This window comes from Carettochelys insculpta, chromosome 11, assembly GCF_033958435.1.
Source record: "Carettochelys insculpta isolate YL-2023 chromosome 11, ASM3395843v1, whole genome shotgun sequence".
Classification (NCBI taxonomy): Eukaryota; Metazoa; Chordata; order Testudines; family Carettochelyidae; genus Carettochelys; species Carettochelys insculpta.
The window spans coordinates 12,386,533-12,529,455 of record NC_134147.1 but is presented as its reverse complement, the minus strand read 5'-3'; the positions used below and the strand labels follow the sequence as shown (position 1 = coordinate 12,529,455).

Here is a 142,923-nt window from a genome sequence, read left to right as displayed (position 1 = left end):
CATGTAGACTCAACTATTGGGACAGAGTGAGCCCAGGGGAGAGAGTACAAAAGGGAGAAAGCAGAGCTGTTTTGAGCTGGCAATCAGACAGAGTGGGAGCAGCTGGGAAGGAGGCTGCCCTAAATCAATTGGAGCCAGCTGGTCCCACTTAAGACTGCCTTTTAAAAACCCTTCCCCAGTAGGGCAGGGGGAGAGTGTAGGCTGTGAGTAGAGAGAGGCAAGGAGAGTTTTAGGAGCAGCAGAGGAGGAAGGGAACTGCAGCAGTGAGAGTCTACTGCCCTTCTTTTCCCCCCGCCCCCACATCTAGGTGACCCTGAGAAATGATTGGAAAGAACTGATCACCCAGGCTATGTCCACACTAGCCAAAAACGTCAAAAGGCCATTTTGAAGTTTACTAATGAAGCGCTGAAATACATATTCAGCGCTTCATTGGCATGTGGGCAGCCGTGGCACTTCGAAATTGATGCGGCTTGTCCAGACGGGGCTCTTTTGCAAAAGGACCCCACCTACTTTGAAGTCCCCTTATTCCCATCTGCTCAATTTTGAACTGCCGCAGCCACCCGCAGGCTAATGAAGTGCTGAATATGTATTTCAGCGCTTCATTAGTAAACTTCAAAATGGCCATTTGCATGGCAATTTCAAAGTTTTTGGCTAGTGTAGACACGGCCCTAGTATAGCTGGTCAAATAAGGGGGATGTGGTGGTGCTGCTGCTGCTGCTGCCTGGAAGAGGTACCAGAGGGGACTGTCTGGGAAAGCAGCCCAGGGAGAAGAGCTGCAGGGTAAAGGGAGTCATTCCTCACCAGCAGTAGCCACACAGCGTCCCCGGGCTGGAGCCTAGAATGAGTGGGTGGGGCCTGGATTCCCCTGACCACCATCCCCTCTCCCAACAAGGACAAGGGTGTATTTGCCATGCAGACAGTGTACTGAATAGAGGCCTGGAGCCTAGGAATGAGATTAGCTGTACCATTATATATATATATATACACACCTCCTACGTACGTATGTATGTATGTACATGTGTGTGTATTATATACACAAATACTATGCATTTGTATTTCAAATCTGGAATCTAAATGTAGTCGTAGCCTTTATATATAAAGCTAAAGAGTGACCAAATTACATACAAGAGTGAAATTACAGAGATGTATTTAGTCTGCATTCACAAGTGCACATTTTAGCTTTGTAATGATTAATTACAAAAAATGCTTGTTCTATCTTAGAAGCACTTGATTATCAAAATTCAGAGTCAAGTCTTAGGGAAAATGGTGCCCTGGGCAAACTTGCATTTTGGCGCCCTTAACTCCTCACCCCTGCCCCCAATTTCCCTTGGAAGCTGCTCAGTCCCTTGATCCTCTGAGTAAAGAGCTATTAGTTCTCCCACTTACAAAGGGAGCTTTTTGTCAAAGTCCTTCTTGGCCAAGCCCTTCCTTTACAAGCTACATGGGGAATAGATTATTTTACCTTAAATTGGGGTGGGGAACCTAAGGCCTGGGGGGGCTGGATGCAGCCTTTGGCTTGCCTAGATCTCCCCACCCGCCAGAGACTCAGGACTCCCCCCCACTTCTTCCCCACGCCCCCCAGCATTGAGGAGACCATGCTGGAGCACCAACCTTTTGCCATCTCCTTATGGGGCTGGAGCACACAAAATCTACTAGCTTGGGCCCTCCAAGACTCTGTGTGAGAAAGTAGCTGATTTCACAATATACAACAGTCTGGAAATATTTCCATCAGTAATATCTAAATTATCTACAGATAGGGAAAGCAAGAAAAATGCAGCTTGAGAACATGTTAGTTAAAATTCAATGATATAAACTTCTGAACTGAGTTTGTAATAAATAGACAAGTGAATGAATAGTTAAACCAACAAATCATGTCTGGTATTAGGATATTGACATGTGATATAGTGGGTTTCGCTGTTTTGTTGTCATATTGGTGCCTGGATGAGAGCCACAAAGTGAGTGAAGAAATATCTTTAATTGGACCAAATATGGCTGGTGAGAGAAACACCCTTTGGAACTCATCAGAGTTCTTCTCCAAGTCTGTGAAGTTCAAAAGAGCTAATATCTCACCAACTGAAGCAATTTCAAAATAAAAAAGATATTACCTCACCCACCTTGTCTCTGCTTTAACAGCTTTAAAGCTTCAACTCTTTGCATCTCAACTTCATCTGTCATTAAAAAGTTAACAGATCTCCCTACATAATTTCCCGCGAGTTTGAAATTTATAAAAAGACAAACAGCTTAAAACATATCACACAAAGTTATAAAAAATAAAAAGTGCATTCCACAAAGCCTTTTTATGCACCAAAACAGCAGGGATGGGGCAGAGCCTATATTTCCACTAAATTCTTCTGAGTTTAAGTACCTCATTGAAACTGCAAGTCACAATGGTCACATACATATCTCACAGAACTGGAAGGAACCTTGAGATATCATTGAGTCCACTCCCTTGCCCTCTGGGCAGGTTCAGGCACAATCACCAATCACACCTCATCCTTCCAGAGAATTAAGGTTTGCAGGTTAAGATGGGAGCAAAGAAAAATCCTTATTCCCAATCTTCATGCAAGAATAACAATGTGCTCAAAAATGTCTCAGGTCCAGGGCTTTAACAAGGCCCCTGACCCAAGAAATTTCAGCATATGGATAAATACAATGTGTAGTGAGAACATAAACAAAACCTGAGAGTGTAGCTAGGTCATCAAGAATTGAATGAAAGCTAAATGCGCTTCAGCCATCCAGCCAGGCATCACCCACTGGGAGTAATTTCCCTAGGGGACTCCTGGGGGAGCTGATTTCAGTAACAGTTATCTCTTCTGCACTCACCCACCTGCCTTGCACTGAGGAAGCAGCAGCCCCCACATCCACACCAAAAAAATGAGTAAAACTTCTAAGCCAGCCAGGGAAGCAGGAAGACAGAGGATCACTTGCTGATAGGGGAGGGGCACAATTAAAAGGTTCCCACCTCAAAAACTGAAGTGTCACACCCCACTCTCCAGTTTGTAGCCCAGTTCCCAAGGGGGGCTTAGGAGGAAAAGGGGTTGCAGGTGGACCCAGACCTGCTCCACACAAAAACACACCCAAATAGTAGGGTCGCTCCAAATCCCAGCCAGCCAGCAGACAGAGGGAAGCCACATACACTAACACCCTCAAACCCAGGAACCAGAATAGAGAATACACATGCAGTTCTTCAAGCCCCAGAAACCTCAGCTGCCCACTCCGAGACTCTTCCAGCACAGCCTCCCCCCACCCACTTCCCATATGGCTTCTACAGGGGGCCCTCTGTCCCAGGGAGAATGGGGGGCCCCTACCCTGCCCTGCCCACCCACCTTGCTGCTTCTCCCACAAGAGCAGAGGAATTACCTGAGACAAAGTAATTGCTGCTGTCCTCCCTGCCATTGGCTGAAACGCTGGATTTCCCTTCCTTGCTAGCTGTCTGGCTTACAGGTAAAGTCACATGAGACTCTACATATGCATCCCTCCCCCGCCTGCCCCCCCAGCAACAACTTTGTCTGTTCAGATTCTGTTTTTGAATGTAAAGGTGTTGATGCAGCTATTAAAAGGCTATTTAAAAGGTTCTTTTTTGGCAGGGTCATTGTGCTTGTTGTTTTTGGTTTTTTTTAATTGTCACTGCGTGATGACTGGATAATTTGCATATACAGCTGTGCTTAAGCAATTTGGAATAGTGGCTTGCACAGCTGCTAGTGTGGTGATGAAAGTAGTGAGTAACTGAATACTTTTAGAAATGGTAGATGAGTAAAAAGTACAGTACTTTCTAAAAAAAATACCTAAGTGAGAGTACAAGTTTCATGAAAATAAATTACCTGAATAAAGTACAAATCCTGAAAAAAGTTACTTGGATAGTGTAACTAAGTACTTCTACTCTGTTATTTTTCACCTTGGCCACTGGGAACTCTGATGATGGATTCCTAGGACCTCTGGCCCTGACCCCTTGCTGCTGTAGGTTGCCCACCTCCTTGCAGCGTGCAGCTAACGCTTCCTCTCTAGCTCTCTCATCCAGGAGCATCCATGGTCTTGACAGACGACAGATGTTGCCAGGCGAGAGAGCACCAGTTTTTGGAGATACAACCTGTATTTATAAATGACCTCGGGAAAATAATAAACAGTGAGGTGGCAAAATCTGCTGATGTTACTAAGCTGCTTAAAATAGTTGAAAACAAAGTAGACTGTGAAGAGCTTCAAAACTATCTCAGAAAACCTAGTGATTGGGCAAAATAATGTCAAATGAAATTTAATGTTGATAAATGTAAAGTAATGCACATGGGAAAAATAATCCCAACTATGAACAGAAAATGATGGGGATTAATTTAGTTACAACTACTTGAGAGAGATATTGGAATAATTGAGGATACCACTCTGAAAATATCCTCGCAGTGTGTAGCAGCAGTCAGAAAAGCAAACAATTCTAGAAATCATTAAAAAAGGTAAGGAGAGTAAGACAGAAAATCTTATTGCTTCTATATAAATCCATGGTACACACACTATCTTGAATCCTGCATACAGATGTGGTCATCTCATCTAAAAAAAGTTATTAGGCATTGGAATAGGTTCAGAAAAGGGCAACAAAAGTGATTAGGGATTTGGAACAGATGCCATATGAAGAAAGATTAAAAACACTGGGTCTTTTCATCTTAGAAAAAAGGAGACTAAGGGGGATATGATAGAGGTCATAAATCATGACTGGTGTATAAAAAGTGAATAAGGAAAAGCTCTTTACTTGATCCCATAACACAAGAACTAGGGGTCACCAAATGAAATTAATGGGTAGCAGGTTTAAAACTAAGTAAAGGAATTTTTTATGCATGCAGTGCGTAGTAGGCATGTGGAACTCCTTGCTAGGGGATGTTGTGAAGACCAAGATTTTAACAGGGTTCTAAAAAGAACTAGATAAATTCATGGAGGTACCCGTAGCCTGTCTGTCAGAGGCTAGAAATTGATGACAGGAGAGGGATCACTTGGACTATCTGTTCTGTTCAGACACGATACTGGGTTAGATGGACCTTTGGTCTGACCACATGTAGCCTCTCTCATGTACCTCCTGGCTGGATATGTTGGTGGAGACCCCATTTCCACTCCTGCTCTTCCCAGACCTTCTCATGCACGTCACAGTCACCTGCACCTCGGGAGATCAATCTTGGCTGGGGCTTCTGGGCTCTTCTGTAATAAATTAATGTGATTGTAGTAAAACAAAAGAGATTTCATAGATGAGGGCATAATTTGGCTTACAGACAAGTATTACTGGAGAAGATGTTGTGTAAGACAAATAGCATTTGACTGACAGAGTTCACAGGGCCGGCAATTAAAGAGTTTGTTTACATGTAAAAAAAACCCAAATGTGCTGTAGAATCAGATCTAATAAACACAGAAACCTATAATACAGGTTGAATCGCTCTAGTTCAGCACTCTCATTTGTGGCAACATCTGATATCCAGCACGATTGTCATAAGACAGATGTCCACTTACCATAGGTATGGCCAAGTTTCCCAGGATCCCACAAAATTTGTTTACAGCTTCCAGTCCTGGGTCTCAGTGTTCTGTGCTGTTATTAAGCTCTAATTTACCACAAATATCTTTAAAAGTCCAGCAAGCTGTGTAAGTGCTAGTAATGTTGCTAGACAGTATTGATTGGCCGCCTGCAGTTTGGCAAATTCTCTGATTCTGCACCAGTCAGGTCACGGGAAAGCCCCACTAGTGCGGTTTAACCTGTACTCGTTGCACAGCCTTGTTTTAAGCGGAACTCTCGATGCAGTTGTTGGACTCTGAGGAACTATTCTGGTGCGAAGGGTTTCGCAGGCTGCTATCGGGAAGTCTGGATAACAAAGGTAACGTGCATCCATTGTCGTTTGGGGAGGGGGTGCGAAGAATGTTTTGACTAGCCTCTGACAGCCCCACAGGACAGCCCTGCAGCCGGAGCCAGGCGGAACACTAGAGCAGCGCCACACGCTCCTGACTGGGGAAAGCTGACGAGTCATAACCACCGCAGAACCCCGCCCCACAGCACAGCTAAAGCAGACCAACTGCGCATGCGTCATCGACTAGCCCAGCGGACGTGTCATTGCACTTGCGCCGACAACGCGCGCGTGCGCAAAAGAATGAGCGCGGAGGCAGAGCCGGAAGTATTACCTGCGGCCTTAGCCTGCAAGAGCACAGGACTTGGCGGCCGGAGGGGAAGTTCCGTTTCCGGGTTGACTCATCTCTCCGTAGCCCGCTTATTGCTTAATGCGGCTTCCTTAATCTTCTTCCGGGGCAGCGTCGGCTCGTGCCGATCTGTGCTCTGTTTCCCCGAGGCCTCACTTCGTGCTGTCCGCGCGTGGCAGGCGGCCGCGGAAGGAGGTGCCGCTTGAGGGGCTTGTGAGGCAGCGAGGATCATGGTGAGTGATCCGCTGCGACGTTAGCAGCGCGAGCCCCGCTGGGTGCTTCCCTGACCCGTCCCTGCCTGCGTCCCCCACCTAGTGATGGCTTTGCGCGCTCTCCTCCGGCTTCCCTGTGTGGTTGCGGACCCGGCGCACGCCCGGGTCCCTCGTAGCTGGCCTGCGTGCAGTGGTTAGTGTTGCCAAAAAGGGCTGCCCGTCAGAATTAGTTCCTGGTTTGGTATTATGACTTACTAGCACGCCAGACGTTGCTGCCTTTCAAAATCAGCTGCCAGTGCATGTTGAGCTAATCCACATAGGAGGCCATAGGTAGAGCTATTTTTGAGGCTGGGGTTCACCTCTCAGATTTGACTCCCTGACAACCTCTCCTTGGTCGCGAAGACAATCCTGTACAGTGCCCCACCTTCATGCACTCTATACCTGCACATACAGGGAAACCAGAACTTACAAATACTTGCTTGTTGGTACAGCACCACAACCACCCACACCATCTCCAGACACTCAATACCACCAGCATCTATATATACACATGCACACCCTACCTTTATATACGTACACCCAACTCCTTTCACACAGCACTGTCAGCACCTCCACACGCACCGTTGGCCCTACACACCACACCACCTCCCACGTTACTATCTCTGCCCTACACCCAGTGCTGTCAGCATACCCACCCACCTCCTGCCCTTCCCCATTTACTTTGCAGCCCCACCACCACCTGCTGCAAGCATCTACTAGGGGCAGAGCCCCAGTTGTGGCAGGAGAGAAGGGGTATACCATGTGCAGCCTGCCCAGCCCCCTCCCACTGCTAGCAAGCCTGGGGGGAACCAGACACAGCCCCCATCCCCAGCCAGCATAAGCAATGTGGTGTTATTGTGATTATTTATCCCTAGAGATTTTTAAGTCCTGGCTTGACAAGGTCCTGGCTGGGATGACTTAGTTGGGGTTGATCCTGCTTGAAGCAGGGGGCTGGACTAGATGACCTTCGGAGGTCCCTTCTAGCCCTAGGATTCTATGACATGACCCTAGCTGAGTAACTCTGGTCACCGTGAGTAGCTGTGTGCAGCAACACTAGCTCAAGCCAGGTGGGAGATCAGAAGAGCCTACAGGCTGTACTCAAACAAAATCTGTGTCCTGAAAGGGAGAAATTGGATAGTTCAGAAGAGCGTTAACAGCAGTTGTTACAAGTAACTTCCTGATGGCTAATTGGCAAATTCTCTGTTTTTTTTGAAGAAATATCTCCATTGTAATTGACATTATCTAACAATGGGCAGTCCTCTTGGAACCTTAGCCGTGCGACCCTCTCTGCTGTACCTGAGTACAGCCTGCAGGTGCCTCTGCTCCCTCTGTTTTCCTGCCTGGTGTCCACTGGCCACAGCTGTTTGGCTGCAAGTTATGCCAGTTATTCAAGTATGCCAGTTGATCAAATAGACATGGCTAGATTTTTAAAAAGCAGCAGTAGATGGTGCCTAAAGTATACTTCTGGGAGCTGTCTAAAAGTAACAAGATGACCTGTGGCAACTTACAGACTAACAGATATTTTGGAGCATAAGCTTTCATGGGCAAAGACCCACTCATTCAGATGCATCTGATGAAGCGGGTCTTTATCCATGAAAGCTTATGCTCCAAAATATCTTTTGGTTTATAAGGTGCCACAGGACTTCTTGTTTTTGAAGATGTAGACTAGCACAGCTACCTCTCTGTTACTTGTTTAAAAGTGCCCCCACCAATGTTCCTGATTGTGTTTTCCATGCATGTGTAGAATAAATTTTGTTATGGCCACCATATTATACTCTCCTGTGCACCACCATTGAAAACACATGATGTCATCTGTCAGTGGATGTGGGAGGTATACCAATGAGCTGCACAGCACCTGAAGCTTTCCTGGGCATCTGCCATAGTTCTCAGCTTTTAGGGAACTCTGGCCCTCACCCTCCCAAACTGAGACCCCACACTCCCATCCCACTCATTCAGTCTCCCAGACTAGAGGTGGGTTTGGTTGCAAAATAATAAAACTAATAAAATTAACATTTGTGCTAGGCCGACAGACCTGGCTCATCAGAACAAAGAATTAAATTAAAGCTGAAACCTTATGCACTAAAGCCCTGAGCTGTACAATGTGAGCTCACAGCCATCTGGCTCTCAGCCAAGGCTATAGACCAGAGACTTCACTCGACTTTGTATGTGGTCTCAGTGTTGTACAGGAGCAGAACTCCCATAGAATGGGTTACAAGGAGGGGAATGCAGTGCAGGGAGTCCTGGGGAGAGCTCAAACAGCGTGAACTCCTAAGAGACTTTTGAGCCTAGGTGAGAACCGATAACAGCTCCCAGCACTGAGGAAGTCTGGGGCTGGCTGGGAGGGACAAGGCTTTAGTGCAGCTGTAGCTTTAAGAGCCAACAGTAAGCTTGCACAGGAGACCTATGTGTAACGGAGAAGGGAAATAACCCCCACCTGTGTCCCCACCATCTGGGCTGTGCACACCCAGCAGGGCCTCACACCCCAGGCACTGCTGCCCCCTTTGAGCTCTTTGTGGGGTGGGGGTGGGAACTGCAAAAAAGCCCACCCTCCCAGGAGCTGCCAGTGGCTTCCTTCAGCTCCTGTCCCAACCCCCCAACAACTGATTTCTCCCCTCCAGCCCCTGCTTGGCTGCACCCTGCAGGGCACTGACCCCCAGTTTGGTTCATTTCTCCCCCCTGGTCACACCCCACCTCTCGCCCTGCTGCACAGTGCCCCGGGACACTTTGTAATGTGTATAAAGATAGGGCTGCAAGATCTGAAGCCCAGTAAGGGCAGCAGCTACAGCTGCGCTTACTTGAGCATGCCCGGTACACCTGAGGTTACAAAATCTGACGTGTAGCCTTCTTTGGCATTGTTATTAAAGGTCAGTTCTGGCTTCCCCAGGGTCCCTCAGCAGATCCTGCTGGGCTCCCTTCTTGGCCACCTGGGCTTTGATGCCCCACCCCATGGCTGCCCAGACTCCTGGCTCTGTAGCCAGCCCTGGAGCTGGACTAGAGATGTTCAACTTTCACTCCAGCTATGGTCCCACGCCCTTGGCCAGGCACTCTGCAAAGGTTCTTCCCTGGCAGTGTGGACTTTATATAGGCTCTGTCCCTTCTAATGGGCCCAGTGGGTGTTCATTGCCTTCCCTTTGCCATCACCTCCCACAGTTCATGCTTGAGCATCCCAGAAAGTCCACTTTATTCACTGTCTCTGAGAACAAAGTAAGTTTGCATTGGTTCTCTGCCTGTCCCTCTGTAGTGGTTCCCTAGTCTTATACCTCATATCACCGTTTTTCAACCGGTTTTTTTTTTTAAAGTACCACTTTAAAAAAAAAATTGCGAGTACTCCCAGACTTGTCTGCATACCAGAGGTTGAGAAACATGGTCCTAAAGTAATCTGAGGTCTTGGAAACAAGAGCTATTCAACCTTTCTAGATTTCTGTATCCTTTTCAAGAGTCAGATTTGTTTTGTATACCACCAAGTTACACCTCATTTAAAAACTACTTCCTTACAAAAACATGCAAAAATAACACAGCGGACTACTACTGAAAACTTGCTGATTTTCTGCCATCTTATCAAATAAATGAATTAGAGTAGAAATATTGTACCGTAAACCCTCATGATATGTGCAATCAATTTGAGAGTGTCTCAGGTTAACATGACTGCCTCCCCTGACAGGATCAGGAAACCGCTCCTGACAGCAGCTGCAAGTCAGGCAGCCCTCCCTGACAGGAGCAGGGAAACCTGTCCTGTTCCTCTTGGGCAGCAGCTGCTGCTGTCAGACTGCCATCCCTGACAGGAGCGGTTTCCTGGTCTCCAGAGTGTTGGGGAAGCTGGGAATAAGGCAACTGCCTGGCTCCCAGATCCACTCCTCTTGCAGAGCCAGGAAACTGAGCAGGGCAGCAGTCCTGGTTAGTTTCCTGGCTCCAAGGAGCAGAGGGGAGCTGGGAGCCAGGTTGTTCCTGGTTCCTGGCTCCCTTCCACTGGCTGGAGCCAGGAAACTGAACAAGGCTGCTGCCCTGCTCAGTTTCCCCTCTTTGCAAGCAGAGGGGAGCTGGGATCCTGGTTGTTGCCTGATTCCTGGATCCCGCAAGCAACAGGGAGATGGGAACCAAGCTGCCCCTGGTTCCTGGCTCACTGTCACTCTGGAAGCCAGGAAACTGACCAGTCCTGCTGGGCTGGTTAGTTTCCCAGCTCCTGCAAGCTTAGAAGAGCTGGGAACCAAGCTGCAGCCTGGTCCCTGGCTCTCCTTGACTTGCACAAAAATTAGTTTCCCATGATTTGCAGAAACACAACCCACACGTAGCTCTAGGGTTTACTGTACTTAACATTTCAGTGTAAGGCATAGGAAGCAGTAGAAACAAGTCATTGAATGAACTTTTAGAGTGCACTGACTTCACTAGTATTTTTATGTAGCCTGTTGTAAAACTATAGGCAAATATCTAGATGAGCTGATGTACCACCTGGGAGACGTGGGTGTACTGCCAGAGGTACATGTACCCCTGGTTGCAAACATTCCCCTAGATTGTAACATCTGTGGGACAGACACGTTTTTTTCATTGTGTACAGTCCAGTAATATACTAGGGCTGACAAGCAATTAAAAATTATGATTAATGATGCTGTTAAATACATGGTTTTCTATTACTGTTTAACTGTTTTGGATGTTTTCTACAGTTTCAAATATTTGATTTCAGTTATAACAGGATATGAGGTGTACAGTGTTTTTTTGTTACACATATTTGCACTGTAAACAACGAAGTATTTTTCAATTCCCCTCATGAGTGCTGAAGTGCAACCTCTTTATCACAAAAGTTGAATTTAGAAGTATGGAATTATGGAAAAAGAAAAAACAAATTCAAAAATAAAACAATATAAAATTTTAGAGCTAGTCCTACCTCATTTACAGCCAAGTGCTCTGACACATATGTTTGTTTACATCTGAAAGAAATAACACAGCCTGCTTCTTGTTTACAATGTCATCTGGGGGGGGGGGGAAGGGAAGGGATTTGTGTGGTTCTTCTATAGCCAGCATCACAAATTATGTGTCACATGGGCTAAAGATGTGTATGTCCCTTCACACGTTGGCCACTGTTCCAGAGGACATACTTCTATGATGATGATGGGTTTCGTTAGATAACAGTCCAAAGCAGTTAATGCATGTTAATTTTCATCAGCGAGTCAAATGCTATCATGTGGGGGTTGAGTTTTTTTCCTTTTTGGTGGTTCAGGTGTCTGCATCAGAGTGTTGTGCTTTTGAAATTTCTGAAAGCACGCTTCACACTTCATTCCCCTCAGATTTTGGAAGTCGTTTCAGATTCTTACCCCTTAGGTTGAGTGCTATAGCTAGCTGTAGAAATTTTATATTTGTACCACCTTTGCATTTTCTCAGATCTGCAGTGAACGTGTTCTTAAAATGAACAATGTCCTGGACAATCACCTGAGACTATTATAGCATAAATATGTGATGGACGGCAGGAAAACAACTGGAAAAATACAGTTCTACCCCAAAGGAATTCAGTAATAAAAAATGTGTGCGTTAAAGTTAACAAGTGTCATCAGCCTGAGAACATGGCCCATGGATTGATGGCCCCTAACTGTAAAGAGTCATAGGAATGCTTAGCATACCTGGCAGTAAATACAAGCCCTGAGCCTCCCAGCCATGCTCCACACCGCAGGCCCCCCTGCTTCCCCATCCCTTCTGCTCCCAGCTCTCCCGCCACACACCAGGGACTCGAGGTTAGAGTGGGAACAATACACAGAACTGTTGGGGAATAAATGTATTTGAACAAACAAAACAGATCGTGTCAAACTATATACAGTGCATGGGGGAGTGCTCCACGGACGCAGGGTCGGGGGGCTGGGATGGGAGAAGGTTCAGTTGCCCAACAGCGTGTAGGGCTCAGAGCCGCAGCAGCTGCTCTGCCCCTACCGCCCCGAGTCTGGGGCCCTCTGTGAGGCTGTGATGGGGCCAGGGCTGCAGAGAGGTAGGGGTGGGATGGGAGTGCTGTGGGCTCAGCCTCTGCAGGGTGTGTGGGGGGGCCACTGGGGCTGGGCCTGGTGCACCTGCCTGGGCCTGGTGCGCCTGCCCCAGCCAGAAGCTGCCAAGCCAGCTCAGTGCGGGTGGCCAGGGACAGGTCCACCATGTGGTGGGTGCCTTTGGGGGGAGGCTGGCTGCTGTCTGGGCTGGTGAGGGGGCAGGAGGTTGGGCGAGGCAGGCAGTGAAGGCCTGGGTCACAGTGTCCAGGCTGCTGGCCAGCAGCACCCACACCTCCCGCTCCATTGCCACCAGTTTCGGAGCGTGTCAGTCATTTCCTGCACGACTGCCTGGTTGGCGGCCATCTCCTTGTCCCTCCAACTCTGTCCCCGTGTGGCCTGGCCACAGGAGGATGCAGGCCAGGGTGATGGGGCGGCCTCCTTGCGGTTGTGGCCCACTCTGATGGGCTGTGGCGGCTGCCCGACGACTGACCTGTGGAAACAGAAGGGGATGGGGGACAGCCCATGAGTGCTGAGTCCCAACCCCAAGGGGCTGGGGCCCCTGCTCTGTTGACCTCACCCCACTCCCCTGCCACCTGGTGGCCTGTGAGCCCCGTGGGATCCCAGGTTCCCAGGGCTTCCTGCCTGGTTGGGGTTGGGCCGTGCGTGCTTCCCCGTGCATCCCCATGTGAGTGGGCTGCAGGGCTGTTCTGAGGAGGGGAGGTTGGAGCCTGTGCCCAGGCTTTGTAACATCCTGCTCACCCCGTACTTACCAGCTGCAACCTCCTGGAGCTTGAGCGAGGCTGCTGTCCCAGAGGGGAGGGCAATGATGAGAGTCCCGTCGCTGGAGCCCTCGTCATCACCCTCAGTCTGGGTAGGCTGGCCCCTGCATGGGCGCCACTTGTCATTGGTGTCTGCTGGGAGGATGAGCTGGTGGTGTCCAGGAGGTGCTCCGTGGCAGCTGCCTCCCTCGGCCCCAGGAGCCTGTGCAGCTCCCTGTAGTGGGGGCAGTACACAGGCCATGCCCCTGACCAGCTGGCAGCATCACGGGGTTAGCAGTATGCCTGTCTCAGTTCTTTTACTTTGATCCAGACGCTGCTGCCGGTGCAGTCAGAGTGGCCTTGGTCAGCAAGCCCACTGGCAAGCCTGTTATAGGCCTCCGTACTGCACTGGTGGGCACTGGTTTGCCAAAGGACGTCCTTCTCCCCCAACAGAGCGAGGAGGTCCTTCAGTTCCGCCTTGGTCCAGGAGGGTCCCCTCCTGGCATGCCCCTTGCCCAGGCACTATGAGCCCTCAGACTCAGCATCTGGGGCCCCTGGTGGTGCAGGGGGTCCTGCCGTGCTACCATCGGAGCTGGATGGTACTGGTGCTAGCTGGAGCCTTGAGCAGGGACAGTCCAAATGGGAGCTCATACTGCCCCTGCTTGTGGCACGCTCTCACTTTCCTGCCTGGGAGCTGCCTCCTGTCAGGTGGCCGTCAGGGACCATAGAGCCCTGCCTGGGCTGGGCAGACTGTTACTTCGAAGTAGTGAGTGCAGAACGTCTATGCACCCCCTACTTCAAAGTTAAACTTCGAAGTAGGGGACTGCTCCCGGGAATGGAGTAGTGACTTCAAAGTTAGCCTCCCTTACTTCAAAGTTAACTTTGAGGTAAGGAAAAGTATGTGTAGACACTTTGCAGGCTACTTCAAAGTAGCCCCTTACTTCCAAGTTATTTTGTAGTGTAGACGCAGCCTTAGTGACTCATTAAACATAAAGTAGGACTGAGTGGATTTGTTGGCACTAAGGTGTTACATTATTTTGGTTTTGAATGTAGTTATGTAACAAAAATTACGTTTGTAAATTGCACTTTTTAAGACGAAGATATCACACTACAGTGCCTGTGTGATGATGGATTGAAAAATTCTATTTTTTTCATCATTTTCACAGTGCAAATGTTTGTAATCAAAATAATATAAAATATAAATTCTGAACAACATTCTGTGTTGTAATATAAACAAACTTCCAAAATCTTGGCACTCAAATTTTTCACTATGCAATAAAAATTGCAGTTCCTTGTGATTAGTTTGAGTTAATTGCATAAGCTAACTGTCATTAATCAACAGGCTTATAATGTACATAAAAGTAAGGTCTTGGATGGGAGATTAGGGTATATTTTAGTTTGAGATTTTGAATTAAGCTGGAAAATTTGTTTCTGTTTTTCACTGTTTGCCTATTTACTAGTGCTAGTCTCAATCTGGCTCAAAGGTGACTGACTTTAAAGTATTAAGCTATCTTCTTTTGTTTTGTTTTTGTCCCTTTAGGCTCGAAATGCAGAAAAGGCTATGTAAGTACAGCTCTGAGACTGATTGTGTTGTTGTTGAAAACGTCTCTCACAGTGCACTTCCTGTTGGTATTTGTTGCGCACCACCACAGTAAATGAACACTTAGAAACAGGGGCGGAGGGCCATGATTGCCTACGCTAATCAGCCTGGCATGAATGAGATGTGTTATTTAGCTGTTGAGCTTTTTCAGCATGTATAGCTCTTCCAGCTTTTGCATACAGTCAAAATCAAGTACTAGTTTTTATTTCAAAGTTCTGGCATAGAAGTTAGCAAACCCTGACATGCAGTAGGAGCTCAGCTCCAACCCTTCTCCCCGCCATGCAGTAGGGAAGCAGAGAGGGCCAGGCAAGCCCTGCGCATGAGCTGGGCTGTGCACCTGTGCCACTGCCTCACTCCTGCCCTGCCCCCCTCCCATCTGTCCATCCCCTGACTGCCCTCCCTGGATTGTGACTTACCTGGGCTGCGGGTCACCTTTCCAATGGGAGGCACTGGGCACAGAGGGACTCTGATAGAGGGGCACGTGCAGCCACACCTGGACACTGAGCCTGCAGCTCCCCTCCCCACACACACACACACCCTGCCTCGTCCATGGGGAGCCAACTGGGCACTGAACCCCCCAGTGCCTGTGTGAAGGACAGGGCAGGGGGTGCTGGGAAGCAAGGGACCTAGGAGGGGCTGGCACAGCCCCTTCCCTCATCCCCCACCCCCAACAGGTGGGGTTTGGAGGTGTCTCACATATCACCTGCACTTGGACCATACATAGAGGTCAAAAATGTCAGTGTCTCTAAATTAGATATTAGACTCAGGTGTGGTAGTGCTTCTAGTGGTCCTTACTGTAAGAGCCATGCTGTCCTTTTGGTAGCGTGGAGATGAACACACAAGATTAGTATTAAGTATTCAGGAGGTGAACCCTTACTTACATTATTGCGGCACCTACGCCACTTGTCTGTCAAATTGTCTTCAGCACTGTAAGCATGAATTTATTACAGAATTGCAAACCCCCTTCGGAGACAAATGCCAACATAGATCCAATGTGGTGTCTCAATTTGATGAACAGCACCTTTTTTTCTGTCTTTGGGGTTTTTAATTTACAGGGGAAATTAGCATAGAAGTAGACTGGAGATGCACTGCCATGCAACCAAAGCTTGGATCAGTCCCTCATTTCTGCAATAGGAGCACTGCAATATTGTCTTATTTATGCCCCCTAGCCTTAGGAGTTGTGTCATCTGTCTCAAGCTACTCTGCTCTTTTTATTAGAGGAACACCAGTCTGAAGCAGCCTTGGCTAGAGTTAGGGATGCTGTAACTTTGTTCCCGGGGGCAATGGAGGGATGGGTTTTTGAAGAAAATGTTTTGACATACCTGTTTTTTTTTTTTTTTTTTAAATAAACAAGCTGTATTTATTAATCAGCCACAGAACTCTACCTGAGCTGTTGTGAGAGAAATATTATTGAAGTGTTTCTTTAAAATTAAAAATCTCCCTGTTTCCCTGCCCCTCCAGCTGGCTGTGGGTATTTATAATACTATATTGTGCAACATTCATGGCTGGGTGACTGCACTAGTAACTCATGTTGACCACTTTCTCTGATGATTTCTTCAATGTTGGAATGGAAACAATAGCTAGCATTTTCTTTTTTAAAAACCAGTATATAACACAGATGTATCCATGCAGAACACAACCAGCTAGGTACTTTGAAAGCCTTGGTTTTAGAAGGCCACTATTGTTGGAATGAAGAGATTTACAAGCAAACTAATTTCCTTTTTTTCCTTTCAGGACAGCCTTGGCGAGATTTCGCCAGGCTCAGCTTGAGGAGGGAAAAGTTAAGGTAGGCTGGAGGGAAAAATACGTCTTTTGTGTTTTTAAAAGAATCAGCAACAAATTAGTCCTTGCCTCTTGGCGCGCAATGCAAAGCTGCATGCAGTTCTGCTTCAACAGCTGTGAGCAGAAGGTCTGTGATACATGTAACTGCTGCATGAGGGCTATTTGGTGGTTATCAGGGAAGGAGCTTACACTGGAAGGTACGTTGCCAAGCAGTACGCAGCAAAACCCACAAGTGACAGTTACAGCTGGGGAACAGCCGAAAAAACTGCTGGAGATGTATACAGCGGACCCTACTTAAAACAGCTTCTAAAACTGCAGATAATCTGTATGGCCAAAGCAAAGTTGGCATTTCCCAATGGTAGCAATATGCTTTGTATTGGAAGAATGGTAAGGATAAAAGCAAGGTAATTGAGCAAGCAATTCTAAAAATATGAATGTAACGATAGAGATTTCCTTCTGCTAGATGGGTATATAATCATTAATTGTCCTTCGGTTTGATCATAGGCTTTCTTTGGCTTCTTTCCCAGTCAGCTCAAGAAAGCTAGAAAAAGCCTTTTCATAATCTTTGCACTTTCCTGGTATTGTACTACCAAAGTAGTAAGCATTCTGCTTGCAGAACTATTTCAAACTCGGGGCTTGCACATGATACAGCATGTTGTGCCATTATTCAGCCACGTGGTGTCTTGTATCATATCTATGTTTAAATTCAACATTGGAGCTTAAGAGAAACTTTTAACTCCCAAATCAAGTTAGCTTAGCATATGACTTTGAAAAAAAAATTGATATCAGTGGCTTTATGTTGTGTAAAACCACTGGCTAAAATGTTGGATCCTGAAACTAAAAAAGAACCTATAATCTAAGTCCTGTTTCATAACTGAGCCATGCATTGACTCCAGTGGAGCTCTGTTTTGGTGCAGGAGTCCACCATCTTCAGATGAATTGGCAGATCAGGGCAATAAAAGGTTTTGGCTCAATTTTTATTTCTCAAAATAAGGAAAAGTTTCTTGTTCATAGTAATTTTTGTCAAGAGGATGCACACAACCTACTAAAGGGGTTTGTCCTCAGGTTGTAATTTTGCATCTTTTCCCCCAAGAACTGACACATGTATAAACTCCTAAAAGGACAATATAAAATAATGCAGTAGGAAACAGTGATATTGCAGATAAAACTTAGAACAAGGGTTCTTCGAGGGGTTTCCCAGAGGATGCCCTGTTGTGTTTAAGGAGGTGAGGGACACATGCCAGTTGGGCAACAGTTCCAAACATAAGGGGAGACAAAAAACGTGAAATTATGGCCTGGAAGGAGTGTGAGAAGTGGGAGTAGGAGGAGCTGCAGGGGCATGTGTGTAAGTAGGGAGACTTGAAAGTGAGGAATACTATGAACATATGTATGGAATAACAGAAGTCAGTGGAAGGATGTAAATGAAGGTGGTAAAATGGCTAGTGGCAGGAAAGAAAAATGATTTTTGCAGAAGGGTGAAAGGTCGAAGAGTTAGAAGTTGCAGTTATGTAGAAAACCAGAGGATGGACTTGGAATATTAACACCAATGATAGAAAGGAGAGCGTAAACTGTGGAGATATAGGGAGACACAATAGAATCTGCCGGCAGATTAGGTATGGGCAGAGAAGTCAAAAATGGTGATGCACTTGAATCACAGTGCCTGGAGCATTGCTGGTAATGGAAAATGGAGAGAGGGAGGTTCGGAGAGTGGAGGGAAAGGGTTTTTGTATATGCTGGCTTCAAAGTGGGTGGCTGAGTCCAATAAAATTTCTTTCTTCAGAGCTACAATACAAAATCTTTGAAAATGAGATGGGAAGAGAGAAAACTTGAGTAAGGAGGAACGAGTGGCTAATTTGCTTGGGACTAATCCAGTAACAACCAGGCCATTTTACACTGGAAATATAACATATCAGTTGCTTTGGGAACATTTCAAGCTTTAATATTGAGTGGTTGGAAGCTTTACAATATACATGTATTTCTCTCAAACAGGAGAGAAGACCTTTTCTCGCATCAGAATGTAATGAGTTGCCTAAAGCTGAGAAATGGAGACGTCAGGTATGCATTGCCCTATATAGGCAGTGACCATCTGGGTTTTCTAATTATTTTTCAGTACATCCTCTACAGAATCGAATTATGGAAATATGCATAATTTTAGCAAAGTATTGGTACAATTTACGCTGAATTAAGTATAGTATTTTTTTACTACTAGAATTATTCTGCTTAGCTTTTGTGTAAACAGTTAAATTAAGGATTTACTGAGGTGTGAGCTAAAATATTGAGTCATATTTTCACCTTAACGACCAGATATTTAAAGAGTATGATGCAGGTTATTCTTAAGACTAAAGGTGCAAATGCCAGTACAAGAGGAAATCATGGGCGATGCATTTCCCAGGATGAATAATTCTTTAGTTGTTCGTTCATTGTAAATAGTGTTTGTGCCCAAGTTAGACTTTGATTAATATCTCATTGATATTTCGAAGTACGAGTTCTCTTAAGCATGTAGAATGCTTTAACAGTTGAAATTAACTTGACTTCTGATTCATTAAGAAACTAATTTATGCCTAATTGTTTTATTGAAATAGATTATTGGAGAGATTTCCAAGAAAGTAGCACAGATTCAAAATGGTGAGCATCTTTTAATTGCAGTTGATTTGTATGAAATTTCAGTTCCAATGTCACTTAACTCACTGTTGCAGTGTTCCTGCCTATAAAATCATATTGGATGCTGTTTGTAAGCTGTGGATCAGTGTGAAAATAGCACTGCTGGACAGAGGCCTTATTGATTATTTTAATGCTCAATATCTGACACTAGAGCTACAAGGAACTTCACTTCTTCAGCAGTGCACAGCACTTGTTTCTAGCTATAATGGTTTGATGTTACAATTGCATCATTGTGGCTGTTAGCTTACTTCCTTGCTCACATCAGTTCTGACCTGATTAGTGAATGCCTTTTTTAAGGCTATCTATAGCAAGACCTAACTTTTTATTTTTTTAATGTTTTGCTTAAGTCTTATTTTTCAAAAATACTGGAAAAAAGAATACATTTAAAAATCAGAAATTAAAAATCTTCATTGCCACTGGGAATTACCGACACAATGGCCATTTTGAAGTTTACTAATGAAGCGCTAAAATACATACTCAGCGCCTCATTGGAATGAGGGCGGCCACGGTACTTCGAAATTGATGCGGCTCGATGCCGCACAGGTCATCCAGATGGGGCTCCTTTTTGAAAGGACCCTGGCAACTTCGAAGTCCCCTTATTCCTATGAGCAGATAGGAATAAGGGGACTTCAAAGTTGCCAGGGTCCTTTTGAAAAGGAGCCCCGTCTGGACAAGCTGCGCCAATTTCAAAGTGCCGCAGCCGCCCTCATTCTAATGAGGCACTGAATATGTATTTCAGCGCTTCATTAGTAAACTTCGAAATGGCTATTTGCATGGCCATTTCGATGTTTTTTGGCTAGTGTGGACGTAGCCAAGGAAGCCTGAGAGGCAGTGACAGCTGTCAGGAACCTTTCCTGTTTATGCTTTTAGGAGGAGCCTAGTCAGGGGAGAAAAGCCCAATTTTGATCCATTTAACGGTGCTGTTGAAGATTGTCTCAAGGTTTCATTCATTTAGTTTTGCGAAACGATGTTTAGGTATCAGTACTCATCTACAAATATTAAAAGAAATGAAGTTAAATGATGCCTGTAATATATACAATTTATGACCTGCCAGGACTAAAATTGTATAGGCAGGTTTCGGAATAACACGAGGTTTAGGAATAACCTGCTCTGAGTGCTGATCATGGGCAAGCGAGCAGACAGTTTTGATACCTTTTTTAAGATATTGCTTCCTGTAAGAAAAAATAAAAAACACAGGTCAATGCCTCCCCCACTTCTTTTTCTTTGAGGAGGGGCTCTTATAAAAACTCAGTCTTTTTCAGAGGACAAGTCAATCTGCTGCATTTATTAAAACACTAAACCAGTATTAAAATCAGTATACACAGTAAACTCTGAGTGCACAATTTTGAGTTGCGTGTAATTTGTGTGGTAAGGCTAACCTCGTTCCTGGGCTCCTGGCCTCTGTTCAGTCCACTAACCCCACAACCAGGACGCTGTTGTCCTTCATGAGACATGGGGGTGGGGGTGGTGATCCTGGGGGAACCTGGGCCTCAAGCACTCATTCCGGGACCCTGTGTGGCTGACACTGGTGGGGAGGAGCTCCCCTCACCGCGGACACTGCAGCTCTTTTCCCTGGACCACTTCCCCAGACAATCTCCCCACCCCCGCCCCCACAACCTGTGTGTGGCTCTGGCTCAGTGTCCCTGCCCTGGTTCAAACCCTCCCCCCCACGGTTCAGGCTCGACTCCATCCCCCCACATTTCCTGAACTGTAACCCACCCCAGGCTTAACCCCCCTGCCCTCCTCCCATGGGCCCAACCCACTGCCAGGGTTAACCCTCCCCAGCCCCAGGACTTACCTTTCAGAAGGAGTTCCAGGTGCTCCTGCTGCTTCCCTGGCTACAGAATGTGCTTTCTGCCAGGGAAAAAAGTCCCGTCCCCCGCCCCCGACTTATGCAAAATTTGGGTTATGCAAGGGTGCGTGTGAACACAATCCTTAACGGAATTCGAGGGACTACTGTACGTATACATATTGTCTCACACACACCCACATGAAATGTTCTGTAGTTGGTGTTGTAGTTACTAGTCTTTATGGTTGCTTGAGTCAGTCTAGGGGCCAGGCAGAATGAACACGAGTGAGATCTGGGCCTCTTTTGGACATGCACTTAAGCTCCATTGCTGCAGAAGAAATTCAAAAAGTCGATTTTTACGATGTTACTGTCTTCACTATGAATACCATTAGTTCGATTCTTATGGAGTTCTAAGCTCAACATTCTTGCATCAATCATCCAATGTGGCATAGTGCCAAGTTTGAATTTAAAAGGTCAAATTAATGCTAGTGTGGAAACAGTGTTTCTTTAAACTGATTTTATTGGCCTCCAGAGGTGTCCCACAGGTATTCCACAACTCCCCACAGGTGTCCATTCTGGCCACTTTCACCTCCGCTGCTCTCCAGGTGCGCATGAAGCCTGGGAATTTTAATTTATTTTCTTTCTGATCAGTGTAAACAGCGGACCTCAGGAGCCATCGAATCTAGCCATCGTACCATCATGAGTACTCGGTGGTCTTCTGATCTGAGTTCTGTGGGTCACAAGAGAGCTCCAGCATGGAGAACATAAGAATGGCCATGCTGGGTCAGACCAAAGGTCCATCCAGCCCAGTAGCCTGTCTGCCAACAGTGGTCAGTGTCAGGCGCCCCAGAGGGGGTGAACTGAAGACAATGATCAAGCAATTTGTCACCTGCCATCCATCTCCAGCCCCTGACAATCGGAGGCCAGGGATCCCATTCCTACCCTTGGCTAATAGCCATTTATTGATCTAACCTCCATGAATTTATCTAGCTCTTTCTTAAATTCTGTTATAGTCCTAGCCTTCATAGTCTCCTGTGGCTAGGAGTCCAACAGGTTAATTATGTGCTGAGTGAAGAAGAACTTTCTTGTATTAGTTTTAAACCTGCAATCCTGGATCTCATTTTTACTTGGGAAGAGGAATCAGTATTGAGCAGACTGCAAGTCAGCAAGCAAAATGTGGACATTTACGGGAAGATTTGCAGGGTATGATCACAAAAGGCTACTGCCAGGAAGCTCAGCAATGCATGGTGAAAGTAAAGGAGCTCTGGGAGAACTATCATAAAGTCTGAGAAGCCAACAGGTGATCTGGGTCATCTTCCAAGACGTGTTGGTACATCAGCAGCTAGATGCCATTCTTGGGAAGGACCCAAGTGTGGTCCCTGATTTTAACTGGGACTCTTCAGGAGGCCGTATTCTAGATCCGGTGGGAGCTAAGACGGGGAGTAGAAGGTGGAGGCCAATGAAGAAGAGTATGCCAGCAGTCATCAGCAGGCCCCAGTGAAGCTGATCCTGCCAGGCCAGACCTCTTCCATGATCCTTGACATAGAGCCAGTCCCTTCATCATTGACACCTGAAGCTTCTGGGGTCCAGCAATGGTGCAGAGGGCTCTTCTGGTATTTTTTTAGAATGCTGCAAGCAGGTTGTGGCTGGATTTAAGTACAGGTTTATTTCTGTGGAGCACATTTTTTAAACTGCTACAAGTGGGTTGCAGCAGGCATGGTGGATCTATGCCCCTTAGAACAGCTTGTTAATATTTCTGGAGGTGGAGTGCTTATCCTTTTTGGAGATCTCCATAAAGGTCTCAGCCAGATAGTCTTTTATTTTTCACACAAGTTTTTTGGTGAGGCCTGACTTATTGCAGTTTCCACAATAGCACACCTTACCACGCAGGCACCTGGTAAGTAATCTGGTATCATGGTGCCACACAGCATACTGACAAATTTTCCAGCACGGTGTTCACTCAGCATGAGCATATTTTCTTTTTCGCTCCTTGTTATTCTTAGGAGAAGCAGCTTGGGAATTTTGGTTAAAGTTTTTTTGCACTGCTCCTTGGCCATTTACATTTCCCTGGAGTTTTCTTCCACAATTTGCAGTTGCCAGTGATGACACCCTCGCCCAGCATGCGGCTGGTGGAAGGGTCTGCAAACTAAATAGTGAGAAGAGCCATTTTTTTCAAATTCAGTTACAAAATTGGTACACAGTGCATGTGAATACAAGAAAGTCCTTAATAAATAACATCAACCCATGCCTTTTGTAACCCCTGTTTTAAGAACAGCGCACACATAGATTTATACCAGTTTAGACCGTTATTGCCACCACTGGATTGAAGAGTAAGTGAGGAAAAGGGAAACGCTGCACCTGGGGATAGGTCTTTAGGCAGGAAGGAGCAGTGTTTGCATCAACCCTCCATACCCCTCCCGTTGCCAGACTCTACCCCACTCTGCTCCCAAACCCACCCCTCACATCTCCAGGCCTTACCTGCCTCAGCCCCCAAATTCACTCCCATCCCCAGGATTAACCCCTCTCAGCCCCAAACTGGCCGCTGGGATTAACCCCTCCATGGCAGTGGCTTTATTTATTTTTAGTATGTTAGATATCATGCTGAAGCCAGACAGCAGAGCCCCTTGGGGAGTGAAAACCTCTAACCCCAGGTCCTGCTGCAGCTAGTGGGGTGAGGAGCCCCTCTCCAGGTGGAAGGGTCACAGTGCACAGGGGGGTGGAGCCAGCTTCCCTGGGCTGTGCTGAGGGCACAGGGTACAAAGAATTCATGCAGCCTGCCTGAAAACAGCCCCTTGCCTGAGTTACAGCTGGGAAGGGTCAAAACACAACTGGCTCCAGCCCTCCTAACACAGTCAATGGGGACAGGAGTGCTCAGGTGGTGAGGAGCCTACGCCAGGCAGTGTGACATGCGCTCAGCAGAAAGAAGGCTGGTAGAGGTGTTCTGGCAAGGGTGAGACGAGCCACGTCTATTAGAGGGATGTGGCTGCTCGGGTAGTGAGGTGAGTCGGGGCTCACTACAGCTCCCTGCCCTGCTGCTGCTGAAGTAATGGAACCATATTTAATTAGTTTACCAGCTGGATCCCTCCTGGCAGCCATTAAAACAATTACGTTTAATTTGTCTGTTTCAGTGGCAGCAGGGCAGGGAGCTGCAAGAAGAGTCAGCAGCATCAACATCTGGAGCAGCAAATGCTCTGGAGCTGTTGGTTGCCAATCCCTGGGCTGGTGGGATCGACACCCCCCTGCACATCATGCGACTGCTGAGCTGTGCGTACCCTGCTCCCAGACACCAGCATGTCCAACACAGGCTTTTCCTGCTTTTAATGTCCAGTTTACAGGGCTTTGTTTCACACACACCCTTCCCTTCCCCTCTCCTCCCCTCCCCGCATCTGCAAACTGCTAAGATCTTACCATGGCCACAATGAAATGATCTGGATAAGTAATAGCTTCTGTTCTGCAGAGATTGATTCATTGTCTTCCTTAAGACACCAAAAGTGGCTTTGGAAAAAACCAGTTGCAGTGGTTGTCAAATGGAGACCCGTTCATTCTATGGTTAAACGCTTTGTGTCAAATTTAAAAGTTGTATCTAAATTTTAACCTTCATTGTCTTCAGTAGGCAGTGTCAGTGAGGAAGGTAAAGTTGCTACAATGAGGAGAAAAAAAAAAAGATCTAAACAAGACCTTATTCTGTAGTGGCTGGAGAAGGCTGACAGGAAGAGAGCAAGAGCCACTGCTAACCAAAAGTGGACACAGAAGTGGCGACAGAGTGTCCTACAGCGTTTCCAAAGAATGCTTGAGTACAGGACAGAGGATTTGGCAGAGCTCCTGACAACTGTCAGGGAGCAAATCGAGATCCTGTGTTCCATATTGGAGCGGGAGTGGGACATTCACCACAGGACTAATTATGTGGACTTAACACCCTATTGCCTGGCCTCCCCTCGATATAGTTTGGCCCCCCTCTCATCGGGGTCCTCAGACACGGTGGGGTGGGGGAGGGAGGGCAAGGGCAGTCTCCTGCTCCACCTCCATGACTTCTCTTTCTCTGTAAAAAGTGGTTCCACCACACGACAGCACTTTTTTCCTACCCCTTAAACCTTTCCTCTAAGTAAAATATTCTTTTTGTAAAAACCACAGTCTTGTTTCTTGGTTCCCATGGGGTGGGGTGCAGTTGGAGGTACTTTCATAAAGGTCAAGCAGACATCATTGTGGAGTGTGGGGTGGTATCACAATAGTTAAATGAAGCATAATCGTGTGTGTATCTGTTCATTCATAAAGCTGTTTTTTAAAGTCTCCTTGATTGCTGATGTTTCTGCATGTGTGAATGGCCTCTTGTCCAGCTGTGCATATCCCTACTCATGGCATCTGCCTCTGCAACCCAGGCTGGCATGAAATTATCCCTCTTTGATTTGCAAATGTTATGGAGAATACAGCACGATTCAACCATGGTGACGATGTTGGTTTTGGAAAGGTCCAAATGGGTCAAAAGGCATGTGAATGTGGCTTTTTAAATGGTCAAAGGCACATTCCACCACCATTCTGCATTTACTCAGCCTGTAGTTGAAGTGCACCTTGCTGTCGTCCAGGGTGCCTGTGTAAGGCTTTATGAGCCAAGGAAACAGAGGGTAAGCAGGATCGGCCAGTATCACTGTGGGCATCTCCACACTGTTAGTCTTGATTCTTTCCCTCCCCCCCCCCCCCCCCCCGGTCTGGGAACAAGAACCCATCCAGGAGCTTTCTATACAGAGCCGAATTTTTAAAAATGTGCACATCATGCACCTTTCCTGACCATCACACGTTGATGTCAAGTGACCTTTGTGATCCATCAATTCCTGCAGCACCATGCAGGATTACCCCTTGTGGTTTATGTATTGTGAGGCCAGGTGGTCCAGGGCTATGATGGCAATGTGCATTCTATTTATTGCTTCATCACAGTTATGAAACCCCATGGCAGCAAAACTGTCTAGTATGTGCTGGACATTTCCAAAAGTCATGGTCTTCTGCGTCAGATGGTGCCAGATTGCATTGGCTACATACATTACCGTGGCCCCCACAATAGATCTGCCCACGCCAAATTGGTTTCCCACAGACCAGTAGCTGTTGGATGGTGCAGACTTCCACAGAGCAATTGCTACTCGCTTATGAACTGTCAAAGCAGGTCACATTCTGGTCTCACTGGGCTTCAGGGTGGGAGACAGCAAATCACAAAGTTCCATGAAAGGGGCCTTGTGCATGTGGAAGCTCTGCAGCTGCTGCTGGTCATCCCAGACCTCCAAAACGATGTGGTCCCACCAGTGTGTGCTGGTTTCACATCTCCAGATATGGTGCTCCACTGTAAGCAATGCATCCAAGACAACCAGCAGCTCTGCATTCTTGGTCTCCAGTTCTTCAAAATCATCAGAATCATTCCCTTCCTCTTCATCCATCTTATCCTCCCACTGCCTGTGTCTAAGTAAATACTGCACAACATTATGGGAAGTGGTCATAACACAGTGTAATGGCTGTAAGCTGTTGAGGACACATGCTAATGCCAGTGTGAGCCGGGGCAGGCTTTGGTAGTGGCATGAAATGACTTGGCCTATCCATTTATTTTCAAATGGAGATCCGGGGTGGATGATGTCAAACAACCACAAGCATTTTTGGCACATTTTTATTCCCATGAGCCATTGGTGCAAAGCCCATAATGCAACAGGCACTGTGGGATGGGTACCCACAATGCATTTCTCATGCAGTTGAACGTAGGTAAGGCAATGGAGACATGCTAAGTCGACTTTCTGAACATTTGTGAAAACTCAACTTTGATTTTTATAAGATCTAGCTTTAAAAAGTCATCTTAACTAAATTCAACTTCATTTCATCGTGTAGATATAGCCACAGATTCTTAACTAGGGACTTTATTGTGTCATGTTTGGATCCTGAATCACAAACTCTTTACTGTTCTTCAGCAGAGTTTTATTTTCATAGCTATTCTGCATCATATTTTCTCATATCTTGTTCTTGATTTAAGGCAGGTGTCATTTGCACTTCAGGATCATCAGTCTGCACTCTTTGGCCCTCATAGTCTCAGAATGATGATCTGGCACTTTTGCTTCTACAGTCTCTCTTTTGTAATTTGTTGGTGTCTTCTCTTTCTCCACACATACCCTGTTCACACACAGAACATGTACCTCATTCACATACATGTGATTTCAAAAGCAAACTTCTGCCAAAATAATTCTTTCAAGGCAGAATGTGGGTTAAAGCAATTTTCAGTGTTATTAAACAATGTATACATTTACAATAAGACAATTTCATCAAATAAACCTATACTAAAATTATTTCATTGTAAACTAAGTAAAACAATTTTACCATGCAGGACAGTGTGCTCAATTTATGTCTTTTCAGCTCTCAAACAGATAGTTATGTATGAAGTAAAGCCTCTGGTTAGAGCAAGGAAAGTGGTGGGTTTCCAACAGAAGTTTGGGATCAGGGGAACAGGGAGAAATGAGTCTTTTCAGAATGGTTAATATCAGAACTTATGGATGTGTGTGTGTGTGTGTTTTATCTTGAAGCCGGTTTAGGTGAATTCAGAATTCGAGACTTGAATGATGAAATTAACAAACTCCTAAGAGAGAAGGGACACTGGGAAGTTCGTATAAAGGAATTGGGAGGTCCTGATTATGCAGTAAGTATAAAACAATTGTATTGGCAAACCATGTCCCTGCTGTGAACTATAAATGGCTAGCAAAGTGAAAGCTTACGGGGGTGGAATAGCTTATTGATTAAGCATTGCTAAACCCAGGGTTGTGAGTTCAGCCCTTGGGGAGGTGCATTTAGGGATCAGGGCAAATAGATTTAAAAAAAAATGGTGCTTGGTCCTGCCAAAAGGGCAGTACACTGGACTTGATGACCTCCCAAGGTCCCTTCCAGTTCTATGAGATGTGTATCTCCAGTACTAGAAAACTGAATCTGTTGCACATTGGTTGATAAGAATTTAGTGCATAAAACAGATCTGTTGAACACATTTGGTTACTTCCTCCTTGTGTCTAGTATTTTAGAGTTGACAAATCTTGTTTAATCTTTAAGCATGCTGAATGGCATGCTATATCAAATAGTGATGTCCTATCTTTCTCTTCTTCTCCAGGTACTGAAAATAACTATTTGTTTACTTTCTTTCAGCATTAGGGCCTTATTAAGATAAGGTTATTGGTACTTTTTGTTCAGAATCAGAAAAGATGCACAACCCCCGCTGTCCTTCATTACATGTCAGTTGGTGTGTAAATGTGTTTAGCAGAGAGTAAATGCCCTGACTGTTCATAAAAAAACATGGCTTTTGACACTCTGACACAAAACATCTCATGATGAAAAATCAAATGTAATTTCTGCCGATTTTATCAGCTCCTTTTATTGAAACTTAGGCTGTGTCTACAATACGAGATAAAATCAAATTTAAAGGAGTTAGCGTGTTACTAAAAGTCACTATTTTCACTGTAAATACCATTAGCTCAATTTAGTAAGCCATAATACCTGTAACAAAATGTTGATATTACTGGATGGGCATAGCAAATTTCTAATAAAGGCTAGCGTGGAAGCGCCATGTCTTTAATTCGAATTTGTTAGCCTCCAGAAGTCTCCCATATGTATCCCACAAAGCTGCACTGCGATCCTTCATGTATGGCTGCTTCCTTCTCTGCTGCCCTCCATCCAGGTGTGCAGGAAGGACGTCACAGGAATCCTGACAATTTTTGATCGAATTAGAATTTGAATTTGAATTCAGCAGCACCCAGGCCTGCAAATATAAAGGGCACCCATAATGGAAAAATTCCTTTGCACATCACATCGCATCAGTAGCAATCGCATTAGTAGCCGTGTCCTGCAATCATGAGCACTCAGGGTAGTGGTCTGCCTAGTGGTTCTCAGGCTTGCAAGAGAGCCCCACCATGGACCTATCAGGAGATTCTGGATCTTGCAATTTGAGGAGACTAATTCATGGTTAAGAGACTTGAAGTGACCAAGAGAAACGCAGCAATCTATGAGCCTATTTTGCGTGAGGTGACCGCCAGAGGTTACTCTCAGGACTCTTCTGCTGTGCCATGTGAAGATGAAAGAACTCTGGCAGGCCTATCAAAGAGTCGGGGAAGCCAACCAGTGGTTGGGGCAGCTCCACAGACCAGCCACTATTATGAACAGCTGCACATGCTTATGCACATGCAACCCCACCATGGAGCCCAGTCTTAATGATGACACTTGTGGAGGTTCTGGTCTGGAGTCCAGGGTGAGCCAAGAAGAGCTAGGTGCCTCAGAGGAAGGGTGTGACGGAGAGGAGGAAGGGGGCAATGAGCAGGGGATTGAGGAATTTCTTCCCGACAGCCCCGAACTCTTCACCATAGACCTGGAACCAGTCCCCTCCACGCTGGTCCCCTCTACACTGGAGCCCCCTGAAGCAAGCAGTTTGGGTGAGCATTTATTCTGCATGCTAGAAGTGGGTTGTGGTTGGGTATAGGTATAGGTTTGGGTGTGGGTGCAGGTTTGCTATGGATCCGTGTTCCTCAGAACAGTGTGTTAATGTTTCATGGGATGGAGTGCTTCTCTTTATTGGATATCTCCTTGAGGGCCTCTTCTAGGCACTCTTGTATTTTTGGACGAGGTTTTTGGTTAGGCCTAACTTCTTGCAGCTTCCATGGTAGCAGACTGTGCCACACCAGACAACCAGATAGTGATGTGTCATGGCGCCACACAGCATTTTAGTATATTTTCCAGACTTGTGGTCACACAGGATGAGCAGGTCGTCTTTGTCCATATCTTATAGTCTTAGGAGAGTGATGTCTTCTTTGGCAACCTACAGAAGCATGGGAATTTGTATCCAATTTGCTGCTTGTGCTCCCTGCCCTCTTATGTTTCCCTGGAGCAGCTGGTGGGCGCTCTGTTCCCTGCCTGCCTCCCACACGTGTTGCAGGCTTTGCAGGGCTTCTTCCCTCCCATGTCTGTTTCCACCCAGCATTTCTTTTTACTTTACAGGGATCTGCCCCACAAGGCATCCCTGTGGCTGTAATCAAGCCCTTCCCCACTATCCCCTGTGCTCCTTGTTCGTTGGGGAGGATTGCTCCAGGAGCGGCTGAAAAATTTTTTTCCCCTGCCCCAGGACACTTGATGGCTTCCCCTGCTTTGCAGCCCTCCCCTTCCCCCAAAAAGCAGACAATTGCTTATAGCTTATCCTGTCCACGAAGAAATGTGCTGGCTGAGTGATGGTAAATGATGTATTGTGATAGTACACACAGAGACCCATTCATTCCATTTGAAAGCACATGGTGTGAATTATATCTTAATTTTGATTTTCGCTTTCCAGCTGTCATGCCTAACGTGGGAGATGGGTTTGAGAAAAAGGTGCAAGCGGGATCTCATCCTGCAGCTCATGAAGCAGAGTGAATCAGAAAACAGTAAGATGACAAAGGATGCTACTCAGTGATGTCATAGTATGGCTCAGTGGCGTTAGAGTTAAGCTGAGTTGCAGCAGAGAATGCTTGATTTCCAGCGACAGCAAGCAGCAAAACAAAGTGAGGCCGAGGCAAAACTCGTAATGGCAGTGACTGAGTAAATGGAGGTTCTGCGCTCCCTGCTGCAGCTGCAGAGGGATTCCCAGCACAGTACTGCAGGAGCCAATATCTGCTGGCCAGAGTCCCCTGAAGAGAGGTCACCCACCCCTTGTCGTCGTGATCCCTGAACACGGGGAGGGAAGGCAAGGATAGCCTGCCGCTCTAGTCCCAAGGGCCACTGCAAAAGGCTATTCAAACACTCTTGACAACGCTTCTTTTGCCTGCTATCTAACCCTCTTCTCCCCCCAAAATAAAATCATTCTTTTGAGCTCAGTGTGATTTTGGGGAGTGCATGAGTGGTAGGGAACATAAATCGTTGTGGGGAACCAGGTGGGTTGGAGGAGGGCTCAAGGCACAGCTGCCCACTGCTGTGCCACGGTCTGCAGCGGGGACACAGCTAACAGAACTGGTTGGGGGTGGACAGGGCTGATAGCACAGCTGCCTGCTGCTACATCAACATCCACAGAGGACGTATGGCTCAGGGAACCTGGGCAGCTTTGGTGGAGGGCTGAAGGCACAGCTGCCCACAATATGCATTCTATTTGCTGTACCTTAACTCCTTCCCACCAAGTAAACACGTTCATTCATTGAGATATGGTTTGATTTATTGGTGGTATGTCAGAGCATGTGTGTTACAGATCATTCATGAAGCTGTTTTAAAGCGTTCCTTATTGCTGGTGTCTCAGCGTGGTTATTGATGAATGATTGAGTAAGTGACTGCGAGTAAGACCTGCCTATGGCCTCAGCTTTGGAATTCCAGATGGACGGAAAATTCTCTCGTCTGGATTCACAAATTGTAATACAGAATGATGCATGCTGTAATCAGGGTGGGGACATTACCTTCAGAAAGGTCCAAACGGGTCAGTAAGCATCTGAACCTCGCTTCTAAATGGCCAGAGGCACATTCCACCACCATTCTGCACCTGCTGAGTCTGTGATTGAAGTTTTGCTTGCTGGGGTCCAAGGCTCCTGCATAGGACTTCATGAGGCAAGGGAGCAGAGGGTAAACAGGGTTGTCCGATATTACAATAGGCATCTCCATATTGCCAGTTGGGATTTTTTGGTCTGGGGGGAAAAAGTCCCATTCAGGAGCTTTCTGTACAGCCCAGAATTTTGGAAGGTGAGTGCATCATGAAGCCTCCCTGACCATCCAGAGTTGATATCAGTGAAATGACATTTGTGATCTACCAACCACTGCAAAACCATGGAGAAATATTCCTTTCTGTTTATATACTGAGAGGCCATCAAGGTGAGGGACCAGGATGGAGTGGGTGTGCCATCTATTACCACACTGAAGTTAGGAAATCCCTGGTCAGCAAAGCCATCCACTATTGCCTGTACATCTCCCAGGGTTACGGTCTTCTTGAGGCGATGCCAACAGATTGCATAGGCCACTTGCATCACCATGGCCCGTACAGTAGGTCTGCCCACCCCAAATTGATTTGCTACCGAGTGGTAGCTGTCAGGCACTACAGACTTCCTCAGAACAATTGCCACTCACTTCTAAACCGTAAAAGCTGATCTCACCTTGTGTTACTGCGCTTCAAGGTGGGGGCCAGTACATCAAAAAGTTGCATAAAAGTGAACATGTGCATGCCAAAGTTCTGCAGCCACAGCTCGTTGTCCCAGGACTCCAAAATGATGTGGTCCCACCAGCATGTGCTGGTCTCATGAGTCCAAAACCACCACTCCAGTGTCAGCAATGTATCCAGGGCAGCTAGACCAGTTGTGGGATTTCCTCTTCAAAACCCGCATCATCATCATTACGATACAGAACCACCATTGAGCTTTTTAATTGAAAGCAAAATTGTGTGACAGCCAGTGTGGTTGGTAGAACGATGTGCGCTATGAGTTGAAGCATTTGGGGATCCATGCTTGCACTGGCAGAGAAAATGCTGCAGGAAATGGTGCAATCTCCAGTTCTTTTTCATGCAGTTGCTGGGTGCTCAGAATTCTGGGACAGTGCTTTGGCTTTTGGGATTCAAACATGAAACACCCACAAGGAGCTGGAGCTAAGGCACTGGGGGATATGTACGCACAGTGCACAACTCTTGCTGTCAAACATGCCAAGGGTAATGGGGACGCAGAAACTCAACACAGAAAAAACAATGGATTGAATTTCAGGAAGGTTTGTGGACACTTAAATTTGAATTCATAAGAATGACGTTAAAAATCAAATGTATTAAAAACTGAATTTATCATGTAGTGTAGATGCAGTCGAAGTCTGGTAAGAATCACATAGGATGCCAGATACTCAATTTCTGTATTGGGATTTAATCCCGTCTTGTCCCTATGCTCTAAAATCCAGCATGTGGAGTGACAAGGTGAGTCTAGTGTGGATCAGAGTACTCTATAGTTTGCACAGACCTTTAACTGCTTGGTACTCAGTAAAACAGATTTTTTTGTGGGGGGTGGGGGGAAGACTGTCTGAGTGGGCTGCTACTTCTGAATCATCTGACATGGGTAAAGAGCTGGTTTTTAGCCTAATAAGCCATAGCATGGTTAAAGCTAATTAATATAGGAAAAGAAACATGGCAGTGAACAGGAGCAATGATTTGTATCTACTTTATTTTTAAAGAGAGTTGGTCCTAAAATGCTAGATCATGAAGGAAAGGAAGTTCCAGGAAACCGTGGTTACAAATACTTTGGAGCTGCCAAAGATTTACCAGGTGTCAGAGAGCTCTTTGAAAAGGAACGTAAGTAACTTAAGTTACTTTTCAGAGTTATTTGTTGTTTCTGTGTTGATCGGTGGCTACTATCAATGTAAATTTCCCATACTTCAAAATTGTTACATTTTCAGACAGGATAACATCAGGGTAATTTCTCTCATATGTCTCCCGTCATACAAAATGTGTCACGTAAAATGTAGGGTGAATCCTAGGGGATGAAGAGAGTCTCTTAATGCACACGTTAGACAAGCGGTCAGTCCAGTCCAACATTCAACACAGCATAACTAAGTTGTCATCCATTAAAAGCTCTTTGCCAGACTGAGAAGAAACCCATATATGTAAGTGTCTATTCTATCACAGCCATGATTATCTTAACTGGAATTATATAAAATAGTTTTTCTGCACTCACAGAGTTCAGAAGTTTTGGATTAATTCAGTGACCATTTCAAACATGGACAGAAAGATAAATGAGAAAATTGCCTGCCTTCTCTTCTCCTCCCTTCCTTTTTTTGCTTTCATGCTCTAACTTGTGTATTTTAGTCTGAAGTGGGGCACGTTACCTTTCAAGGACAAGGTGGCGTGCTTTTAAGAGCACAGTTTTAACTAAGGGTTAGTTTTATGGGACACTGTCCCTTTTAAGTATTCTACCCTTTTTTAATCCTCTGTTCCAAGTTTCATATTGACTGAATATTCATGAAAAGTTGCTTTGTGCATTCACTATAATGCTTAAGGAAGCCAATGGTGTAGTCAAAGAAAAAGGTAAATATGCTATAGAAAAGGGTTATTCATGATTTGGATTTTATCTATTGTGTGAACTAGATAAGCCATTGAACATGGCAGTCTATGTAGGGCTTCTGATTAATAGTCATCTGTCTCATTCATTTTTAAGAGAGATTTTCTCAATCAATATTGACCCTTTGGTTGGTACTTTTGATATGGTCTTATGCATAAATGCCGCATAATATGGTCAAGAGGCACTTGGACATAAAAGCTGAAAAGTTGAATGGTTTTACACTTCTTTCTTGAAAACCATTGGTCCAGAATCCCATTGGATATGTCTGTGCTATGATAAAAACATTGACAACTGGCCTGTGTTAGCTGGCTTGGGCTCTCAGTGCTCAAACAGTAGAGCTATAGTGTAGAAGTCTTTTGTGCAGGTAGGTCACAAGCTCTGGGATTCTCCCCCATGCAAGGTCCCAGAGCCTCCATGCCAGGCCAAGCCTGAGCCTCTGCACTGCAGTTTTATTGCCCCACAGCCTAAGCCTGTGCATCTGAGGCAGCTGACATGGGCCAGTTGTAGTTTCATTGCAGTGTAGACATAGCCGTGGTTGTGTGGGATTTCCTTGTCAACTTTTAGACATTGTCATCCCTTGCTGAAGTACGGCTTGTACAAGACACAGAAAAACTCCTTTCCAGAACTACTGGCTGGCGTCAACCTAAAGAAAACTGCCAAAGTGAAAACTGGTGGGAATGTGAATTGTTAGGATGATGATCAGAGAAAAGACTAAATGCAGCTTAGGGAAGAATATAGCAGCTATTTGAATATTAGTGACACTGTAATACTACAGTATTACGATAAAACTGTAATACTACTATAACACTGTAGTATTAGTTATACTGTTTGTGGTGGTAATTTTATGTTACTGCCTTGGTAGACCAATGATACAAGGTTGATGCAATCTTTGAGAGCAGGACCAGCTGGTGAGGTTGGTAGAATTTTTTTTGGGCGTGGTTGGTTGAGAGTGTGATGATCACTTGTTCCTTCAGCCCTCCCTCCTCCAAGGAAGACTCGAGCTGAGCTCATGAAGGCTATTGATGCGGAGTATTATGGCTACAGGGATGAAGATGATGGTGTCTTGGAGCCATTGGAACAAGAACATGAAAAGAGAGGTAAAGTATGTGAGATCAAACTGGGTGCTGCTTCATTTAAGGTTGTTTCTGGTATGCCCAGCTTGTTGCATGAAACCCTCTCCTAGTAGGGATTTTTTTTAAGTCTTTACTCTTTTTAAAGTGGTGCTTCATTGCTTTTTCTTTGGTAGTTTATATAGCTCCATTGTACGTAGTTCTGCAAACTTTGAATAAGTGGTGCACTTATTTTTTAATATTTTTTGACTTGGTGTATTATAATGCTCTTGGCTTGAAGCACAGAAGATTAGTGCTGGAAGAGACCTCGGGAGGTCATCTAATCCAACCTCCTGCTCAAAGCAGGACCAGCACCAACTAAATCATCCAAGCCAGAGCTTTGTCATGCCTGGCCTTAAAATCCTGGTAAGAGGGAGATTCAACAACCTCACTAGGCAACCCATTCCTGTGCTTTATCACTCTCCTAGTGAAATAGTTTTTCCCTAATATCCAATCTATACCTCCCCCAGTGATGCTATGAGACCATTGCTAATTTTTCTGTCATCTGCCACCACTGAGAATAGCCTGGATCCATCCTCTTTGGAACCTCTTTTTTGGTTTAAAAAAAAACAAACAAAAAAGCAGTCCAGTAGCACTTTAAAGAGTAACAAAGTAATTTATTAGGTTGTTGAAGGCTGCTATCAAATTCCCCTCACTCTTCTGCAGAATAAATAAGCCCATTTCCCTCAGCCTCTCTTCATAAATCATGTGCCCAAGTCCTGTAATCATCTGCATTGTACTCTGCTTGACTCTCCAGGAACATTTTCTTTGTTCATTTAACTACCGTGCTTCTATTAGGGCATGTCTGTATGACAGTTATTTCAGAATAGTTTATTCTGGAGTTATTATTCCAGAATAAGGAAAGTCCCAGAATAAGCAAAACTTGCTTCACATACTGGCAGTGTGCTATGAGCATGGCTGTATGTTGCCCACACAGTGGGCACTGTCCAGTGGGAAGCATTGCGACATTCACAACACAGGGATGAGCAGGCATGGGAACATGCCAACCAGGCCATAGGCCTGCAGGTACGGGAGAGGACTGGGAATCTCTCCTTTCACCCGATCCTGTACACTCTGAGTCCAGCACTCATGGCATGCCCCACAGGGTGGAGTGCCTGTGGGGAGGGGGCTAGGGGAGAGGGTGTGTGTGTGTGGGGGGGGCAGATGTGGTTTGTCAAGGAGAGGGCTACCGGTGTCCCCCCATCAGTCTCCCTCTGGCAAGTTCCCCCACATGATATCAGTCTCTCCCACAGCACCGTGCTACAGTGGGAGTGACTGCAGCCTAAGTACAGACCTGACCCGGGCCATGAGCAGCACTGCTGTGTGGGTCATTGACCCTAGACAACTTAGTGGTGGCTTGTCACAGGAAGGTGTCATACCGTGGAGGCCAGAATAAGACAGGCCTCTGCTGTGGGGTTGCTGTGTGGGAGTGTCCTGGAGCTGATTGCACTGGGCTGGCATGCCATTTGCAGACAGATGACTCTCAGGCCACGTGGGCTATGAGAGGAGTGCTCCCCCATCCCCATCCCACCCCCAGCTGCCCACAAGGCAATAGGGAAAGGTTCCTAATTCACCTGAAGTGTCCTGCCATGATTCCTGGGGACTTCATGGAAGTGGGAGACTGGATCCAGGGTCAGCAGGACCTCCTGGCTGCTGCACCTCTCCGTCTTCATCCTCTGGCACCTGAGGGTGACTTTTGGTGTATCTCAGCTGGACTCCACAACTGTGGAGGGAGGACCCTGACATTCCCCCCATCCTTCCCCAGGGCGTCCAGCTGGTCATAATAGTGGCACCTGCGGGGTGCTGCCCCAGTTGGGTGAACTCCTCTCAGGCCTTATATAGTCTTGCTTTTGAGCTGGCAGTGCTCCAGAGGTGTGCCCCGTCTACACCAGGCCAGTGGCAATGTGGCTATAGACCTTGACGTTTTGCCTCCTAGTGTGGATATCCTGGGGAGTGCACTGCTCCTTCCAGAGCCCTGTGAGGGCCAGATGTCCTCGCTGGTCCAGGGCAGTGCTCACCTGCTTCCCAGGGCACTAGGTGCTGTGGGACCAGCTCCGGGAGTACTGTCTGCCATCGGGGGCTCACTTGAGCTGCGTCTACACGTGCACGCTACTTCGAAGTAGCGGCACCAACTTCGAAATAGCGCCCGTCGCGTCTACATGCATCGGGCGCTATTTCGAAGTTAACTTCGACGTTAGGCGGCGAGACGTCGAAGTCGCTAACCTCATGAGGAGATAGGAATAGCGCCCTACTTCGACGTTCAACGTCGAAGTAGGGACCGTGTAGACGATCCGCGTCCCGCAACGTCGAAATTGCTGGGTCCTCCATGGCGGCCATCAGCTGGGGGGTTGAGAGATGCTCTCTCTCCAGCCCCTGCGGGGCTCTATGGTCACCGTGGGCAGCAGCCCTTAGCCCAGGGCTTCTGGCTGCTTCTGCGGCAGCTGGGGATCTATGCTGCAGGCACAGGGTCTGCAACCAGTTGTCAGCTCTGTGTATCTTGTGTTGTTTAGTGCAACTGTGTCTGGGAGGGGCCCTTTAAGGGAGCGGCTTGCTGTTGAGTCCGCCCTGTGACCCTGTCTGCAGCTGTGCCTGGCATCCCTATTTCGATGTGTGCTACTTTGACGTGTAGACGTTCCCTCGCTGCGCCTATTTCGATGTTGGGCTGAGCAACGTCGAAGTTGAACATCGACGTTGCTGGCCCTGGAGGACGTGTAGACGTTATTCATCGAAATAGACTATTTCGATGTCGCAACATCGAAATAAGCTATTTCGATGTTGGCTGCACGTGTAGACGTAGCCTTGGAGTTCTGGCTTGACTCATGGCTTCCTCTGACTACCCTGCATCACAGCTCTGGACTTAAGGGCAGGCCACGTGCAGCCAGCCCTTTTGCCTGCAGACAGCTCCTTTAAGGCTCTGCCAGGGGAGGAGGGCAGACAAACAGTAGAGCTGGCAGCAGGTGTGTCTAAGGGGTCAGGTCTGCTGCTGTGCCAGCTCTCTGGAGGCCAATTAATTTGAAATAACATCCCCTGCCCATACACGCTAGTGGAGGGAGGGGTAGCTCAGTGGTTTAAGTATTGGCCTGCTAAACCCAGGGTTGTGAGCCCAATCCTTGAAGGGGCCATTTAGGAATCTGGGGGAAATAGATTTAAAAAAAAAAGTGGGGCAGGGGGATGGTGCTTGGTCCTGCTAAGAGGACAGGGGACTGGACTCACTGACCTCTTGAGGTCCCTTCCAGTTCTATGAGATGTGTATCTCCATATGTTGTTGTTATTATAAATATGCGCTTGCATCTCTCAAAACGAGGACTATGTTATTTCAAAATAACTCTGTTATTTTGAAATAAGCCCTCTTGCAGAGACCAGGGCTTAAAAATAAAAGGCTAAGCAAAAGAAGTGGATATTTCCTTGGTACTCTTTCTGAATATCTCTTGCTGAAATCTCAGTGTAAAACTTTGCTCTATAGCTAGCATATTTTCATTTAAAGAGGCGGTGCAAGCTCTCTTATTCCTCCATCTGCTTCCAAACTCAAGTATCCAGCTGCGTGGACCACTTTTTTGGAAGCCAGCTGGTTTACTTCTTTCTCCTGGAGCAAGTGGGTACTGGAGAAAACAAAACAAAAGACAGAGTCTGGCATTAAGTGTAGATATCAAACCCCACACTGCTTCAGGCTTTGGGTGTGTTAGCCTCTCTAACCTCTGTTCGTGATCTCTAAAATTAAGAACACATTTCTTTGCTTTTGCATAGCACTTTGAGGTCCCTTGGTTCCCTTAGTGCTAGTAGTACTATGCATGGCTGAGTTCAGTAGCACATCTTGCAAAAGAAGGTCCATTGGAATCTATCCTAAACTTCACATTTAGAAATGTGTATTGGTAAGACTGGTTAGGTTATTTATTGATCCATGATGAATTGCTGCATAACGGAATAGAAACCCTTTGTGTAATTTACCACCTTTGTGTAATTTACCATCTGACTCTAGTTAGCAAAAGCATACTCCAAACTCTTATGTTTGTAATCACAAGGATACTGGGGAAACTAATAATTTTAATTCATGTTACAGAAGGAATAAGTCTAAAGTCAATTAGATGAGCTACAGAGGAAATAGCTGAGCTGCTGTAATTGATTATAGATGGAAGCTCTACAGTTACGAAACACAGGCAAACCCCTGTTATTGGACCCCAGTTCTCTAACACTCCGTTTTATCCGACACCACTTGAGGCAGCGTGGGCTGAAATGGAATGTGTGGTAATGGGGTTGGATAATCACAGCCAGCAGCCCCACAGGGCCCAGCAGTATCTCCCTGACCAGGGAGCTGGCCAGGGGAGATGGTGCCAGGGCAGCCGGCAGCCCACCCAGCCTGCTAGGGCGCCATGCTCTGGAGCTGGCTTTGGCTGCCCAGCCCAGGAGCCAGCAGCCCTCCTTGGCCAGCTGTGACTCCCTGCCAGGGGCCAGTAGGGGCTTTGCACCCTAGGGCTGGTGGCGGCTCCACACTCCAGCTGCCAAGGCTCCGTGCCCCAGCCACTGGGGCTCCGTGCCCCAGGGCTGGAAGTGGCTTGGGCTCCAGGATCAGGCAGGACTCTGCACCTTGGGGCTAGTGGGGGCTGCCCACCTAGGGTGACTGGGTCTCCATGCCCTGGCCATTGGGGCTCTCCTCCCTGGGGTTTGGGGCTTCAGCCTGGAACTAGCTGGGTCTCAGCTCTCTGTGACCAGCAAGAGCTGCTCTTCCAGGGATCCAGCCCCACAGAGCCACTCTGTGGCAGCTGGAATTCTGCAGCCTGCCCCAGGGAGCCGGCCACCATTGTTTCACAAGGGGCCAAGGCAGGCCCTCTCCCCCTCTGCAACGTCCTGCTCCCCATTATCCATAATTGTTGGGTATGTGACCATTGGTCAGTCCTTTCACTTACCTGAGGGGTCGCCATGTTAGTCTGTATCTCCAAAAACAAGAAGTCGTCCTGTGCCACCTTATAGACTAACAGATAGTTTGGAGCATAAGCTTTGGTGGGCAAAGACCCACTTCGTGAGATGCAACAGATAGTTTCTCTCTCTTGCCTTTCACTTGTTTTTTTTCTCCCTGCTATATCTTCAACAAAATAACTTCGTTAGTCTTTGAAGTGCTATTTTTCTGCTGTTTTGTTTTGTTGGTTGATTTGAGTTAGCTTCTGTAAGTAGCAACCAGTAAAAGTCTCAGGTTCCACCTTCTTAAACCTGTGTAGCTTTTGTTAGTATGTAGACTTGATATTGTTTGTCCCTTCCTTGTTTACCTCGTTCTCCTTTTGAATATGTGGCGACAAGCTTTTGTTATATGCGTTAGCTGAGTCAAATGGTGATGGTGTGAGTGCTGCAGCTGCTGCGTTGGTGGTTTGGATTAAAGTCAGTCTCTTGGTTTTTTTGGTTTTTTTTTTTTATGATCCCCCCCGCCCCCAACACTTTCTAACTGCAAGCTTGTTATTCCTTCAGAGCTACTGTTTTTGGCTAGCCACTCTGTGACCTGATCTTACTAAGCTAATCCAGGCTTGTGTACTCATCAACTTGCATCTGTTTTGCTGCAGATAGCAGCAAACATTCAACTGTAAAACATTTGAGCAGTTCTCATGTGTTGTACAATACATGGCACCTGAATTCAGCTGCAAAGCTCGGTCCTCTTTCATTTCCTGCGGTTATAGTAGCACAGAAATGCTGAAAGCTGTGCAGTAGGGAGAGCTGTGTTGAATTAGAGTCTCTGAAGGCTGCAGGTTGTTACTACAGGATCTAGTGTGAATGCCTCAAATCAGAGCAAACTTGGTGCTCACAGCATAATTTGGCTTCCTCTTGGGTCTGGGGTAAACAACCTGCAGCTCTGGAGCCGCATGTGGCTCTTTGAGGAGTCACTTGTGGCTCTGAGCTCTGCTGCCTCTGACTCCACGTGCGGCTCTGGAGGCTGCTGCTGCTTCTGCTTCTGCTTAAATAAAAAAACTAAATTAATTTGCACGCCATTGAACGAACTGCATTTAGTTTGTTGTTTAAGTGGTGGCAGCCAGAGCCGCTGGGCTGTCGGCCACGACAGGGTAGGGAGCCTGGAAGGTAAGGCTGAGTAGGCAGGGAGCCGCCCCACATGGGCAAAAGTCTAAACTGGCGTGAAAGCTGCGGGGAGGGGCAGCCGATCCTGCCCCTGCCAGAGCCGTGCCACCGTGCCAAGAGGGAGGCAGCAGCCATGACAGAACTGTATGCTAAGGTGCATTAAGTCTGGGGAGGAGGCTGGAGCTCAGACAGGTTAAGCCTGGATGGGTTTGCTACATGTGGGGGGTAAAACCTGGAGATCATAGAATCATAGAGTACTAGGACTGGAGGGACCTTGAGAGGCCATCAAGTCCAGCCCCCTGCCCTAATGGCAGGACCAAGTACTGTCAAAACCATCCCTGATAGACATCTATCTAACCTGTTCTTAAATATCTCCAGCGATGGAAATTCCACATCCTCCCTTGGCAATTTATTCCACTGTTTGACCACCCTGACAGTTAGGAACTTTTTCCTAATGTCCAACCTAAACCTCCGTTGCTGCAGTTTAAGTCCATTGCCTCTTCTTCTATCCTCAAGAGGCTAAAAAGAACAAGTTTTCTCCCTCCTCCTTATGACACCCTTTTAGATACCTGAAAACCGCTATCATGTCGCCCCTCAATCTTCTCTTTTCCAAACTAAACAAGCCCAATTCTTTCAGCCTTTCTTCATAGGTCACATTCTCTAGACCTTTAATCATTCTTGTCGCTCTTCTCTGGACCCTCTCTAATGTCTCCACATCTTTCTTGAACTGCGGTGCCCAGAACTGGACAGAATACTCCAGCTGAGGCCTAACCAACGCAGAGTAGAACGGAAGAATGACTTCTTGGGTCTTGTTCACAACACACCTGTTAATGCATCCCAGAATCATGTTTGCTTTTTTTGCAACAGCATTACACGGTTGACTCATATTTAGCTTGTGGTCCACTATAACCCCTAGATCCCTTTCTGCTGTAGTCATTCCTAGACAGTCTCTCCCCATTCTGTATGTGTGAAACTGATTGTTCATTCCCAAGTGGAGCACTTTGCGTTTGTCCTTATTAAACTTCATCCTGTTTACCTCAGACCATTTCTCCAATTTATCCAGATCATTTTGAATTATGACCCTATCCTCCAAAGCAGTTGCAACCCCTCCCAGCTTGGTATCATCTGGGCTACGTCTACACGTGAAGCCTACATCGAAGTAGCCTATTTCGATGAATAACGTCTACACGTCCTCCAGGGCCAGCAACGTCGATGTTCAACTTCGACGTTGCTCAGCCCAACATCGAAATAGGCGCAGCGAGGGAACGTCTACACGCCCAAGTAGCACACATCGAAATAGGGATGCCAGGCACAGGTGCAGACAGGGTCAACGGGCGGACTAGCGCTTCCGGGGCAACAGCTAGCCGCTCCCTTAAAGGGCCCCTCCCAGACACACACAGCCTGCACAGCACGCGGTCTGAGGAGCCATAGGCACACAGACCCCGGGCGCCGCAGTCATGGACCCCCAGCAGCAGCAGCAGCAGCAGCTAGAGGTCCACCCAGCCCTCCCGGCAGGAGCAGGGCTTGCCCTGACCCATGCCATGTGGGAGGCAGCTGAGCACCTCCTTGCCCCAGGGGAGGAGATGCCCCCAAGGCAGCAGGGCTCAACCCCTACCCCTGCAGCACCCCGCTCCACCCCCCGCCTCACACGCCGGCGGCTGTGGAGCTACCCCACCAGCACCGACTGGTGGGAGCGGCTGGTGCTTGGGGAGTGGGACGATGACCACTGGCTCAGGAACTTCAGGATGACCCGGCAGACATTCCTGGAGCTGTGCCAGTGGCTCAGCCCCGCCCTCAGGCACCAGGACACTGCCATGCGGCGTGCCCTCACGGTGCAGAAACGGGTCAGCATTGCTGTCTGGAAGCTGGCCACTCCGGACAGCTACCGATCCCTGGGACAGCAGTTTGGTGTCAGCAAGGCCACCGTCGGGGCTGTCTTCATGGAGGTAAGCGAACCCACAGGGGGGGGCCAGGGCAGGGCAGGGGGGCCACGGCAGGGCAGGGGGGCCAGGGCAGGGCAGGGCAGGGCCACGGCAGGGGGGCCAGAGCCGGGCAGGGGGGCCAGAGCAGGGCAGGCCACGGCAGGGGGGCCAGGGCAGGGCAGGGCAGGGCAGAGCCACGCACACCCTGCTCACACCTCATTGGTGCCATCCCATGTGCTTTCTCTGCAGGTCGTGCGTGCCATCAACGCCATGCTCCTGCACAGGCTCGTGAGGCTGGGGGACCCAGATGCCACCATCGCCGCCTTTGCCACCCTGGGCTTCCCCAACTGCTTCGGGGCTCTGGATGGGACTCACATCCCCATCCGTGCCCCGCATCACAGTGTCGGACGATACCTCAATCGCAAGGGCTACCATTCTGTCGTCCTGCAGGCCTTGGTGGACAGCCGGGGACATTTCCAGGACATTTACGTGGGCTGGCCTGGCAACACCCACGACGCCCGGGTTTTCCAGAACTCGGGCCTGTGCCGCCAGCTGGAGGCGGGGACCTACATCCCCCAGCGGGAGATCCCTCTGGGGGACACCACCATGCCCTTCTGCGTCATCGCAGATGCGGCCTACCCCCTCCGGCCGTGGCTCATGCACCCCTACACGGGCCATCTCTCCGCTAGCCAGGAGCGCTTCAACGAGCGCCTGAACCTTGCGCGCCAGGTGGTGGAGCGCTCATTTGGCCGCCTGAAGGGACGCTGGAGATGTCTCCTGACCCGCCTGGATGCCAGCCCCAACAACATCCCCCAGATTGTGGGTGCCTGCTGCGCCCTGCACAACCTCGTGGAGAGCAAGGGGGAGACCTTTCTGCAGGGCTGGGCTGCGGAGGCCGCCAGGGCACACGTCCAGCCACCTGCTGCCCCCAGTCGGCAGGTGGACCCCGAGGGGACCCGGGTCCGGGAGGTCCTGCGGGCCCACTTCGACGACCAGGCCGCGGGGTGAACTCTGCCCAGGCCCCCTACTGCCCGCCCCCTCCTCCCCCACACTCCTGCCCCAACGCCCACACCATTGAGCACCCCAGCGCCCCCCCCCCCACTTGTCCTGGACAAATGACAGCACGCACTTGTGGCTGAACGTAAACTTTTTTTGGGTCTTTCTGAAACTGTTTTTTTGGGGATGTAAAAAGAAATATGTCAACCACAAACAGAAAACAGGGACAAACGTCCAACCAAAGCAATATGTAGAACAATAAAACAATGCAAATAAACAACAGTGTGCAATAAATAATAAAAAGGAAACCAGGGAGGATAAAGGGGAGAACTATTTACATGGGGGGGACGGGGCAAACGGGGGGGGCCAAACAAACAGGGTGCAACTATATACAAAGGGGGGGGCCACGTCCCGGGCCCCTCGCCCCTATAGCCCAGCACTGGGCGTCGCTGGCCGGGAGCCCCGCCGTGCCTGCAGCCTGGTCCGCGGCTGGGTGGGAGCGGGCTGGACCGGAAGGTATCGGGGCCGGCGAGTGTCAGGTGGCTCCAGGGGTCCCTCGGTGCTCTGGCCCTCGCGGGTGGGTGTCGGGGCGACGGCGGACGGGCCGGCGACGGGCGGAGCAGCTGGTGGTGGGGCTGCAGGAGCGGGCAGGGCGGGCGATCTTTCGGCCGGCACGGCATGGGGGGGCCAGGTAGTCCACAAGCCGGTTAAATGTCTGCATGTAGGCCCCCCATGCCTCCTGGCGCCAGGCCAGCGCCCGCTCCTGCAGGTGGAGGTGCTGCTCCGCGACCTCCAGCTGCCGACGGAGGATGGCCAGCAGCTGGGGGTCTGTCGCCGGCGGCGGTTGGTGGCGCGGGGTCTGCCGTCTAGCCCTCCGCAGGGCCGGTTGGTCCTCGGCCGAGGGGCTGCCCTGGAGCGAGGGTCCCGGAGGGCTGTCCGGGACGACTGACGCCTCGCCGGCTCTCTCTTCCGGTCCTTGTGATGGTGCAGGTGCAGGACACAGGAGAGGAGGGGGGGAAGAAGAATGGAGACTGGCGTTAGTGTGGGCCCTGAGCCGTGGCCTTTGTCCCCCCAGCCCTGTGCTGCAGGTTCCCCATCCCCGTCCCCGGGAGATGCTGCTGTGATGGATGGGGTTCAGGGGTCCCCCTGCCCTGCACCCAGTCCCCTGGTGGGAGCGACTCTCACTTCACCCCACAGGGTCTGACAGCAGGAGAGGTTTCTTAGGCCACAGATGGCCAGTTTCTGGCAGGAGTGACAGCACCAGCTGTCAGAAGAGACAGTCCTTCCAACCTGTCGTGGGGAGAAGACCCCAAGGGGGGCCCCTCTGGGATGCAGCTTTCCCCCTCCTCAGGTTGGCTGCCTACCAGCTCTCCCTTCCCCTAGCCTCTACCTGGGGCCCCCGCCCTCGCCCCCCAATTCCAAGCCAGCTCGGCTCCTCCCTCCTGTTGGTTCAGGGCGGAGGTGTCACCTGCCAGCTGTAGCGCCAGGATCCCCCTTTGGCCCTGGGAGGTATTCGGCTCGGGTGGCTCATATGTAGCCTGAGTCTCCCTTTTGCACTCCCCCCACTCCATCACATGCTGGTGCTGCGGGGTGTCCCACCCCCTCCTCCCGGGGGCTCCTCGAGGTTCCGCTCCCCCCTGGCCCGGGGATGGGGCATGGCACTTTCATGCCGGGGGGTGGGGGGGAGAAGGGGCTGATGGCTGCAGTGCTGTGAGGGCCATGGCCCTGGTGTCCTTGGGGCCATGGCCATGTGAGCATGTGGGGGGCCCAGGACACATATCTCTTACCCCCGCCCCTCAAGCCCCGGGGTTTCCACCAGAGAGGGGTACCTACCTGTGGGTCCGCTCCCACGGTCCGGAGATCCCCGGGGGTCGGAGGCCCTGCTGCTGCTCCGGGATGGGAGGAGGAGGATCTGCAGGCTGGATTCTGCAGAGGAGGAGCCCCCCTCCTCCTCCTCCTCCTCCTGCCGCGATGTCCCGGGGGTGGCCTCCGGGGGGGGCCCCCGGGGTGCGGGGCTTGCCTCCGGGGCGGACTCCGGCTGCAGGGCCTGCTGGGGCTCGTCAGCCGAGGTGTCAAGGGTGGCCGGAGAGGAGGAGGTGTGCCGGGAGCCCAGGATGTCCCTGAGCTCCCTGTAAAAGGGGCAAGTGACGGGGGCGGCCCCAGATCGGCTGGCCGCATCCCGGGCCCGGGAGTAACCCTGCCGCAGCTCCTTCACCTTACTCCTGACGTGGTCAGGAGTGCGGGCAGGGTGACCCCGGGCAGCCAGGCCCTCGGCCAGCCGAGCGAACGCATCCGCGTTCCGCCTCTTGCTCCCCATTACCTGGAGCACCTCCTCCTTGCTCCAGAGCCCCAGCAGGTCCCGCAGCTCGGCCTCCGTCCAGGAGGGGCCCCGCTGCCGCTTCCCAGACTGGCTGGCCCTCTGGCTGGGCTGGCTGCCCTGGCTCCCCTTGGGGGGGGTCCCCTGGGGGCGCTGGGGGGGCTGCTGGCTCGCCATTGCCGCTGGGTGGGTGGCTGAGGGTGCTGCAGGCTGCCCGCGTGTGCAGGCTGCAGCCTGCACGTTGCCTCAGCTTCCTGCAGAGGCAGGGAGGGGGAGGGGACCTTTAAGGGGCTGCTCCACGCGGCCACCAGTGAGCTGAGGGGCTGGAGAGAGCGTCTCTCAACCCCCCAGCTGATGGCCGCCATGGAGGACCCGCCAATTTCGACGTTGCGGGACGCGGATCGTTTACACTGTCCCTACTTCGACGTTGAACGTCGAAGTAGGGCGCTGTTCCTATTCCCTCATGAGGTTAGCGACTTCGACGTCTCGCCGCCTAACGTCGAAGTTAACTTCGAAATAGCGCCCGACGCGTGTAGCCGCGACGGGCGCTATTTCGAAGTTAGTGCCGCTACTTCGAAGTAGTGTGCACGTGTAGACACAGCTCTGCAGACATAATAAGCGTACTTTCTATGCCAATATCTAAATTGTTGATGAAGATATTGAACAGAACCAGTCCTAAAACAGACCCTTGCGGAACCCCACTTGTTATACTTTTCCAGCAGGATTGAGAACCATTAAGAACTACTCTCTGAGTACGGTTATTCAGCCAGTTATGCACCCACCTTATAGTAGCCTCATCTAAATTTTATTCGCCTAGTTTTTTGATAAGAATATCATGTGAGACCGTATCAAATGTTTTACTAAAGTCTAGGTATACCACATCTACTGCTTCTTCCCTATCCACAAGGCTTGTTATCCTCTCCTGTCCTTTCCTATCTAACTGGTACAAATTATTGTGTGAACTGCTCTTAAAATCGGGGTGATAAGCATGGTGTGACATTATTTATTAAGGACTGTCTTGTATTCACGTGCATTGCATCTCTTGAAGGATTGAGTTTTGTAACTGAATTTGAAAAAATGGCTCTTCTAGTGATTTCGGTTGCAGGCCCTTGTCCTGAGTCCTGGAAAGAATGTGGAAGGGCAGAAGTAAGAATAGAACAAGCTGATGCAAGGGAGAGGATGATAATCCAGAAGTTGGATTAATGAGTGGGGGAGGAGGGTGCTGGATTTACAAAGGGCGTAGATAAAGGCAGCAGTAAGTAATGTGGGAATGGGCTGCCCCTGGCACTGGAATAGAACATTTGACAGGACTGGGACTGACCCTTTGTAGAGGGAATAGCAGAAGAACACAGTGAAGAGTGGATGAGATATTTGGCAGAGTATGAGAATAGTAACAGGTGAAGTGTTGTGCAATAAGGTGTAACGTGGGTGGAAGATAGCAATAAATGGGAACAGAGGAGCTCAGGGAGAGCTCAAATACAAGTGAAGGAGTGAAGCCTTAGGCAGAAACAATTATTCCAATCTGTCTTGAGGAGAGGAGGCCCGAGGGGAGGCCCCCAAGCCAGTGTCTAGCCCCCTCTTTATCCTGCTCTCCTTGGCACTGCCTAACAGCCTTTCAACTCTCCCAGCACTAACTGCCACCTCTAATTCAAAACCAGCTGGGCTCACCCCTGCTCTTTGTTTGGGGACAGAGTTCTTACCTGCCAGCTTAGGCTACAGCCAGTAGGGGGTCAGCCACGGCCTGCGTGAGCTGCTCAGCGTCTCACTCTCACATGCACCCCACTACATCACATCTCTCCCCGTTTCTAGACCAAATTGAGTGGGGTCACTTAGGCAGTGACCTGGGGAAGTTTGGGGCCCCGCCAGCTATAGCACTGGCTGTGATATCGGCGCTCCTCTTTGCTTCGGCCTGCCACCATCATGTTCTCCAGGAACCAGCTTCACCTTTTTTGGCTGCTGGACGACTATGAGAGGGGCCGGTGCGAGCCCACTCTCTGCGTTCGTACCAGCTCTTCGTCTTCCCTTGGGCTCTGCCTCGGGTCTCCCTGGCCAGGCCCATGAGCTCAGTAAGCCTGTCCTGGAAAGTTACAATGTCCTACACTCCCGACTCTCCATCCAGGAAAGCCTGCCCCTCCTATCGCTCCCTCAACAAGCCCAGGGGTCCCCCACCCCCCTTCTGCACTATGGCTCAGTCAGGAGCAACCTGGTGGACCAGTGGGTACCTCCCTGAGTGCAAACAGCAGGTGGGCAAGTAGTCCTTCCAGTCCTGTGGGTGCTGGTGCATAATGACAGAGGTGTCATTACAGCAGGCAGAAACAGTCATTCCAATCCATCTTGAGGAGAGGAGGCCCAAGGGGAGGCCCCCAAGCCAGGGTCTAGCCCCCTCATTTGTCTCTCCCCTTAGCACCAACTAACAGTCTTTCAGCTCTCTCCACACTAACCGCCGCCTCTAATTCAAAACCAGCTGGGCTCCTCCTCGCTCTTGGTACCTGCCAGCTTAGGTTACAGCCAGCAGGGGTAATCCACAGCTTGTGTGAGCTGCTCAGCCTGTCACTCTCACATGCACTCCACTATATCACAACAATATCCCCAGGTAAGGAGTTTCAGTGTGTGTTGTGTGAAAAAATACTTCCTTTAGAAAAAAGAAACTGCCTGTTTTCATTGTTGACCCCCTAGTTCTTGTATTATGAGGAGTAAATAATGTTTTCTTATTTACTTTCTCCACACCAGTCATGGTTTTATAGATCTCTATTATATCCCCCTTCATCATCTCTTTTACAAGCCAAAAATTCCCAGTCTTGTTAATCTTTTCTCATATGGCAGAAGAATAGTTGTTGCTCTTTTCTGGACCTTTTCCAATTCTAATGCCTTTTATTTGAGATGAGGCAATCACATCTCCACACAATATTCAAGATGCGGGCACACCAGAAATTTATACAGAAGCAATTTGGTACTGCGTCTCATTATATCCCTTTCTTAATGATTCCCAACATTGTTTGCTTTTTTGACTGATGCTGCAAACTGAATGGATGCTTTCAGAGAACTATCCATGGTAACTCCTTTCTTGAGTGCTAACAGCTAATTTAGACCACATCATTTTATATGTACAGATGGGATTATGTTTTTCAATGTGCATTACATTTAATTTAATTTGTCATTTTATTGCTGAGTAACCCAGTTTTGAGAGATTCTTTTGTAGCTCTTCACAGTCTGCTTGGGACTTCAGATATTTAAGTAGTTTTGTATCATCTGCAAATTTCGCCACCTCTGTTTACCCCTTTTCCTAGATCTGTTATGAATATGTTGAATAGGATTTCTCCTAGTACAGACCCCTGGGGAATACCACAATTTCTCTCTTCCCCATTCTGAAAACTGACCATTTATTCCAACCCTTTGTTTCTTATCTTCTAACAAATTATCAGTTCAAGAGAAGACCCATCCCTCTTATCCAATGACAGCTTATTTTGCTTAAGAGTCTTTGGTGAGGGACCTTGTCAAAGGCTTTCTGAATATCTAAGTAACTATATCCAGTGGGTCTTCCCTGTCCACTTGCTTTTGTCTGCCTCAAAAATCCTAATAGATTGATTGAGGCATGGTTTCCCTTTACAAAAACACGTGGTATTTCCCCCAACAAATTATATTCATGTATGTCCAACAATTTTGCTCTGTCCCATAGTTTCAGCTAGTTCACCAGGAACTGAAGTCACGCTTACCAGCCTGTAATTGACAGGATCACCCCTGAGCCCTTTTTAAAAATTGGTGTCTCATTAGCTGTCCTCCCGTCATCTGGTATAAAATCTGATTTCAATGATAGTTTACAAACTGCAGTTAGTAATAACACATTTCAAAAACTTTCATAAGGTTCTTGAATTGTTGGGATGGGTGCTTCAGACACACTGGGAGAAAATATGTGAAGGACTGTGAAGAATTTGAAAAGTCTCTAGGTATGAGAGACATCATCCAGCCTCTTATAGGTCTGCTTATGAGAAATATGAAATTAAGATTATACACTGCTTGACCTTTCTTAATTAGCAGTAGCTTTCTTTTTCACCTCTTATGCAATCACACAGTGGCGCAGCTACCTACAGTAGTGCCTCAAGTTACACAATGGTTGTGTTCCCATGCACCCTTGTGTAACTCAAATGTCACATAAGTCAGGATGCGGTGACTGTTCACACTGAGTATGACTTGGCCTCCATCTGGATACAGGCCTTTGCTTGTTTTGGGTCTGCCTTAATACGAATTAAGCGCAACTTGAAATCACGCAATTTCAAGGGTTTACTGTATATGATCACGGTCAGTTTTCTACCCATAACTTTGGGCTATTTTACATGAGTAAAGAGTGGCTATTAATTCTTCCAGTTGCTGTCAGAGATGCAAAATTGCTGTATTCTGGGTATTGTAACTCTAAATGTGTGATGAGAAAGCTCTTTGCAAATTTTTGTGGGCTTTTTAGAGGCATAGCTGTCTTCTTTGCTAGGAGACTGACTAACCTTGAATGGTGGAGATGGGCTGTCAGTGCATACGTTGGTAGTTGTTGCAGGATATTTGTGGGCTCATTTGAAATAGATCTGGACCCTTATGTGAAGGCTGTAATATCAGGTAAAGGCATGAGGAAAAGAGGAGTGGAGCAATGTCCACATTACCTGTGACTTGAAGTAGCACAGCTACTGCTATAGATAAGGGCATATTAGCTTTTGCAGGTTTCTGTACTCAAGTATAGTAACCTAACCATGGTTATTCACAACATGAAATCTCTACAAATAATTCTTGTTACTTTAAATAAAAGTACATTTAATTTGGCATGGACCATAAAATGGAGAAAATAAAAATTAGTCAAACAGAACATGGTTTAGCCATACAGTTATTACTCAAGTATCTGACAGTATTATGGTACATTAACTGACATCAAGGAACCACTGTTCCTGTGCCTGCTTGCACTACAATACAGCTGTGGTATGGAGTCCATTTAGAACAAGATTCCCTGATTCTGGTTAAAATATAGTATATTGTGGAATTTAGGCCATTACTTATGTTTTGTAACCCATCCAAGGTTTGGCCTGGTTAAAGTGCAGTTCATATCATCTGGATACAGGCCTTTACTTGTTTTGGGTCTGCCTCTGTCTTCGAATTAATGGACCTAGTCCTTTTGCTCAGTCAGTAGAAGCTCATAACTTTCAGACTGAGAGGTCTCAGGTTCATTCCCTTTAGCTATGATTAAGCATGTTGTTACAAATGCATGGTACAAAAGCTCAGAAGAATTGGCTTCAGTTCTAGAATGGACTTCTTTTTGTCTGACATTATGTTTAAAAATATTTATGTAGTATCACCACTTTATTTTTCCAAACAGTCATAGCAGAAGCAGTGGAAAAATGGAAAGTAGAGAGAGAGACACGACTTGCAGGAGGTGACAAGGAGGAAGAAGAGGAGGAAGTAAACATCTATGCCGTCAACGATGAAGAGGTATCACAGTGAATAAGAAACTGAAGTTTTTATAGAACTTCATGTTAGGCTGGGTAGCATAAGTGTCCTTTAGATGTTTTCAGCATTAATTATTTGAAAGCAGAGTGGCTGCTTGGCTCGCAGGAGAATTAAAGTGTTGGTTCCCCCCTCCCCCAAGTCCTGCTTGGTGTATGATCCAAGTTAGCGGTCTGGGAAGGCTTTTTCCTATGGTTGGAAAGAAAACCAAGTAAGGAGACTGCCACTGTGATTTTATTTGTGGGGAGCTCTCTAACTGGGATATTGGTTTAGATGGCATTTGAGACTAATAATCTCTTTCTGAAAAGTTTTTACTTATCAGTACAGATAGAACAGTACATAGTATGTAGACTGTTTAGTGTCTGTAGTTGAACTTGTTGAAACTGTAGTTGTTTTGTGTATTAAATTTCACTTATTTACACTTCGATGTACAGTAATCCCTCGAAATGCACGATTTTGAGTTGTGCTTAACTCACATTAACATGAGTTAAGTGCAACTCAGAGTCTCACTCCCCCTCCGTCCATGGCTCAACACCCCGCCTCCCCCAGCTCCAGCTCACACACCCCTAGCCCCCCGCCCTGTGTGGCCTCAGTTCACACACACCCCGGTTCACACACACCCCACGCAGCTCTAGCTCAGCCTCCCAGCAGCCCTAACCCACCCCAGGCTTAACTCCCCTGCCCCCTCCCACAGCCCCAACCCACCACCAGGATTAACCCTCCCCAGCTGCCCCCAACCCCAGGACTTACCTTGCAAAAGGAGCGCCAGGTGCTCCTGCTGCTTCCCTGGCTGAGGAACGTGTGTTCTGCTGGGGAAATTCAAGTTATGTGAGGATGCGTGGGAATAAAACCCTCTCATAACTCGAGGCACTACTGTACTACAAAACTATCCTTCAGGTTTGCTCTTCTGTGAAGCACAGATTAGTAAAGTCCTGCTGGTTTTAACAAGTAGGAGTACTGATGGGACATCACACATCCTGCAGGGTACTGCTGGCGGTGCATGTCACTCCTAACCCACACTCACTGAGACCCTGAAGTAGGACTATTCCTGTCTTGTATTCCCAGGAAGTCAGCAGCATTGCACAAGCATGTTACTGCTTGCACACACTCTTGTGGGCCTATAGTAGGAACCAGTCCAGCTGACAAAGTTTCCTCCACCACCTTGCTCTGGCTGTGTCTGTGCTATCTCTCATGACTACCTTGAACTCGGCTGTGTGCAGGGAGGAGAGTGTGAATTGACAGGTCTTCAGCAATTGCTGGACAGAAAAATGTGTTGGCTGTCTCTCTCAAAAAGCCCCTAATTCCCTGCCTGAGTTACTTAGTTCCTCTGCACTGTCCTGGCTGAGAAATGCGACAAACCTAAAAGCGTGCCTTCACGTCCATACCTCAGCAGCGCAAGGGGTGTCACTTGGTACAGAGGAGGGTAAGCAACTCTGTTTTAGGGCTTTAAGTAGCAGGGTCTGGGTGATGTGGTATTTTTCCTTTGCTGAATGGAGTGCAATGCCTCCGATAGTAGTTTTGCACTCCACCTTTGTGGTTCTCATACCTCACTAATTTGTCTTGAGATTGCCTCCATTACTGCAGATCAGTGAGGTTTAGCTGTAGTGCCCTGTTGGTGGAAACAGCACTATAAGTTCATTTAAACCTCTTTGACTTTGTAGTCTGACGAAGAAAGTGGCAAAGAAAAGGAAGGTGAAGAAGGCCAGCAGAAATTTATTGCTCATGTTCCGGTGCCATCACAACAAGAGGTAAAAAATAATGGGAAGACAAAGACACATGGGAACATTCACAGGCTATTACAATGCAAGACCTAGATAATGGCAGGCATCTTGTCTGTGGAAATCACATAAGTTCTTTACCTTCATTTACCCATCTCCAGAATGGGTATGTTCACCTTCCAGAAGCATAATGCTTTCCTCTGGGAGTCTCAAACATTTTATAAAGTAGTGTAGAAATCAAGATATATATTATTGATGGGTTACTTGAAAAATATCCCTAGTTTCCTACCAACAACTTACTAAATTTTTGTGTTGGGAACAGGGCTGTCGATTAATCAATTAATTCAGAATATTCACAAAGTTAATCATGATTAATCACAATTTTAATCATATTGAAAACATCCAAAAATGTTGAAATAGTATTCTCTTAATTTTGAATAGTGCAATGATTTTTCAAATCACTTAACAATCCTAGTTTGGAATCTTATCATCTGGCCTTTTTTTTCATGTTAACCTGTGAGAGAAATGCAGCAGTCTGAATAGCAGTACTGTTGATTTAATGAGTACAGCGCTGTGGGAAACAGTCAGGGCAGAGTATCTGATGCTGAGCTGTTGATGTAGGCAAGGGGAATTTTAGAGGGATTCCACTTGTCAAGTGGAAAAATTGAGTAGATATAGGCAAAAGTTAATGGTTTCTAATGGCTAAATCATCCTGTCTGACTTGTAATGGGTTTGTCTGTTGCAACTGAGAGCTAGAGCTGAAGAGAAAATTACTTTTAGTTAAAATCAGTGTCTGTAATTCATAATCATGTTCATTTTCTGGAATTGAATGAACATTTTAAATGTCATATATTATGTGCAATCTAATCAGGCAAATATCTAATATTTCTTCATAGGAATTTATTTTGCAGTGTACTGTGAATAAAGCTAAACAAGTATGGATTTCAAAACAAATAAGGAGCATATTTTAATTTCTTTTGATGATTGTATTAACTTAGTTTACATTAACTAAGCTTTGAACCTCTTAAGATGCAAAGGTTCCTGAAGAAGTCTGGTCAATAAGGTCTTATCCTAAGAATACAAATCAATGTAGCTTGAATTTCAATTCTTATGTTTTTATTTGTTGTGGTCATATTTGACTTTTGGAGAGAACAGTCTGTGGAAACAAGTGGAATTGCACCTATTGATGTACGTCCTTAGGATTAGTATAGAATTTGGTGATCATTTTTTTTCCTTGGAAATCTTTCAAAGAAAGAAAAATTCATAGTTTTACATACAATTAGAATTTCTGCTCCTAATTTGTAGAATGCTAGAGCTTAATTTAGACCAAAAACACAGGGTCTGAACATTCTCTTGGTTGGAAATTCAGATCCCAACCACGAGTAAGGAGTCTCTCTTCAAAATCGTTGCATGTGTTTGAGCAGAGTTGAAATCAGGATGTTTAATCCTGTGATTTTTTTTTTTTTTTGGTGGGGAGCGTAGCTGTGATTTTTTTTAAACAGTAGCACATACAGGCAGTTTCTTTTATTAAAATAATTAATTAGTCCTGCTTTCCAGACTTTGAAATGAAGAGCAAATAGCACTTAACCTACTGTGGTATGGATTTAGGCTACTTTTAAAGGTGTCATGTTTGTGCATCCAGATTTCACTGCAAAGATTTATAATGGGAGATTGGCTCACTTGAATTTATGTTATCTAGTGAGAGATCGTATTAAATATAATGGAAAATGAGTCAGCTCACAGAGATTTTTTAAATATTAATGTGTGGTAGCAAAGCTGTGAAGTCATCCGTGTCTTCTATTTCACTGATAGCTTTGTGATCCGCATTCTTTTTAGATGAATAGTGGGAGCCAGAGAATACTACTACTATTCTGTCCCTGTGTCGTACAAGCTGGACCTCTATAATCCGGATTGACCTTGTCTAGCAACCTGCGTGGTCCGGCATCTCTGTGGGTGCTCCTGGACTGAGAGCACTCATGGAGCAAATCCGTTGACCTCATGCTCAGCAACTCCCCATCTAACCTCTCAGAGCACCATAAATAGTTCATTTGTGGTCTTCAAGGTCAGGAAGGGAGGGCGAGGAGTAGGGATGGGGGGATGTTCAGGAGAAGAGGCAGGGTGGCTCTGCAGCCCCATGTCCGGGGGCCTGGAGTGCAACCTAGAGGCCATAAGACTCACTGTGCTCCTGCAGGACTGTACTGCTGACCGCAAGCTGTGGGGCTGTGCAGCTGTGCCTCTCCCACAAGCTTCACCTGCTGGCCCCTCCCCCCCCACACTTGGTCAATGGTGACCCCTCCACTGCCACCAGAGGAGAGCCCCACACCCAGTGTCAGCAGAGTGCATTGACATTTCCTGGTCCATCAGATTCCCTGGTTTAGGACTGGTCAGCTCTTGGACCAGGGAGGTAGAATCCGTACTACTGTTTCATCAAAGGCCAGCTTCTCCAGCCTTCACAGACTGCTTTCATTTCTGTCTGATCTGGAATCACTGGGGTATAGTGTTTGACGTAAAGGTTGAATGATTTTATGTTTTGTGTTTACAGATTGAGGAAGCTCTTGTCCGAAGAAAGAAGATGGAGCTTCTTCAGAAATATGCCAGTGAAACTCTCATGGCACAAAGTGAAGATGCTAAAAGACTCCTAGGATTGTAGTATCTCGCCACGTAGTGACATGCTTGGTTTTTTTTTAATTTTTATAATCTATCTGGACAGCAGTTACTTTGATCCCTTAAAAATAGACTCTGCAGCAAGTGATTGTCTGCTAATGCTAAAATAAAAGGTTAACTTTCTGTAGCATATTTCCCTGAAACATTACAATTCTTTAGGTAGCCTTCTCCATATAGGTTTTTCTCGTCATCTGTCTCCACTCTACCAGATTTATTTGTTGCCCCTTGGTCTTAAAAAATGACCAGCAAAACGAAGTTGGCCTCTTTTATGTTTTCAAACACTTTTTCCCCTCCAGATTACATTAATTTCCTCTATTTTCCTTTCTTTATAGATGGAGAATAGGGATAGAAAAGCAAACCAAAAAATTTCCTTCTGAAATCAGAGAAGATGACCTAGGCTAGGGACAGGCAAGATACTGCCCATGGGCTGGATATGGCTCACCAACCCTTTTAATCCTGTCTGTGGCTCACCCCTATGGCACAGAACAGAGCTATTCAAAGTGTATGGCCTATGGATCTCTGGACTTGGGAGGAGTCTGGGGGGACAGCTTTGCATACTACCCCACCCCCAGCAAAATTTGTCAGGTTCTGTTGGCCAGAAACCAGCCAAATGGAGCTGAGAGATTTTACTTGAGGCGGGGGCAGTACTGCACAATTTCTGAACTCCCAAGTTGCGTCTACACATGCCCTTCCCTTTCGGATGGGCATGTAAATGCAGCAGGTCAAAAATGCTAATGAGGTGCTGATATGACTTCTCAGTGCCTCGTTTGCATAATGGGAGCCACCTGGAGTGTCAAAAGTACTGCTTTCAAATTGCAAACTAACCATGTAGACAGGGTTCCTTCGAAGGGAAGCCCCAATTTCGAAAGCACCTTTCTTTCCCATTGTCTGGTTTCTGGCCAGTAGGAGCTAAGAGATTTTTCTGGGGGGTGGGGGTAGGATGAAAAGCTTTGTTCTGTCTGGGGCTGGTGGCAGGCAGCGAAGCCTGCCTGTGTTGCTGGCCAGGAGCTGCTTAGGTAAGAACCTCCTATCCAGAGCCTGTCTCTGGGACTCCACTCCCTCCCTCACCTCAATTTCCTCCCAGCTCTTCACCCCTCACACTTCTCCCCATACCAGAATCTAAGTTACAACCCCCTCCTTCACTCAAATGCCCTCTCAGACACACACCCCCTCTTGCAGCTCAGTCATTTACCGAGTTCCTTCTTGCATCCACCTTCCATCCCAAGCTCCACAGCCCCTCCATAGATGTGTGGCCCTTGACCACTTACCAAATCTTGAAGCACCTCCCCCGCATCAAAAATTATTGCCTGCCCTTGCTCTAGTAGCTGCATGACTAGCAAATATGTTTTCCTTTACGTTCTGACTGAGATGGAGTTTGAAGGCAATTTTTGTGACTATTTCATAAGTTTCAGAAAAATCATTCTCACATTCTGAGGAGCTATCAATTATCTGCCCAAGCAGTGCCATTTTCCTATGGTCTGTCTGTTTTGATTCCTAACTGTCCCTGGATGGATTGCTAGAGTGCTGGATATTTCAGCAATTACTGTACATACTTTCTTTCACCTTTTGTAATGAGTTACTCAGATCTTTTTAATAAAGTATTTTGTACCAACTAATTTTTTCTATATTGTTTTCAGTCTGACTCAAAAGAATGTGCTTCTTCTTACTGTAACCAAAGAAGGCAAGTCATAAGATGCCTTAGCCAGAGGGCTGTTAAGTCTCACATCACCAGCTTCTCTTGTCTGCTGTAGCACATGATGAGGCAATCTCAAAGGTACCCAAGCTATTTAGTTTTAATAACTTATGAAATCTGAATATCTAGAAGTGTACAGGCATGAACGGAAACTAAGTGGAAGTCACTCCTGTTCGTAGAACATGGCCTGAGAAATCTATCATTCAACAAAGAGGCAGATTCTTTCCTCTTAATCTGCGTATTGCATTGCAGTAATCCAGTCTGAAGGTGGCAAAGGTGTTGTGCTCTTGCTGAGAGTAAATTTTTTTTAAAAAAAAAATAGAAGCACTCAGAGAATCTAAGTAGAGGAAGAGAGTCTGACAACACCTGATATGGAAATCAGAATAATAAATATGCATTCCCCTTAATTAAAGGAGTTGATAATATCGCTACAATTTCTTGAGTCTTTTAGCTCACTAGGCAGCATAAAATCAGTCCATCTTTGGGCTGAATTTTTGCCATCTTGACGTAATCTGAACTCTGATTCTGAGCAGGCACTGAAGTGAGGGCCATCAGCTGATACCATGCACATCCACTGAAACCATTATAAAGCTGGTGTGACCTGCACATTAAAAGAGACTCAGCCTGAACTACCTCACTAAATTTCCTGACAGCCTCTCATGTGCTGAACAGGATGATTGACAGAAACCTACTGTACCTGCTTGAAAGAGCGTTTGGAGTAAATAAGCACTTATACAATGCTGTTTTCTGGATCTTCTGAAAATCGAACTATTTGAACAGTCTGCAGCTTCTCAACACCATCTTGGGATCAGTGAATGTAAAGGCAACATGAACACTTGACTTTTAAAAATTTTTATCTGCTTCCACAAAAACCTACCACCAAAATTCAGTTTGGTGTCTATGCTATGTTCTGATCTAAAATTGCATTTAGAAGGGTCAGAGAAAGAGACTTTAATCACCTGATGATTACTGAGAGAACTCTACAGTAGCACATTGACAATCTAGAAAGTTTTTGGAGAATGTTGGGGGTAACTTCCTGGTACAATTGCTGAAGGAACTGAGCAGGAGCCATGCACAGCTCAACCTACTGCTCACAAACGGGGAAGAACTAGTAGAACTAGTGGGTGGCAGCCTGGGCTGAGATGGTGGATTTCAGGAATCTGACAAAAGGAAAAAGGTGAGCAGTAAAATACAGACCTTTGATTTCAGAAGAGCAGACTTCATCTGTTCTGAGGGAGTTGAGCAGGATGCCCTGGGAAGCTAAAATGAAAGGGAAAGAAGTTCAGAAGGATTGGAAATATTTTAAAGAAGCCTTATTGAAGGCCCAGGAACAAACCATCCCGATGAGGAGTCCACTCCAAGGCATTCTTCAGTCTGCATAGACTATGGATCGCGCCCTTCGTCACTCCATTTAAGATCGTCATTTGCAGCGTTGACTGTGACTGTGGAGGCCCACACGAGAGTGACAGTCCTTGCTACATCTGCTGCATATGTAGTGGGTGTCTGGTAGGTCCTTGCTGTCCTTTCTAGGGGCTCGCTTCTCCTCTGCCAGCTGTCTGATCTTCATCTCGCAGTTCTGAAGGCCCTTGTGTAGTTCCTGCTTCCAGCTGCTGCAGTCGTCTGCCAGCTCTTCCCGACTGTCTGGGTCGATGTCTACCTCCTTGAGGTCCCTCTTATAGACATCTTTGTAGCGCAACTGGGGGCATCCGGGAAGTCTTTTGCCAGAGGCTAGCTCGCTATACAGGTTGTCTTTTGGGATCCTTCCATCATTCATCCTGTGGACATGGCCAAGCCAGCGGAGCCGACGCTGCCTGAGGAGGGTATGCATGGTTGGAATTCCAGCTTGCTTGAGGACGGCGTTGTTGGGCACTCTGTCCTTCCATGATATCCCAAGAATGTGCCTGAGGCAGCGCAAGTTGAAGACATTCAGCCTCTTTTCCTGGCAGGCATACAAGGTCCAAGACTCGCTGCCGAAGAGGAAGGTGCAGAGGATGTGGGCTCTGTAGACTTGCATTTTGGTGTGAGTGTACAGCTTGTTGTTGTTCCACACTCTCTTGCTAAGTCTGATCAGAGTTGTGGCTGCTTTTCCAATCCTCCTGTTTAGCTCAGTCTCCAGCGACAGGGTGTCGGTGATGGTGGACCCGAGGTAAGTAAACTCGTGGACGACCTCTAGCATGTAATTGTCAGTGCTGATTGATGGAGGCTCAGCAACATCCTGACCAAGTACGTTTGTCTTCTTTAGGCTGGTGGTAAGCCCAAAGTCCTTGCACACTTTGAAGAACTGATCCAGCAGTTTTTGAAGCTGGCCTCCTGTGTGTGTCACTACAGCAGCGTCATCTGCGAACAGCATGTATCTAATGAGGACTTCCCGCACCTTAGACTTAGTCTTCAGCCTTGCAAGATGAAACAGTTTCCCATCAGATCTTGCGTGCAAAAAGATGCCCTCTGTTGAGGATCCAAAGGCGTGCTTCAGGAGGAGCACGAAGAAGATCCCGAACAATGGCAGAGCAACGACACATCCTTGTTTGACACCACTCCTGATGCTGAAGGCATCCGATGATGTGCCATTATATTGGATGGTTCCTCTCATGTCTTCGTGGAAAGACTGGATCATCTTGAGTAGCCGTGGTGGACAGCCTATCTTGTGAGCAATTTAAACAGTCTGTCCCTACTGACCGAGTCGAAAGCCTTGGTCAGGTCGATGAAGGCAATATAGAGTGGCTTCCTCTACTCCCTGCATTTCTCCTGCAGCTGCCTCAGGGAGAAGATCATGTCAATGGTAGATCTCTCAGCACAGAATCCGCACTGGGATTCAGGATATGCCCTCTCAGCGAGCTTCTGGGGTCTGCTGAGGATGACATGAGCGAACAATTTACCAGTGATACTTAGGAGGAAGATTCCACAGTAATTGTTGCAGTTGCTCCTGTCTCCTTTGTTCTAATACAAGGTTACAATGTTGGCGTCCTGCATATCCTGTGGAACCTCACCCTCCCTCCAGCACAGGCACAGCAGCTCGTGTAGGGGTTCCAGGAGTGTGTCCAAGGCACACTTGATTACCTCTGGTGGTATAACATCCTGGCCTGGGGCCTTTCCCACTGCAGTGCTGTCAATAGCTTTCTTCAATTCGACCACAGTTGGTTCGTGGTCCAGCTCCTCCACGACTGACATGAGCTCGACGGCATTGAGGGTTGTATCAACCACCGTGTTCTCGCATGAGTACAGTTTGGAGTAGTGCTCGACCCAGTGCTCCATCTGTTTGGCTTTGTCAGTGATGACTTCACCAGATTTGGATTTCAGAGGTGCTGTCTTGTTCTGGATGGGTCCCATTGCCTTCTTTATGCCCTCATACATTCCCCTGAGATTGTCAGAGTGAGCACAGGTCTGGATACTGCTGCATAGCTTAAGCCAGTAGTTGTTGGCACAGCTTCTGGCTGTCTGCTGTACTATTTTTCTGGCTACTCTCAGTGCTTGCTGGGTACTCGGACTGGATGAGTGTTTATACTCCAGAAGTGCAGCACGCTTTTTTCGATGACTGAAATCATTTCATTGAAGTTAGTTTTGAACCAGTCGTTTGTGTTTCCAGCTCTTCTTCCAAACACCAACAAGGCCATATTGTAGATTGTGTCCGTCAGATGCTGCCATCTGGATGTTGCATCAGCACCCCCAGGGCTGCTGTGCAGATTCTCCTCAAGGGTCTCTCTGAACATTTCAGCTTTTTCTGTGTGTGCCATCTTCCTGGCATCAATGCGGGGCCTTCCAGTTGGTTTAGAATGGTGCAGCTTCTTGGGTCTCTGGTTGAGCTTGGAGCAAACTAGCGAATGATCTGTATCACAGTCAGCACTATGGTAGCTGCGTGTCAGGAGGACGATTTTGACGTCGCGTCTGGTGATGCCCAAGTCTAATTGGTGCCAGTGTTTCGAGCGTGGGTGTCTCCATGACACTCTATGCTCTGGCTTGGTTCGGAAAAATGGGCTTGTGATGCACAGATTGTGGTACGTGCAAAGTTTGAGGAGACGCCATCCGTTGTCATTCATTTTTCCCACACCGAAGTGACCTAGGCAAGAGGGCCATAAGTCACGATCAGCTCCAGCTCTTGCATTGAAGTCACCCAAAAGCTACAATGGGTCATGAGCAGGTATTTGCACTATGGCGGCACTGAGCTAGTCATAGAACTTGTCCTTTGCTTCTGGTGTGGCATTCAGGGTTGGAGTGTAAGTGCTGATCAGGTGGATGGGACCAGCGCAGGTTTGAAGTTTGACCTGAAGGAATCTTTCTGATCTGCCCAGGACTAGTTCCACTATTTGCAGAAGGGTGTTTCTGATGGCAAAGCCAACACCATGATCCCTGGGTTCCTCTTGGGCTTTGCCCTGCCAGAAAAAGGTGTAGTCCTTTTCCTTTAGGGATCCCAAAGCTGCGAGTCATGTCTCCTGCAAAGTGGCAATGTCAACTTGGAGCCTCTTCAGTTCCTCATTGATGACTGCGGTCTTTCAGGTGTCACTGGTGTCCTGAAGATCCTCAGTGAAACCAGTCAACATGGTCTGTACATTCCAACAAGCAAGCTTGAAACTTGGATTTCCTTTTCTTAATAATTTTCTTGTTGGTTTGTCTGGTGCTCATTTCAGTCATTTGTCAGGTTTGGGAACCTTAAGCCTCATGCACCCAGTGAGGCAAGTGAACTGTGGCGAGACAGTACCCTACTGGCTGGGGGCTGCCCAGCTTAAGATGGGCGGTGACTGTCCAATGAGATAACGATGATCTCTCCCACCATTGGAAACAACCCCATGCGCTCGTTCTCTACGCCAATCGAACAAGAGCTTATAACCGATATCTGTTACCTCCCATGTTGGTTCAACGCTGTTAAGCGATGCTGGAGTACCTCTCCAGGCAGGAGCCTGAGCAATTTTTGTGGAGACCCTGGGCTGCCCAGACACCAGGGCCCCCCTCCCCCCCCTCAGCTTTACTGATATAGTCCAAAGGAAAGGATAACCTCTACGTTTGGTACCAGCTCAGCTGCAGGAGTTGCCGGGACAGTGCCAGAAGTTGGCAGAGAACCACCTTAGGACTCCACTCTGGATTTTCTGTCAGGGTTTACTCCCTTAGCCTTACTCCTTCTCAGGATAACCCACAAGGCAGTGGGGCATCTTCCTCTGCCTCCACAGAAGTTGTCGATTTGCAGCACCAGACCTCCTGGTCCACCGTTGAGACTATGCCCTAGAAGGGAGAAGGAACAAGTCCCTCCGTGAGGTCAGTATGTGAGACAGACCAGACCGCCCCCTCACTGTGTTTCACCTGTGAGCTGATGCAGTTGCGCAGGGGATGGCGTCGCTGTAATGCACAACAGCTGCTAGGAGCCAACAGTGAGTTGAGTGGTGGGTGAGGACCAGTGCTTCCATCCACCTGAAAAGGCGCAGCTGCCGGAGAGTCAAAGGTACTACCTCTTCCCCAGACACCCCATATCCACCCTGATGAGGAGTAACAAAAGCAAATGTGGTAGGCAACCAGCTTGGCTTAATAGGGAAATCCTTGGTGAGCTTAAACTCAAAAAGAATGCATATAAGAAGTGGAAATTTGAACAGATAACTAAAGAGGAATATAAATATGGTGCTGGAGGATGCAGGGGAGTAATCAGGAAGGCAAAGGTACAATTGGAACTGCAGCTAGCAGGGGATGTGAAGGGTAACAAGAAAGGTTTCTACAGGCATGTTAACAATAAGAGGGTGATCAAAGAGGATGTGGGGCTGTTGTTGGATGAGGGAGGTAACCTGGTGAGAGATGAAAACAAAAAAGCAGTCAAGTAGCACTTTTTTGTTAGTCTTTAAAGTGCTACTTGACTGCTATTTTGTTCTGATAGTATATAGATTAGCACGGCTCCCTCTCTGTTACTGGTGGGAGATGATGTGGGAAAAGCTGAAGTACTCAATGCTTTTTTCTGCCTTTGTCTGCACAGACCAGGTCTGCTCCCAGACTCCTGCACTAGGCAATGCGGTATGGGAAGGAGGTGGGCAGCCCTCAGTGGGGAAGGAACAGGTTAGCTGCGTCTACACGTGCACGCTACTTCGAAGTAGCGGCACCAACTTCGAAATAGCGCCCGTCGCGTCTACACGCGTCGGGCGCTATTTCAAAGTTAACTTCGACGTTAGGCGGCGAGATGTCGAAATCGCTAACCTCATGAGGAGATCGGAATAGCGCCCTACTTCGACGTTCAACGTCGAAGTAGGGACCGTGTAGACGATCCGCGTCCCGCAACGTCGAAATTGCTGGGTCCTCCATGGCGGCCATCAGCTGGGGGGTTGAGAGATGCTCTCTCTCCAGCCCCTGCGGGGCTCTATGGTCACCGTGGGCAGCAGCCCTTAGCCCAGGGCTTCTGGCTGCTTCTGCGGCAGCTGGGGATCTATGCTGCAGGCACAGGGTCTGCAACCAGTTGTCAGCTCTGTGTATCTTGTGTTGTTTAGTGCAACTGTGTCTGGGAGGGGCCCTTTAAGGGAGCGGCTTGCTGTTGAGTCCGCCCTGTGACCCTGTCTGCAGCTGTGCCTGGCATCCCTATTTCGATGTGTGCTACTTTGATGTGTAGACGTTCCCTCGCTGCGCCTATTTCGATGTTGGGCTGAGCAACGTCGAAGTTGAACATCGACGTTGCTGGCCCTGGAGGACGTGTAGACGTTATTCATCGAAATAGACTATTTCGATGTCACAACATCGAAATAAGCTATTTCGATGTTGGCTGCACGTGTAGACGTAGATGTTAAGAGATATTTAAAAAAGCTAGACATACACAAATCCATGGGTGCAGATTTAATGCATCGAAGGGAACTGAGGGAATTGGTAAATGTGATTGCAGAGCCTTTGGCCATTATCTCTGAAAACTCATGGAGATAGGGAGAGGTCCCCAAAGATTGGTAAAAGACAAATGTAGCGCCCTTCTTTAAAAAGGAAATGAGGACAATCCAAGGAACTATATACTAGTCAGCCTTACCTTAGTCCCCAGAAAAATCATTTAGGGAATCATCAAGGAATCCATTTTGGAGCACTTGGAAGAGGCGAAAGTCCCCAGGAGTAGGCAACATGGATTCATGAAAGGCAAGTCATGCCTGACCAATCTGATTAGCTTCTATGATGAGGTAACTAACTGGATCTGTGGACATGGGGAAGTCAATGGATGTGACGTACCTTGACTTTAGCAAAGCTTTTAACACAGTCTCCCACAATATTCTTGTGTAAGTTAAGGAAGTCTGGATTGGATAAATGAACTATAAAGTGGATGGAAAGCTGGCTAGACAGTCAGGCCCAACAGGTAGTGATGAGTGGCTCAAAATCTGGCTAGCTGTTGGTTTCAAGTGGAATGCCCCAAGGATCGATTCTATTGCCAGTGTTGTTCAACATCTTTATTAATGGCCTGCATGAGGGGATGGATTGCATCCTCAGCAAATTTGCAGATGATGCTAAGCTAGGGGGTCAGGTAGATACACTGAAGGGTAGGGATAGGGTCCAGAGTGACCTAGACAAATGGGAAGGCCTAAATTAATCTGGTGAGGTTCAACAAGGACAAGTGCAGAGTCCTGCACTTGAAATGGAAGATTCCCATGCATTGTTACAGGGTGGGGACCAACTGGCTAAGTAGCAGTGCAGCAGAAAAGGACTGCAGGGGATTGCAGTGGATGAAAGGCTGGATATGAGTCAACAGTGTGCCCTTGCAGCCAAGAAGGCTAACGGCATATTGGGTTTCATTAGGAGGAGCATTTCCAGCAGTTCTAGAGAAGTTGTTGTTCCCCTCTTTTTGGCACATCTGGAGCATTGTGTCAAGTTCTGGGCCCCCAAGTATAGAAAGGATGTGGATGCACCCAATATGCCATCCAGCGGAAGGCAACAATAATGATTAGAGGGCTGGAGCACGTGACCTATGAGAGAGGGATTTGGGCTTATTTAATTTGCAGAAGAGAAGAGTGAGGGGCGATTTGATAGCAGCGTTCAACTTATTGAAGGGGAGCTCTAAAGAGGATGAAGAGAGGCTCTTCTCAACAGTGATGTATGGCAGAAGGAGCAATGGTCTCAAGTTACAGTGTGGGGTTGTGGGGAGCAGGGAGGTTGGATATTAGGAAAAAACTTTTTCGCCAGGAGAGTAGTGCAGCGTTGGAGTGCATTATCCAGAGAACGTGGAGTCTCCATCCGAAGAAGTTTTTATGTCCCAGCTTGACAAAGTCCTGGCTGGGTTGATTTAGTTAGGGATGATCCTGCTTTAGGCAGGGGGCTGGACTGGATGACCTTCTGAGGTCTGTTCCAGCCCTAGGATCCTATGGTACTAAGAAAGGACCCCATGTATTTCCAGACTAGTGTTTGCATCATAACCTAGCTCATGTGAGAGAGTTCCTATGCGTTTTGGCAATGTGACTCTACTACCATGTGAAAATTGCTGTATTTGAAGATTTTTATCTCCGAACACTTGACATTTCAGTATGCTGAGGTGAAGTGAGAGCAAATCAGAGGTAAAGGGAGAAGACAGTTTTCGGAATAAATTTGAAAATCAGTTATGAGGAGAATACCAGCTGCAGAAAGTCATTGCTTCCATTTGGCAGCTGAAGAAAGTTCGTTCTGTTTTGATGTGGAAGGGCCAGGGTGGAGAGCCCCTCGGAGAGAGCCCAAACAGAAGAGCCGGCAGCACAATCACAGGCAGCTGGGTGGGAACTGGCTCCAATGACTGGGCTAATAAAAGGCCTTTAAAACCCTTCACAGTGGGAAGGGTGGGGAGAGAGTGTGAGAGGTGAGCAGAGGAGAGCAGCAGGAACACCAGAGACAACAGAGGAAGAGTGAGAAGCTTCAAAAGATCAAGAGTGGGGACCCATGACTGCTACAGCCTGGAGAAGGTACCAGGGGGAATTCTCGGGGGAAGTGCCTCAGGGAGAAGATCTGCTTCACCAAGGGCTAAGGGAGTCAGCTCCTCCCACTAGCAGCTGCACAGGGTTCCTGGGCTGGAACCCAGCATGAGTGGGAGGGGGCCAGGTTCCTCCCAGACCACCCCTCTCCCTAGTGAGGGCAACTGGACCCTTGAGTGGTCCCAATGGACTGAATAGAGGCCAGAGGCGCAGGAATAAGACTGACTTTGTCACAATGTGTAAAACACATATTATCTGTAATTATAGAACATGATTCTAGGCAGACTGTTGCATTAACTTATTGTAAGCTCATGACCAAGATTTAACGCAACCAATTTGTTTAGCAACCTTTTTAATTGAACCTCTCCCTCGACTTTCTCTGAAAAGAACATTGATGGTCATTAAATGTTAGTAAGAGAGGGCTACTGAATGAGAGGAGATGAGTGCCATAAGTACTTCTGTTACAACATTCAGCATTATAGCCCTTTCACTTCATTTAAAGACCTTCTTAGCTCTTTCAGGCCTTTGCCATTTTTTCCTCATATCAGTTGAAATTCAATAGGCTTATGAGAAATACATACTATTAACATCTGAAGTAGAATGCTAGGGGGCTTATAGAGTCATAGGGCTGGAAGGGACCTCAGAAGGTCATCTAGTCCAGCCCCCTGCTTCAAGCAGGATCAACCCCAACCAAGTCATCCCACCCAGGACCTTGTCCAGCTGGGACTTAAAAACCTCAAGGGATGGAGAATCCACCATCTCTTTAGGCAACGCATTCCACTGCTTCACCATCCTCCTGGTGAAGTAGCTTTTCCTAATATCCAACCTACACCTCTCCCTCTTTAGCTTCAGACAATAGTTCCTTGTTCTGCCATCTGACACCACTGAGAACAGTTTCTCTCCATCCTCTTTAGAGCTCCCCTTCAGGAAGTTGAAGGCTGCTATTAAATCACCCCTCAGTCTTCTCTTCTGTAAACTAAACAACCCCAAATCCCTCAGCCTCTCCTCATAGGTCATATGCTCCAGCCCCTTAATCATTTTTGTTGTCCTCCACTGAACCTGCTCCAGCACATCCACATCCTTTTTTTACTGGGGAGCCCAAAACTGGATGCAATATTCCAGATGTGGTGTCACCAGTGCCTAATAGAGGGAAACAACCACTTCTCTAGATCTGCATGCACTGCTCCTCCTAATACACCCCAGTATGCCATTGGCGTTCTTGGCTACAAGGGCACACTGTTTACTCATATCCAGCCTCTCATATCTATCCACCATAACCCCTAGGTCCCTTTCTGCTGTACTGCTGCTTAGCCAGTTGGTTCCCAGCCTGTAACAATGCTTGGGATTCTTCCATCCCAAGTGCAGGACTCTGCACTTCTCCTTGTTGAACTGCATCAGATTTCTTTTGGCCCAATCCTCCAATTTATCCAGGTCACTCTGGATCCTGTCTCTACCCTTCAATGTATTTACCTCTCCTCCCAGCTTGGAGTCATCTGCAAACTTGCTGAGGGTGCAATCCAGTCCCTCATCCAGGTCATTAATAAAGATGCTGAACAACTCTGGCCCCAGAACTGAGCCTTGTGGCACTCCACTTGAAACAGACCACCATCCAGATATTGAGCCACTGATCACTACCCATTGGGCCCGACCATCAAGCCAGCGTTCTATCCATTTTATAATCCACGGCTCCAATCCATCCTTCCTTCACTTATGGGCAAGAATGTTGTGGGAGTCTGTATCAAAAGTAATACAGAAAACTGCAGATTTTCTGCAGGAATGAACCTCCTAAGTAGGTCTGCGTTTGTGACAATAGAGTACTACTACTGCTCTTTGGTTGGTTGTTGTCTCATAGGAGGTCTTTAGCTACATGCAGCATTTAAGTAGTGGTCATCAATTTCTTTCATGCTTGGTTCTGTCATTCACTTAGCAATATGAGAAGGGCAGGGTGGTTGTGATCCTCCCCCAGTATCTTTTACACAATTAGGGAGTGGATCATAAAAACCTCATTTGGTTTTCAGTTAATTTTTGATTTATATTAAATGTTTAAATATGCTTAGTAGACAACTAAAAGGTATGATGCTGTTAGTTTTTGCTTTGTTAACCATTTTCCTTTCTTCAGGTTTTTGTTGGTCTGCAGATAAGAACTGCTCACTGCTTTGTGAGCAATTCTCCTTTACTACACAAGACAGATTCTGATCCTGTTTCCTCAGGACTCCTGCCCTTGGAGCATCATTAGCTAGCAAGAATCAATCTCAGGATACTGCTTAGAAATAGCACTTTTAAGAGGGCATGTTTAGTAGAGACGTTCTTTAGCACTGATGTTTAGGGACCAGCAACAAGTAAGACACCTGAGACAAGGGAAATGTGAGGGGCACTAGAAGAACCAGTTTTTCCTCCCTGGTGGCACGGAGACATTAATGGGGCTCATGGAATTGAGTAAAGTAGCATACAGCTTGCTATAGCCTTGTCAATCCCAGTACCCAAGTCCTAATATCCTGGGAAGAGAGAAGAGTGACCATAAGGATGTGCCAAAATAATTTGACAGTTAAAATTATTCCAGATTATATCTGGAAAGATCCTGCACTTCTAAAGTCCCCATATTCCAACATGGAGGATTCAAAACTTTCAGCAAATATCTCACCAGGTATTACTAATCATTCACAGTAGTTTTGGGCCTCATTCTGCAATACGTATTCATGTGAGTAGTTTCAATGAAGTCAATATACTTGTTTACAGAATTGTGCCAAAATTGAGCATTCTAATTGTCCTCCCCTGGTTATGCCTTTGATCATGAAAGCCTTCAGATAATGTGTTGGCCTGGTGTTCTATAATTATCGTACTGTCTGCATGGTCAATGACTTCCCTTAAGATATCTGCTGTCTTAATTAGATATAATTACATTAGTGTTGGCTAGTCATGTTACCATGTGGCTGAATCTCACATGATAAACTATAAAGTTGAAACTCAGGCCTCTCAATTTCTGTTGAACAAAAAATTACAATAGCATTTTTGTTTGAATTAAGTGTAATGTTGGGTGTGGAAAATAGCTTTACTTTCCCTTCTGAAATGCAGACACAGGAGATGAATGACATTCTGAAAGACCCTGTCAATGTGTATTGTCCATGTGTATTGTTTAGTGTCGTCCTAAGCTACTCGGATTCTTTTGCCTTGTTTGTGTGTGTATATATGTCATGAGTGAATGCCTGTAAATGCTTAAATCCAGAGGCGTGTGAGCAGCCAGGTCAGCCAATGGAATAAAGAGAAATTATTTTGACTTGGAAAAACAATTTGCAGTATGAGGGGGTTTTTTGTGGCTGGTCTGATTGATGATTTTTCCCCTGTACTCTGTAAATTCTAAGCTGGAGTCCAGAGAAGAAATTCTCTGTTCTGTAATAATAATTTTAGTTGCTTTGATTACATCTAGCAACCAAGTATGCTTATTTACTTTCTTTGTATTTTTCTGTCTTTTGATTTGTGAATACATTACTTTTTTAAGGCAATAATTTGATTCCTGTATCCTAGAGGAATGTCTGTGTATGTGCCTAGGCCAAAAGGCTCAGTTATCAGATTACATTTCTTTGTTTCCAAGCTATTTTCCAAGAGTGAAGCTGGGGGTTGCTTGCAGATATCCAGATGCGTCTTCCTGGGCTTGAAGGGGGCTACATCACTTGCTGGTAGTGGCAATTACACCACAGGGTAAGGGAATCTGTTACTTTGGGGAGCTATTTTTAATCAGCTAGTTTTAAGGTTTTGTAGGCCCCCACTTTCTGCACTCGAAGTGTCAGAGTGGGGAAGCAGCCCTGACAATATATAATGCTTTACTCTCTATATCCCACTTCAACTCAGTTCCATTTTAAAGTCCTTAACAACTTAAAACGGTTCTTTATATTTTTGCTTCACTCTCTCTGAGTCAACAGCCCATTGATCGTGATCAACTGATCCAACCTGGAGCCTCAGCCAGCTGATCACTATCTCCTGGCCACTGAAGGGCAGCAGGGCTTGCACAGGCTGCCTATCAGTTGCAAGCTCCTCTCTGTTTTCACCTTAGGGGGAAGGAGATAACATGACTGTGCAAGCTGCCTGCACTTGCAGCTCCCATTGGCTGGCTCCTTGCCGATGAGAGCTGTGAGGACAGTGAAGGAGGCAGCACCTGGAGACAAGCTGGCCCCTGCTGGCCCTCGGGGGAACACAGAGATGATCCTGCTGCTGGCCACTTCTGGAATCAACATGGAGCAAGGGCAGGGAAGCAACCTGCGTGCGCACTGCTGGCCAGGGCTTATCTGTGCTAAGTGCTTCCCAGCCAGAACCTACAGCTCGCACCCCTGTCCTAGCTTTGACTCTATCCTCCCAGAGCCAGTCCTCCACATCTTCACTTGCACCCCATCCACTTCTTTGCTACTCCTACTAAACTGTGCCCCAACCTGGAGCCTCCTCCCAGAGCCAGCAACCCATGCTTCCTTCTGCACCCCAACACGGCCCCAACTTGAGCCTGCTCCTGCACCAAACTCCCTCCTAGAGCTTGCACCACTCACCCCTTCCTGCTCCTGAACTCCTTGGCCCCAGCCCAGGGCCTGCACCCCCTGTCTCAGCTCAGTGATGGAGCGGGGGAAGGGAATGGAATGGAATGGGTGGGGCTTTGGGGAAGGTGCAGGATACATTCTGGTTTGTCCTGAAATTTAAAAAGTGATTTTGGGCATAAAAATCTTGGCGACCACTGCTCCATATGCTTTGCAAATTTAATCATATTTCTGAGTCGTCACAAAGTAGCTTAATATCTGACCTTCTTTTGCCTTCATTATGATATCGAAGGATGAGAGAGCTTGAAGACCTTAATAGGATTTCTGCATTATCATTTGATCCTGTTCTACTTGCCAGAAGAGTACTTTTTTTTTTTGTTACAGATGGTACAAAATGGCAGTTTAGTCAGAGACCAAAGCCCACATCTTCATCGAATTTCTCAGATTCTTCTTTCTTTTCTTCTTCTTTCTTCTCTTCAGCAGGGGCAGCACCACCCATGAGGGCAGTGCCACCACCAGAAGCAACAGTGGCTGGAGCGCCACCAGCTCCTACATCAACAGATGAGGCTTCCAATGTCAATGCTAGCTAGAGCCTTTGCAAACAAGCCCAGCCAGAAAGGTTCAGCATTCACTCTGGCTGCTTTCATAAGCACATTAATTTTGTCTTTTGTGACGATGACCTCGTCATGGCAGAGGAGCATGGCGTAGATGCAGGTGAGCTCAGAGCTGGAGGCCATGGTTGGTTTGGCAGGGCATGGTGCTAGTTGTCAGGATGTAATGGCCTTACAGTGGATGTGATATACCTTGACTGCAGTAAAGCTTTTAAAACAGTCTCCCACAACATTCTTGCCCATAGATGAAGGAAGTATGGATTGGATCCATGGACTATAACATGGATAGAAAGCTGGCTTGACGGTCGGGCCCAATGAGTCATGGTCAGTGGCTCAATATCTGGATGGCGGTCAGTTTCAAGCGGAGTGCCCCAAGGCTCAGTTCTGGGGCCGGTGTTGTTCAGCATCTTTATTAATGACCTGGATGAGGGACTGGATTGCAGCCGCAGCAAGTTTGCCGATGACATTAAGCTAGCGGAAGAGGCAGGTACATTGTGGGGTAGAGATAGGATCCAGCGTGACCTGGATAAATTGGAGGATTGGGGCCAAAACAAATCTCATGCAGTTCAACAAGGGGAAGTGCAGAGTCCTGCACTTGGGATGGAAGAATCCCAGCCACTGTTATAGGCTGGGAACCAACTGGCTAAGCAGCAGTACAGGTGAAAGGGACCAAGAGGTTATGGTGGATGAAAGGCCGGATATGAGCAAACAGTGTGCGCTTCTAGCCAAGAAGGCCAATGGCACATTGAAGTGCATTAGAAGGAGCATTTTGAGCAGATCTAGAGAGGTTGTTGTTCCCCTCTGTTCGGCACTGGTGACACCACATCTGGAGTATTGTGTCCAGTTTTGCCCCCCAGTCCCCCAAGAATAGACATGATGTGGATGTGCTGGAGCAGGTTCAGTGGAAGGCAACAAAAATGATTAAGGGGCTGGAGCATATGACCTATGAGGAGAGGCTGAGGGATTTGGGGTTGTTTAGTTTACAGAAGAGAAGACTGAGGGGTGATTTAATAGCAGCCTTCAACTTCCTGAAGGGGAGCTCTGAAGAGGATGGAGAGAAACTGTTCTTAGTGGTGTCAGATGGCAGAACAAGGAGCTATTGTCTGAAGCTAAAGAGGGAGAGGTGTAGGTTGGATATTAGGAAAAGCTACTTCACCAGGAGGATGGTGAAGCATTGGAATGCGTTGCCTACAGAGGTGGTGGATTCTCCATCCCTAGAGGTTTTTAAGTCTCAGCTTGACAAGGTCCTGGCTGGGATGACTTGGTTGGGGTTGATCCTGCTTGGGGCAGGGGGCTGGACTTGATGACCTCTTTCGGTCCCTTCCAGCCCTCCATCCCAGACTGCTGTGAGACCCAGCACAGTCACCCCGGAAGTAGGAGCCAGGATATGGCTAGCAGCCTTGGAGCACACTGGGGAACAGCAAAACCTCCTCCCACTCCCCACCTCCTGCCTCTTTTGTAGCCAAGGGTAAGCAGAGCCCACCCCCTCCTGCCCCCAGTAACAGTCCCAGTACTGCCACAGCCCCTGAGGCAGGGGAGAAGTAGGGGCCTGGATCTCAGTCCTCAGCCCGGGGCCCTGACCCCTCTGTGGTAGTACAACCTGCAGCTGCTTAAGCCCCCTTGTGCCCATGGCAAGGATTGACAGTGGGGAGAAATTTGAGAGCACCTTGGGCTGGACCTGGAGTTCACTACATCTACACCTACCACGGTCCACAATGCGAGTTTTGTCCACCCCTCACCACATTAGTGTCGCCCTCTCCAGTCATCTCTCCACTATCACAAACAGCATCCGCCCCAATCCCCTAATCACATCCTCTTCTAATTCCCTAATAACCCCCTATTGTCACAATTTCCTCATATTGCCCCTTCTGTAATCTCCTACCAATCCCACTTGCCCCCTGTATCCCCACTCCCTAGTAATCCCCCATCTCCCCAACTTCCTACTAATCCCCCATCACCATCTCTCAAACACCCCTTTGCTAATCCCTGACCAATTCCCCGCTCTAAGCCCCAGCCCTGCCCCTGGAGTGCTACTGCGTGTCCCCTGCTTATCAGCCTCACAGACACAACCAGAATAAAAAAACTAGCACCTGCTGTGGCGGCAGGAATCACTGAGTCATTCACACAGCCTTGGCTGGGCTTTTCCATGCAGCCGCTGGGTGTGGGAGGGCAGAGGCACTGTCTGGGCCAAGAGTGTTCAGCACGTGGAATCCGGCCTGCGGAGCCAGCAGTGGTGATGTTTTTAAAAGGTGGCTGGGTGGTGCTGAATTGCGTGTGGCTCTTTAAGGAGCCATTTGCGGCTCCCGCCTCTGCTACGTGACTCCTCCTCCAGCTGCCGTACAGTGCGGCGGGGCAGAGAAAAGCATCGGGGGATGTGCACTGGAGCCGCATGCCTCTCTTTGAGCAATAGAGCTGCGGGAGTGCTGTGTGCTGCTCTGTGCACATGTCCCTCCCCAGCACTTTGGAGGGAGAAGCACCTGGCAGCAGTTGTGGCTCCAGTGAGTCATTGGCATTGGATTGTAGCAGGGGGCGAGCTCTGGAGGAGGGAAGGGGGGGATTGTGTTAAAGCAGGGGCCTAGGGGGTGCCTGTCTTTGGGGGAGGACGGATTGGGTTAAAGCAGTGGGCTGGGGGGCTTGATTCTGGGGGAGGGAAGGGGGGATTGGTTAAAGCAGGGAGTGGGGGGTTCCTGTCTTTGTGGGAGGAGGGATTGGGTTAAAGCGGGGGGCTGGGGGTGCTTGGCTCTAGGGGAGGGAAGCGGGGATTGGTTAAAGCAGGGAGCTGGGGGTTCATAGCTCTGGAGGAAGGGAGTTTGGGGATCTTGTGTGTCTGAAAATTGTGGGTCCTGGGGGTACTTTTTTTTATAAAGTACCACTTGGGGGGGAAAAAAGGGTTGAGAAACACGGGAATAGAACTCAATTTAATTGGCTTAATGGCAGGCAGGAAGGATCCAGCCATGAAACCAATTAAATTGAGTCCTGTTCTTTCAGTGTGGAAGGGTGCTGGGAGCTGCCTCTGCAGCAATGTTCCTGAGTGTATTAGGAGGTCTGGGGATAACCGCACAGCCATGGTGAGGAGGAGACAGCTCAGCAACGGAGCAACGGTGAGCAGCAGCATGCAGAGCTCCTGGGTAAGTTAACTCTGGGTTTGGAGGGAAGGTTGGGGCTGCAGGGGATTTAAGCCTGGGGGCAGGGTGGGGTGGGAGGGTGATTCTGGTTTGAGGCTATTTTGTGTTTGGCCCCTGCAACATGTAAAAAACTGTCGAGTGGCCCCTGATGTAAAAAGGTTGGACACCCCTGGTCTGGGCATATAAAGAAGGAAAGGCAAAAGGCAGAGCATACAACCCTGCTAAGAACATGGTTGTGTCCAGCACCTCCATAAAATGCTGCAGGCGTCCTCACAGTCCTAAAGCCATCACATCTGCAGCTGCTATGTCTGGTGCATGAAAGGACAAGTTAGACATGAACCTGGCTCCGACTAGCAAGAGCCGCATTTGTTCAAGCAAAAAGCCGCATGCAGCTCAAGAGCAGTGGGTTGGCCACACCTACACTATAGCAAACAAGGACATTATTCTGAAAATATATTTATTGTTCAAGCCAACTAGTCACCTATGGCTACTGGTTAGCATGTTGGATACAATGAGTGTAGAGCCTTTAGTGGTACTCACTATTAACTGTTTCTTGACTGCCGACCAACTATCCTCATTTACTTCTGCCACTTCTTCCAAATGATTAATTCCATTTTGTGTGTCTGATTTATGACTAGTTCTGCTGCTCAGTCAACTTTTCTGTTATCTCCACTTGGTGTCTCTGCCATGTTTCTGCCCAATCCCTTAGTTCTTATCATTCTCCCATCTTTTACTATATTATCCCCTGCTCCACCCACCTCCCAGTCCTCTTCTCTATTACTGTTCTGTTGAGCTCAGTCATGCTTGAGCAGTCTTATCCCAGTTGCCATCTTCCACTTATCAATGTCCGTGCCTTTCAGGAAGGCTCTGAAAGTGAAGTTAGAGGTATTTTTACAAGTGTTAAGGTAAAATGGATCAGTGCTTTCTATTTATGCTTTTCTCTTTTAAGAAAAAGGCTTTTTAATTCAATGGGATTTTTTTAAAGACATTAACATGCTATAACCCATGGAATTCAGACTGTAGAGTGAAACATGGCTAAATTCTAAAGAGATACTGGATAATTTTATGCCCACTGTTATGGGACAGGTGTACATTTTTACATCTTAATTTTAGGTAAGAATTTTGACAGATCCACATGATAATCAAACTATGGAACTATTTCCATAATCAAACTATGGAAATTTGGCCTGGATTAAATTGTTGTCAGATGGATGCACAACTGGTTAAATGACCGTACTAAAACAGTAGTGTGTTGTCAAACTGGGAGGACATATCTGTTGGAGGCTCCACATCAGTCAGTCCTGGGTCAGCTACTCATCAGTATTTTCATTAATGAATTGGCTAATACTCTTCACACATAACTAAAATGTTTGCAAGTGATAGCTTGCAAGCACTTTGGAAGACAGGATTAGAATCAAAACAATGGAGAAATTGGAGAGTTTGGTCTGAATTTCACAAGAAAAAGTTGAACAAAGTCAAATACAAAGTATTTACTTAATGCATTTTGACTTTTCTTTCCTAACCACAGAAAAGGAAGATAACTGGCTAGGTGGTGTTATTTTTGAAAAGTATCTGGGAGTGATTAGTGGATCACAAATTGAATGAGTCAACATGCAGTTGGGGGCAGGGGGAAAAGAAGCTTAGAACCATTCAAGGAAATTATCCTGTTCTTTTCATCAGTGGTGAGGTCTCAGCTGTAGCTACTGGGTCCCATTGTGAGCATCACAGTTTAGAAATGGTGTGGACAAATTAGAGACAGTGAAAAGGGAGTGGGGTTTGGAAAACCTGACACCTGTGGAAAGATTTTGAAAAAGGGTTTAGTTTGAGAAAAGATGTCAGAGAAGCCCAGACAGAAGTTGTTGACTTTTGTTAAGGACTACTATAAAGAGGATAGTAGTCAAATGTTTTTCATATCCACTGAAGGTGGGACAAGAAGTAAGGGCTTAATCTGCAGCAAGGAAAATCTAGCTTTAGATAACTTTATACAGGTAGTTAACATATGGAATAGAGTTTGCAGAATCCCCATACCTGAAAGCTTTTAAAAACAGGTGGACAAATTCTTGTCAGGGATGTTCTACATTTATTTGACTTATTTGATGACTTCCTGCATGGGGCTTACTAGATGACTTCTTGAGGGTTTTTCCAGCCAGACATGTCTATGATTCTATTAGGTGTCAGGTCTAATTTTAGATATGTCTTGCAAATATTTGCATGAACCACTGGCAACATGAGTTATCTTCATGTGTCAGCTGGTACACAGAATAACATGTTTCTCTCCCCACACACCCTTTACCACCCTTCTCATTGACTTCTGCACCTGAAGTAGAAGAGGTCTTTGGCGTAGATGTAAAAGCTGTGGGCTTAAACCGTGCTGATGACCATTATAGGAATTTCTTTCATTCTCAGGCTACATCTACACGTGCACGCTACATCGAAATAGCTTATTTCGATGAATAACGTCTACACGTCCTCCAGGGCTGGCAACGTCGACGTTCAACTTCGACGTTGGGCAGCACCACATTGAAATAGGCGCTGCGAGGGAACGTCTACACGCCAAAGTAGCACACATCGAAATAAGGGTGCCAGGCACAGCTTCAGACAGGGTCACAGGGCGGACTCAACAACAAGCTGCTCCCTTAAAGGGCCCCTCCCAGACACAGTTGCACTAAACAACACAAGATCCACAGAGCCGACAACTGGTTGCAGACCCTGTGCCTGCAGCATGGATCCCCAGCTGCCACAGCAGCAGCCAGAAGCCCTGGGCTAAGGGCTGCTGCACATGGTGACCATAGAGCCCCGCAGGGGCTGGAGAGAGCGTCTCTCAACCCCTCAGCTGATGGCCGCCATGGTGGACCCCGCTATTTCGATGTTGCGGGACGCGGATCGTCTACATGTGCCCTACTTCGACGTTCAACTTTGAAGTAGGGCGCTATTCCCATCCCCCATGGGGTTAGCGACTTCGACATCTCGCCGCCTAACGTTGATTTCAACTTCGAAATAGCGCCCAACACGTGTAGCCGTGACAGGCGCTATTTCGAAGTTGGCGCCGCTACTTCGAAGTAGCGTGCACGTGTAGACGTGGCCTCAGTCACTCTTCCTCTCTCTTTCACACACAGACAGAGGACAGAAGGTTGGGAAGTGGGGAGGGCTCAAGGCAGGGCATGGGATGCAAAAGTCAAGGCAAATGGGAGGTGCAGAGGTTGGAGCAGGGGGCTCAGGACAGGGGGCTAGGAGGTGGAGGGGGTTATCGGAGCCTCCTATGGCAGTGAGGGTGGCACTGCTCTTGCAGCAGCTCCTCCCCTGGGAGGGGAGTATCTGGTATTGTGCCTTGTTGGATGGGGGCTAAGGCTCTGTGGGCTGGCCAGCTGCCTCCCTGGCCTTCTGGCAGTTTGATGGAAGGCTGCACTCTGAGGGCAAACCCTGGCCTGCTGCTATGACCCTGGCCTCCAGCTGCGCTCTGAGGGCAAACCCTGGCCTCCAGCTGCCCTCCACTCCCATTCCGGGCCTGCAGCCTGTCAGGGAGGGGGCAGCACTCTGGGGGCAAGCCCTTGCCTGCTGCTGCCCCCGCACCCCTAGCCTGTGGCTGCACCCAGGGGAGCTTTGCTTGGGTCAGTGCCCTCCCCTCCTGCTGCAGTTGGTCTTACTGGGCAAAGCTGTGAAGGCTTCCACTTGTCTTCAGCAGCTCCTTCCATCCTGCAGCCTTTTGGGCAGGACTCTCTGGGATCCGGTCGGGCTCCGGGGGCCTTCCCTAGCCTCAAGTGTCCCTTCTAGCCTACAGGCGATCTGGGAGGAGGGGGGTAGGCTCTGGGGGCTACCCCTCCGCAGCCCCCCTCAGTTTGCAGGCTGTTGAGGCTGTGTCCCCCTCCAGCTGCCCTCCATGGTCCGCAGGCTTTTTTGGGGGAGGGGAGTGGGCAGGCTCCAGAGGGCTGCAATCCTTCCTGCTACCCCCATTACCTGCAGAGTGTCTGAGGGGCAGGATAAGCTTTGGGGGCTGCTTCCCCTCCCGCTGCCTCCCTCCGCAACCTGCCTGGAGGAGGCAGGCTTCTGTCAGCAGCTTCCCCTATAGCAGCCCCCATGATCTGCAGGCTGTCTGTGTGAGGGGAGTGCTGGGGTCTGCCCGCAGCCACCAGTGCCCCCTCCCATGGCCTGCAGGCTGTCTGGGAGCTGACCCCCTCCACTACAGCTGGCAGGCTCTTGGATTGAGGCATGGGCGCCACTTACCCAGTCTTTGTGGAAGGCAAGATGGCAGAACCACAGTCTGCTGGCCACTCCCTTGGTACTGCAGCTGTCCCCAGTGGCCACTCTCCGATTTTCCTTTCTATGTCCCTTCCTTTCTCCTCCATCCTTCCTCTGCCCTATCCCTTTCCTCAAACAGCCCCTTGCTTGTCACTTCCCATTTTCCAGGTACACCCAAACGCTGGCCTTGGTTTAAGCTAGGGTAAGAGTCAGTGACATGCCAGATATGATGGTCCTAACTTTTATGGTTTGGGAGTAGTTCTTGAACAAATGGACTCTCAGAAGCACAGAGACACATGCTGTCTATGTAATATATATAAGCTGCGTCTACACGTGCACGCTACTTCGAAGTAGCGGCACTAACTTCGAAATAGCGCCCGTCGCGGCTACACGCGTCGGGCGCTATTTCGAAGTTAACTTCGACGTTAGGTGGCGAGACGTCGAAGTCGCTAACCTCATGAGGGGATCGGCATAGCGCCCTACTTCGACGTTCAACGTCGAAGTAGGGACCGTGTAGACGATCCGTGTCCCGCAACGTCGAAATTGCCGGGTCCTCCATGGCGGCCATCAGCTGGGGGGTTGAGAGATGCTCTCTCTCCAGCCCCTGCGGGGCTCTATGGTCACCGTGGGCAGCAGCCCTTAGCCCAGGGCTTCTGGCTGCTGCTGCGGCAGCTGGGGATCCATGCTGCAGGCACAGGGTCTGCAACCAGTTGTCGGCTCTGTGTATCTTGTGTTGTTTAGTGCAACTGTGTCTGGGAGAGGCCCTTTAAGGGAGCGGCTTGCTGTTGAGTCCGCCCTGTGACTGTGTCTGCAGCTGTGCCTGGCACCCTTATTTCGATGTGCGCTACTTTGGCGTGTAGACGTTCCCTCGCAGCGCCTATTTCGATGTGGTGCCGCGCAACGTCGAAGTTGAACGTTGACGTTGCCAGCCCTGGAGGACGTTTAGACGTTATTCATCGAAATAGCCTATTTCGATGTTGGCTTCACGTGTAGATGTAGCCATAGTGACAGGATGAGGCCAGTGGAGTAACTTATAAGGGGGAAAGCAGTTGCAAAAAGCAGAAACAGCCCTGGCAATCAGGCAGAGTGGGAGCAGCCAGGGAAGAGGCTGCTATAAATCAGTTAGTGCTAGCTGGTCCCACTTGAGGCTGCCCACCCCCTTTTAAAAATCTTCCTCCAGTAGGGAGTGGGGAGAGAGTGGAAAAGCCATTCTGCTCCATGCCATTCAAACAAGCAAGGAGAAAATTAGAGAGTGGTGCAGGCAAATAACAGCAACATGAGTAACAGCAGGGCAGGTGAGAAGCTCCTGCAGGGCGTGTTTGGGGCTCCCTGCCCCTAGTAACCTCAGGGCTCAGCCAAAGGCTGGTGGGACTGGGTACTCAGCCCCACCAACTGCTACCTGCTGCCCTTGGAGTCAGAGACTGAAATCCGAGCCCTGGCAATGGCAAGAAGGCCACATACCACAGGACTATGGACTGAGAGCACACACATGCATGCACGTACGCATGCACACACATGCAAAGCAAATTGACCCAGCATTGCTTGGGTATTGAAGTGAAATCAGGCTTGTGTTGTTTTTGTTTGGGGAAAAATAAAAGGAAAAAGCATATGGTTTATGCAAATGTTTTGGGGGAGCTAACTGCGTGGTGAGTTGTGGGGAGGGAGCAAAGCTCCACCTGCACAGCACTGTGGCTGAGCAGTAGTGGGGAAGGAGTCTGGAGTCGGGGGCTCTTAGCTCTCTGGAGGGTGGAGAGCCTGTTCTCCATCAGATCACTCTTTTCCTGCTGTGGCCACCCCCAGTTATCCTTCTGCAGTATCACTGTTCCCTGTGCTCGCTGACCTCAGTGGTGAGTCTGAACTCTGTTATTCTTCTTCTCAGTGCTCCTCTCTTTCCATGTTCTGGGGAAGCCTGGGATTTCTAACATTTCCTACTTGCCAGGTGCAAACAAACCCGACCTTGGTTTAAGTTAGGGTGAAAGGAAGCTCTATACCAAATTTTGTGTTTGTAGCTCTTACACTTTAAGATGTGTTCTTGAACAAATGTAGCACCAGCAGACAGGTAGACACCCTCTAAAAATATCTAGTAGGTACTAGGTAGGTGGTAGAAGTAGGCATCCTTCGATCCCGAGGGATCATGGGTTTGCGCCCCAGTTGGACTGATTCGAGCAGCGTCTTTTGTGGCTGTGCAATCCAATCCAGGAGTGGCAGTCCTTCCTGCACTGTGAGCAGCAGTAGGCAGATGTCGCTTTGGTATCAAGGTACTACAGAGTGTAAAACAATAATATATAAAGTGTGTGCATAACAGACCCTGGAGCAATTGTTACAATTATTTTTTATTGCGTAACATTTTATTTATCAGTTTGGAGGCTTGATAACTTACATTTGTTTTACTGTTGATTTTTTTTATTGTTCACATTAGTTAATAGGACTTTAAGAATCTGGCTTTGTAGACTTTGTAAGTTTGGGAGGCTGAGCAACATCTTTCCTATGGATTCAGAGAGTGGAAAACCCTACTTTGTCTAAGTTCCAAAAGGTCAGAACATTACTTAATTAACTTGTCTTTCCAGACCTCAAGCCTCACTCTTAAAACTATAAAACTAACACGTACAGTGCTCAGATACCTCAGGGCGTTGCCAGTGAGCTACAGTGCTTTTCAGAAGTTAATCTGTGTTGCATGGAATTGGGCCCTGAGTCTGCTTGGATTTTCTAAATGAGAACTCCTGGAACAGTGGCCAAAATTGACAAGTGTTGGTGTAATTTACACACTGGAGGTGCAAAGTCTGTCCAAAACCACTTTAAAAAAATGCATGATTTTTCATGGGGAGTCCAAGTCAGGTGTTTGAATTTTAGTAGTGGCAGTGCTATGAAGATAGCCTCTGAGCATTAGTATAACATACATCTGTAACAGTAGTGGAAGTGGAGAATAGAAAGACACAGAAGGAGAAAGTATTGGAGGGGTAGCCATGTTAGTCTGGATCTGTAACAGCAATGAAGGCTCCTGTGGCACCTTATAGACTAACAGTAAACTTTTGAGCATGAGCTTTCGTGAGCACAGACTCACTTCGTCAGCTCACGAAAGCTCATGCTCAAAACTTTACTGTTAGTCTATAAGGTGCCACAGGACCCTTCGCTGCTGTTACAGAAGGAGAAGGGTGGCTGGAGCTAGGAAATGGGAGAAAGGCAGAAAAAGATAAATAGGGAGTATAAGATGGTTGGGCAGGATAAAAGCAAGGAGGCAGAATCTACAAAAACAAAGTGAAGTAAAATGGCAAATATGTGAAGGCGGAGAAGCACCAATGAATGTCAGAGTGATTAAACAGGTAGACAGAGAGGAAATGGCAGAAAAGACAAAATAAAAAATATAGATACCAAGCTCCACCAGATGATGTGCAAAAAGCTACGATGTAAAAAAGTAAAATACAAGTGTGGCTTCTGCTTTGAACCCCATTTTGACGAGTAGACACCCTGGTCAGAAATGACTTGATCAGATCAGTTTGCAGGTGCTTGGATGCTAGCTATGGCTGACATAAACTGCAAGGCAGGGGGAAGCAGTCGAGTAGCACTTTAAAGACTAACAAATAATTTATTAGGTGGTGAAATTTCATGGGACAGACCCACTTCTTCAGACCATAGCCATACCAGAACAGCCTCAATATTTAAGGCACAGAGAACCAAAAATAGTTATCAAGGCTGATAAATCACAAAAATTGTAATCAAGGTGGGCAAATCAGAAGAGGACTGTGGGGGGAAGTCAAGAGTCAGATAAAACAAAATATGTAGAAGAGTCGTTATAATGGGCCAGGTAATTGCTGTCCCGGTTCAAACCACATGTTAATGTATCGAATTTGAATATAAAAAAGAGTTCCGCACTCTCTCTCTCTGTAGGTGATCCTTGAAGTTTGTTTTCAGTAAAACACAGACTTTCAGGTCATCAACAGAATGGCCCACACCATTAAAGTGCTGGCTGACAGGTTTGTGAGTTAGGAGCTTTCTGATGTCTGTTTTGTGTCCATTCATTCTTTGTCGAAGAGTGTTTACCGTTTACCCTATATACAAAGTATGTGGGCATTAATGACACATGATGGCATATATGATGCTAGTTGAGGAACATGAGAATGTGGCATAAACTGAGTTCTTTTAGGCTGAATGTCCTCTTAGCCGCAAACTCCATAGATGGTATTTACCAGCAGATACCAACCAGAGTACTAAAAACACCTATGTCCTTATTGATTTACAATGTTCAGTTTTGTAGCTACTAGTACAGTTGAACCTCATTAGTCTAGCACCCTTGATACATGACCAGTGCCAAATGAGAGAATTAGCCGGACCACAGGACGTTTAGAAGTGCATATCTCACAATTGCTGTCCAAGAACGCTCAGCTGCTGGCTGACCTGGATGACAGTGGAGTGGCAGTTTTGGACTTGAGACCAGCACACATTGGTGGGACCACATCGTTTTGGAGTCCTGGGATGACCAGCAGTGGCTGCAGAACTTCCACATGCACAAGTCCACTCTTATGGAACTTTGTGATGTGCTGGCCCCCACCCTGAAGCACAGCAACACAAAAATGAGGCTGGCTTTAACAGTTCAGAAGTGAGTGGCAATTGCTGTGTGGAAGTTTGCAATAACTGACAGTTAGTGGTCAGTGGCAAATCAATTCATGGTGGACAGATCTACAGTGGGAGCCATGGTGATGCAGGTGGCCCATGCAATCTGTTGTCATCTCCTGAGGAAGACCATGACCCTGGAAGATGTACAGGCCATAGTGGATGACTTTGGTGCCATAGGGTTTCCTAACTGTGGTGGAGCAATAGATCGCATGCACATCCCCATCGTAGCCCCGAACCGCCTGGCCTCTGAGTATATAAAGACAAAGGGGTACTTCTCTATCGTTTTGCAGGGGTTGGTAGATCACAAAGGTCATTTCACTGACATCAACTTTGGATGGTCTTGGAGGGTTCTCAATGTGCTTCTCTTCTGAAATTCTGGTCTGTACAGAAAGCTCCAGGATGGGACTTTTTCCCCAGACCAGAAAATCACAATTGGTGATGTGGAGATGCCTATTGTAATATTGGGTGACCCTGTTTACCTTCTGCTCCCTTGCCTTATGAAGCCCTACACAAGAGCCTTGGACCCCAACAAGGAAAACTTCAGTCAGAGACACTCAGCAAGTGCAGAATGGTGGGGGAATGTGCCTTTGGCCATTTAAAAGTGAGGTTCAGATGCTGTTTTGACCTGTTTGGACTTTTCTGAACTGATGTCCCCACTGTGATTACAGCGTGTGCTATTTTGCACAACATTGGTGAATCCAGGTGGGAGACCTTCCTGTCTGTCTAAAATTCTGAAGGTGAGGCCACAGCAGGGCTTACTTGCAGCTGCCTATACAACCATCCACCAATAACCATGCTGAGGCATCAGCAATAAGGGAAGCTTTAAAACATAGCTTCCTGAACGATCTGTAGCACACATGCTACCAATGTATTTCTCTCTTGTAATGCCAATGAATCAAACCGTGTCTTAATGAATGAATGCTTTTACTTGGTAGGAGGGGGTTAATTTACAGTAAGTAGAATGTATGTGGTGGCCATCTGTGCCTTCAGCCCTCCTCCAACCTACCCAGTTCTGTCAGCCACACATCCGCTGCAGACCTGGGTGCAGAGGTGGGCAACTGTGCCTTCAGCCCTTTCCCAACCCATCCAGTTTCATGAGCCATACATCTGCTGCAGGCCTGGGCATAATGGCGGGCAGCTGTGCCTTCAACCCTCCTGTAACATGACTGGGTCCCTGTGCCATGTGTCTGCTGCGGACCTGGGCATAGCGGTGGGCAGCTGTGCCTTCAGCCCTCCCCCAACACTCCCAGTTCCATCAGCTGTGCATCTACTGCAAACCTGCTTGTAGGGGCGGGCAGCTGTTCCTTCAGCCCTCCTCCAACCTGCCCAGCTTCCCTATGCCATGCATCCTCTGCGGACGTTGGCATATCATTGGGCAGCTGTGCCTTCAGCCCTCCCCCAATCCTCCTGGTTCCGTCACCCATGTGTCTGCTGCGACCTGGGAGTATCAGTGAGCAGCTGTGCCTTGAGCCCTCCCCCAGCCCACTTGGTTCCCCACAATGATTTGTGTTCCCTACCACTTATGCACTCCACAAAAATCACACCGAGCTCAAAGGAAGGAATTTATTTTGTGGGGAGGAGAGGTTTAAGTGGCAGAGAAAAGAAGTGTTGTCAAGGGTGCTTGAATAGCCTTTTGTCGTGGCCCTTGGGACTAGAGCAGCAGGCTATCTTTGTCCTCCCTCCCTGTGTTCAGGGGTGGCAATAACAATGGTTGGGCAACCTCTCTTCAGGGACTGCAGCCAGCTCCTTCAGTGCTGTGTTGGGAGTTCCTCTGCAGCTGCAACAGGGAGTACAGGACATCCATTTGCTCCGTAACTGTCATTATGAGCTTTGCCCTGGCCTCACTCTGCTTTGCCACTTGCTACTGTCGGAAATCAAGCATTCTCTCCTGCAACTCAGCTTGACTTTGATGCCACTGAGCTGTACAATGAAACCAGTGAGCAGTGTCCTTTGTCAGCTTACTGTGTTCTGCTTCGTTCTGCTCCATGTGCTGCAGGATGAGAGCCTGCTTTCACCTTTTAAATTTCTGGACCTCTCTCTCATTCTGGGCATTGCAGCTGGAAAGTGAAGGTCAAAATTAAAATATAATTCACATTATGTGCTTTCAAATTGAATGAATCGGACTCTGGGTCTACTATCAGGGAAAGTTTCTTTTGTGAAGGTCACTAAAGGCTTATTAAGAATGGGATTCTAAGTGTGCATTTCACAATATATCATTTACCATCACTTATCCAGCACATTTCTTTGTGGACATGGTAAGCTATAAGCAACTGTTTGCTTTTTGGGGCAAGTGGGGGCTGCCAAGCAGGAGAAGCCTGGGGCAGGGGAAAAATTTTTTTTCTCTGTTCCTGGGGCAGTCCTCCCCAATGAGCAAGGATCACAGTGCCTGGCAGCCACGTGAAGAGAGGGGATGGTGGGGAAGGGTTCGAATACAGCCACATGGATGGCTGTGTGGGGGGATCCCTTAAAGAAAAAAGAAATTCTGGATGGAAAGGACATGGAAGGGGAGATGCCTGAAGAACCCAGCAGCTGCATGGTTCAGGAACCCTGTAAACTATAAAGAAATGCTGGGTGGAAAGGGACATGGGAGGGGAGATGTCCCACAAAGCCTGCAAACCATGCTGGGGAGTGCGGAACAGAGCCCCCAACAGCTGCTGCAGGAAAATGTAAAAGGTCAGGAGGCATAGTTTAAAAAAAAAAAAAATCCGATGCAGGTTGCCAAAGAAGACATCACCCTCTTAAAACTAACAGATGTGGACAAAGAAGACCTGATCATGCTGTGTGACCACAAGTCTGGAAAATTTGCTAAAATGCAGTGTGGTGCCATGACACCAGATCGCTATCTGGTTGCCTGGCGTGGCAAGATGTGCTACTGTGGAAGTTGCAAGAAGTCAGGTCTGCCCAAAAATCTTGTGAAAAAATACAAGAGAGCCTAGATGAGGCCTTCGAGAAGATATCCAAAAAGGAGAAGCACTCCATCCCAAGAAACATTAACATGCTGTTCTGAGGGACACAGATCCACAGCAGACCTGCATCCATATCCAAACCTATACCTATACCCATCCACAACCCACTTTTAACATGCAGCATAAATATTCACCCAGACAGCCTGATGTAGGGCGTCGGGGACTGGTATGGAGGGGACCAGTTCCAGGTCTATGGTGAAGAGCTCTGGGCTGTCAGGAAGAACTTCCTCAGTCCCCTGCTCATTGTCCCCTTCCTCCTCTCCATTGGCCTCTTCCTCTGGGGCACCCTGCTCCTCTCAGCTCACTCACAACTACAGACCAGGGCCTCCACAATGTATTAGTTAAGACTGGGCTCTGGGCTGGTGTCACTCACCAGAAGCATGTGCAGCTGTTCATAATAGTGGCAGGTCTGTGGAACTGCCCCTGACCACTTGTTGGCTTTCTGCACTTTTTGTTAGGCCTGCTGGAGTTCTTTCACCTTCACCCAGCATTGCGTAGAGTCCTGGGAGTAACCTCTGGAGGTCACCTAGCAGGACACCTGATCATAGTTTGCCGCATTCCTCTTGGCCACCCAAAGTCTCTTCGCCACCAATTGGTCTAATCCGGAATCTCCTGGTGAGTCCATGCTGGGGCTCCTTACAAGCCTGAGAAATACTAGACAGACAACTACCCTGAGTGCTCATGATTGCAGATGGCTACTGATGCATTTGCTACTGTTGCAGCATTATGGCTACTGCTGTGGTGCCATGCAAACGGCAGAGGAATGTTTTTCATTATGGGTGCCCTTTATATTTGCAAGCCTGGGTGCTGCTGAATTCCAATTCAAATTCTAATTCAATCAAAAATTTGCAGGCTTTCTGTGATCTTCTTCCTGCTCACCTGGATGGAGAGCAGTGGAGAAAAAAGCAGAAAAAGCGTCTACATGCAGAACTCCCTGGAAGCTTCATAAAGCCAGTACCTCGTTGCACCTGTCCTACAGTGCCGAGCACAGTGTTCTGAAATAAGTGCAGCATGTCTGTGGTTTATCCTGGAAATTACCATCTGTTGCCTACATTGAACAATATTGTCCTGCACCCAGTTGGTGCAGGGGCTGTGAGAACAGGACCCCTGTCATGCTTTTTCACATGTGGAGAAAGTCATGCTTGATGTAAATGCATCACTATCTTGCCCTCATGTACAAAATGCAATGGCCCCTGAAATGATGGCCAAAGGCAGAGCTTGTGTGCCGCTGCTGGTGTGAAGTCAGCAGAGCTGCATGGTGCTGGCATAAGAGAGGAACACTGGATGAGATAATATCCTTTGCTGGATTAACTGCTGGTGGTACGAGAGACAAAAATCTCAAGCCATAAAGACTTCTTCTTTAGATTTGGGAAAGGTACTCCGAGCAACTGTGCAAAATGCAATAGATCAGATTGCTTTAGCTTGAATTTGATCCAGTGTCTCTTTCCCAGATACATCTTTAGAAAGGGTTGTGCAGATTTCCTCTGAGGATTAGGACTAACACGTCAGATATAGAGCAATCCCTTTGTGAAAAGTGTTTTTTTAAAGGTGATGTGGGGGTATTTGTCTTTTTCACTTTCCCAGTGATTTTGTTTCCCCATGCAGCTGTTGTCAGGGCGCTTAGAGCACTGCTACACCACACGTTGTAACAGGTATCTGTAGGACCCATGGATCTTGAAAGATGTGTTGTGAGGACTGTTGATTACAGTAGCAAAGGTGATGTATCTGTAGGTTTTGCACTTGGTTCTGCTCTGAGGGTTTTTCCCCCTCACAGATGAAGTAATTAATTTTAGAATAACAAGCAGTCTTGTAGCATGTTAGAAATTAACACATTTATTGGGTCACAAACTTCTTTGAATGATTTTAGTTTCTCTGGAAGCTTAAATTTATTATTCTGATAGACACTAAAAATGGTGGACCAAAGAGCAAGCAATTGAATGTGTGGTTTATTACAACAATATGTGACCCAACTAAAGCCAGGTCTGTAGTGTAGATTTACATTTGTGTAACTACTTTGTCCAGGGATGTAGAAAAAAGGTGACCTAATCCCCATTGTAGACAGTGCTACTGCTGGCAGGAGAGCTTCTCTCAGGAACAATGATCCTTACTGCTTGGAGCGGTGGAGATAGATTAACTATGCTGAAGGGAGAACTGCTGGAAAATGTTCTGGAAATGTGCTGGAAAACTATGCAATGGAGAACTGCTGGAAAGTGTAGAGCACTTCCCATTCCTTGGAAGTCATCTTTAAGCTAAAATCAACATTGATGCGGAAATCCAGCATCATCTGAGCTGTGCAAGCTCTACTTTCCCCTGCCTGAGACAAAGGGTCTTTGAGAATCAGGACATCTATCCCAAGACAAAGCTTTTTGCATACCATGCAGTGGTTGTTCCAATGCTATTGTACGCATGTGAAACCTGGACAACATACAAGCATCATTTGAAGGCACTTGAACAATATCATCAACACTGCCTCAGCAGAATCCTAAACATCTCTTGGGAGGATATGTCCATGAACCTAGTGTTCTGGAAGAGTTGAACATGAACAGCATTGAAACCATTTTCATTTATCAACAACTTTGTTGGACTGGTCACATGGTTCAGATGTCTGATTAGCACCTCCCAAAACAGATTCTGTTTTCCAAGTTGGATGAAGGACAGAGGGGCATTGGGGGCCAGAGGAAGTGGAAGTGATATAAGGACATGCTGAAGGCACACGTGAAAAAGTGCAGCATCGGTGTTGACACTTGGAAGAACCTTGCCAAAGACTGGCCCCAGTGGTAAATGATGATCCATGAGGGGGTGGCTCAGTTTGAGAGGCTACACTGAGGTGCAGATGAGGAGACCTGGAGAAGAAGAGTCAAAAGCTGCCTCCTGCCCTTCCACCAACTACTGACACCTGCCCTGTCTGTGAGAAGAGCTGCGGCACCAGAATTGGGCTGGTCAGCCTAAAGGGCTCACAAAGAGGACGGTGATATGAAGAGGTCCTACTTGTTACTGAGTAACGGCCAAGAACATGCTGATGGGAAATGCTCTGAAGAAACATTTTCAATTTAATCCCTGGCCGCCTCCCTTCTTTCAGGCCCGGCGCTGCAGAGGGGGGAAGCAGCCTCGCCTTCCTCTGCCGCCTCCCAGCTTGCAGGTGTCTGTGATGCTGCTAACTCCAGAGGCGGGCACAGCTCCTCTTCTCCCCAGGGGTCCGCCCGCCTTGTCTGACACCCTAGGGCTACAGCTCCGCCCGTGTGACACGGGGCGCCCATCCCGGGCACCCCCTCCCAGCACGCCGCACGCGACCCATGGGCAGAGCCCGGCGCTGCAGCCGCGCTGCGCTGGGGGTGGGGCCAGGGCTGCCCGTAGCGCCCCGAGGAGTAGGCGGGATAGGCGGGCCCCGCCTTCCCCCCGCGGCGGCTCTGTGGCCGCTTCCCCGCGCGCTCTCGGGGGCCATGCGGAGCTTGCTGCCGCCGCTGGCTGAGGGCGCGGCTGGCCGGGACCCCGCGGGCTCAGCAGCGCCTCTGCCGGCCTTGCTGCGCCGCCGCGCGGGGACAACGGTGGCGGCACCAAGGTAAACGGGGCAGAGGCTCGGGGCGCCCCAGTCGGGAGCGGGCGAGGGGCGGAGCGTTCCCGGACGGCTCCCGGACAGGCCGCCGCGTCTGCCGGGCCGACAGGGGGCCCGCTCGGCTCCCGCCTCTTGAGGCGCAGGGAGCGGCTGTCCGCTCGCGCCAGCTCCGCCCCTCCCCGGGCCGGGCTTTCCCGGCCTCGCAGCAGAGCCGGTGCGTCGCCGCCTGACGGGCGCGGGAGGAGGGTTTTTTCTCTCCCCCTCAGGCTGCCCGGCGGCGGCGGCGGCGGCCTGACCTGCCAGGGGGTGGGCGAGCAGCTGGGCGCTGCGGCTGTCGAGCGGGCGGTGTTTTACAGCTGGGCGCTGCGGTCCGGCGCTGCCGATCGAAGGGAGTTTAAGGTCGGGAGCTGAAATGCCGGGGTGGGGGCAGGCTGCTCGCCGGCGGGTTGCTGCTCGCCGCGGCTGTGGAGGCACCGCGCCGCTAAGCAGCCGCGGGGCAGTGCGGCCGACGCGCCTGCGCTTTCCAGCCACAGGAACGTGCTGATGGCGGTCCGTGGATCCGATGATGGCAAACGCAGGGGTGTGCTACGCCTCTGGACGTGTTCAGTTGCTTTGGTAGGGACAGTGAGAAGAGCGTTTTCTTCCGTGCGCCGCTCCGGCTCTGCTGCGCTTCACGAGCCTCCAGGAGTCAGAATTTCAGAGCGAAATAGTTCTGGAAAGTGTTCGAGGGTTCACTATAACAAGCGCTCTGTGAGAAGTGCGCTTCTGTCCACACGCAGACGTGTGCCGGTGCGTTATGTAAATGCTTGAGAGAATCTTATTTGCGGATTTCCCACTCTGGTCTTCAACTAGGACGCCGAACAATAATGTTATGCTACAGGGGATACTAATTGTATGTAAATGTGCTTATATGGTGGGACTCATCATTGGTCTGACACCATAACAGTGGGCTTGACTTTTCTTCCCTTTTCCCGTAATTGTTAGTCTGGTGGTAGGTAAGCGAATGTTCACAGATTTGTGTGTGTGTGTGTAAATTCATTATGGCTTAAATGTAATAATAAATGGCCATTAAGTATACAAAATCCTATACCTGAACTTGTTCTAGCATACCAAACAAAATTTCATGCTCAAATCTGAGGAAGCCTATATGCTGTCTGACCAGAGGCTTATATAAAAATGATACAAAATCACGGGTTATGTCTATACTAGGAAATTAAGTCAGATCTGTTAAGATCGACTTTATAGCATCTGATTTTGTAAGGTTGAGGGTGCATGTCCACACTTGAGCTCATCCAGGTCCCCCATGCACACCAGCCATTACACCAGCATGTTGTTGAGGCCTCCCACGACCTGCTCGGAACAAGAGCAAGCACACTTGTGGGCATGCACAGGGGTGCCTCTGCCCCCTTCCTCAGCCTCCCATCCCTCCTGCTGGGGCACCCCTCTGGTAGCGGGTGTGTTGGTCTCCCAGCCTAGGCCTACCTGCCCCCTGATCTGGGCCCTCACCGCCCCCCCTCAGCCCCCAAGGATCCTCTGTGCCCCCCCACCCCTCCCTCTGCCTAGCCAGGGCGCACCTGAGGCAGGGCTTATCTCTAGTATGACCGCCCTGATGGTGGATGTACCCACCCTGAACTTTTGCCCGATGGATGACTAGCTGTCCAGGGGGTACAATTTCCATATGGTGATGGCCATGCGCTTCTCCACAGAGAGGGCCAGCTACATCCAGGTGTCCTGCCTTTGGAGCATGGGGCGAGCCAGGTGCAGATCTCCAGAATGGTCTCCTCCTTCATCTGGAGATTCTGCAGCCAGCACTCATTGTCCCACTTCCCCATGAGGGCCCCGTCTCACCAGTTGGTGTTGGTTGCGTGGGTCCAGACATGCAGGACAGCCTGGAGGGTGGCCCGGTGGGGGTGTGTGTGGTGTCTAGACCCACGGGCCTGGGTCTCTGTTGCCACAGGAGGCCAAGGAGGGTAGCCAAGAGGACAGACAACATCTGGGTCAGGGCAACCCTGGTGGTCTGTGTCTGCTGGGGTCCATGCCTGCTGGTTGGGGCAGTCAGAACCAGGATCTGGGTCTGCGTTGCTGCGAGCAGCACAGCAGACCTTGGCAGCCTGTGCAGGGAGGGGCTGTTTAGGTGGGGCCTTTTAAAGTGCTGCATGTCTGGCGGCCCCAGAACAGCTCTCTGGCCGTGCAAACCCATCTGTGCCATTTCCTGCCCTGTTCTTCTGAAGAGCGTCTGTGCATGTGTAGGTATGATCTTCCAGAGAAAGGAGCAGCTCTTTTGGACTGCATTTTACATGTAGATGTGATCTGCCAGAAGACAATCCTCTAGAAGCTGTCTTCATCTTCCAGACAACTGTGCTTGTGTAGAAGCAGCCAAAATGTGTTTTGTTAACAGAAACTGTTGACAAAAAAGTCGTGTAGATGCCCCGGATCCCCTTTTGTCAACAGAGCAGATGAAACGATCAGTTGGCTTTTATGCGTAGACATGATCTGTTAACAAATGTTTTGTCGGAACATCTCTTCTGACAGTAACTTGTGTAGACAGATTGCTGTAATGTAAATGTAGCCGAAGTGTTGTGTAAAATGAACACTCTTCTGCACTTGCAGTCAAGGCCCACCCACTGTGATAACAGTATTTGTGTGTATTGTATTGAATTTATTGGAAATAGAAAGCATCAGTCTTCTCATTGAACATACGTGCAAAATACTGAAAAATATTCAGAGTAGGAAAAATATACAACATGTGCCCTTTTAGAGGGGTGCATCTCCCTCTGTCACCAAAAAACTTAACTGACTCTGGAATATGTACTTTATGTTTTCTTGTGCCAGTTTTGCTGCATTTGGGCCAAAGTTCTGAAATATTTTGAAACACATTCTTTGTCAGAATTTCTAGGGAGGTCATAATTATTTGGACAGTAAAAAGGGGCTTATGACAGAGAAAAATTGTACCCCTAGATTTAGCAGTTATGCTCCCAAAACCATAATAAATATTTCTATGTCTGGCTTTATCTGTGAGGTGTTTGGTGTATGAGATGACCTATTGACAGAACTCCAGCTGGTAAGAGTTTTTTTTCTTGGTTTGGATTCCAGCTGTACGTATTTAAGCTTTATTGAATGTGTGCAGTGATAGAAATAATTACCCATTTTTTTCTCCTTGCAGCCCATCACACCTACCTTCAGCATCCTGTTCGACATTGATGGGGTACTGGTACGAGGAAAGACTCCCATTCCTGCTGCAAAAAAAGCCTTTCAAAAGCTAGTTAATTCCCAGGGACAATTCTTAGTGCCTGTAGTATTTGTCACCAATGCAGGGAACTGTCTTCACCAGAAGAAAGCTGACCAGTTGTCTCATATTATGGGAGTGCCAGTGAGTAAAAAGTAAACCTTTTAAAGGTTTCAGAGTTTTTTAAAGACCTGTGAAATCTTTGCTTGGAAGGGACTTTAGTAGTGCAAAGTATTATTATTACTAACTACAGTTAATGGTGTTTCTTGATATCAAAGAGTGTGTTACTATTTTGGTAAGAGTTCCACTCAATTAACTCTATCTCCTGCTGGCATTAGTTCATGCAAACTTCTCTCCTGTGGTGACATAAACATCTAAGATGGTAGCTTGCTCCTCGTTCCTGCTTCTCTCTTGCACGTGAGACACTTCTGTGCTGGTATATGGCACAAGGAGGGCTGGGCCCCTGGGCACTGCTGGCCATGGCATTGAAGTGTTCGTTGTGGGTTAAGGACTGCATGTTTGAATCCTACTAAGATAAATGTTTAAGGTTTAGAACACATTTTTTCCCGCTTTGTAGTGATCCTCATTGAATTGGTGCCATGGGTAATATGTATAAAACAAAAGCTTAAAATATTAAGGTATTAATGATTTGAAGTATCATAATCCTTAGAGTTGACCATCTTCAAAGCCCTATTACAAACCTTCATTTATTGTCCCACACTTCTGTCAAGTAATTGATTATTATCTCAATTTTACAGATCACATAGTTGTTAGAGAAAAATTCTTTTGATCAAGAACAGGATGTTGAAACTAAGGCCGAGTCTATACTATGCACGCCCCCCCATTGATCTAAAATATGTAATTTCAGCTAATTGAATAGTGTAGTTGAAGGCAACATATTAAAACCTACTTTCTGTAGTAACTTTTGGCTAAGAAACTGAAATACAGTTTGCATCACTGTTGATTAAATATAGCAAAGATAAAGGTGATTTGAAAGCAATTTCTGTTTTATCCCAAACAGATTTCACAAGACCAGGTTGTGATGTCTCATAGTCCTTTACGGCTGTTCAAACCTTACCATGAAAAATGCGTTCTAGTGTCTGGACAAGGACCACTTCTTGATATTGCCAGATAGTATCCTTTTGAAAAAGAACTTTTCTGCTCTTAAGTATTTTCATTCAGCCAGTTCAGATTGTAGAATAGATAAAGGCCATCTGTCACTTGAGCAAAAGTACAGGGTGTATTTTAGAGAGAAAGAGAACCCTAACACTGTGTTCACATTCTACATTGAAAAGTGATGACATAGTGTTCCAGTATAATACCCTCCAATTTTTTACACTTTGATATTACATATGTTTTGGGCCAGAGTGATGAAATAGTCCTTAAACTTTAAATGAAAGTGACAAATCACAGCGTCAGGGTCTTTTTCTTTCCCTAGAAACCCATAGTTAATATCTAATATAAACTCAGGCTATGTCTAGACTGGAGAGTTTGACAGTAAATCAGCAGAATGGAGCGGTTTTGTTGACAGCCGTACCCTGCTTACCATGAGGAAGAACACCGCCATCAAGAGAGATCTGTCGACAAAGGGCAGCTGTGGATGTTCCGGGGGCAAGGGGCCTTCTGTCAACAGAAGAGGCCTTTGGGAAACCCCGTGGCAGGAAGCTGAGAGCATGGGAACAGCTGTGTGGCACACAGCTGTCCCCTACACCTCGCAGCTGCACCCAAAACAACAGGCACCCAGCAACCTCCACTGGGCCCTCAAGGGAACAGCTCTAGTGGTCCGAAGATCCTCCTCAGGCTCAAAGATGCGTACCCCATCATGATCCAGTGCAGAGATCCAGGCCCTGCTGGATCTCTGAGCCAAGGAGGAGACCCTGCAGGACCACAAAGCCAGGCACCACAATGTGGACATTTAAAGCCAGATAACCAAGGCCCTGGTCGAATGGGGCCACCCCTGCCACACCCTTGAGCAAGTCCAGGCCAGGGTAAAGGAACTATGGCAGGGATATGTGTGGGTATCTTGGGGGCAGAACCAGCCACCTGCCTGCTACCAGGAGTTACACCAGATCCTGGGGTGGGGGGGCACATCACCCCCCAACATGAGTCTGGATGCAGAGCTCAATGCCCCTGTCACTGAGCATGAGTCAGAGAAGGACAAGCCTCAAGAGGGACAGCAATAGAACCCTAATTCAAAGACCAGCAGCCTTGTCATCACCCTGGACCTGGTCCCTGGCAGCCAGGATGCCTCCCAGGCTGCCTTGAACCTTGGGGAAGATTCCTCAGGTGAGTGCCCTGTTCATCACAAACCCAAGGGCATGGGAGGTGGGCACAGACGGGGTGGTCTGCAAACATTGCTTGGCCAGCTTGGGCAAGACCCTGCACTGAACTCATAGGATGTGGAACCATGTGCAGTAGTAGTGTGTGCCACCTGGACCCAGCAGACAACCCCAGGGCACAGGCGGTATTCTGCTGCCAGGCTCATGGGAGCTCAAATGAGTGTCAGACCCTGGGGAGCCCTCGGAGCACCTGCTGTAGCTGGAAGCAGGCTAACCCCAAGGGTACCAGCATGAGCCTGGGCATCTTGAGAGGTGCTGCACCCCACACATGGGCATGCCTACCCAAGTGTGGCAGCATCCGCTTCTGCGGGCAGTGGTCTAAGTCACAGGTGTGTGATGGCTCCACAGAGGGCCAGGCTGTGCCCAGCTCCCCCACCACCCGTGAGGGGACCCCTCTGTGTCTGGACACCCGCCTTTGGGTGCTAGTCCATCAAGGGAGGGTTGTAGGTGGAGGGCGGCAACAGCTAGAATGGTCCTGTAGGCACATCAGAGTCCCTGTGAAGTAGGGCTTGCTGTGCAGACACACATCTTTGCTCCCAGGACACTCCCATTCCTTGGCCCAAGGAGTGTTGGTTGCGGCTCATGGTTGGGGGCATGGCTGCTCATGATTAGGGGCAGGGCTGTGTTGCATGAATGAGTCAGTCTCCCCCCTCCTTGTGTTCTCTACAGCTGGACCAGCACCAACTGAGGGCTGAGCCACGCCCACGATGATGCTACACCATCTCCAGAGACGGAGGAAGAGGTCAAACGTCCACAAGGACATATGGCAGTCCTTAAGGACATGATGCAGACCCTTGCCTACCACATCTGTGAGGATGTGGAGTGGAGGTCACAGACGTGAGATCAGTTAGCGTCCCTCTGCGCCATGGAGTGGCGGGACACATGCACTCAGTTGCCTGCTGCTGCTCTGGCAGCCCTACAACTACCTACCCTCCCACAAAGTGCCCTGGACCCCCACCTGCTCCCCTGGCTGATGATGCCATGCTCTCCCCCCACACCATTGCTCCCCATCCTCCCTGCCAACCCAGACCCTGTCCCAGCTCCTCCTCATCTGTACCTCCCCCATTCTCATACCTGAACATGCAGCAGCAGGGGATCCCGAGGCCAACACCACTTGGGGTCTCACTCTCCCTTGGGTTCACAGTCCCCCTCCCCACATGTTCTGATGCCCCCCATCTCCAAATTCATAGGCCTCCCACCACACCGCAGTCCCAGCCACCATCACCCCCCAGGATTTTGTAAATAGTTCACAATAAACCAGTTTCTCATGCACCACACAAGTGCGTGCCTTTATTATTCTGGGGTTGGTTTGGGGTGAAGGGGGGGGTTCATGGGGGGGCACAGGCTAGAGCTGTGGGCCTGAAGCCCCTGCTGTTGGGGGGGAAACCTGGGGAGGGTTATTGAGGTCTGTGGGAGAAGCTCTCCCTCAGGACCTCCCAGATCTGCTGCCTCTTGTAGCGAGCATCCACCACCCACCCTGGAAGGAAGGCCTCCCTCTACACCCCCTCAATGTGCAGGATTCAACAAGCTCCCCCAATCTGCCAAATGCTGCACTCCCCAATATTGAGGCAGGTCAGCAGGCACCTGAATTGTGCCTTGAGGTGGCTGAAGGCACACATGGCCTGCATCCAGGCAAGGTTCAGGCATTCATTGAATTTTTCCCTGCTGGGGTCCAGCTGTCCAGTATACAGCTTTATCGGGGGTAGACCATGTCCCCCAACTGGCGTTTGCATGTCCCCAACAGCCAGCTCACAGCAAGGGTCGAATGTTCCCAGCTCTAGCTTCCAGCGCAGGCTGGAGTTGTGGAACATGTGGGTGTCATTCACTCTGCCTGACCACCCAACGTAAATATCTGTGAACTGTCCACTGTAGTTGACCAGTGCCTGCCAGCACTGTGGAGTTGTAGTCCTTCCTGTTGATGAACTTGGCCACACAGTGTTCCTGTGTGCAGATCGGAATGTGGGTCCCATCAATGGCTCTGACACAGTTCAGTCACCCCAGGACAGTGAATCTGGCCATGACCTGGTCAAGTCTCTCAGACAGATGACCCTCCACAACAGGATCAAGTTGATGGCCCTCATGACCTGCAGAGGGAGGTGACCTTACACACATGACAGGGACTGAGGGAGGGACTGACAGAGACTGAGGGAGGGAGTACTTGGCCCCTTGGAAGATCCCTGTCCCCTTTCTGTCCACTCCCTGCTGAGCGCTCCGTGAGCCCCCCTGCGATGCTCTTCTCCAGCATCAGGGCTGTGTGAGGGTGGAATGGCACAATTAATGAGGGATGTAGCTTTCTCTCCACTCACTTCCACCCCTCACATCCCCTACCCCACTTCTCGAGGTTCCTCCTTTGGCTGAATGCTCCGCTTCCCCCATGTGCATTACCTCTGTGAGGAGGACTTCATCGCGCCAAATTGGTTGCCCACCAACCAATAGCTGTTAGTGGTGGTGAGCTTCCAGAGGAGATTGCAGTCTGCTTCTACATGGGGATCGCAGGCTGCAGCTGGGTGTCGCATCTCCAGAGGGTGAGATGAGCTAAGCATAGGGCTCCATGAAGGTGACATTCCACATGTGGAAGTTTTGGAGCCACTGCTGGTTATTCTACTGCTCCATGACCAGCCAGTCCACAAGTCTGAACTGGTGTAGTGCCTCCAGAGTTGCCTGTCCATCATGAGCGCAGTTGCAAGTGTGTAGCTCCTGCAGCCAACACAACAGTCCAGATGATGACCTCAGGGTCAAGCTTGCTGAGGATCAGGAAGGCAGCTGCCAGAAAATTCAACACAAGCCACAGTATGTCAGTGTGGGGCCATGGCACCCAGGGACCAGCTGTATCACCTGCAAATGCTGGGCGAGCACAGGGAACACTGTGGTGGCTTTGCTGTTCCTTGCAGGGGTAGGCATGCCCACAGGGAACAACTGCCTGGAGGGGTCCCTTAAAGGGACGTTTTCTGCACCCCCACTGTGGGCATGCCTACCCCTGCAAGGAACAGCAAAGCCTGCCCCCTCCCCCAGCATCCACTGTGCTCGCCTTGCATTTGCAAGTGACACAGCTGGTCCCTGGGTACCATAGCCCCACATAGACATGCTGTGGCTTGTGTTGAACTTTCTGGCAGCTGCCTTCCTGTTCCAAAGCAAGGTCAACCCTGAGATCATCATCAGGACTGTTGTCCTGGCTGCAGGAGAAACACACTTGCTTCTCTACGCACATGTTTCTCTGCAGGGCTCTGGCACCGGCACTCAAAAGGAACTGGTGATCTGCAATCCTGGCTGACATGGTTCTAGGCGGACGTTTTGCTAAGAGAGTGCCTCGGCTGTCTGGTCACTCTCTCAAGAGATTGGATCGCTCTTTCAATGCACTTTGGTGTCTGGATGTGCTCTGTTGACAGTTTTGTCTCAAGATATCTTCTGACAAAAGCTTCTGTTGACAAAACCCTTCAGTCTAGACATGATAATAAACACTAACACTATCTTGAGTGTTAACATATGTCCAGCTACAGTGTCTAATTAAAAATTAGTCATGTGCTAGCATGCATTTTACCTGTTATGTCAGGAAGAAGTATGGTAAAACATTAAAATGTTAGGCATTAGTCAATGTCAGGTGTTTCTACAAATGTTTGAGATGTGCCAGTTACTAATATTCTGTTAAAAAGCGATATTATGGAGGGACGCTCAGCATGGATGTTGGTGTTCTTTTTAGTATTTGATACAAATATTAGGAAATACAACATGTGCATGAGAGATTACTTTACTTGTCTGTATATGGCGGAAAGAATAGATATTAAAAATCCAACCATGTTAGTTATTATATGAAACTGCATAGATTTTCAAATTCGATCTACAGTATAACCCTCATTTATGATTAGTTTTTTCTTAAATAATGCTATTAACTGTAAAGTGTAACTTTAACATGTGACTGAGATGATAGTACTGAAAAAAACAAACTGATTTGGTTTTCAATTGTAAAACATTTTTATCTCATCTGTGCTGTCATGTATTATGAAGGGAAGTCCATTTAGTATTGAGTATTTAGAATTGAATGGGGTCTTTGTGATTGGATCAACTGCATTAACCAGAGATGAAGTTAATGGGATTTGTCTCCATTTAAGGGCAGTGCTACACAAACTAGAAGATCTCTTTTTGAACATAGGAGACATGGCTCTTTCCCCTTCTTTCTTCCTTTCCATTTCTCCATTGAGTGGCTTATTTTAAGTACTTATAGATGGTAATTTATCTATAGAAGGAGTCAATCTGTTATTACAAATGATACAATTCTAGAATGCTTATTTAGCTGGTGTTGCCTTGATTTTTGATTAACTTATATGCGTTTTTCTTTAAAGAAAGATTGGAAAAAGAGATGACAGGTGTAGTTGCTTAACTTACCTGTGTTGTCATTGGAGTATCAAACAACACAGGTTAACTGGTTTTGCCATTTACTGACCATCTGAAAAATCTCTCAGTTGATCTGTAGAACAAATCCCAGGTTTGTGTGTGAAATGATTTGGATGTTTAATTTATACAAGAACAGTCAAGTTCATGGATATGTGACTTGCTTTGCCAGCATTTTGAATTTTATACAATAGAATTTATTGTCCTTACAGACAAAATTTTAAGATCTTTTAAACTATGCAAAAAGGGTTGTTTTTTTTTTTTTTTTGTTTTTGTTTTTTTGTTTGTTTTTTGGATCCTTAACAGGTACTTTCCTAGTCTGGGTTTTTGTCAGCCTATTACCATTGATATACTGTGTGAGTCATACCCTTTGCTGGATATGGTTGACTGTGACAGACGGCCTAAAGTTTTGGTGAGTGGATGATTTATGTTGAAAACTTTCTGCATCTGTTCTTTGGTTGACAGTCCACATTTTGAGACCCGCTTTGTCAGATGCATGAATGCCACTCACGTATCTGACAAAGCTGGTCTTTGCCCACGAAAGATTATGCTCCAAAATATCTGTTAGTTTGTAAGGTGTCACAAGACTACTTGTTTTTGAAGATACAGACTAACTCGGCTACCTCTCTGGTACATTTTGAGATTTATTCTTAGTATAAAATCCTAAAAATTTTTTTTTAGTGTATTCCATTTTGTAATATGATTTTGACTTTGAGTTCTACCTATATACTTGTTTCTCTGCAACACTTTTAATAGCTATTCAGTATACTAGTCTAACAAATTAGCTTGGTCAATACTTTTTATTAACATTTGCATTGACTATCCAGTATAAAGTCTAGGGCATTTTTAATTGATTGACTTGAAAAAAAGTGTTGCATTACAATCTTTGCTTTAGCTAATATTGAAAAAATAGGCAAAACTCTGGATTTAATGTAGTTGCCTGACAAATCTGCTACTTTGGAACGCCTTCATGTTTTCTAAGAGAGATGGAGAGGTAGCTTTTTCCCCCTTCCCTGTAAAAGTATGACAATAGTGGTAACTTACTTCTATTATGCTGTGGTGTTGGTTTGATAGTACATTAATGTTTTTCAGATTATTGCATTCTTTCTGAAGGAATTGCTTGATTAGCTATCCTAATAGCTAAAATCTGTCAAAACAAATGCAGTAATATGCCAGCACCTAGATAACTGGCATATTCTGTTAACCAGTACTCGGTGCAGCTTTCCCCTGCTTCCTCCTTCCCTCTTTTCAGCCAGTGTTGATTGTGCTGCTGGGGTTGGTGGCAGCAAGGCAGTCAGTCCTTCCAGCCCTCAGGAGACGTGTCCCACCCGACAGCTCAGCCAAGTGGGGCTAGTGGCTCCTCTCGACTAATGGGCAAATTTGATTATCCGGCAATCCCTTTGCCAGGGATGCGGATAATCAAGCTTCTACTGTACGTAGTCATGCATAATAATATGGTGTATTTCTGCTGAATTTCTCTTTCAGTAAACTTCAGGCATTAGGATCCCAGGCTTGCCATATGAATTCTTTCTCCTTATGAAATGCTAGCTCCCTAGCTGTGATTGTATGCATAGCTGTGTCAGCGCAAGGATATAGCGTTAAGCCAGTGCTGTTGCCCAAAATTTCTGAATTTGTTGTGTAGGTTCTCTGACTATATCTACACTAGAAGCATCTGTCTACAGAAATCACTGTCGGAAGAGATGTTCCAACAAACTTCTGTCAACAGATCACGTCTACACATGAAAGCAGATCAATATTTTGAGCCACTCTGTTGACAAAAGGGCCCCTCAGAGTGGATACACAACTTTTTTGTCCACAGTTTCTGTATACAAAATGCGTTTTTTGGGTAGATGCTCTGTCAGTTTTGTCGACAAAACCCCAGTTTTGTTGGCAAAACTCTCTAGTGTAGACATAGCATCTTTGTAAATGTACCTCAGTATTATTGCCAGGGTACATCCTCTGAGATAGAGGCACATTTGTAGGTGACTTGTACTGTATTTTTATGTAAATGAAATGCTGCTTTGATCTGCAGTGTTCTCAATTCACTATCTTTCATAAGGACTCAGAAGAAATATTTAAAAATTGCTTCTTTCTCTTTGTAGTTTTTCAAACTGAAAATATCTTTACAGGGTTGTTCTTTAATTATTGGGATACAGCCTGAAATTCATGCAAAAAATCCTTCTTTCTTAAAATTTAAAGTTTCTTGGGTATTCCTTATGTAACAGTGTTTTGCCCTGTACATTTTATTGTTTGAAGTGTTTGTCCTTTGAAATTACATTTTTAAACTCAGTAGTCTTTCTTTAATTTTGCTAGACTGGAATATCTAAATTAGGGATGTAAAATCCCATTTAATTGGTTAACCAGTAAAATGTGATGTTTAACCAATTAACTGATTAAAGGGGGAGCAAGTGGGGAAGGGGGGTTGCTCCAGCCCCCACCAGTTAACCAAAACCAGTAAGCATCAACCGTGAAGTGTGATACTTACTGGTTAACCTTTCTCATCCCTAATCTAAATATTTATTTTTTTTAATATTTATTGGAGCTATACCGACAGATCACCCCGTTTCCCCCTGTTTGTCCCAGTCAATCTGTTTCCTTTAAGCCTAGGTTGTGACCAGAATGGCAGATCAGGAATTTTCTAGTGAGATGCATTTCATTGTAAAAGGTGTACTTAATTAAACCAATACAGTTTGTGGGGAAGGGTCATTTTTGATGAATCTCCTAATTTGATTTTTGTTCTTATTTTGGTAATAATTATTGAAACTGTAAAAATATCTATTTTAACATTTTCTAAATGAAAGCTTTGTTTTTGTCAATACTTTGATTTGAAATTTTAATTTATGCTTCTTGTATAAATTAAAGATCTTAATGCAAATATTTTGAAATTCAAGAAAAATTAAATGTTTTGATTGATCTGAAATTTTGCTTGGTTTTAAGTTCATGAAAGGATTTAGAGTTTTGCCACTTCATCTCAGTTTGGGTCAGGAATATTTTTTGGAATCTCAGATTCTTTTGGCAATAGACTGTTTCCCTTCCAACTCTTAACAACCACTTGCCTAACAAAATATGGTACAACATTTGCTCCCTTTGAGGCAGCTGTAATACAGGCCAAACTGATGTGCCATGACATCAGAATTTTTACTGAGGTCACCTCTTTTTCTCCTGAGGACAGCAATGGAAATCTCTACTATGGCTGCTTACTAGTGTCAATCGTTTTGTAAGCCATGGGCAGAGATGTGATTCTTCATCTAGTCCTAAGTAGAGCACAGGATCTGGTTCAAGAGGTAGATATAACTGAACCACTTGGAAATAGTGACCATAATGTAATAAAATTTAACATCCCTGTGGTGGGTAAAGCACCTCAGCAACACAACACTGTGCCATTTATTTTTCAGAAAGGAGAACTACACAAAAATGAGGAGGTTACTTAAACAGAAATTAAAAGGTGCAGTGCCAAAAGTACGATTCCTGCAAGCTGCATGGAAACTTCTCAAAGATACCATAAGAGAGGCTCAGTTTTACATGTATACCCCAAATTAAGAGTAAGAGTAAGAGTACTAAAAAGTGCCACCTTGGCTTAATAGCCTGGTAAAAGAAGCAGTGAGAGAGAAAAAGGCATAATTTAAAAAATGGAAGTTTCCCGGTTAGGAAAATAGAAAGGGTCATAAATTCTCTCTAGTTAAGTGTAAAGACATAATGAGAAAATCCACCAAAAGGGAATTTGAAGAACAGCTAGCAAAAAACTTAAAAACTAATAGCAAAATGTTCAAGTACATCAGAAGCAGGCAGTCAGCTAAACAACCAGTGGAACCACTTGTCAAAGTTTGACTCAGACTCACAATTTATCAGACCACTCTGTTTTATTAGCAAAGCCGCTCTGCTAATACATTTAGAAGTGAGCCCCCCCGAGTGGGGCTTGTGTCTCTTAATTTATACAGTTTTTTGGAGAACAAGTTACAGACAAGTTACAGACAAAAGAAGAAAAAGATTTTAGTCACCACCCTTCGAGATCCCTGAGACCAGTCACGTATCTTCAATTACCTGCCACCCTTAACAATCTCCTTTAACAGCTTCCAGTTAACTTAACTAATTGCCCTTCACACCTTCCATTCTGATGCCTGCTTCTTAGACGTGCTGGCTCCATCTTAATTGCTTCTCCATTCAAAAGCTAACTGTCCCTACCTGTGCTCCCTCAGATACTTTGTAACATGTTTTGGCATGCCCTCTCATATACAATGTATCCAGCATGTCCCCTTATACAAATTTATACTTATACAATGTTATACTTCCACACACTGGATGATCAAGATGTTAAGGAAGTACTCAAAGATAAGGCCATTGTGGAGAAACTAAATGAATTATTTGGTTCAGTCTTCAGGACCTTCATGTTACGGAGATAGCCAAACCTGAGGCATTCTTTTAGGTGACACATCTGAGGAATTGTCCAAGATTGAGGTGTTATTAGAGGAGGTTTTGGAAAAAGAGGTAAACAGTGAGGTAGCAAAATTTGCTGATGATAGTAAACTGTTCAAAATAGTTAAGAACAAAGTCAAATCGTGTCAAACCAATCTGACAGCTTTCTTTGATAGAATAGCAAGCCTTGTGGATAGGGGAGAAGCAGTAGATGTGGTATACCTAGACGTTAGTAAAGCATTTGATACAGTCTCACATGATATTCTTATAAAAAAACTAGGCAAATAAAATTTAGATGAGGCTACTATAAGGTGGGTGCATAACTGGCTGAATAACTGTACTCAGAGAGTAGGTCTTAATGGTTCTCAATCCTGCTGGAAAAGTATAACAAGTGGGGTTCCGCAGGGGTCTGTTTTAGGACCGGTTCTGTTCAATATCTTCATCAACGATTTAGATATTGGCATAGAAAGTACACTTTTTATGTTTGCAGATGATACCAAGCTGGGAGGGGTTGAAACTGCTTTGGAGGATAGGGTCATAATTCAAAATGATCAGGATAAATTGGAGAAATGATCTGAGGTAAACAGGATGAAGTTTAATAAGAACAAATGCAAAGTGCTCCACTTGGGAATGAACAATCAGTTTCACACATACAGAATGGGGAGAGACTCTCTAGGAATGACTACAGCAGAAAGGGATCTAGGGGTTGTAGTGGACCGCAAGCTAAACGTGGGTCAACAGTGTGATGCTGTTGCAAAAAAAGCAAACATGATTCTGGGATGCATTAACAGGTGTGTTGTGAACCAGACACGAGAAGTCATTCTCCCGCTCTACTCTGCGCTGGTTAGGCCTCAGCTGGAGTATTGTGTTCAGTTCTGGGCCCTGCAGTTCAAGAAAGATGTGAAGAAATTAGAGAGGGTCCAGAAAAGAGCGACAAGAATGATTGAAGGTCTAGAGAATGAGACCTATGAAGAAAGGCTGAAAGAATTGGGCTTGTTCAGTTTGGAAAAGAGAAGATTGGGGGGCGACATGATAGCGGTTTTCAGGTATCTAAAAGGGTGTCATGAGGAGGAGGGAGAAAACTTATTCTTTTTGGCCTCTGAGGATAGAACAAGAGGCAATGGACTTAAACTGCAGCAAGGGAGGTTTAGATTGGACATTAGGAAAAAGTTCCTGATTGTCAGGGTGGTCAAACAGTAGAATAAATTGCCAAGGGAGGTTGTGGAATCTCCATCACTGGAGATATTTAAGAACAGGTTAAATGTCTATCAGGGATGGTTTAGAGAGTACTTCGTCCTGCCATTGGGGCAGGAGGCTGGACTCAATGGCCTCTCAAGGTCCCTTCCAGTCCTAGGATTCTATGATTCTATGAACTGTGAAGAGAAGATCTCACAGAACTAAGTGATTGGGCAATGAAATGACATGAATTTTAACGTTGATAAATATGAAGTAACACACATTGGAAGAGTAATCCAAACAGTACGTACAAAATGATAGGGATTAATTTAACTATAACCACTCAAGAGAGAGACCTTGGTGGCATTGTGGATAGTTCTCTGAAAACGTTGACTCAATCTGCTGCAGCAGTCAAAAAGGCAAATACAATGCTACGAATCATTAAAAAAAGATAGAGAATAAGACACAAAATATCTTATTGCCTCTATATAAATCAATGGTATGCCCACTATCTTGAATCCTGCATACTGATGTGTTTGCCTCCTTTCAAAAAAGATGTATTGTCATTGGAAAGCATTGAGAAAAGGGAAACAAAAATGGTTAGGGGTTTGGAACAGGTACCATATAAAGAAAGATTAAAAAAGACTGGGCCTTTTCAGCTTAGAAAAAGTAGACCAAGGGAAATATGATAGAAGTATAGAAAATCATGACTCGTGTGAAAAAAGCGAATAAGGAAAAGTTATTTACTTGTTCCCATAACAAAAGAACTGGGGGTCACCAAATGACATTAATACATAGCAGGTTTAAAACTAACAGAAGGAGTATTTTCTTCACACAGAGCTGAGTAGGCATGTAGAACTCTTTGCCAGAGATGTTGTGACAATGAAGACTTCGACAGGGTTCAAAAAAGAACTAAATAAATTCATAGAGGTCAGGTCCCTCAGTGACTGGTTCCCAGGGTAGGTAGGAATGGCGTCCCTAGCCTCTGTTTGTCAGTGGTTGTGGAAATGGACGTCAGGAGAGGGTTTGCTTTCATGATTACTTGTTCTGTTCATTTCTTGTGGGGCATTTAGCATTGGCTCCTGTGGGAAGACAGGATACGGTGCTAGATGGACCTTTGGCCTGACCCGGTATGGCTGTTCTTATGCTTTAATCACAGAAGCTACTCCAGTCTCGCAGAGGAATGTTCTGTGGTTACTATACATCCGTTTTTCCCAGACACATCCTCTCCTTTTCTGCTCCTAAAACTCTGTTCAGCCGATTTTTTAAATGACTAAAAGTGTCCAGGATTTCAATCGGTGCCTTCAGCCCCAGCCATGGAACTGGAGGTGGTGGAGTGGAGCAGCGGCTGCTTTCACTTCAGGTGGCCAGCCACAGGCAGCCTCTTCCCCTGCCCAGGCTGCTTGGGAGTGGGTAGGAGAAAGAAGGGGGTTGAGGGGCAGAACACGTGAGCCCTGAAATCAGAGGTGCACACAGGTGCTAAGCCAGAGCCCAGCTGGGAGACAGAGGAGGAGGTGGTGGTGGAAAAATCCATCAGTCAGGGCTGGGGATTGCAAGAGCCATGTGCTGGCGGAGAGGGCCCAAGGCTGCAGCAGCTCCACCTGTCTGTGTGTGTGTGTGTGTGTGACATGCCCCTTCTCCCAGCATGGCTGGCAGCTGGGCAGGGGGAGTGCACAGCGAGCGAGCCGGGGGCTTCAGCTGCTGGATGGAGCAGAGGCTGAGTGAAGGGCCCTCCCTGAACCTTGCCTCCTGGCACAGGCAGGAAGCAGATCTCAGTGTCCATGTCAGTGAGGCAAACAAAGCTCTGGAGCACTTGATGCAGCAGGAATGTGGCTGCTTTCCCCACCTCTGCCTGACCCTCCACTTTCCTTCTCCCCCAGGAGCCCTACCACAAGCCCCTTTGCTCCCTTTCCAAATCTGAGTGGATGGGGGAGTTGTGACCTGGGGGCAGGGGGACTGCAGCCAGAGCATGCAGTGTTGGGGGACAGGGAGAAGGGAGTGCAGAGTAGCATGAGAGACAGCTGTTGCATGACTGGGTGGGGTGACAAGTATCTGTGAGCCGGGCGTGCTCCATGGGGGAAAGGCAGTTGTCCTGTGGAGGTGGTGAAGTGAGGGAAGGACAGGTGCATGTAGGGCTGACATTGAGAAGAAGGATGTGTGGGGGAGTGGTGATGGAGATGATGGGAGGGCCAGTTGTGGGGAGGGGCTGTCAGTGGCAGTGCTGAGGATGGGGTGTGAAAAGAGGGGTACTTGGGAGTGAGAGGAGCGGAGCTGGACTGCACAGAGGCATGGTCAGTTTAGAGGGCAGCTTATTTTCGTTTACAGCAAGGAATGGAAAAAAGCACAAAAAGACAGGTGTGTGCTCTGCCTGTAACCTCATTTCTAGCGGGGTTCCAGTCAATTTGCAGATGAGAATAGGAGTATAACACAGGGTCCAGAGAGTGAGACTGGACAGTGAATAATCACCCACCAACAAACGTGGAGCTAGGATGCAACAGGAGAACCTCTTTTTCACCCCAAACCCTACTGTCAGTGGAGAAGAAGGTCACCCGTACTGAACGGGCATGTAGCACCACTCCAGTAGTGTGAACCTGGGCATGTAGCTGTGAAACATGACCTGCAGGGCAAAACTCATGGCAATACTGGGTGAACAGCAACACTGATTTTGGGATTAATCGGTGTGGCTGGGGCGTGCTGCTGCAAGCCTGGATGGCCACATGATGCAATCTCCCTCTTTGAAATGCAGGAGCCCCATATGAGGTCATATGAAATTCCCCCTCTTCCCCAGGAGTGTTGTCTTTTTTAAAAGTTCAGATATGGTAACACTAGAATATTTGAATGTTACTGATGAATTGGTGAAGGCCCCAGAGGTCGCACAATGATTTCAGTAATTTTTACAGGTGTACGTATAGCTTCTTTTGTTGTCTCTGTTATAACTGCAAGGTGCGTAATAAATGGAAATGGCTTGGTAGAAAAATGTCAAAATTTAAGGCCTCTTTGTCTCATCAGGCCTGAGTTAAATGGCTCTCTTGCCCCCCTTTGAGAAGCCCTGGGTGACATCAACTCCTCCTCCCGCCCCCCCCCGCCCCCCGTAGCTGGAAGGAGCTTCCACCCCTTCCCTCATGCCCAGTGCCAAAAGGCTGCTACTGACAACCAGCTGTGTGACTAAGCATACCCTCCTCCCCTAGGCTGCCTTGGGAAATACCACATACTGTGTCAGGTGGGTCAAGGGGGCTGAGCCAAGCATCGAAGGAGGAGACTGCTGGACAGGAAGGGTCAGCTGATTGCACACCCCCCATGTGAGGTAAGGTGCAAGCGCATGCAGCACCCATACAGCATGTGTTTCCATGCTTGCCTTGGTGCACATAACAAAATTTATTCTGCACTTGGATGGAAAAAGTTGGAGGGAACATTGTATAAGGGTCTGAGTTCATGTGTCATCTCCCCTTCTGTGGGAGAGGGTAGATAGGGGTGTGTTACCCCTCTTCATGTGAACCCTAAAGCCTTAAAGTTAATAAGATAAATCAAACTACACGATATTTCTTTTTAACGGGGTCAGTCAAGTCAACTTAATGTTAATTTGAACATTGTACTACATAGTTCTGATTAATTGTTGTTGAATTTGCTTGCATGTGAGTATTTTTACAAGGTGTTTTGTCAACACAGGGAAATATGGTCAACTTAATTGATGAATTATTATCTCAATGCAAGCTGGTAATGCCTGAAAATCAAAACCATCCAACAACACAGGATAACCTTTGACTGCCTTTGGAATGGTGCCTTCATAGTATTGCTGACTAGATGTGTGTATGATACTAATTTAAGTGTAGATCTGTTAAATACATATTAATAAAAGTTAACTGAAGCCTTTTGTTTAACTTATAGCTGTAAGGGTACAGGTTGTTCTCAGTTACTCAGTATTAATTGTAGCACTTTAAAGACTAACAAAACAATTTATTAGGTGGTGAGCTTTCATGAGACAGACCCACTTCTGCTGATCTGGAAATTCTGATGAAAGTAAACTGACATGACGAAAATATAACAGAGAGGCAGAAAAAAATGAAATGAAAACTGACAAATCAGTTACAGCAGACAGAAGGGGGGCAAAGGGGGGGAAGAAAATTACTTACTTCAAGTGTCTATTGAGCGATTTGCCTGAGATCATTACAAATATCAAAGTGGGGAAGCTGTCTTTGTAATTGCTGTCTGTTAGCCACAGTGTGTTGAACCTAGCCACAGTGTGTTGAACTTTAGAATATACTCCAGTTCAGATGTCTGTCCTTGTAATCTGGAATTAGTCTCTCTGTTTTAGGATGCAGATTTTCAGGTCTTTAATACTATGGCCTGCTCCATTGAAATGCTCACTGACAGGTTTGTGTATTGAGATTCCTAATGTCTGATTTTTGTCCATTCATTCTTTGGCAAAGTGATTCCCAACTCTGTCCACATACTTATTCTGGAGACACCATTACCATGTCAGTTACACAATCAAAGGCTCATATTCCTGTACCTCCACTAAAGTTATATATGCTATCATAGCCAGCAATGCCCCTCTGCTATGTATATTGGACAGACTGGACATAAGAGGTCCTGAAAGACCCTTCGTCCATGCCTGAACTGGAGTGCAAGAAGCACTGCTCCAGGTCTCCACACCACTAACACCAGGCACTGGACTCGGCACCACCCAAGTCCAGGGCTGAGGCACTGCCCCACTCCTGTGTGGGACTGTAGTTGGCACTGAAACAGCACCAGGACACCGCTTTGCTGAAGACACTCCCTCAGAGACACCTTCTCCAACAAGTGGGATGCACCCCTTCTTTACGTGTTCCCTCCCCTTCCCTGGAGTAACAAGCTTCTGGTCAAGGTCAGACTGGACTGGACCTGCCTCGTCCTGATAGCCCCAGCATGGCCGAGATTAACTTGGTATTCTTACCTGTTTCGAATGTCTTTCACAGGTCAGGAGCTGTTCCTTATCCCTTTTCCCCTCACCGCAACCTTCTGTCTCAGGACTTTGGCTGCACTCTTGACCCCTGATCTGCTCAGATTGTATCTCCACTTATGTCTCTCTCATGTTTCCAGAATACTGAAATCACACGTTCTGAGGGGATGAAGAGGGCTCTCATTAAGAGCAGCTGGGAGTCCACACACAAATCTTACCTCTGCAAGAGGAAATGGCTTTCGTTGGTTGGGTGCTAGCTATCCTATGCGTCCTCATACTGCACCCTTTCTGGTCCTCCTTGACTTTCTGTTGCATCTGTGCCAGTCAGACCTAGTCCTCAGTACTACCCAGGTGCATGCCATGGCATAGGCGGCATTCCACCAGAGGGATGATGAGATCTTCTTTCTGACCCATCCCATCACCAAACATTTTCTGATAAGTCTGCAAAACACCTTCACATCAGCACATCCTCCAGTCCCTATTTGGGACCTTAATCGTGTGCTCATTTGCCTCATGAAACCACCATTTGAACCCTTGGCAATTTGTTCCTGGCTCCATACATCAATGAAGGTCTAATTTTTTAATTTAGTTTAATTGACATCTTGTTGGCCAGGAGGGTTGAGGAACTTGCCGCCCTCATGACCGAGCCTTCTTATACTGTGTTTGCCAAGGATAGAGTCACCCTTTGCCCTCATCCTAAGCTTCTCTTTCCATTTCATGTCAACAAACCTATCCACTTTTCTGCATTCTTCCCGAAGCCACACTCCTATCCTACACATAAAGCGTGGCACACCCTGGATGTCTGTCAGGTGTTGGTCTTCTACGTTGACGGCACAAAGCCTTGGTGTACATCCCCTAGGCTCTTTCTGTCCTTCACAGAGTGGTCCAAAGTTCTGCCTGTTTCATCTCAATCGCTGTTGAAGTGGATCTCCACCTGTATATCATACCTGTTAAGCGCTTCATCAAAATGAGCTTCCGGATGCTGCCACCGCCCATTCTACCCAGGCTATGTCCTTTCTCAGAAATGTACCCCGATGGACATCTGCAAGGCAGCCACATAGTCTTCCAGTAACACATTTGCCCAGCACTATGCTCTCTCATTTTCCATTGCTTCCTCCATTCAAATAGGACAAGCGATTCTATCCACTGTCACAGTTGAGGTTCAAACTATGACTACTGCTTTGTAGTCACTCACAGTGGAGCACCCAAGGGAACACTACTCAAAGAAGAAGAGGAAAGTACTCACCATATGCAGTGTAGGGTGTGAGAAGACATTGTAACGGTCGAGAGTGCAGTCCGACCCCTCTGTGAATCCTCAGGAGAATCTAAACAGACCAGTCTGTGCAAGGTGAAAAGCTGCAAAATAACTGCCATGGGAACTGCTGCAGAACAAGTCGTGCTTGCCAAGACTTCAAGGCTACACTGGCAGTAGGCCACTAGAGATAGTGATAAGGAATGCATAGGCAATTTTAGGCAACCTTATGGTAATGAGTTGAGCTTTATCAGCTAGTGTTAGGAGGCCTGCTACAGAGCCTTTCCCCAAGCGAAGCTCTGACGCGTTGGATTTTCCCCCACTGGTAATTGTCGCATCTCCGGGGCTCCCATCGCGGGTGTCACGCGCTTTCAATAAACCAAATATAGCACTCGCCTTCTGGGTGCAGCCTCGTTTCTGGGGAACCCGAGCCTGGTTGGCTACATGCAGTAAAGCTTGTTCTTCAAGGTGTCTGTCCCCATTGGTGCTCCACTTCCCTCCCTCCTTCCCCTGCTTTGGAACATTCTACTCTATTTGATGGGTAGAGAAGGAACGGAGAGGTTCCACACTGCACACCCGATAGGGCAAGAAGATACCACTGCACATGTGTGATGTGGGAAACCATAGCAATAAAAGAATCTCTGAGCACCAGCACAAGGGCACACTGACACCCAGAGTGGATCACCCACAAGGACACATCTCAAAGATCCATCATTACTGCACAAGGTGAGTAGCTTCCTTTTTTCTAAGTAAAGTGACATCAAGAACTAGCTATATCCAAATGTAAAATGTATCAGTGTTTTATTAGTTTTCCAAGGAATGATTGTGGAAGTAGTGCTTTGCGTTTCTTTCTGTTAGTAGCTCCAGGGGATGTTTAACTCAGGTGAGATAACTTTACTTTTTCTCATTGCAGCATTTGCCAGCTGTGAACCTTCCCAAAATTGAGGGTATGTCTTTTGTTTTCCTATCTTGAAATTATCCTAGCATAAATTAAATGCCATCTTTTCATTGTAAATTTTATTTTCAGTTACAGATTCTTGAGCCCCACATTGAGGATTTGGGTGATTGACAGAGGGAACTAGTAAAGAGTAAAGAGTACACTAGTAAAGAGTAAAATTGCAAGGCACATAGAAGAGCATGAATTGTTGGGCAAAAGTCAGCATGGTTTCTGCAGAGGGAAGTCGTGTCTAACTAATCTATTAGAATTCTTTGAAGGGGTTAATAAACATGCGGACAAGGGGCACCCAGTGGACATAATATACCTAGATTTCCAGAAAGCCTTTGACACGGTCCCACACCAAAGGCTTTTAAGTAAATTAGGTGGTCATGGGATAGGAGGAAAGGTCCTTTCATGGATCGGGAATTGGTTAAAAGACAGAAAACAAAGGGTGGGAATAAACGGTAAATTTTCACGATGGAGGAGGGTAACTAGTGGTGTTCCCCAGGGGTCAGTCCTGGGACCGATCCTGTTCAACTTGTTCATCAATGATCTAGAAAATGAGGTAGGCAGTGAGGTGGCAAAGTTTGCAGATGACACCAAGTTGTTCAGGACAGTCAAAAGCAAAAGGGATTGTGAAGAACTACAAAAAGATCTCAGCAAACTGAGTGATTGGGCAGGAAAATGGCAAATGAAATTTAATGTGGGTAAGTGTAAGGTAATGCATGTTGGAAAAAATAACCCAAATTACACGTACAACATGATGGGGTCAAATTTAGCTACGACAGATCAGGAAAGGGATCTTGGAGTTATAGTGGATAGTTCTCTGAAGACATCCACGCAGTGTGCAGCGGCAGTTAGTAAGGCAAATAGGATGTTAGGAATTATTAAAAAAGGGATCGATAATAAGACAAAAGATATCATACTTCCCCTATATAAAACTATGGTACGCCCACATCTCGAGTACTGCGTGCAGATGTGGTCTCCTCACCTCAAAAAAGATATATTGGCATTAGAAAAGGTTCGGAAAAGGGCGACTAAGATGATTAGGGGCTTGGAAAGGGTCCCATATGGGGAGAGGCTAGAGAGACTGGGACTTTTCAGTTTGGAAAAAAGGCGATTGAGGGGCGATATGATAGAGGTATATAAAATCATGAATGGTGTGGAGAAAGTGAATATAGAAAAATTATTTACCTTTTCCCATAATACAAGAACTAGGGGACACCAAATGAAATTGATGGGTAGTAGGTTCAAAACTAATAAAAGGAAATTTTTCTTCACACAGCGCACAGTCAACCTGTGGAACTCCTTGCCCGAGGAGGCTGTGAAGGCCAGGACTCTATTAGGGTTTAAAAAAGAGCTTGATAAATTTTTGCAGGTTAGGTCCATAAATGGCCATTAGCCAGGGATAAAGTATGGTGCCCTAGCCTTCAGAACAAGGGCAGGAGATGGATGGCAGGAGATAAATCACTTGATCATTGTCTTCTGTTCTCCTTCTCTGGGGCACCTGGCATTGGCCACCGTCGGCAGATGGGATGCTGGGCTCGATGGACCTTTGGTCTGACCCAGTATGGCCATTCTTATGTTCTTATGTTCCCTAATATATTTACACTAACATGTATGCAAAATGTGTAACTTAGTCATTTGTGTGAACATGCAGTTTTCACCCTTGAGCCTCTTTGAATGAGAGAAGGTTGATAAGGGGTGCTTTCTCCTGACTAGATTGTGCTTCATTGTTTCTGGGAAGGAAGGCTGAACTGGAATCCCTTCAGGGTCTGTCATACCTGCTCTGTGCTGGTCAGCAGAGTCATTTACAGTGCTATGGACAAAGGCATTCCTCCTCCTTCTTGCTTCCATCTGTTTGAATTGTGGGGAGCACGAAACTAGGCCTAAGAAAGAAGAAGCTGGATCTATCCAATGGCTTTTTTCTAGTAATTGGAGAAATCAGCTAGGAATATAAAAATTCATACTGTATTTTGTCTAGAGACAAAAAGATGGTAGTTCTTTTACATGTGATTATTATGTCTAATGCTGTATTTTAATCCATAACATTTGCAAAAGCGTATATGTGATTATTGCTGGCCAATTTAGTTAACATCCAAGGTCAAGTAACTCATCTCGTGAAATCTGTGGGTTACAGTGTGAGGTTTTAATAACTTCTGAAATTCCTTCTGTAACAAAAGAGATGTGAAATTTAAGGTAGATTTAATCACAGTCATTATTTCTTATTTATATTTGTGTCATTGTAGTGCCTCAGAGCCTTACTGATGGACCAAGATCTCACTGTGAACAAAAAACAAAAAGATGGTTTCTGCCCCATGTTCCTTTTGATCATTTTATTGAATTTTTAAATATAAAAGTTTGTTTAAATTGATTTAAGGTCTTTCATTTTGTCTTACGTCAAATTTTAATGTCAGAGAACAACAAGAAGTCCTGTGGCACCTTATAGACAAACAGATATTTTGGAGCATAAGCTTTCGTGGGCAAAGACCCACTTCATCAGGCCCAAGTGTGTGGGGGGGGGTGGTTTCAGAGGGATATTTAAAGAGTGGGGTCCCAGTAAAAGGGAGGGCCAAAGCTGACAGGATCTATTCAGTCAGGGTGGGAAAGGCCCATTATCAGTAGTGTGTATCAAAAGAGGAAAAAACAAGTCAGATAAGATGGGAGTGGGGGGCCGGATGGGATATGGCCCATTGTCGGAGTCTAATGTGGAGATGTTAACACCTAGGGCAGAGAAGCTCCTTTTGTAAGGGGCGAGCCACTCCCAGTCTCTCTTTAATCTTTGGTTAATGGAGTCAAATTTGCAAATCAATTGCAGCTCAGAGATTTCTCTCTCCATTTGATTTTTGAAATTTTTTTTTTTTAGGACTGATACTTGTAAATCTGTTACTGAGTGTCCAGGGAGATTGAAGTGCTCTCCCACCAGCATTGCCCCACTTCAATTTACATTGGCCAAACTGGACAGTCTCTACGTAAAAGAATAAATGGACATAAATTAGACATCAGGAATGGTAACGTACAGAAACCTGTAGGTGTTAACATGTCCACATTAGACTCTGACAATGGGCCATATCCTCCCATCTTATCTGACTTGTTTTTTCTTCTTTTGATACATACTACTGATAATGGGCCTTTTCCACCCTGACTGAATAGACCTTGTCAGCTCTGGCCCCTGACTCTTTAAATACCCCTCTGAAACCACGCCCCCACTCATGCATCTAATGAAGTGGGTCTTTGCTCACGAAAGCTTATGCTCCAAAATATCTGTTAGTCTATAAGGTGCCACAGGACTTCTTATTGTTCTCAAAGATACAGACTAACATGGCTACCTCTTTGATACAAATTTTAATGTGTGAGTGTATTGCTGTTTGTTACATCTTAGGAAGTTATTAGATTATACCTACCTTGCATTTTTTCATATTTCACGTTTCCCTTGTTTTTGCAGCTGTTGTTTTGTTTGGAGAACCAGTCAGATGGGAGACTAACCTTCAACTAATAATAGATGTTCTGCTGACCAATGGCTGTCCTGGAAAACCTCATCATCAGGCTAGTTACCCACATATAACTGTGCTTGCTTGTAATATGGATCTGATGTGGGTGGCTGAAGCACAGTCTCCAAGGTAGGTGCATTTATAGCATATGTAGGCTGGGTCTACACTAGAGAGTTTTGTTGACAGAAGGGGCCTTTGTCGACATAACTCGGGGAGCATGCACGCACTTGGGCTATGTCTACACTAGAAGCATCTGTTGGTAGAAGTGACTGTCGACGTGGTAATCTCGACAGAACCGCTGTCAACCGGTTGCATCTACACACAACTTGCTCTGTCGACAGAGAACCACCAGACTGCACTGCCCTCTGGTGCCAGAAAGCGGAATGGCAGGTCTGCAAAGAGGGCTGCCAGGCAACCGGAAGCCCTCTCTGTCAACAGACGTGTCTACATTGCACTTTTGTCAACAGTGCTCTGTCCGGAGATTGTTATGCCTCAAATTTTTGAGGGATAAGATAATACTGTCGAGGAAAATGCAGAACGCTGTCAAGACTTTGTCTACAGAATGCTCCCTCTGTCGACAAAATTGCAGTGTAGACTCGGACTTCAAGCGTTCATCTGCTGACAGAGTACTGTTGATAGAAGTGCAGTGTAGACACTTGTGTTCACAGAGAGGGCTTCCAGTTGTCAGGCAGTCCTCTTTGCAGAGCTGCCATTCTTCTTTCTGACACCAGAGGGCAGTGCAGTCTGGCAGTCCTCTGTCAACAGAGCAAGTTGTGTGTAGATGCAATCTGTTCACAGAGGTTCTGTCAAGATTTCCATGTCGACAGTAACTTCTGTCAACAGATACTACTAGTGTAGACATAGCCATAGAGTTTTCAGTACGTAGCCAGTTTCACCGTTCCAGGCCACTTTATATGCTAACCAAAGGAAGTAGTCAAAATTCAAGAAGAGACATTGTTTTACACAAACTTTTCTTTCAGGTAGTCTCACCATCAGCATCAAAATCCTGAAAATAGGTGTTACTTTGCACAGGCGTTGGCCAAAACTGACAGTGTCACATTCTGTTCTTGCAAAAATTTATTGCATCCAGTTTTTTCACAGTTGTAAAAGTTAACTTTCCTAAATGAAAACTCCTTTTTCAGCTGCGAGCCACTTCTCCTCTTTCCCCCAGAGTATTGTATGAGAGAGCTGCTTTCCTCACACCATCCCAGATTCTTCTCAGTGGTCTTAACAGTATTGCTTTGCATCCAACTGGTATTAAAGCGTTCAGGGGTACTGAGGGAGATGGCACATGTCATTGCAGAGTGTTTGGCCATTATCTTTGAAAACTCATGCAGATTGACATAAGTCTCAGATGAATGGAAAAAGGTAAACATATTGCCCACCTTTAAAAAAAGAAAAGTAGTACAGTCCAGGGTACTGTAGACTGGTCACCCTTACCTCACTCCCCGAAAAAATTATGGATGAAGATCCTCATGGAATCCATTTTGAAGCACTTGGAAGAGGGGAAAGTGAGCAAGAACAGTCAACATGGATTCACCAAGGGCAAGTCATGCCTGACCAATCTGATTAACTTCTGTGATAAGGCAACAGGCTCTGTGGACATGGGGAAGTCAATGTATATGATATACGTTGATTTTAGCAAAGCTTTTGTTACAGGCTACGTCTACACTATGAAATACAGTTGAATTTATTAGTTGACTTTGTACCACTAGATTTTATAGTCTGCACATGTTCAGAAAGTTGACATAGTTTGTCTCCATGACCTTTGCTAGGTTAGACTATGTCAGCAGTGCATTGTGGATAGCTGTCCTGCAGTTCCTGCAGCCCTGTTGCATTCTGGGTTTTTGTGCCAGTGTATGGGGGAAAAAATGTGCTGCAAGTGGTTGTATGTGTCTGTTGTCATTGCAGAGTGCATTGCCCTCACTCCCCCTTCCCGCTGAAAATATGTAGCCAAAGGCATTTTTGCACCACTCCTCCAAAGTCTGCCCCGACACACGCCATTACAAGGGGCTAGCATGGATCTGGAGGATCTTAGAGCTGTTGCACCATGTGTTGTGGCCATTTCAAAAAGTGTTCTGCAACATCTTATTAGACAAAGCAAGTTGAAGGATCGTGGATCTTAATTGGGAGCATATTGAAGGATTGGTGAGCAGGAATGCAGAGCTGCTGGGTGCTCTGGATGTATTGCATACAGTGGAGCATTAGTTCTGGAACCATGAAACCAGCACACGCTAGTGGGACCACATCATTTTGCAGGTATGGGATGATCAGCAGTGGCTGTAAAACTTCTGTATGCCCAAGGCCACTTTCAAGGAACTTTGTCATTTGCTGTCCCACATCCTGAAGCGCTGCAACACCAACATGAGACGTGCTTTTACTGTTCTCACGTGAGTGGCAATTGCTCTGTGGAAGTTTGCAATGCCCAACAAGTACCAGTCAGTGGGAAATCAATTCAGAGTGGGCAAATCAACAGTGAGGGCTGTTGTGATCCAGGTAGCCATAGCAATCAATGCACTTCTGCTGCAAAAGATCATAACTCTGGGAAATGTGCATAATGTAGTGGACAGATTTTCTGGCATGGGGTTTCCTAAGTGTGGTAGGGCAATAGATGGAACATGTACCCCCATCCTGGCACCAGACCACTTAGCCTCAGAGTACATAAACCACAAGGGTTACTTCTTCATGGTGTGTCAGGTGTTCGTGGCTCACAAAGGTTGTTTCACCAGCATCTATGTGGAATAGTTGGGAAAAGTGCACAATGTGCACATCTTTAGTAAGTTTGGTCTGTACAGAAAGATTCAGAATGGGACTTTCTTCCCAGACCAGAAAATCAAGATTGGAGTCATGGAGATGTCCGTAGTGGTACTAGATGACACTGCTTACCCTCTGCTCCCTCAGCTCATGAAGTCATACATGGGCATCTTGGACCGCAGCGAGGAGCACTTCAACTACAGGCTGAGCAAGTGCAGAATGGTGGTAGAATGTGCCTTTGGCCATTTAAAAGACAGATTCAGGTGCCTTCTGACATGTTTGGACCTCAGCAAAGCCAGCATCCCTGTTGTGGTGGAGACTTGTGTGTGCTTCGTAACTTTTGTGACATGAAGGGAGAAAATTTCATGCTGGGCTGGAAGACAGAGGCAGAAGTCCTGGCCAGTATTTGTGAGCAGCTGGACACAAGGGCAACCAGGAGAGCACAGATATTTGCAATCAAATCAGGAATACTTTGAAATTCAGCTTTATGAATGAGCAGACGACACTAAACTTCTACTTTTAAGTAGTGCGACCCCCCCCCACTCACACGCACACACAAGTCATGTGTGCTTGCCCTTTATAAAAGCACCTCCAGCTGCTCCCTACCCCAGGTTAACCAATAAATGACACTGTGCTTTTCTGGCCTACATTGTTTTTATTTAGAGACTGATGTCAAGGGATGGGAAAGCAAGGGAATCCTGCTGTCACATGTGGGGGAATGTGAGCATTCTGCTGTGTGGAGAGTTCCAAGTGGTGGACTGCAAGACTGTCCTTGCCCTTGTCCTTTCCCTGTGCATTTTGAGCCCCCAACAAGGGGATGCCAGGGAACGTGGTAAGGAGGTCAGGTTAGGGTTGTTATGTGCGGGGGGGCCCTGTGTAATTTCAGTAGGGACTGGAGTATCTTGTTCTGTTCCTTGACAGTTGACAGGAACTTTGCTGTGTTCTGGATCCTGTGCTGTAGCATGTTTTGTCACCATTGCTGTGTCCACTTTCTACCAGTGGCGGCTTGCACTCGCTCTTTCTGAGCCTCTTGCAACTCTTGCAGGATGCTGTCTTGCTTTGTTCTTTTTCTGTGGCACATCATTGAGCCTGTCTGTGGGCAGGGAATGGGACACCAGTCACTCTGCTACTTGTGCTGCCTGTTGAAGATGTTCAAGGTAAAAAAAATAGATACAATTTTTAAATCTGAATCAACACACAGAGACATAAAATGAATAGGTGTATTTCACAGTCACAGCATCCTTTGTTTTACAAGGCCTCTTTTGGCCTCTTAAGGCGGAGAATGAATCAATCTCTGTAGAAAAGAAGCTACATCTTCTTCAGAGCATTTCCATGTTGTGAGCATAGTAAGATCCTGGCAGATAAGGGAGTCGGGGAGGCACAGCACAGCAGCCAGTAATGCATTGAATTCTCATGCTGGACATGCCTGTGACCAGAAACAGGGTCCACACAGCCCAGCAGGTATGTGGTGGGGAGCAGGGGCAGTCCTATGAAATGTGAAGCACAGAAAATAAAATTCTCAGCATCTGCTCCAAAATCCTGTGCAGGAAGAAAACCTTTCAAGTCACTGGAATCCCATACTGGACATCCTGGTGTCCAGAAGCAGGGTCCACACTGCCCGGCAGCCACATGGGAGGGTTGAGCCTGCCAGCTATGTGATGGTGATGGTGAGAACCCAGAGAGCTTGCCAGCCACACAAATGGGAAGGAATCCAGAGAGCCTACCAGCCCATGGGGTGGAGGGAACCAAAGAGCCTGCCAACCACTTGGTGAGGGTAAGTCCTGGGAAATTTAAATGGACAGGGAACAGTGTGATAATGTTAAAGAGACAAACTTTCATGAAACTTCCTGTGCTTCTTCTAGGTTGCAAAAAGACATCAGCTTCCTAAGAATAACAAAAAGTGAAAAAGAAAATATGCTCATACTCTGTGGGCACAGGTCTGGGAAATTTGCAATAATGCGGTGTGGTGTCATGATGCCAAATTACTTACTGCTGGCTTGGCGTGGCAAGGGGTGCCATAGTGGAAGCCGAAATAAGTCAGGCCTCCACAAAAAGCCTTGTGAAAAAATAAGAGTACCTGTCTCAGACCTTCATGGAGATTTCCAGAAAGGATCAGTGCTCCATCTCCAGAAACATTAACAAGCTCATCTAGGGACCCTGGCCTACAGATGCATAGCTCCACCCCACCCCAGTGGCAACCTGCTTGTAGCAGTTTAGAAAAATATACTCACCAAAAGTAGCCTTCAACTCCAGATGCAACTCACTTGTAGCAGTTTAAAAATAGATTTACCAGTTCCCTCTCCAGCATCGCTCACTTCTGGAGCATCCTGTGATGAAGGGACTGCCTCAAGAGTAAAGAAGGGGTCCTGGCTGTTTGCAGGATAAGCTTCATCATTTGCCTGCTGACTGGCTTGCTCATCATCTTCCTCTTCTTCATCAGCATGCATCTCCTCATCCTTGTTGCTCTCAAAGGACAGCGAGCAGTCTCTCCTGAGGAGTCAAGGCAGTTTTCAGCATTCTTCCCCAGAATCACATCGAACTGTTCATAGGAGCATCATGTTTTGGGAGAGGACCCAGACCGTCTGTTGGCTTCTTTTACCTCATTGTACATCTGCCTGAGTGCCTTGATTTTCACCCAGCACTGGTGATTTACAACTCTGGTGTAATCTTTCTCCAGCATGGCCAGTGAAATCTTCCCATAAATGTCCCCATTTCTTTTGTTGGTTTACAGTTGCTGCAGGAGAGATTCATCCCCCCACACAGCAACAATATCCTGGATCTCCTGATGGCTCTATGCTGGAGCTCTTTTGCAACTCTGAGAGCTCATGGCTTCTGAAGTGCGCTAGCCATGATGCTGGCCAGAAGGGAATTACAAATTCATATCCTAGGCTTGTTACCTACTTTTTGCACACCTGGAGAGCAGCAGAGGTGAAAGCAGACAGAATGGACACTTGGGGCGGGGGTATTGTGGGATATTTCTGGAGGCCAAAAAAAAAAATTGCCCAGGCTCGCGCCTGGAGAGGTACTCCAGCATCGCTTAACAGTGTTGAACCAACAGAGGAGGTAAGCGATACTGGTTATAAGCTCTTGCTCGATTGGCGTAGAGAACGAGAACCAACTGTGGACGAACTGAAGAAAGCCATTGACAGCATTGCAGTAGGAAAGGCCCCAAGCCAGGATGGTATACCACCAGAGGTAATCAAGTGTGCCACGGACACCCTCCTGGAACCCCTACATGTGCCTGTGCTGGAGAGAGGGAGAGGTTCCACAGGATATGCACAACGCTAACATTGTAATCTTGTATAAGAGCAAAGGAGACAGAAGCAACTGCAACAATCACCGTGGAATCTCCCTCCTAAGCATCACTGGTAAACTGTTCGCTTGCGTCATCCTCGGCAGACTCCAGAAGATTGCTGAGAGGATGTATCCTGAATTACAGTGCGGATTCCATGCAGAGAGATCTACCATTGGCATGGTCTTCTCTCTGAGGCAGCTGCAGGAGAAATGCAGGGAGCAGAGGAAGCCACTCTATATTGCCTTCATCGACCTTACCAAGGCCTTCGACTTGGTCAGCAGGGATGGACTGTTCAAACTGCTCCACAAGATAGGCTGTCTACCACGGTTACTCAAGATAATCCTGTCTTTCCACGAAGACATGAGAAGAACCATCCAATATGACGGCACATTATCGGATGTTTTCAGCATCAGAAGCGGTGTCAAACAAGGATGTGTCCTTGCTCCAACATTGTTCAGGATCTTCTTCACACTCCTCCTGAAGTACGCCTTTGGATCTTCAACAGAAGGCATCTTTTTGCACACAGGATCTGATGGGAAACTGTTTAATCTTGCAAGGCTGAAAGCTAAATCTAAGGTGCGGGAAGTCCTCATTGGAGATACGCTGTTTGCAGATGATGCTGCTGTAGTGTCACACACAGAAGACCAGCTTCAGAAACTGCTGGATCAGTTCTCCAAAGCATGCCAGGACTTTGGGCTTTCCATCAGCCTAAAGAAGGCAAACGTACTTGGTCAGGATGTTGCTGAGCCACCATCAATCAGCACTGACAACTATACGTTAGAGGTCATCCATGAGTTCGTTTACCTCAGGTCCACCATCACTGACACCCTGTCATTGTAGACTGAGCTAAACAGAAGGATCGGAAAAGCAGCCACAACTCTGTCCAGACTCAGCAAGAGAGTGTGGAATAACATCAAGTTGTACACCCACACCAAAATGCAAGTCTACAGAGCCTGCATCCTCAGCACCCTCCTTTTCGGCAGCGAGTCTTGGACCCTGTACTCCCGCCAGGAAAAGAAGCTGAACATCTTCCACTTGCGCTGCCTCAGGTGCATCCTTGGAATATCGTGGAAGGACAGAGTGTCCAACACCACTGTCCTTGAGCACGCTGGAATCCCAACCATGCACACCCTCCTCAGGCAGCGGCGGCTCCGCTGGTTTGGCCACGTCCACAGGATGAATGATGGAAGGATCCCAAAAGACATCCTGTATGGCGAGCTGGCCTCTGGCAAAAGACCTCCCGGACACCCCCAGTTGCGCTACAGAGATGTTTGCAAGAGGGACCTCAGGGAGGTAGACATCGAGTCGGACAGCTGAGAGGAACTGGCAGATGATCGCAGCAGAGGGAGGCAGGAACTACACAAGGGCCTTCAGAAGGGTGAGATGAGGATCAGACAGCTAGCAGAGGAGAAGCGAGCCCACAGAAAGCACACTAAGGACCTGCCAGACACCCATTACATATGCAACAGATGCAGCAAGGACTGTCACTCTTGTGTGGGCCTTCACAGTCACAGTCAACACTGCAAATGATGATCCCAACTGGAACTACGAAGGGCATGATCCATAGTCTACGTACACTGAAGGATGCCTACTCTGGAGGCCAATAAAAGTTATTTAAAATAACGCTTTCTACACTAGCCTTAAGTTGACTGTAAATTCAAACTTGGTGTTACACCTCATGAAATGGGCAGGGCACAAAAGTCAACTTTAGCACACCTTAAAATCAACCTAATGATATTTGCAGTGTAGACGGGTAAATTATAAAATCAAACTATGTCCCTTAAAATCAATTTTATGCTCTAGTGTAGACTATAGCCACAGTCTCCCACAATATTCTTGCCTGCAAGTTAAGGAATGTGGATTGGATAAATGGATAGGTGGATAGAAAGCTGGCTAGATGATCGGACCCAACAGATAATGATCAACAGCTCAGTATCTGGTTGGAAGTCAGTTTCAAGCGGAGTGCCTCAAGGATCGGTACTAGGGATGCTATTGCTCAACATCTTTATTAATGATCTGGATGAGGGGATGGATTGCCTCCCACCTCAGCAAATTTGCCGGTGACACTGAGCTGGGGAGATAGATATATATTGGAGGGTAGGTATAAGGTCTAGAGTGACCAAGACAAATTGGGGGATTGGGCAAAAAAAATGAGGCTCAACAAGGACAAGTGGAGAGTCCTATACTTGGGACAGAAGAATCCCAACATTGTTACAGGCTCGGGACCAACTGGCTAAGTAGCAGTGCTACAGAAAAGAATATGAGGATTACAGTAGATGAGAAGCTGGATATGAGTCAAGAAGGCTTGTAGCCAAGAAGGCTATGGCATATTGGGGTGCATTAGGAGGAGCATTTCCAGCAGCTCTGGAGAAATTATTCCCCATTATTAGGCACTGCTGAGGCCACATCTGGAGTATTGCATCCAGTTCTGGGGCTCCCAGTATAGAAAGGATGTAGATGCATTGGAGAGGGTCCAACAGAGAGCAGCTAATACAATGAGGGGACTAGAGCACATGAGCTACAAGGAGAGGCTGAGGGATTTGGGCTTGTTTAGTTTGCAGAAGAGAAGACTGAGGGGTGATTTGATAGCAGCCTTCATCTTTCAAAAGGGGAGCTCTAAAGAGGATAGAGAGAGGCTGTTCTCAGTAGTAGGATGGCAGAACAAGGAGCAGTGGTCTCAAATTACAGAGGGGGACATCTAGGTTGGATATTAGGAAACACTATTTCACTAGGATGGTGATGAAGCACTGGAACTTGTTACGTAGAAACCTGGGAATCTCCATCCCTAGAGGTTTTTAAGTTTCAGTTTGACAAAGTCCTGGCTGAGATGATTGAGTTAGTGTTGGTCCTGCTCTGGGCAGGGGCTGAACTCTATGACCAGGAGATCTCTTCCATCCATAGAATTCTATGATTCTATTAAAGCAGTGCTGAAATCTGCAAATTGTAGCAAGTTCCAAGAATTAACAAGTATCACCAAAACTCCATTAATTGAAACTTTGTGTTCTTGATGCAATTTGTTTCTGTAATGCTCTCTTTTCCAGATTTGGGCATGGAACATTCATGGTTTGTTTGGAAAATATTTACCAGAAGATCACTGGCAAAGAATTGAAATATGAGGCCTTAATGGGCAAGCCTAGTGAGCTGACCTATCACTATGCAGAGTATCTGATTAGGATGCAAGCTATACAAAGACACTGGAAGAAGCCTATTCAAACACTTTATGCCATTGGGTAAGAGAGAAGATCATCAGATGTGCATGTTAGGAAACTGTTTACAGCACAAGTAACAGTGAGGAAAAATGTTGTGGCTCCCATTATCTTATTGCTAGTTTGTCCTAATCTTTTGTTTTAAGAGTAACTTTTTAAATTTGAAAATCTGTTTGAGTGAAAGTTATTGTTTATATTCATGGAATTTACGTTTTCTGTTAAACCAGATCATGTTGTGCATCAGTTACTCCAAATTCTTCTAAAGAAATAATTGCATAAAAAGAAGTTAAGGAAATGTTACTGTATGAATATGGTCTGGCTCTATGAATTTGGAGTAACTGATGCACAACCAGAACCTGCCCGGTTGAGCCTGCTTTATGCAGGGGGCTGGACTTGATGACGTCCTGAGGTCCCTTCCAGCCCTGGGATTCTATGATTCTAAATGGCTAATACTTTAGGGTAAACTGAATGTTACAATTGGTCTTTTCCTTGGGGGTTAACTAGTGTTGCATTTGCAGTACAGCAGGATTGGCAGTAACCCCTATGTTAAAGTTCTTAATGCCATTTTAAAAATTCTTCAGAACACTTTTTTAATGGTTGGGCACCTCCATAGTTTAGAGCAAGACTTTGAAATTTAGGAAAGGGATAATGAGGGAGGGAGGAAGGTGCCTTCTGCTGTGTACCTGTAAAATCCATTCAGATTCGAACAAAGGAGTCAAAAATCACAACTTCTGGTTTTTCCTCAGTGCAGCATGTTTTGGCAGCTTACCAAAGCCCCTCAGTATTCCAGTATGTGGTGCATACTGATGTTACTCCAGCATGCCATGTAGCACCTCCTGAAGGAGATTCAGTCAAATTGGAGGCCACAGCTGCTTTCTCCTGTCAAAATAACTTTGATCTATGGGAACGTGCACTGTGCTGGGAAGGAGACCATGAATCCTACATCAGTTCTAATTCTGTGTTCTTCACAACCCTTATTTATTGAACAAGGCCTCATATCCTAGTGAAAGTCTGCACAAGCTGGGAAGAGAACCCAGAGCTCTGTTATGGCACGACCATATACCAGCCACTTAGCCTTTGTGTGTAACTTCCAATTCTTTGGGTTCACTAGGCTTTTTGTAAATTTAGGCAACATCTTCATAATGTAACCCCTGTTCGTGTGTTACATGAACTTTTTCAGTGACTGTTTTCTTCCATGGATCAACCTTCTACAAACTGATGCAGTTAGTTCTATAGTTAACATGGTAGAAATCTGTACCAGTGGTTTTCAACCTTTTTCCATTTGTGGACCCCTAAAATATTTTGATTGGAGGTGTGGACCCCAGGTTGAAACTCCTAATCTATGATGAAGATTTAGGGTTCAGCCTTGCCCCCTGTTGATCAATCATCATAAAAGGGTTGTTAGTTACATACAAAGTACATAGTAAAATGTATTTCTTCTTAATACAGTAAGCCCTCTAGTTACGTGGAAGTTGCATTTCTGCAGCCCCCATGTAACTCAAATTTTCATGCAAGTTGAGGGGAGACAGAAACCAGGCTGCAGCCTGGTTCCTGGCTCCCCGGGGCTTGCAGAAGTTGGGAAACAGCCCAGCCCAGCAGGACTGGTCAGTTTCCTGGTTTCCAGAGTGACAGAGGGCAAGGAACCAGGGGCAGCCTTATTCCCATCTCTCCACCAGTTGCCACTTACAGGACCTGGAAAACTAACAAGCTGGTCCCGGATCCTGCAAGTGGTGGGTGGGGAGCTAGGAATTAGGCAGCAATCTGGCTCCTGGCTCCCCTCCACTTGCAGAGAGGGGAAACTAAGAAGAGCAGCAGCCTTGATCAGTTTCCTGGCTCCAGCCAGTGGAGGGGAGCCAGGAACCAGGGGCAGCCTGGCTCCTCTCTGCTCCTTGGAGCCAGGAAACTAACCAGGGCTGCTGCCCTGGTCAGTTTCCCAGCTCTGCAAGTGGGTGGGAGCTGGGAGCTAGGCTGCCACCTGGTTCCCAGCTCCCTGCCATACTGGAGACTAGAATACCACTCCTGTCAGTGGCAGCAGCCTGATTCACAGCTGCTCCCCCCCAACAAGAAACCACTTCTGTTAGGGGCAGCTGCCGCAAGTCAGGCTGCTGTCCCTGACAGGAGTGGTTTCCTGCTCCTGTCGGACAGCAGCCTGACTCATGGCTGCTGCCCTTGACAGGAGTGGTTGCTCCCTTGATAGGAGCAGGAAACCAAGAGTCAGGCTGCAGCCTTACTTGTAGCTGCCACCCCTGACAGGAGTTGTTTCCTGCTCCTGCCAGGGGTGGCAGTTGTGTTAACCCAAGTTGTGCGTATCTCAAGGGTTTACTGTATAAATAAGGTTGCGAGTTCAAAACTCAAGTTGGGACATTACAGAATGAATGTGACACTGGTAAGTGTAGTTCTGAACTCGTAGTGCCTCACAGTCTTTAATTCCATGACCACATAGGGAGTCACATGGAAAAATACATGGTCTACTTTGCTCAAACAGGATGGATCCCACTACCATAAAGAACCAGGGCTGGGAAGCAAATGGTGATGCCTGTCTCTTTCACATCCAGCTGTATGAAGATTTACAGGATGTACGTCAAACTTTGTTCTGGCATTCCCTAACTATACCACTTGGCTGCGTCTACACAAACACAGTCTTTTGGAAGAAGCCAGCTCTCTCCTACGCGTGAAAGGAATCGGGAAGAATGCACTCCTTCTTCCAGATGCCGTACTCTGCTCCCCAGACAGGAAGAGCACCTTGAAAACATGTAGATGCTCTGTGGCCCCTTCTTCCAACAGAGCAATCTGCCATGGAGATGCTCCAGGCAGCCCCAGTGGGGCTCTGGTCTCTGGCTCTGGTCACTTTTAAAGCTGCAAGGACCCGAAGACCCTGTGGCAGGAAGCTGAGCGTGTGGAGACAGGCAGCACATGCAGGGCTGCAGCACACACTCCCCAGCCACCCCTGCAGTGAGAGCGGAGCCCAGAGCCCAACAGGTGACTAGCAGCCAGGCACCCCATTCCCCCAGGGGCACCCTCAAGTTGCTGGCCAAGGGCAGCCAGGACCCCAGTCAGCCCACAAAAAGGAAGGCCCCCTTCTGCACGGAGCCAGAGCTCCAGAAACTCCTGCGGCTCTGGAAGGATGAAGAGGCCCTCTGGGACACAACAGGTACCAGAGGAACGCCCCTGCCTTTGTATGTCTCAAAAAATGACCTGGCTGCCTAAGGCCACTCCTCCCAGACCCTTGAGCAGGTCCAATGTGAGGTGAAGGAGTTGAGGCAGGGGAACAGGAGGGCCCAGGCCAGTGCCTGCCAGTTTGGGCAGGCCCCAGCAACCTGCCCCTACTTCAGGTAGCTACAGGACGTCCTGGCAGAGGATGACACCTCCCCACCCCACAACACCATAGATACAGCAGCACCGGAGCCCCCGCTGCACTGCAAGGAGAAGCAGGCCCAGCCGAAGACTAGTCTGGACCAGCCACAGAGCTCAGCACCTCACAGCCAGAGGTCCCATGTGGAAATGAGTCCTCAGAGGGCTTTCTGATCATCAAGCTGCCCTCCACCTCCACCAGCCAGGGCACCTCCAGCTGGGCATCATCTGACCTTTTCAAGGGAGCGTCTGGTAAGTGCGTGCCATGGCGCATACCTGGGGGTGGGGGGCACACCTGGGTCTACATGCAACATCTCAACCTCTGACATCCCACCCTGGCGTGTGCCCTTGGGCCATGGGTACACCTGCCGGTGACACCCAGCACCCTCCCTGTGGAGAGCCTTGCGAGCTACACTCGTGCAACAGGCAACCTCAGGGTGCCTAGCTGCACCCAGCCCACCTGCCCCTTCAGGCAGGGACTCCCCTGTGTCCGAACACACACCACTTGCCCACTAGCCTGTTCCTGGTGTGGGCCGGCACCACAGACAGCACCATCCTCAAGGCCATGTGCAGCTTGAACCAGTGTGCAGGAAACATAGGCCACCACTACAGGGGCATCCCCGGAACATGCCTGTCACTCAGGTTAGGGGTGGGGGCAGCTGCCAATGGGGGCGATGGCAAGCCTGGCAACCATGGCCAGGCGGAGGTACTGATCCTCTCCCTCTTCCTCCCATCACCTTTCATGTCTTACAGCAGCACCATCCAAGGGCTGGGAGAGTTGCACAAGAAGCTGGGGGCTGGCCAGACCTGTAGCCACGCACAGAGCAGCCCTAGCACCCGCAGGCTGGTGGGCCCACACCCAGAGGTACCTATACCAGGGCCATGGTGAGGAGGCCGCAGCCTATAGAGCCATCTCCAGCACCAAAATATCCTTGCCGAGAGGTGGCTGGCCCTGGACGAGACACAACTAGCCTGGCAGCGGGACACATGGAGGGTGGTTGTGGGAATGCTTTGCACAGTGTGCAGAGCCCTCGCTGAGCTGCCCCCCCAGCTGCTCCCACCCCGCCCTATTGCCCGAGACATGGACACCCTCCTGCCAACGGGCCTTTCGGCTGCAACCCTGAAAAGCCTCAGGGCCTGGGTTGTGGCTAAGGTGGTCCCTGTGAAGAAACCCCAGTCCCCTGAACCTTCCCCAGCCCCAGCTGAAGCCAAGGCCATGGCCCCACATTCCTACTTCCCTGTACTCCTGGTCCCCTCAATGACCTGACAGAGACTGCACACCCAGGGCAGGAAAGGCACCTATGGGCACTGGGCTTGCAGTCTTCCACCCCATCCCTTGAGTAGTGCCCCCTATGCCCACCCCATTTAATGACCTCTCATGTAAATAGTTATCCCCACACGTTACAGATTAAACCTTTATTTATTGTTGTACAGTTATTTGTTAATACAGTTTAACAGTTTCCAACTCCCTGTGTCCCTGATTATTGGGGGGAAAATGAGGGATGGAGGGGGGCCTGTGAGGGATGCTCAGGTGAGGGTCAGTGCTCCCCATGGGTGAATGCCTCCCAGAGTGCCTCCCAGATGCAGATCCTGCCTTGGTTGACCTGCCGGGCAACTCATATCCAGGGACAGCCTTGGCCATCTAGCCCTGGGGAAGGGTGTCCTCGCATGCCTCAGTGAGGTTGTGGAGGGCCCAGCAGGCCCCCATGACCTGGAAGTTGTTTTCCATTCCCACATCAAGGTGTGTGAGGAGGCATTTAATTTCGCCTTCAGGCATCTGAAGGCACACTCAATGGGGTAGTGGGTCCATGTGAGCTGGGCATTGAAGGGGGTGAGGTGGCTCATGTATGGTCGCATGAGCCAGGGCTGCAGTGGGTAGGTTGGGTCACTCTCCAGGCAGAGTGGCATGGCAACATCCCCAATGGCACGCTCCAGCTGGGGGATTTAGGTGCCAGCCTCCATCCTGCAGTACAGGGTGGAGTTATGAAAGATGCACGCATTGCGTGCGTGGTCTGGCCAGCCCACATAGATGTCTGTGAACTGCCCTTGATAGTCTACCACTGCCTAGAGCACAATGGAACAGTACCCCTTGCTTTTCACTTAGTGGCTGGTGCTGTGGTCCTGATGAGGATGTGCATGCTGTCAATTGACCCAAAGCTCTGTGGGGAACCCTGCAACAGCCATGTTCAGGTGCCTGATGTTCACAAGCCTCCACAACAGCACACCTCATGACCTGCAGGGGACAGAGTGAGCATGCTCATGGGTGTGCAAAAGGGTCCCTCTGCCCCCTCCCTGGCCTTCCCCTCACTCCCAACAGGGCCCTCTGTCCCTCCCAGCAGGGTACCCCTCTAGCAGTGGGCCTGTGTATGAATGGGGCATTGTGGTCCCCTGGCGCTAGGCCTCCCTGCCCCACCAGTTCACCTGCTCCCCAGGCTGGGTTAGGGCACAGATCATGGCTTATCTTGAGAACGATGGCCCTGATGGTGGACTTGCCCACCCTGAATTGCTGCCTGATAGAGCGATAGCTGTCCAGGATGGCCAGCTTGCAGATTGTGATGGCCATGTGCGCCTCAACAGAGAAGGCTGGCTGCATCCATGTGTCCTGCTGTCAAAGGATGGGGGCGAGCCAGCTGCAGATCTCCACAATGTCTCCTTCATTTGGAGGTTCTGCAGCCAGCATGTGTCGTCCCACTTGGCCATGACCAACCTGTCCCACCAGTCAGTGCTGGTGGTGTGGGTCCACATGCACTGGACAGCTGCGGGGGGAGGGGTCAGCAAGGGCCTTGGTGAGTCGGTACCCCTGGGCCTCAGTCACCTGGGCCATAAGGTGCTTAGGAGGGTAGCCAAGAGAATGCCTAGCAGCCAGGGTCAGGGCAACGCTGCAGATCTATGACAGTGAGTTCTGAGAGTTGTGACCAGACACAAGCTGAGCTTTGCTGTAAGCAGCACAGCAGGCCTCAGCAGCATGTGCAGGGAGGGGCTGTTTGGGAGGGGCCCTTTCATGTGGTATGCAGCCAGGGCCCATGGAAGAGCTTTCCAGCCATGGGACCCCATCCATGGCATTTCCTGTCCCTTTCTTCCAGGCAAGCAACCATGGCTGTGTAGATGCAATCTTCTGGAAGATAACGCTCCTTGTGCCTGATCATGACCCTCAGAACTCACTGTCACAGACGCCCAGCAGCTGCAGACCCACAGGGTTGCAGTGAGCCTGGCTGCTGGGTATTCTCTTAGCAGCAGCCTTGGTCAGTTTCTTGGCTCCAGGGAGTGGAGGGGAGCTGGGACCCAGGCTGCCTCTGGTTCCTGGCTCCACTACACTGGCTGGAAACAAGAAACTGACACAGGCTGCTGCCCGGGTCAGTTTCTTGGGTCCTCCAAGTGATGGGGTGGTCACCACTCTGGGAGCCAGAAAACTAACCAGCCCTTCCCTTGACTTGCCTGAAAATTTGAGTTACGCGGGGGTTGCAAGAACACAACCTCTGCATAACTCAAAGGTTTACTATATATGTGTGTTACGAATGATAAACTAATATAATAAAAATAGCTTTTGTTAGGCTGTCTCCTCCGCGCATCTGTGTACTGAAGGAAAATCATGATCAAAGACCTCACCATGATTTTTCATGTATTTATGTAGAGAGATGGAATTTTGTTTACCAAAACTTTGCAAAAAAAAAAAAAGTGTGATACATCTGAAATCTGCGAATTTGATTGCGCTTTGCTGATAACACTGTATTTTTGGCTTTCCAGAGACAACCTAATGACTGATATATACGGTGCTAACCTTTATAATTGTCACCTCGAAGAAAAGAATTCCAGGAAGTGTTCCAAAGGACATATCCAGGCCAAAGTTGCTGCTGGGACCAGGTCTGCCACGCTCTCTCAGGATGATGAAGTACACCACACTTGGCAAAACAAACTAACTCCTGCTACTACCACGATTTGTAGATATGTTCTTGTTTGTACTGGGGTTTACAATCCTCACACAAAGGTACTCTCTAATACTAAGGAGAGTATAAGTGAGATTGTGTTCCATGGCCACAGAGATTTTAGATTTGATCCTGCTTTGGTAGAGGCAGACCATATTGTAACAGATGTTGATGCTGCTGTAGATCTCATTTACCAACTGGAGAATTTTGCACCTAATCAAGATACCAGCACTTTTTAAAGGCTACCTAGTGCTCCTTGTCCAAAACCACACAAGGGTTTACAGCCCTGTACAAAATGTTGCTTTTTAACATGTTTAACCCTTTCGCCGCATTGCTTAAAACACTTCCTTGAACTGGGACAGCAGAACTGGCCTTGTTTGTCATAAGTACTGCCTAATAGTAAAGTTTTGAGGAAAGTAGAATTTCCATTTATTTTAAAATATATCAGTCATGTTTCTGATGTTTCTTCTGTCAATTGTATTTAACAGCAACTAATGCAGTTGGCACTAGAGAGATGAAACAATGCAAAGAATGAAGTTTTTTTTACTTGAAATTTCAGATTAGTGTGGTCGCTAACTTGTCTTACCTTTTATATGCAGCTGAGTTTGTCACATCTGTTCTATGTTTGTCTTAACAGATGAGTATTCCCATGGCTGTTTGTTTTAAACAGTGGTTTAATTTATTTAGTCTGTCACCATTTTTATAAAACCTTTTAACTGTGTTAATACAAAGAGTTTGTTTTCTGAAATATTACTGAGAGCTTGCTTCAGCTACCACCGATTAGGTCCACTTGCAAAACATGCTTGCAGAAGTCAGACATTGCATGAGCAAACATAGCCAAGCTAACTTGCAGTTGTTTGACCATTGTTATAGAAATATCAGTTAATTGGAGGATATCATGTTCTCTTACTCCTTTTTACACAGAAACTGCACTGGACCAAAATCTTTTTTATAGATGAAATTTCCAGGATTTGTAACTGTTTTTGTATGTGTTATAAGCATGAGGGACTAGGGCTGCTCCCTTTAAATAGGAATCTAACAGTGTTCAGTGAAAACCACCTTCTGGCTAACTTTTTTCACATCTTTATTTAAATTAGCCACACAAAACGTGTAAAGTCATTGAGTGGTGGGGACAGATTGCTATCAAACCATTTCAAGCAGTGCTTTTATGACTGCAGATTTTTGAGTCCTTCCTCTACCATTAGCATTGATTAATCAGTCACTCCAACCATTTTCTAGGTTTCCCTACGTGAGTTTAAGAGGAGTAGGCTACCTGATTCTTCACTGGGAAAAGCACAACAGTAATACTGTGTTTGTGGCTTCTTTCTGTTGTGCTGAATGGCATGTGCCTATTTCCTTATTATGCTGTGCAGTCTAAGTGTACCAAACATATCTAAAGACTATGGTTAGGGATTTTTGATATCCCAAAATTATACGAGAGCTCTGCCACATTATAGTACTGAACTGTGTGTTGCAGAATTCTTTAACTCCTAATTCAGAAAAGTGGCCTCAACATACCTTATGGAGAAAGTTGTGGAGGTTGATGAAGAATACCAGAAAATAGTCTGGTTACTGTTTGTTTTCATGTATGTGTGAAGTTTTCACATATTTAAGATGAGCTCACACTTACAGAAGTTCTTCCAGCTGATACGCAATCTGATATACAATTTGTGCAAGAACAATGTAGTCATCGTGCCCAAACCATATTAACTCTTTCTTCAGCTATTTGAAAAAAAAAATAGCTGTATTAGAGATGTAGCAAAATACTTGGCGTAGTAGAAAGTTTTATTAGCAAGTGTACTAAGTTTTGCAGTCAACTAAGCTTTAAATGAAAAATAAAAAAAAATGTATTGGCATTGAAGCTTCCCTTATCAGTTTACATGAGAGCAGAGGGACAGAAGGAGGGGGAGGGGAGTCAAGAATTAGATAAAGCAAGCTCTTTTACATACTTTGATTTATCTAATTCTTGACTCCCCTCCTCTCTCTGATTTGCTCACCTTGATAATATTTTTCTGATTTGTCAACCTTGATTACTACTTTTGGTTCTCTGTGCCTTAAATATTGAGTCTGTTCTGGTCTGGCTATGATCTGAAGAAGTGGGTCTGTCCCACGAAAGCTCATTACCTAATAAATTATTTTGTTAGTCTTTAAAGTGCTACTGGACTTTTTTTTTTGTTTTGATAGTATCTAGACTAGCATGGCTATTACTGTTACTATGGTAATCTGTGTTTGGGAATCAGATGAGTGAGTATTACTTATTTGTTAACTATCTGGTAACTATTATCTGTTACTATGGTAACCTGGGTTTGGGAATCAAATAAGTAAAACCAAGATGCAGAAATTCCCAAAGGATAATATTCAAATAGTCTTCTCGTTGGAGAGAGGGACTTAATTTACAGTATGCATGGTAACTACAGGCAGTGGAGTACTGCTTTTAATTATTCCCCTGAGAAGTCAAAGCACTATTGCATAGTAAAAGACCAGGAAAATGTGTTCAACCATCTCTAGATACTGCCAAGGCAAGCACTGAAAATAGATTTTATAGCTGCTGGGGCTTCAGAGGTGCTTTGTTTGTTCTGCCTCATTCTCTTTCTTTTCTTCACCTCCTTTCACCTGTCTCAGGTTCCTACACTTGTCACTCTGGGTCAGCAGTGTTTGCCACACACTACTCCTATGGCATCTAAACTCTGAAGAAACAGGCTACTGTGCAGGCACCTGCAAATTTAATATTTAGTACTACACTACCTAGAAGACAAAGTCCAAGTTCCCAAAGAGTAGAACTTGCTTCTCATTTCTCTGAATATGCTTTAGTCTTCATCTTTGTACTTTTTGAAAAACAATTTCTGCACTCATTTTCACTGAAATAAAAGTGACAGTATGTTTAATCCCATATTGTGTTCACTCTTATCTTTCACGGAATCTGTGCTTTCTTTAAGTTTGGAAAATGGCTCAAATACATCAGGATTTAAATATTTAAAAAAATATACACAGTTTTTGAATGTGTCTCTGTGCATCATCAGTTGCACAGCATTGCTTCACAAATTGAAAAATTAAAAGTCTCAGTTTGAAATCCTTGTTTAGACAAATCATATCAAATAGGTATCTTTCATTATACGTAATTTGTTAAGCCAGAATTTTGCTCACTGTAAGCATAGCTTTTCCATTCATCAAGTGAAGAATTCCTTCAAATTGTGGATAATTTATAGTAATTTTTAGATCAAGCAGCGTGAGGATGGGGAAGGGGATGCATCCAGGTTTTTCTATAGAATCCTGCCTTGCTTTGAACAGACTTTCTAGATACAACTCCCTGCTCTTTCTCCTATTATTGCACCTCTTTGAAATGAAAGGCAAGTTGCTGGTTATGCAGAGCCAGTTAATTCAATAATAGAATTAGAACTTGAGCTTAAGTGCGAATTTGAATTATATGGAGAGCTCCAATGGCCATGGCAGACTCTCTGGGTAGGTTTGATCTGGTCCAATTTACGTGCAGTTGGCTCTTTTGCTTGGAGACAGCACAAGAGACATTAGAAAAGACATTCTAGCAGACTTCCTATGTCATATCCAGCTGCCTTCACATGTTTTTGGGCTGTAAGAACCATTGACAATTGTTTTGCTTAGAGGATGCACGATCCTGTCTGCAGCTCATGCCCCACTGCATGGATTCACCCGATAGAAATTTAGTCAAGTTCTGTCAGTAGTTGCGTGTCAGCACCTCCCTCCACTCATGATTGCAGTAGGGAGCAGACTGCTGGTGGGAACATGCGATGATTAAAACAATACAAATGCCATAGTTCCATCAGCTACTAGTCAGTTCTTTGCTGCTTTTAGTGGAGCGGGCACATCATTTTTTCACCCAAAACAAGTAGAGAGTCAGGAGGCAGGGGCAAGGTTATTTAAGTATGTAGTAAACTGGAGCCTCCTGCTAGTGTTGCTGCATCTGAATTATGCAATAATGGTGGGAGTGGGGAACACCACAATACCAATGCTACTGCGACAAGGCTCTAGACCTCTCTGGTACTATCTCCCAGGCTCTAACATGGTCTCTGCCAACCTTTGTCTCCTTCAGTGTGATGCTGCCAATCACCCTGACTCTTCATAACCCCAGCTGCTGTTCTATTCCATTCCGCAGCCTTTTTCATGGTTCTCAGCACTTCCTCTTTCATGGTGCTGTTACCTGGTATGCATGGGCACTGCAACAAGCCCTGCTTCTGTCCCTCCACTGCAGCCATGTCTCCCTGCTCCCTTACAGAGCTCCTCAACTTCCGCACCTCTTTAAATGCCCATGTCTCCTCCAGGCCCCAAAGCGTCCCCAAACATGTACCTCTGACCAGTTCTTGCTGCCCACTCTGCCATTCTCGCCCATTTTGACAAGCGAGGTGGACTGTTGTGTTCCTGAAGGACAGGCTTGTCCTTAAGTGTTTTGTCTGCCAAAATCAGTAACTATGCTGCAGAGTAAAGATGCTCAAGAATTCACCTGGCCAATGACAGGTGAATTTGTTGAATTTAGAGATTAAATTTAACCATTTATGAGAATGAAAATTTTGCTGGAAGTACAACTCTGAGCACAACTTTAACTATGTGGCTGTTAGGAATCTCCACCACCCAAGGGCATGAAACATTAGCACTGGCTTCTTCCACTGTCCTGTAGTTCTTTGGGGGTATAACACCTCGTCATAGCAATAAGTCAGTTAAATAGTTTTTACTTATAAAAGCCTCATTCTAGTTATCGTGTATTCTCAGCCCAAATTTATACCACAATTCTATCTGACACAGAGCATTGCTATTTCTACAGTCTTCCACAGTCTCATCCTAGGGAGGTTAGAATTAGTATCCCAGTCATCCAAAGTGTTCTGGACCTTTATTTCTAGAGGAGAAGAATATTTAGAAATACCCCACAATTATATAGCATTTTTTAGATGACTCTGAGGTATTGTCATCCACACAAAGTATTGTTTACTATGCTATCATTTCTTAGCATGGGGACAGTAACTCACAATCTTAAAGTTCTATGTGCATGCTTACAGAGCTCTGCTATCACAACTTGATATCTACACCTGGCTCCCTTAAGGGACAGCAGTCCTGAATACTAAATAGTACATCCAGCCCATTTTATATGAGTGTAACCTGCTCGACAACTTTTTACAGAGACCATCCTCAGCATCATGCCTTCCAAGGGAGGAAGGTTAGCGCCATTGGTGTTCAGTGAAGCAGGAGAACAAGGAGCTTGCAAACTCATAATCAACATGTGACCAGAGGTGCCAACCTAAACATAGGACACGACAATGGCAATAGCATCAATGACAGAAGGGAGGTAGGACCTGATGAGTAGGTCACTGTTGTTTGAAGAACGTGCTCTACAACCGTCCTCAGCACTCCCAGGCAGTTCTTTAAACAGCAACTTCATGCTGCTTAAAAAGCCCACCCACCTTGTTCTCCAGCAGTCATGGGCTGCCTGCCATTCTCCAGCCTGCCCAGAAAGCCCTTTAAACAACAGAGGAACATAGAGGATGATTTGCCTTTTTAAAAAAAGCAATCAGAATGCTCTCCAGAAAGCTGAAATAAAGGGGTATCCCAGCAAAACCAGGATGGATGGTCACCCAGCATCCTGAGTGTCTCTCACATGTGAATTTGAATTCTGAGACACTTTCCACAGACTTTCTAGGTTTGCTAAAATTGCTGTTAGAGCTCTCAGACACTGCATCCAGCAAGCGTGAATGCAATTCATCTATGAATTTTGATTCTCAGATAACTGCCAAAATACTTGCTCAAATCTGAAAGAGTATCTCACACACATTCTATCCACATTCATCTTATATCATCTCTGTGGTCTGGATCAATAACTTTATATATTGTGACAAAGTCCGTTGTCAGCCTCTGTGGGTCCCTGCGCTTCCTGGCAGATCTGTGCTGCCTCAGAGACTCGCGGAGGCCCCCCTTTTGCCCAGGCCCTTCCAAAGGCAGGGGTCTCCGCTTAGCGAGCCATCCTCATCATAGGCAGGACCAGTACAGGGAGAATAATACCAGTCCCCTTGCAGGCCCGCGCCTGCTCCAGTAAAGTGATCCCTTGGGGGAAGGTGGGGGGGAGTCCAGACCCACCCTCTACCCTACACTCCAGCCCAGGGTCCCTATGAGAACAAGAGGCAACCGGCAGGACCTTTACCCCTGCCCCAAAGTAGTAGCCTCACCCTGGGCCACTTCACTCACCACTTCCCCATGGTACCTTTTCGCTCCTGCTCCTCCCAAAACCTTCCCCCATGCTACCAGATGGGGAGCCTTTTATAGGGAGCGCAGGGCCTATCTGACCAAAGAGGGCTGATACCTAATAAGGCCCCAGCTGCCTGTCTTAACTGGGCCTATTCAGGGACCAAGACTGCCTTAGCCCACCAGCCGGCATCTCTTGGTAGGCCCCCTACAGGGCTGCTGCAGTGGACCCCCCCTCCCCTTGGGGAACCCCCCCATGGTTGGGAGGTGTGGTGCAGGGGGGCAGACAGCCCTTGGCAGTTTCAGGCCCCTGTAGGGCTGTCCTTTCCCCCCCCACCACTTTCCCCTTCTTGGGCCAGCCTCCTCTTTCTCCCCCCACTCCTCCACCCTTTCCAGGCAGTTCCCTCCTAAGCTGCTGGGTGGGGAGAGTGAGGGTGGGACTCTTGCCCCCTGCCCCTTGGCAGGGGGGCCTCCCCCTTCTTTCCACGCTTTAGTGGGGAGACTGCTGGCCCCCGCTTTGGGCCCACCTTTCTCCACCTGCTGGCTGCTGCATTCCCACTGCTCCGGAGGAGGTAAGGGGCTTTCTTGGGTGGCGGTGGCTGGGCTTTCCCCCCACAGCAGGGGTGAGTTTGGGTGGGGCCCTCCCCACCGGGCTCCACGGGGGTGGCTGCATAGTTGGGGGTGGGGTGTAAGGGTGTGGTCCCTGCCCCACCCCTGCAGCCACTGCCTCCTTCCCCACCTCCCCCACGCACACACCCAGCTGCCGCCAGGGCCCTCCCCATCTGGGCCCCACCCAAACCATCTGCCCCCCCCCTCCTCCCCCCCGCTCTTGTGGGGCCCGGCAGCAGCAGCAGCTATTGTGTGGCCCACCCTCAGGCACCCATGGGCACACTCCTCCCTAACCCCCACTCCTTTAGCAGGTGCTACCCCCCTTCCTTGTGCCCACGCCCCCCCTTTTTTCTTTCTGTTAGGTGCCTGAGCCCCTCCCCTTCCACTCACTCACCTCCCCACACTCACATACACTGTAACCCCCCCAGTGCAGTAGCAGGAGCCGTTTACCATCTTGCGCTGGGAGTTGTGGCCTTCTTGCACCTCCCTCTCCCGACCAGGTCCTCAGCTTGGCTGGTGGGGGAGGGGCAGCCACTTCCTCCTCCTCTCCTCCTCCCCTCCCCCGTTCTTTCTTAAAGTGCCCCACTCCAATAAATTCCCTCGCCCTTGCACTGCTCACCATGGCCACTACAACCACTGGGGGACTATCTGGCAATGCCCCCCCCCTTCCCTCCACTGGCACCCCTTCCACCTCTGAAATGGCAGCCCCCTCGTCCAGGGCCGCCAGGGTCCTTGCCATCTCTTTGGCCGAGGGCGCGGGCGTAGGCTCCAGGGCTCCTGCCACCCCCGCCGCAGCGTCCTCCGGTGACCCCGCCCCGAACCCAACCCCCCAAAAGGGTAGGAAGGGCCAGGGGAAAAAGAAAGGCAAGAGCCCCACCCGCAAGGCCAAACCTCCCGTGATGGGGGCTCTTACCCCAGCTGCTGCAACATCTGGCACAGCTCCCCCTTCTCCCTGCCCCCGGTCCCACCACCGCGCCTGGGGGCTCCGACTGTTCGGCCCCCAGGTCATATGCCCAGGCGGCAACTGCCGCCTCGCACCCTGCTCCCTCCGCCTCCGCTAGGACTACCACCCCCGATGGTCGCGGTCCCTTCCCCGCGCTCACCAGGAGGCACGGAGTCCGCTGCCTCCTGGTGGCTGCCTCACACCACGTAGAAACCTACATGCGGGCATTGGCACGGGTGGTGGGGCCCGCGGCCGTGGTGGCGGCCTCCCGGATGTTTGAGAAGATTGTCTTCTTCCCGGCTTCGGAGGCCACTGCCCAGGAGGCGGTGGAGAGGGGCCTGGCGGTTGGGGGTGTGCACGTGCCCCTGGAGCCGCTGGAAGACCTGGGTGTGCGGGTGGTGTTCTCCTCCGTCCCGCCCTTCCTTCCCAACGCCGCCCTTCTGCCTTTCCTCACCGCCCTGGGCTGCTGAGCCCCCTCCCCCTAGGCTGCAAGGACCCCGCCCTCCGGCATGTGCTTTTCTTCTGCCGGCAGGCTCGAGTACAACTGTCGCCGGCGGCAGCACAGGGCGGGGTAGCCCAGGAGGGGGCTATACTGGTGCCCCACCAAGGGGCCCAGTACTGGGTCTTTTACACCCTTGGGTAGGCCTGGTGCTTCGTGTGCCGGGCGGCAGGGCACGTCCGGAGGGATTGCCCCCTGGCCCGGCGTGAAGAGGAGCCCGGGACCTCCTCCAACTTGGGGGGCACCAGCCACGAGACCGGCGGCGCCCCGACCGTGACAGGCCCTGGGACCGCCCCTCCTCCTCTTGTCCTGGACGGATCCATCGCTGCTCGGGTGTCGGAGGGCGCCCGAACCAGTGGTGCCAGGCAAGAAGAAGTGGGCACTGGCGCCCGAGCAGCCACAAAAGCTGGGTCCATGGAGGAGAGGGAGGCAGGACTGGCGGCAGGACCTGGGCAGGGCCCACCCCAGGGCGGGCCGTCCCTTCCCCCTGCCGTCCCGGCCCCTCCTTTCTTCCCTCACTCCTTGCTGCCTCAGCCCCCTGGCCCTTCCTTCTCTGCCGCCCAGCCCCCCTCCTCGGAGGACTGGGTGCTGGTAGCGGGAAAAAGGGAAAAAAGGAGTGCGCGCGACCGGCACCCCACCTTGTTGGAGGACAGGGTGGGCGTCCCCCACAAGGCACCAAAAAGAGCCGCCAGCCGCAGTCCACCTGCCGAACCCTCGGCCACTGACCACCTGCCGGGGGTAGCTGGGGTCACCGCGGCAGCCACAAAGGACACCCCCCCTTCTGCCCCAGAGCCGGAGCCTCAAAACAGAGAGGCCGCCTCCATCGCCCCCTCGCCTTCCTCCGACACCCCCCTGGCTGCTGCCCAGCTTGCCCCTGCGGAGCGTCTGGAGGAGGTAAGCCTCAGCCTCGGTCTCGCCCTCCTCTCACAGGAGGTTGAGGCCCTGGGTCTCACCCCGGCAGCCCTGGATGCGGATGGTCTTCTATTGGAGGCCTGCGGGCCGTCCCTCTACTCCCCACCCCCCTCGCTACCCCTTTCCCTGTCCATTAGCACCCCTTTAACTGCCACCCTTCCCTGCTCCAGGACGTCGCAGAGTGCGCCCCTCCCCTCCACCCCGCAATCGGGGATGACCTCCTGGCAGGGGTCGGCCAGCCCCCAGACACCCCGGGAGAACTGGAGTTCCCATTATGCCCTCCCTCCCCTCTCGGACCCGGAGACCCTGCCACCATTCCCACCACCCCGTCGGTGCCTGCCACCGAGTGCATGGGCACCTTGCCCCTAACCCCAACTCCCCTTCCACCACCCGTGGAAGTTTCCCCTCCCAAGATCCCTTCCGCTCCCATCCCAGCCCCTACTCCCACCCTGGCCCCCCCTCCACCCCCACCCCTGCTCCCCTCTCCAATCAATGTCCCATCCTAAAACATGCAACCCTCCCCCCTCCAGGCCCTCCCGTTCCCCCTCCATGGACCTCCAATAGGAGCCAGCATACGTTCCTTCTAGAAGGCTCCTGCAGCTACCAGGCAGCAGTCTGCCACAATATGTAATATACCACTTTAATAATT

General features: G+C 47.6%; 2 protein-coding genes and 1 pseudogene across 8 annotated transcripts; 2 read left to right on the top strand and 1 right to left on the bottom strand.

Moving 5' to 3' along the window:
• Positions 1 to 6,252: 6,252 nt before the first annotated feature.
• On the top strand, positions 6,253 to 57,859 carry ISY1 (ISY1 spliceosome associated protein). Of its 4 annotated transcripts, XM_075005662.1 has the most exons (11): positions 6,253 to 6,389; positions 14,666 to 14,688; positions 16,460 to 16,511; positions 18,497 to 18,562; positions 19,090 to 19,132; positions 27,503 to 27,615; positions 33,102 to 33,219; positions 34,960 to 35,082; positions 51,734 to 51,846; positions 53,523 to 53,609; positions 56,122 to 57,859. In XM_075005662.1, the coding sequence occupies exons 1-11, from the start codon at positions 6,387 to 6,389 to the stop codon at positions 56,227 to 56,229; spliced, it is 849 nt and encodes a 282-aa protein (XP_074861763.1). In that variant the 5' UTR covers positions 6,253 to 6,386; the 3' UTR covers positions 56,230 to 57,859. The 4 variants fall into 4 exon arrangements, with proteins under 4 accessions (XP_074861763.1, XP_074861761.1, XP_074861760.1 ...); XM_075005661.1 differs by lacking the exons at positions 6,253 to 6,389; positions 14,666 to 14,688 and adding an exon at positions 16,268 to 16,372; XM_075005660.1 differs by lacking the exons at positions 51,734 to 51,846; positions 53,523 to 53,609; positions 56,122 to 57,859 and adding an exon at positions 43,320 to 43,886.
• Positions 57,860 to 71,726: 13,867 nt separating this feature from the next.
• On the bottom strand, positions 71,727 to 72,057 carry LOC142019224 (large ribosomal subunit protein P1 pseudogene; annotated as a pseudogene).
• Positions 72,058 to 74,975: 2,918 nt separating this feature from the next.
• Positions 74,976 to 138,372, top strand: LOC142018921 (haloacid dehalogenase-like hydrolase domain-containing 5). Of its 4 annotated transcripts, XR_012646962.1 has the most exons (10): positions 74,976 to 75,059; positions 93,586 to 93,792; positions 94,670 to 94,782; positions 100,692 to 100,785; positions 113,067 to 113,100; positions 116,536 to 116,710; positions 125,672 to 125,860; positions 128,322 to 129,439; positions 129,941 to 130,052; positions 132,932 to 133,059. XR_012646962.1 is itself a non-coding variant. In XM_075005168.1 (9 exons), exons 1-9 carry the CDS (start codon positions 74,997 to 74,999, stop codon positions 135,842 to 135,844), a joined length of 1,104 nt encoding a protein of 367 aa, XP_074861269.1. In that variant the 5' UTR covers positions 74,976 to 74,996; the 3' UTR covers positions 135,845 to 138,372. The 4 variants fall into 4 exon arrangements, 3 of the variants coding, with proteins under 3 accessions (XP_074861269.1, XP_074861268.1, XP_074861270.1); XM_075005168.1 differs by lacking the exons at positions 128,322 to 129,439; positions 129,941 to 130,052 and adding an exon at positions 135,733 to 138,372 and having other exon boundaries at positions 132,932 to 133,048; XM_075005167.1 differs by lacking the exons at positions 128,322 to 129,439; positions 129,941 to 130,052 and having other exon boundaries at positions 132,932 to 138,372.
• The last annotated feature ends 4,551 nt before the right edge of the window (positions 138,373 to 142,923 follow it).

Bases quoted from the DNA above. Each gene is read 5' to 3' on its own strand.
- LOC142018921 (XM_075005167.1), top strand. From the start codon at position 74,997: ATGGTGAGGAGGAGACAGCTCAGCAACGGAGCAACGGTGAGCAGCAGC. The intron at 75,060-93,585 runs GTAAGTTAACTC...TTCTCCTTGCAG, and splicing joins GCAGCATGCAGAGCTCCTGG to CCCATCACACCTACCTTCAG. The intron at 116,711-125,671 runs GTAGGTGCATTT...TCTCTTTTCCAG, and splicing joins GCTGAAGCACAGTCTCCAAG to ATTTGGGCATGGAACATTCA.
- ISY1 (XM_075005659.1), top strand. From the start codon at position 16,293: ATGGAAACAATAGCTAGCATTTTCTTTTTTAAAAACCAGTATATAACA. The intron at 27,616-33,101 runs GTAAGTATAAAA...TTATTTTTAAAG, and splicing joins TGGGAGGTCCTGATTATGCA to AGAGTTGGTCCTAAAATGCT. The intron at 35,083-43,319 runs GTAAAGTATGTG...CTTTCTCTGCAG, and splicing joins ACAAGAACATGAAAAGAGAG to GTCGTGCGTGCCATCAACGC.